Source organism: Arvicola amphibius, chromosome 4 (genome assembly GCF_903992535.2).
Source record: "Arvicola amphibius chromosome 4, mArvAmp1.2, whole genome shotgun sequence".
NCBI classification, from domain to species: Eukaryota; Metazoa; Chordata; class Mammalia; order Rodentia; family Cricetidae; genus Arvicola; species Arvicola amphibius.
This window is the reverse complement of record NC_052050.1, coordinates 23,182,025-23,318,888: the sequence shown is the minus strand read 5'-3', so window position 1 is coordinate 23,318,888 and position 136,864 is coordinate 23,182,025. Positions and strand designations below refer to the sequence as shown.

Here is a 136,864-nt window from a genome sequence, read left to right as displayed (position 1 = left end):
CGCCATGATTCTCCTCTCTGAGATGGACGCAGGTTAAGACCTCTCCTGGTAAGCCACACCTCGTGGTGCTACATGGATTACTAAATATGGGTTAAAGGAAGATGTGAAAATTAGTCAATAAGAGGCTACAGATAATGGGCCAGGCAGTGATTTAAAAGAATACAGTTTCCATGTCATTATTTTGGGCAAAGCTAGCCGGGTGGCGGGACGCAGCCCCACCTCTTCCTTCTACAGATTGGCGCTCCAACGTGGTGACTAAATCCACTTAAAAACCTGAGAGGGCTTTAAATAAAGGAGAGAGAGAGTTTAACATAGCTTTTTGCTGTTTACCTGGACGTGCCATAGAGAGATTTCCTGTTTCGGCAATAGCGGCAGAGAAAAAGCTGAGTCATTTTAAAACGCGGCTTCCTGGTGCTGTGCCGCCAGTGCAAACTCTGGCTATAAAGCATTTCAGTGGCTTTTATGGACTGGATGTTTGTGTGCCTGCTTGGGATCGGAAAGAAAGTGCCCTGAGACCATGCCAATGGCTCACTGCTCCCCGCCTGCACCTGGGCAGATGGCAGAATCAGGCTTAGGTGAGCGGGAGAACATGGCAGATTTCTGCCGCCATACAGAGAAGTTTCCAGGCTGCGCGGTGCTCTGCGCGTCAATTTGGCTGTAACTTGGATGAAAAGAGTTTCTGTGCCGCACACTCAGTCTCAGAGTTAAAGTGCTGAGTGTGGCTCCTACCTGGAGGCCCCAGAGCTAGCAGAAAATGGTACATCCTCCATTTTGAAATTGGAGAGAGGTGGAGCCAACATCCAGAATAGCCCAGCAGCTCTGCAGCTCAGAGGTGCAACCAATTCAGAGTCACAAGCGGCTCAGCCATGTTGGACTGGGCGTGGCAAGCCGCAGTACCTGTTTTTGACCTAGGATTGTCACAGCTTAGAGTCTTAAGTGCTTAGCGATATAAAGGCGCAAATCAAACATGTTTCTCGACAGTAGAAGAATTACAGATTCACAATAGGACAGATTCAGACATAAAAGACCCCCATATGGGTCACAATGTTGGATGAATGAGAGAAAAAGAATATAGAGAATAAAGTTAATGCATTTTAAAAAAAAGGTAAAGTCTTTAAAGAGACAGAATAAAGTAAAGTGATAGAGTGAAAATAAGCCACGTAAAAATGGAAAATTCACAGAGAGTCTGGATTATGTATTTTATTGTGTTTTCTTTGACTGTAAAGGAGCTAAATACAGAGAGACATTTCATTATATGGGCTGCCAGGCTAGACCAGAATGGACATCTTAACAGTATGACTTCAGGATTTGGATCTAAGAACATGATGCTTTGGAAAAGAGTTTCTTCTTTTGTTTTCACAGAGGACGAGACTCTGTGGATTGCTTCTGTCCCAATATGGTATGATAGACCACGCCCTCCTGAAAGGTTGCTGTAAACATCTTCAAAAAATTACTTCACTCAACTGCCAACTGAGAGGAACCCAACACACAGGTTACACCATAAAAGACCTAAATAACAGTGCCCCCATTCAGCAGGAAGCAGTTTGGAGAGAAATAACTGCGCCCATTTTCCCAAATATTGTTTATAAATGTTCTTTTACATTTAAAGGGGGATATGATATAGAGATGAATAATTTGCAATGGTATGGATTTTAAGGTCAATTTGTTATATGTATATGTATTTCTGATCTTGATTAAGCTATTTTGATTGTGTAGTTCATTTTAAAAACTGTAATGTATAATTAGGAAATATAGGTTAATGGATAATCATCAATAATAGTCAAGCTTGTAGTCATGTTAGTTAGATTTTCTAGATATATAGAGACATTTCAGTTAGATAGGCATTCTTCATATCTTTCAAAGGCTACAGAATATGGCATTTTAAATGTTTTAATAACTTTGGGTTTTTCATGACAATGAGACACGTCTGCTTCTGGCAGCACCAATGTACTTTGAGAGGAAGATGGGCATCGAAGAGGCTACTTATGGAGTTTGTTAGCCATTTGGGCAAGAAACTGCTCTTGCCTGGACTGTTGCATAAACTGGACACAAAGAACCCGCAGAGAGAGGACTGCTGAACTTGCTTAAAGGTGAGATGGCCTTTTGGGGTTCCTGATTCATTAAAGAGTCTGCGAGACGTTCTGCAGGACACAGCAGAAAGTGACTGAACTGTCTTTGGAATTTTCTGCTTCATGGAAATGTCTGCTGGATACTTATGGGCCTGTAGGCTGAAGATGGATGCCCCAACGGTACAGAGGAACTTTGGGTGACTGTCCAGGCAGAGAATTGTCTCTGTCATTTCTAGAGTTTGAAAGTTGCATATTTCTTGTTTACTTAGGTAGTCTTATATCCTTCTGGAGTCTTTGATGGAGTTGAAGAATGGTTCAATAGTTATAGCTTTCCTTAGTTATGATAAAAGATAAAATAGATTTAAATATTGTAAGTGTAATTCTTGCATGATAAGTGTTTTGTTATATGTAATTTTACTATGTTAAAGTTAAAGCCTTTTTTGTTTAAACAGAAAAAGGGGAAATGATGGAGGAGTGTCTATGTGTTACTTTCATTATTAATAAAGAACTGTCTTGGCCCTTTAAGAGAACAGAAAAATTAGGTAGGCAGAGTAGACAGAACAGAATGCTGGGTAGCAGGAGTGGGGAGACGCTTCAGTCGCCATAGTGAGTCGCCATGATTCTCCTCTCTGAGATGGACACAGGTTAAGATCTCTCCTGGTAAGCCACACCTCGTGGTGCTACATGGATTACTAAATATGGGTTAAAGGAAGATGTGAAAATTAGCCAATAAGAGGCTACAGATAATAGGCCAGGCAGTGTTTTAAAAGAATACAGTTTCCGTGTAATTATTTCGGGTGTAAAGCTAGCCGGCGGCCGGGTGGCGGGACGCAGCCCCGCTGCTTCCTTCTACAGTGGTCTTTTTTCTTTTCCTTTTTTTAAAAAAAATATGTAAGGGGGCTAAAGAGATGGCTCAACAGTGGTTAAGAGCACATACTGCTCTTACAGAGGACTCAAGTTTGATTCCCACCACACGTCAGGTATAACTCCAGCTTCAGGGGGATTTGACACACACACACACATACACACCACACACTACACCTCCCCCGCCACACACACACACACACACACACACACCACCACCACCACCACCACCACCACCACACACACACACACACACACACACAAAATTAAAAAATGTTTAAAGTGAGTGAAGGCTGGGTGTGGTGGTGCTCATTTTTTTAATCCCAGCACCCAGGGGATGAAGGCAGGTAGATTTCTGTGATATCAAGACCAACAGTTAGTTCCAGTTCGGCTAGTAATGCACAGTGAGACCCCATCTCAACTCCCGATTCCCCCCAAAAGTAAATGAGCCAGACACAGTGCTACACTCACGCAATCCCAGCATTTAAGAGGTAGATGAAGAGCCTGGTGGTGGTGTCGCACGCCTTTAATCCCAGCACTCCGGAGGCAGAGGCAGGTGGATCTCTGTGAGTTTAAGACCGGCCTGTTCTACAAAGCATGTAGGACAGCCAGGGCTACACAGAGAAACACTGTCTTGAGAAACTACAGAGAGAGAGACAGAGATGACAGAGAAGTAGTGGCACACTCCTATAATCCCAGAACTCAGGAGGCAGAGGATGGAGAATTCAAGGTCATTCTCTATACTGAGCTGGAGGGCAGCCTGGGCTGCAAAAGACCTTGTCTCAAAAACAAATGAACAAAAAAACATTAGCTCTGGTTGCCTAGTACTGGGGTTGTTCATCAAGCAATGGATTTAGATTTGAGGGGATGATGTTTAAAATGTTCAAAACAGATTTTTAGAAATAGCTTTTAATTCTTTGTTTTTATTTTTAATTATTTATGTTTGTATGTGGGGGGGGGGGCGTGTGTTCATGAGTGCAGGCGCTCATCCGGGCCAGAAGCCTCGGAGTGCCTGAAGCTGGTGTTCTAGCTGGTTGTGAGCTATCTGACCATAGTGCTGAGAACTGGACTTGGGTCCTCTAGGAAACCAGCAAGTGCTACTGAGACCCTTAAAATTGTAATTTTATTTATTTTTTTGTTTGTTTGTTTATTGTGCGCGTGTATATGTATGCATGTACCATAAAGTACATGTGTTGAGGCCAGAAGACACCCTCTGGGGATTGGTTCTCTCCTCATGTGGTTCCCAGGAACTGAACTTGGGCCAGCAAGCCTGACGTCAAACACTGTCACCCACTGACATCCTCCTGGTCCCAAAACTAATTATGAAGATTTCACAGGAATCTATGACTAAAAGCCATTGTTTTTAAACTTTATATGAATGCATATCTGAATAAAACTGCGTTATTTATTTATTTATTTATTTATTTTTAAAAAGGGGTTTGTCTGTGTAGCCCTGACTGTCCTGGAACTTGCTCTGTAGATCAGATTGGCCTTGAGCTCAGAGATCCGCCTGCCTCTGCTTCCCGAGTGCTGGGATTAAAGGCGTGCGCCACTACACCCATATTGTTGTTATTGTGGATGTTATTATTAATTGTCCTGGTTGGTGCATCAAAAATAGATAGTGTGGGGTACACAACACTACAGTCATATCCAACCAAGAACAGTAGCAGAGACTGTTTGGAAGAGAGAGATGACGAGCTGACCTGCCCCAGGAGGGGGCAATGTAGTGGGGCCAGGCATATCAGACATATTCACTGACTGATGAATCGGGTCTGGGATATGAAAGAAAGAACCTAACTAGGGTAACCCAGAGGTTAGGCATGAGAGACCAGGGAGCTGAAGAAGTAAACAGGACCTAGGGTACTGACTACTACAGGCTACCCTGGGAACTGAGGTTCTAAGACCCTGAGAATTTGGTGGGGTTCATTGTTTGTTTTTTTTTTTTTTCTTTTTTCTTTTTTTTTTTTTTTTTGGCTTTTCGAGACAGGGTTTCTCTGAAGCTTTTTTTAGAGCCTGTCCTGGAACTAGCTCTTGTAGACCAGGCTGGACTCGAACTCACAGAGATCCGCCTGCCTCTGCCTCCCGAGTACTGGGATTAAAGGCGTGCGCCACCACCGCCCGGCCATTGTTTGTTTTTGTTTTGTTTTGGGACTGGTCTTTACAGTGTAACTACCCTCATGCCTCAGCCTTCCCAGCGGTCCTGGAATTACAGGCTCATGCCACCAAGTCCTGCTGCCTCCCCTTGCTTTTCAATGAGTTCTACCCCAGCCTTGGGAGCCTCTTAGTATTCAGACAGCTGCACGGCTTGCTGGAGCAGGCCTGGCTCATGTCAGGTGCCTGCAGTGCATTTGCCCCCTTCCTCTCCCTTCTTTCTGACCTTCCAGCTGAGACTGCTCTGAGCCAGGAGTCCTGGAGAGGATGAAAGGGACTTCACAGACCCCACATCCTAGAGGGAGCGCTGGGCTGGGGGCAGGGTGCTGCTCTGGCTGTTTTATTCTGCGGCCAGGGAAGGAGGAGAGGAAGGAGCCTGAGCCTGTGGCTCCTTCACAGGCACCCTTTCTCAGGGATGCTGGGCTGGCCTACACATTCCAGGCTGGTGGTAAATGATCTGGGAGTCAGGCCTTCTTCAGACTAGTGAGAAATTCTCGGGAGCTAATTACCACCTTCAAGCGGATGCTAGGTTAATGTGATGATTCGGAAGGTGTATTATTCAATTACATTTAACAAAAAGATTTATAGTCAAGTAAAATATAATTAGGAGGCTGCCAGGAGACAGGCCTCCTGAGAGGAAGGAAGAGAGGGGAGGCTAGTCCCTAATGAAGCAGGTGTAAGGCATGGCTGCAGGACTGACTCATGCTTCCACGCCCCTCTTCAAGGCCGACAAAGCATTAATGAAGCCTGCCTTTCAACACACTTCACAAGAGCGAAGTCCACACCTGGCTCAGAGTGTATGGGGAAAAATAGAACAGACATGTGGTCCCTGTCCCCACGGAGCCTCCATCTCTCCAGTTCTTCAATATTTAGCTACATGTATGTTTGTGGGTGTGTGGTCATGAATGCGGCTGTCTGCAGAAGCCAAAGGTTATTTCCTCTGGGACTGGAGTCCCAGGAGGTGGTGAACCCCCTGATGTGGGTACTGGGAATCAAACTTGGGTTCTCTGCAAGGGAAGTATTCATCCTGACCACTGAGCCACCTCCCTAGCACCCCAGTTTGTGTTTGTGTTTTTATTTATTTGATTATTTTTGTTTTTCAAGACAGAGTTTCCTTGTCTTCTGTAGCCTTGGCTGTCCTGGAACTCCCTCTGTAGACCAGGCTGGCCCTGAACTCACAGAGATCCACCTGCCTCTTCCTCCCTAGTGCTGGGATTAAAGGCATGGGCCATCACACCCAGACCAGTTTGGGTTTTTAAAAGGATTACCCTAGGTCAGGCATGGTGGCTCATGCCTGTAATCCCAGCCCTTAGGAGGCTGAGGCAGGTGGGTTGCCATGACTTCCATGTCAGCCTGGCTTACAGCTTGAGACTTTGTCTTTCAACAAAGGTGGGGAGGCATGGAGCCATGAAAAGGAGATGGCTCAGCAAGGAGAACCCCAGTCACCCAAGCCTAGGGACCCAAGCCTGGAGTTCAATCCCTGGAACTCAGAGAAAAATGCTAGATATTGTGGCCCAAATCTGTAATCCTAAATCAATATGGGAGGTGAAGACCTGAGAATCATCCGAAAGCTGGAAGACCAGCTAGTCTGGGAGACCAGCTAACCTGGGAGACCAGCTAACCTGGAAGACCAGCTAGCCTGGAGTAGGTGGCACAGCAGAAACATCAAGAGAGACTCTGTCTCAGCACACAGAGTGGTGCTCTGATCTCCACACCCACCCTGGCACTTATATATACACACACACACACACACACACACAGTGAGCGCGCGCGCACTCACCAGCTAGTTAAATGGGACAAGACTAGAGCAGAGGCAGAAGGGAGAAGTGGCTCTTATTCTGCTATATAAGAAAGTGCTGAGGGAAGAACCTGGAATTGGGGTACATTTTAAAATAAACAGCAGTGCCCCTGTAAGAATCCGTGTAGAGAGCAGGGCTAAGAACTCAAGGATGATTCCCAGATTCTGCCGTAAGCAACAAATTGGCTGGGTAATTGTTACCATTATTGAAGTGAGGAAGTCAAGAGAAGAACTAGAAACAGACTTGAGGAAAGAGCTCAGATCTGGGGTGAGAGATCCTTGCAAGGCTTTCCAGCCCTGAGGGATGAGGTGCAGCTGGCCGAGCCCAAGAATGTCTCCTCCCACCTCTGTACTCTATTGCTGCCCAGCTAGCCCTTTGTTCCTGCTGCACTGGGGAGCCTGTGCCTCTAGCTGGGAGAGAGCATCGCCATTCCTGTCCCTTCCAACTTCTGACATTGCCGAGGTTCCCACGCTCGATTCACACCGGTTTGAATTCACTGAGGGCTCGTTATTGTTCATAATCTGAAGCAGAGTCTTTGGCCACACGGTCAGTCAATGTCGCTAACCTCTCTTTCCACAGTACTAATAATAAAATAATTGGGCCTGGTCTTAGATGGCTAAGTGGTCAAGAGCACTTGTTACTCTTGTTTTTTTTTTTAATATTTATGTATTTATTATGTATACAATATTCTGTCTGTGTGCATACCTGCAGGCCAGAAGAGGGCACCAGACCTCATTACAGATGGTTGTGAGCCACCATGTGGTTGCTGGGAATTGAACTCAGGACTTTTGGAAGAGCAGGCAATGCTTTTAACCTCTGAGCCATCTCTCCAGGCCCACTTGTTGCTCTTGTGAAAGGCCAGGGTTTGGTTCCCAGAACCCACAGGGTGGTTCACAGCCATTCATAACACCAGGCACACATTGTGACATACAAACACACATGTAGACAAAACACTCATACACAGAAAATAATAAGTCTTTACATTTTTTTCTTTTCTTTTTTTGGGTTTTTTTTTTGGGGGGGGGGTTTCAAGTCAGGGTTTCTCTGTAGCTTTAGAGCCTGTCCTGGAACTCACTCTTGTAGACCAGGCTGACCTGAAATTCACAGAGATCTGCCTGCCTCTGCCTCCTGAGTGCTGAGATTAAAGGCATGCACCACTACTCCCTGGCCAAGTCTTTAAATTTTAAAAATAAAAACATATACAAAAGATGTTTTTTAAAAATTTGTTCTAGAGGGCTGAAGAGATGACTCAGAGGTTAAGAACACTGGCTGTTCTAGAGGACCTGGGTTCAATTCCCAGCACCCACATGGCAGCTCACAACTATCTGTAACTTTAGTTCCAGGGGATCTGATGCCCTCACACCAATGCACATAAAATAAAGTTTTAAAAAGAAATTGTGCTGGAGCTGTGTTGTTGGCTCTTTGGCTGAAACCACTTGTTGCTCTTGCAGAGGACCTGAGTTCAATCCTAGCACTGACAAAGTGATTCACAGCCATCTGATCCAGGGCATCTGATGCTCTCTTCTGACCTCCATGGTACCAGGCACACATGTGGTGCACATTCATACATGTAGGCAAAACACTCGTACATGTAAAATAAAATAAGTCTTTAATTTTTTTTAAAATTTGTGCTAGCTAATTTTGATGTCAACTTGACACGGTGTCATCTGTGGAGGAGCCTGCATTGAGGAAATGTCTCTGTGGGTGTGTCCTGTAGGCAGCTCTATGGGGCATTTTCTTCACTGGTGATTGGTATGGTAGGGCACAGTTCATGGTAGGTGCTACCACCCCTGGACTGGTGGTCCTGGTCGCTATAGGAAAGCAGGCCAAGACTGGGCAGTGGTAGCACACGCCTTCAATCCTAGCACTAAAGAGGCAGAGGCAGGTGGATTTTGTAAGTTGGAGGCCAACCAGGTCTACAGAAAGTTCCAAGATAGCCAGAACTACATAATAGAGAGAACCTGTCTCAAAAAACAAAGGAAAGGAAAAATGAAAGAAGAAAAGAAAACAGGATGCACAAGCCACGAGGAGCAAGCCAGGAAGCAGTGTTCTTCCTTGGCCTCTGCATCAGCTCCTGCCTCAAGGTTCCTGCCCTCACTTCCCTCAGCGATGGACTGTTACCTGGAAGCAAACCCTTTCTTCCTCAAGTTCCTTTTGGTCGTGGTGTTTTATTACAGCAACAGAAATCCTAACTACGAGGAAAGCCATACAGGGAGGAGGAAACCTAAGGACACCTGGCTTGAGCCACACCCTCTAGTCGAATGCTCTTCCCTTCCTCCCTCCTCCTTCTCTCCCCAAAAGTTGATTTTAACGTACCAAAGAGTCCAAGAAATCCAGGTGTTTAAGTAGGGACGGCATCACGGACAACCATCTCAGACACAAGAAACAGCTGGCTTAGTCTGGCTCTCCTTGTCTTTCCTGTGCTTTGGGCCCCTTGAGTTTCTTCCTCTCCTCATTGCGTTGCTTCATCAAAGTCTTATTCTTTTTTTTTTTTTAAATATTTATTTATTATATATACAATGTTTTGTCTGTGTGTATGCCTGCAGGCCAGAAGAGGGCACCAGACCTCATTACAGATGGTTGTGAGCCACCATGTGGTTGCTGGGAATTGAACTCAGGACCTTTGGAAGAGCAGGCAATGCTCTCAACCTCTGAGCCACATCTCCAGCCCCAAGTCTTATTCTTTTCACCATCCCCTTGGACTGTTTCAGGGGCTTCTTTTTGTTACCCTCAGGATCTGACCTGGTGCCCTTTCCCCAGACTCTCATCCTAAACTAAAAGCCTTGAAAGGTCATTTTTATTTTAAATTTTCCCATTTATTTACTGTGCGTTTGTCTGTGTGTCTGTGTGCGTCGTACATGGAAAGATCAGAAGACAACTTGCTGGTGTCTGTTTTCTTCCTCCCCCATGTGAGTCCTAGAATTTGAACTCAGGATGTCAGCCTTGGCAGCAAGCACCTTTGCCACTGATCCCTCTTGCCAGCCCTCACTTTTTATTTGAGTGTGTGTGGGAGCATGTTGGTACATGTACTCACGTGTATGCACGTGCACGTGCAAATGTGAGCACACAGATGGGGAGGCCGAAGGACACTGAGGAGTTAGTCACCTCCTTCTCCCTGTATGTAAGTTATGAAGATTGATCTTGAGGCTTGTATGGCAAGTGTCTTCACAGCTGAGCCAGTTCACCAACTCTCCACTCTATTTTCTTGAGATTGGGTCTCTCTCCCTGAACCTGGAGCTTGTTAAATCCAATGGAAAGGTTAACCAGCAAGCTCCAGGGCTCTTCCTGTCTCCACCTCCCCAGCGCTGGGATTGAGGTGCATACCATCATGCCTGGTTTGTTTTGTCTTCTGGGTCTTGTTGTGCAGGAGGCACTTTGTCAGTTTAGCCGTCTCCCATCACTTGGGTGATCATTTTAAAATCTCACAGTGGCTGGGGTGTGGTAGTCTCAACACTGGGGGAAGCAGAGTCAAGGGGATCTTTCATAGTTTCAGGACAGCCAGAGCTATACATTAAGACCCTGTTTCTTCTTTTTTTTTTCCTTTCCTTTCCTTTCCTTTCCTTTTCTTGTTTTTTTCTTTTTTTTTTTTTTTTTTTTGATTTTGTTTTTTCAAGACAAGGTTTCACTGTGTAACAGCCCTAGCTGTCCTGGAACTAGCTGTGTAGACCAGGTTGGCCTGGAACTCACAGAGATCTGCCTGCCTCTGCCTCCAGAGTGCTGGAATTAAAGGCTAGCACCACCATCACCTGGCCTGACCCTGCTTCTAGTAATAATATTTAACAACAACAAAAAATAAAACCTCACTGTGAAACAATGTGTGTGTGAAGCTCTATAGCCGCTTTGAACAGAGCTGAGAAACTATAACATTGTTGCTAGTACACCAGTCAGTGGCAGAGAGGCGGAGCCATTTTGTGACCCCTCCCCCCCATTCTTCCTCAAGTGAAGCACCTGGGCAGTTCTCCTGCCCTGGCCTGAATGCTGAGGACAGACACCTGTGACCCTCTGGAGTAGGGAGGGTCTGCATTGCGCTGGGGAAATATGTCCCTTTCTTGGAGAGGGCACATCTCTCCTTGAAACTACCAGATCAGTAGTGTGGTTATTTGGGTTCACAGTAGGAGGAGCCCACTTTTGAGGTGCAAGATCTTACTCTATGATACAAGAGAGGGCTCCTGTATCTTCCATCCTCTGAGGGCTTGTGGATGCCTGCCTGCATATTCATTCAGGCTCTGACGCGCAAGGGTCAGGTAATCTGCATGCACTCGCTGAAAGTCAGAAGAGCCCGATCTCCTGTGTCCCCCAGTATATTTGTGTGGAAGACTGATTATCAGGTTGTGAGGGTCCTTACGAAGGTGGGAGGTGACCTGGACTCCTCACACTTGTTCCTGTGGTCCAGTCTTAGGAATAAAGACAGGCTCTGGTCCCAGAGCTCTGAGCTCAGCTCCCCTCTTCCTGCTCCCTGCCTCCTCTACCTCCTCTCAAGCTGGGCAGAATGCCCTTAGCCTGTGCCTGCTGGCACACATGACACATGGTGCTTGGCGTACGTCTGGGCAAGGATGACGCCCCCAAGACCGGCTGGGATACCAAGCCACCCGCTGCCTCCCCCACCTTCAGAACGGAGCGTCCCCATCTTGTCCCCTTTCCCAGCCAGAGACATGGGGAGCAGGCGGGGACACAGCTCAGACAGATACAAACACGCAGATGCACCCAGAGACGCCCACGGGCGTGTGCCCCAGAGTGGCACAGACACAGGCGTTCACACAGACTCGGGTACGCACTCACCCGCACCCCACCCCCACCCCCGCCCCAAGGAAACGCGAAAGAAGTCAGCACTTGCGCAGAACTGGGTAGAAGTCTCAGGCGTTTGGGGTCTCTGTCCGTGGTGCTGAAACTAGAATGGTTAACCACTTCTTTACAGAAGGATGAGACAGAAAAATTTGGGGAGAAAGAGAGCTGGAAATGGGGGATGGGTAAGAAAAAACAGAGAAGTGAGAGAGAAACTCGTGGATAAAGGAAAAACAGGTCTAAGAAGATATCAGGACAATTAAGAGATACCTGACCTGAGTCAGGAAAAGGGAGGTGAGCAGGAAGGTGACCTCAGCCTCCAGACCCTGCTAAGGACAGTCTCAGGCTCAAGGATCTGTCCCTCTCTGCCTTCAGGACTCTGCAGGGGAGATACATGGATTGTGGGGTGGTTGTGCCCCCTGTTGTCCCTTTCATTTGCCACCTATACTAGCCCTGAGATAGTCCTATACTAGCCCTGAGATAATCCTATACTAGCCCTGAGATTGTCCTATACTAGCCCTGAGATAGTCCTATACTAACCCTGAAATTGTCCTATACTAGCCCTGAGATTGTCCTATACTAACCCTGAGAAAGTCCTATACTAACCCTGAGATAGTCCTATACTAACCCTGAGATAATCTTCCCCTCGCTTGTTTGTTTTTTATTTTATTTACCCAATGTACTGTTAAAGATTGAAACTAGGGTCTCACACATGCTCAGCAAGCTGAGCTACATCATCTGTTTTCATTTTTATTAAGCATTACATAACATACCCTTGCTATATAATATACTTGGTAGCCTTCTAGCAGGAGTAGATGACTATGGCTGAGTTCTTTTCCTTTTTGGCTGTCCCCTCTCCATCAGTCAGGAAAGTGCTCCCTTAATTAATGTTATCCAAAATCCTGGACACATAGCAGCCATTGACCCCAGAGCCATGCCTATATCGATCCATCAAAGCCCATGATAAAGAAGTTAGATCATTCATTTTTCCCATGACCCTGAGAAATACACAGTGGCCACTTCAGAGATGACCAAGCCCATGCCTATGCCATCAAGGCCAGGGAGAATCTCAAACCACTTCTCCTCATAGGTTAAATAAACTCCAAACCCCATTCATCTTTTCATGTGGCCTGGCTTTACCCCTCTTCCCAGGGAGACCACCTACTTAGCCTTTTTAAAAAAAAAAAAAAACTTTTTCTTTTGAGACAAAGTCTTGTTAAGTCAAGTAGGCTGACCCTGAACTTGCTCTGTAGCCCAGGCAAGATCTTTCTCCCCCAGCTTCCCCAGTAACAAGGAGTACAGCCTGCTCTCAGGACCACCTTGTTGATATTTTTCCTTGTTTCTTATGTTTTAGATAGGGTCTCCTGCAGCCCAGCCTTACCGAGACTCACTGTGTAGCCGAGGCTGGCTTTGACCTCTGTGGATTCCTTACCTTCTGCATGTATACCTCCCAAATGCAGGGATTCCAGGCATGTACCATCACATCAGTGCCACCTCACTTCTTAACCCCAAATAGACAACAATGTTGTCTTTAGCAAATAGACAGCAAAAAAAAAATGATCTGGATTTGCTGTGAGAATTGCAAAGATTTAGTGGGCTGCCTAATGCTTATTCCTCAGATTGGATTATAGGTTTCTTTCTTCCTCTTCAGTGAAACTGCATACTGGGGAGACTGCTCCCACTAGCAACCCTTTAATTGTGGAGCTTATGGAACATAAAACTGCCCATTCCCCAATAGGGAGATATTCTAGAGGCTGCAGACTTACCATAAAAGGATCATATAAGGTAAGAAATGGTGAGAGGACACAAAAAAGAGAGAAAAGAGGGAAGGAGAACAATGTGTGAAAGTGTATAAAAATTAGTTATGAAAAGGGGCTGGAGAGATGGCTTAGCAGTTAGGAACACTGGCTGCTTTTCCAGAGGGCTCAGGTTTGATTCCCAGCACCCACATGGCAGCTCACAACTGTCTGTGACTCCAGCTCCTGGGGATCCAACACCCTCACACAAACACACATGTATGAAAAAGATCAATGCACATAAAATAAATAAACATTAAAAGAGAATGTTAAAACATATGAAAAATGAAGGATCCATGAAAGACACTGTAAGACAAAAGAGGGGGTGGAGATACAAATGACAGGATCAGAAGAGGCCACAAGAGACCCAGACACATCCTGTGTCTGGAGAAAATGTGTGTCAGGTGGAGCTCCCTCCTCTCAACCTTCCCAGGGTTCAAGGGAAGCAAGGGCCTTTGTAACCAAGCACATGTGTATGGCATCCTCACAAGGGGGACTGGGAGTGCAGGTGCCTTCCTGAGAGTGTTTCTACTCAAATATGGGCAGTGGCAGGAGGCAGAAACCACATGTGTGGGCATTCACTGGAGACTGGTACTGTGATGATTAAGGACGGAAAACTGGCAAGGGAGGAGGTAAGGGAAAAGATGCTGGGTTGCCTTTGGAAGAGTTTTGGATCTCCTGGTCTTCCCTTTTCTTCCTACCAAGGAGAGCCAGGCTTCTGCGCCTCAGCACTCAGCACCCTGTGTGTCCTGTGGCTAGACCCAGCCTTACAGGCTTGTTGAAATGAATGCCAGCTCATGTGTAGTGCTGGAGCAAGCTCTGTGCACATGACAACTGTAAAGGCATCTGCTTCAGCGCTGCTTACTTTCTATTGCTTGGCCTTTCTATGACTCGGTGGGGGAAATCCTTCCTTGTCCTCAGCTGGACTTCTTTGCTTCTTAGGTCCAACTCTCAGGTCTCGCTTTGGACACCAATAAATACTGGGTTTTCCCAGGTGTCTTCCAAAGTACTCCTGGAGAAGAGAGAGAGAGAGGGAGAGGGAGAGAGAGAGAGAGAGAGAGAGAGAGAGATATTTACTAGGCTCCAGAGGGAAGAAATGACATGAAAAGGAAAGTAACAAGATCCTTGGGCAAAGGGCAGAGTTCTTTTCACCTGAGGTTCTCAAAGACATTTTCCTGCGCTCCAAAAGAAACCAGACTTTGCACCTACCTGCGTTAGTGCTGCCCAACTTGGAGCTTCATCTGTGTTCTAGTTGGTGTCCCTGGCCCCTGCCTCACCCAAGGTTATGTGGGCAGGGTTTTTTTTTTCTCCCAGTAGGCTCTTTCAACCCCCCCCGGCTTTTTTTCTGCACACCTCCTCTCTCTTCCCTTCCTTTCCTCTCAGGAATCTAGTTGGAGGGAAAGGAATTCCCTCACTGCTTAGAGGGGTGGGATTCCCCCAGCCTGCCGCAGCAAAATGAATGGTTTCATTCTGGAGGTCAAGGAAGCATGTGGGGGTTGGCACCGGAGAGGGTAAGGGGTGGCAGGGCAGCCCCCATTCCCCCTAGCTCCGCTGTCATCACTGTCACCGTTCAATCATAGCAGATGGGCTGCAGCTGTGAGCGCCAGCCCGGCACACAGGCTGGTCCGTGCCACTTGGGAGAGAAGGAAAAGAAAGGGAGGGAGGGAGGGATGGAGGGAGGAAAGGGGGAGGGAGAGAGAGAAGGGAGGAAGAGGAGGAGGAAAAGGAAGATAGTAGGAGAAAGAGGTTTGGGGAGAAGGAGGACCCTAGGCTTTGTGCCTCTCTCTTCCCAACTGGAGAGCAAGAGGCCAGGGCTGGGCTCACAAGCTGGGCAGTGCCAGGCGAGATGGGCATATGCCCTTGATTACTACCAGGACCGCAGGCCAAGCCTCCGCAGCCGCAGTGGCCTCATAAATCAGTTTTTAAGTAGCAACCACATGGACATTTCCCAGCTGAGAGGCTTGGCCTCTGTCGGCCCAGCTAGGGCAGCCCTGGCAGAGGGCAGGTGCCAAGCCAGGGCACTGAAGACAGGGGTGGTCATTGAGACTTAGTGGCAAGTGGTATTGGAGCCTGTTCAGACACAGCATGGGGACACAGTGGCTCCTGCCAATAGGGAGCAGGTAAGAATGTGGCTGGCTGCGGGGCCAGGACTCCCTGCTGGGACTCCCAGACAGAGAGAACATTCCCTCTGGCTCCCAGTAAGAAGACTGTGTCTGGTCTGAGTTAGTGCTGGGCAGTCCCCCTGTCCCAAGGGTTCTCACTAATGGACAGCTCGGGGCAGGAAGGTGTCCCTATGATTCCCAGTCCAGACCCAGGATAGACCAAACACTCAATAAAGTTGTTTGAGCAGATACATCATTGAGTGTGTGAGAAGCCAGTTATGTAGATTTGTGTGTTCAGGGAAGTGAGAAGCTTAATGTCTAAGTAGAGTTCTGTGTGTGTGAAGGGTCTGTGGGCACCAGAGGCCAAAGGGCCTCTTTCAGCCACTTCACTCTCTTCAAATCCTCCCTTTCAGGATTTCTGTCCTGCACAGCAACACCCTCCCCAAGCCCTATTCAGCACCACCCCCATCTCAGACTTGGTACCCAGCCCCCTCATTCTCTGCAGGTCTGCTTTGGTGGACTGGGAAGGGTTGGAGTGAGGGTTCCTCCCTGGCACAAATGGCTACAGAGCGGGTGAGGCAAGGATGCCCTGTCTTCTTGAGTGCGGTGTCTCCTCCTTGGTTGAACAGATGTCTTGGAATTTTAGATGTGCTCTCCGCCCCTCCTCGCGATACCCCACCCCCAGCTGGCACCGGCTGCAACAGTGGCGCTCTTCTCTCCCCTTCCCCCATCCCACAGCAGAACTAGTGGACGGACTCAGAGCGCAGCCTGCTCAGCGAGGCCGGCAAGGTGGTGGCTCGCGCACAGAGAACCAGCTCGCCTCACCTCGCTTCTAGCCTCCTCCCCTCGTCCTCTTTTTCTTCTGCTTCTCCTTAGCTCCACCTCTCCACCGTTTCTGCCCCTCGGCAGCTCTGCCCCGCTCCACAGGCCAGCCAAACAGCCCCGTCTACGCAGACCCTCACTCTCTGCGAGAGAAACTCCTCCTGGCAACTTTAGTGGAATTCTTCCCTCTAGAGACCCCTTTTCCTGCATTCCACGAGCCCCTTCCCCAACAACTGGCCGCCTGCCCTTAGTAGAAACCCAGAGTTAATCCAGGAAGTGGGGGAGGGCAAGATGGGAGAGGTGATCGAGGTTCTAGAAGCAGAGGAGAAGGGGTCACCAGGCTGAGAGACACCCAAATTTTCTAATTACTGCTAATTAATAAATAATCCAATTCCATGGACCCCCAACTCGGAGAAGGGGGCGAGACCCGCAGCGGGTAGGAGGGGGTCTTGGCAGAGCTTGGCAGCCGGGGTGGTGCCAGGCGTCCTCCCCCCTTTCCCCCCACCCGCCAGCATTCCGAGGTAACAGGCATTTGTTACCCAGCTCGTGCCAGGAGCGATTGGCAGGTTCGAGTAGGCACAGTCATTCGGCACACAGATGTCCCTGCCTTCGCTCTTCTGATAGGAATTCTGTCAGCTCCGAATGCGAGAGAGACAAGCAGACAGCTCCGCAGACAGAGTCACAGACAGACACAGACACACAGAGAGCAGTTGTCTAGAGGACACAGAACTCTGCACATATTTACTTTTCTGCCCTGAAAATAATTTTTAAGGGAAGGAAGAAAAAATGAGAATGGCTCCCAGTAGCTTTAGGGGACACTTTCAGAACCCTTCTGAGTGGCCCCACCTCTCCTCCTGATGTTGCCTGCGCCTGTCAAGCCTTCTTCAGGAGCCCCATGGGCCCCAAAATATGCCACAGCTTCAAAGTTGGAATACAGACCACCTTCCCCTGGCACAGAGCTCTTTTGGAATTCTAGAGATTTGGTAACCATGCAAATTCTAGAACATCCCACCCAGGTGCAGGGTCCAGCATCCTAGAATCTGTGAAATTCGAAATTCGGGAACTTCCGCAAGTTGAATATTGCCCAGGGTGCCCTATTCTTGCTTTAGCCTCTCCACTAGCAATGGGGAAATGGGTGCTGCTCCAGTGTCCCCCAGAGCAGACGGCCCCATATACCTGGTCTGCCTCTAGATCTTTGGCTTGGTGACCAACCAGACTATGACAGCACAGGAAAAGTCGAAGCTGCTCTCCAGACCAGACACAACTTCTGTCCCCATGCTGAACCCTTGGGGTCTGAACTGACTGCCCGGCCCCTGGAAGAGCAAGGGCTTGGTCCCTGGGTATCTGTGTTTAGCTGGCCGTGGAGAGCAACAGAGGCTGGAGTCTCTCAGGCCCACCAGAAGAAAAGATGGGTAAAGCCAACAGGCAGAGGCCGGGAACACAGAGAGGTCTGAGGTGCGGTCTGTTAGGTTGTGTTTTTAATCTTTCTTTTTTTAAAAAAAAGAAAAAGGCCCCATCCTGTGTCATCATTTTTATGGGATCTGCAATTCTGGCAAAAATCTGTCTTTAATTTAGCTGTCCATATAAAAATCCTCACTGTATAATAATGAACAGATGCCATGGAATTTAAGCTGGAGCCTCGGCTCCTCCCCGCCTTCCCCCCGCGCCTGGCACTGGGCACCGGGCACCGGCTGAGTGGCACAGACTGGCAAAAACATGCGAGCGAAGGGTGGGCAAGGGGCGACCTGGGCTCAGCGCCAGGGCTCTGGGGTGGTGGAGGTGCATCGGGCTCAGGGCTTGGGCAGGCGGGAGTTTTTTTGCGGTGACACCAGAGGGAGAGCGTCTGAGGAATTTTTCTGTCATTTTCTACAAAATGATCAGTAGTTAAGGATTTGGGTTTGGTTAGTTTAGGGGCTTTGTGGTTCTTCTTGATGGTGTGCCTCTCTCTCTCTTTCTCTCTCTCTCTCTCTCTCTCTCTCTCTCTCTCTCTCTCTCTCTCTCTCTCTCTCTCTCTGTTTTAAAGTACCGCCCAGTCTTCCATATAAAGGCAAATATTTCAGATATTTTAATTGAGTTGTTTTTAGCCTTCCCTCTGTGCGGAGCCCGTGCCTCGGCCTGGGAACCCAGTTCGCAGCAAGCGGGTTCAGCTCTGCGTCGGACCGGCAGCAGCCTCGGCTGAATTGCCGGCGTCAGCGCCTTCAGGGGCTCCCCAACGGCCGGAGAGAGGCTGAAGTGCCTTACTGCCCTGCCAGAGGGAAGCCCCTTGTGACATCTGAGGGGGAAGTGGGTGAGACTAAGGAAAGAGAGAACGCCCCACCTGACTTCACCCCAAATTTCGCTCTGTTCCCAAGAGAGAAGAAAAACAAGCCCAAATGCATCCCGGGTCCTCTCCTGCCTCTGGCTGTGATGGAGAAGGCTGGCACGCACAGGCCTGGGTTTTGAGGGGTTGTTTCTGAGTTCCCCTACCCCCACTACTCGCTTTTAATGCGACTCTGGCTAGAACAGATGTCCCAAGCCGGGCGGACTGCCCAGACCCCGCCCAGCTGTGCCCTTGGCAAAGTCTTGGCTGAGGATAGAAACTGGCATGCCGGTCCCCAAAGGGTTTGTGAGCTCCTGAGATCCCAGTGGGACCTGACCTCTCAGTCTTGGCCTCCTGACCAGCTCAACCTGAGGCAGGAGGCGGGAAAACCCCAGAAAGACCAATTCCTAATTCAATTAATTCCAAAAAGAGGAACAAGGAAAGAGATATGAACAGGGCTTGAGAGCGGCAAAGAGACTGAGGACCGTTGGAATCATGAAACACCAGGCACACACCCTGGTTGTGGGAATGAACTGTGCACCCTCAGTTTGTCTTGGAGAAGCTGGGCTCCTGCGAGGGAGCGAACAGAGCTGGCAGCACCAGAGACATACCCAAGGGCACAGCTGGAAGATGTGCCCCATCTCCCTTGGCAGGGCTAGTGCTTAAAAGTGGAACTTCATCCTCTTCCTCCAGTGCTCCCTAGTTTCCCCTCTCCTTATTATGGGACTAGGAAAGAGCAATCCTGACCTGTCCCTGCAAGCATTCCGTACCCTCCCCCAGGTGAGTCCTACCCAGTGCTGGCTTGCCACTCTGAACCCTGGGTTTCAGTATAAAGTTCCAACAGCAAGATAGTCTTCCTGAGGCAGGAGCACCCTACTCACCTTGGGAAACTTTGTGGAGAATTTTTGAAGGCTTAGGTGCAAATAAATAAATAAAATCAAGATGCAGAACTAGGGCAGAGCCGGGTTTCCAGGTTTCTCAGAGTCCAGGTGTCACCTTCATTCTAGGCCAGTGGCCAGCACCTAGTTACCCCATCTCAGAAGAAAAAAAAAGAGAAAAGAAAACAGCTAGCATCTTGGACTGGAGTCTGGGAACCTATCCCCACAGTGCAGGCTTGGTCTCCACTCAGTTTTCCCCTTTGAACTGTTTGGACTGTCCATACTGGTCAGAATGGAGCCTTGGGCTGCTCTGGTCCTCTGTTGCCCTGTGGTCCAGGCTTGGGAGTGGAGGTCAAGACTGAGGCTGTCTTTCACCCCTTCTACCTGGAAAACTAATCTGTGTGATCTAGAATCACGTTTAGTACTGTAGTCCATGGAAGATCCGTGGAAGCTTCTAGAATAAGTGACTTCCTGTTAAAGGTTCCTGGAAGAGGAGGAAGTCATGGTTGGGCGAAAGAGAGCAAAATCTCTGACCTCTGTCCCCAGATCCTGAATCTGGTGGCTATGGATTTATGGAGGGAAGATAAGCTGGCACACTGTTGTGGAGTGAGCTGGAGTGGAGGGCTTCCCAGTCACGGGTCCAGGTAGGACTCAGCTTTCTTGTCTCCCCCGGTGGTTTATCCTGTTATTACCCTAGGTGATAAAATCAGAGCTGAAGTTTCACTGGTGGACAGTGACTCACCATCCAAGAGGTGGTTAGGGTGGAATTAAATGGTAAGGGGAGAAGTAGCTACACATTCCTTTGCTATCACAACCAGATAAGTATCTCTGTTTCTCTGCCCTTTTCAAATGCTAGGCATGAGATGGGGGCTGGAAAATGCAAAGAGAAATCAGCCTGCAGATTGGATCTGGCTACAGCGGCAAGGTTGGGCAGTCCAGGGGTGGTTGTGAGCAGGGTGTGGACTGCTAGGAGAGCCTGCTGCTTAGGCTAGGGAAAGAAAAGAATCCTCTCTACACTTTCTGCTCCTGCCCACCACCCTGCCCCAAGCCATGCCAGCGCCCTTTCACCTCCCCCCCCCCCTTCTGTTCATGGAGCTTCTCTGGATGTGTGTGCAGGCAAGCCAAGCGAGAGAAAGAGATCTGTGAGGGGGCGTCTGGGGCCGAGTGTCCATGCATATCTTCTTCTCCTGCTCATCTTCCCATCTCACCAGGGCAGTTAAGTGTTGTGTTGGGGAGGAGGGTGGTGGCGGGAGGCAGGAGTCAGCCAGAGTGCAGGGAGCATGGGGGAAGGTCAGGAATTGGAGTTGGCTGCTGGAGGCATTCACTAGAAACAGGGGATCTAGTGTTCCTGCCCCCCAAAGAGTCCTTGCATCCCCACATGGCCTGACCCATAGATGCAAGAGCCCCAGAGTCGTCATCATCTTTCAAAGGAGGCTGGAATCTGGCTTTGGAATAGTGGAACAGTGTGAGGTAGCTGGAAGATCTATGTAGAGGAGTCTGTATTCTAGCCAGGGGCGCCACGTGGAGGGGTCCTTTACATCCGGCCCCAAGCCACCTGGATGCTGCCCAGCTTGGAGTTCAGAGCAAGTTCTGGGAAACCAGCTGAGTGGGAGAGAAGCCCAATTAACCTTGTTTCCAGGGCAAGACAAGGATCACACCCTGGTATGAAACTGAATTCCTTTTCTTCCAAATGCCCCTGCCAAGCCATGCCCAACACTAGGCACAGCCCAGCTCCTTCAGGTTAGGGTTAGAATGTACATCTTACAAACTCTCATTCTCCACCAAAGTGGAGGACGGAGAGGATGGACCAAAATCTTTTTCTAAAGAATAAAAGTGATTCAGAGATCTGTTAGATCTCATTAGCCCCCCACAGAGAGGAATCCCAGTGACAAAGGGCTCACTCTCACTCTAGAGAGGTGGTCCTGAGAGATATCCAGAGAATGTGGTGAACATTTTTAAAGAATTAACAATGAAAGTCTCCTAGGAAGTCTCCCTGCAGGAGAATTCCGATGGGCTCTGCTCTGCTGATCCAGGCTCTGGCCTCCTGCGGCAGCAAGAAGGGAAAAAAGTTAGAGACCAGTCAGCACCGTGGAGTGGACAGCTCCCGACTTGGCCCTCTGTCTGCGAAGAAGCAAAGAGTGTGTGAGGGGGGAGGGGGCATTGCTTTTATTCAGAAGACTAAAGATTAAGTGTGGGCACTTAGTGGCATCGCTGAGCACACTTACAGCCTCCTCTGATCCCTTTGACATCCAGACTTCCTCCTCTCTCTTCTTCCTTCTTCTCTCCCTCGGAGCCCTTAACTTAGTGTGTCTGACCTCCACCCTGAACAATACTGTATTCAACCTCATTTCAATCCTAAAATAAGTGATGGTGTTTTGAGGGGGGAAAAGCACCAAGGGTGGCTTCTTTAGGGAATTCCTAAGTCTCCTTGGGTTTTAGGATTTGAGTTTTTAGGACCCAGAATCCCTTTCAAATATTTCAGAGGGAGGAGGTATCTTTTGGAGGAAAGCTAGCTGCCTCTGCGTCTAGGGGTTAGAGGGGGAGAAAGTGGGGTCTGAGTGAAAGAAGGTCTTCCTACGTGTTTTCCACTGAGCCTCTTTTCTCTTTTCCTGAAGCAGGGAAGGAGGCTGCGCAGGTATTAATTGGTGCTGTTTCCTTTTGCTCATGGTTAGGTCTTGTTCTTAACCAGGGTCCCACTCCAGATTCAGCCACCTCATAGACCTATCCATACTCCAAAAAAAAATAATAATAATAATAAAATAAATATCCCTGACACCAGAAAAATTAGTTCCTTTAAGCCCACTGAAACACAAATTTAAGGTAGAAAGGAGATTTCTCCATTAATATTTTATCCTCATGATCTTATTTTTTTAAATTCAAGAAAATCCATGTCTGCCTCCTCAGATGTCCTCATTATTTGCACTTACTTGTTTTTTGGTGGGTTTTTGTGTGTGTGTGTGTGTGTGTGTGTGTCAGTAAGTCAGGGGTTATGAGATGGTGGGATGGTCCCATTTTGATAATGTTTTTAATTGATGAAAAACGTCTTGTTTTCCGAGAAGATCCTTGAGTGTGTTTGGGAGCTGAATGAAAGTGAGTAGACAACAGGGGTGCTTCGTGCTGGGTGCAATGTAAATCTGGGTGGGGCCTAGACGGGGCAGCAGTGTGATTGTTTATCAGCCCATTGGGTGTGTGCGAAGGTCTTGCAGTTTGGAAGCCCCACCCAGGAAGGTCCACAATCATTCTCTCGGGCTTCTGACATAGCCTCCATCACCTCAGTCCCAGATCAATCCCTGTCCCCACCGTAAAAGGAGGCCACTGTGAGAAACCGGGTCTGCTTTGCATCTCATTTACATAAATATTTATTAATCGTCATTAAACTCAACAGAAACACGCAATGCACTTCGGGTGTCCGACGGGAGTTTTCATCTTCGCTACAAGAGGAAGGTAAAATTGCGTGTGTGGGGGGTGTGTCGCCTGTGGGTTTGCGTTTTTTTTGCATCGAGTGTTTGGGTGCCTGATTCCCTGCCTCTGGAGCGGAGAGGGTCACCTGTTGCCTCTTTTGCCGGAAATCTCCAAAAGGGGCCCTCAGTTCTCCCAGCTCACTGGATGACAAAAGTCAGGAGGATCCTAGAACCAAAACACAAAACAAAACAAAAAGCAAAAGCAACAACAACAAAAATTCCCCCCAACAACGACAATAACAAAACAAAACAAAACAAAACAAAAAAAAACCTCTCCAGCCACCAGAAGTCACCAGGAGCTTGGCGCCCACAGAGGCACAGTCTGGGCAGGGGTAGGGCTGCCCCCAGGTCTGGGCTCCTCCACCTTCACCTAAGAGGGACCGGAGTGCCTGTAGAGAGGAGGAGCCAGGAGACTCACTTCCATCTGTCCCCGGACGCCCGTGTCGGGCCTGCGTGTGCGTGCGGTGTGGTGTGCGTGTGTGTCTCTCATGCAAACCCTCCCTCCCCAAACCGAACCCCCAACAGTTTGCCATTCCATACAAATTTGGAAACAGGTTTTTAGAAAACAGTATGACGCACGACGGGACAGGGTGGGGGAGGGCAGTGGCACTGGGGCTCCAAATCTCCGAGTCATTGATTGTAAGAACCTGGGGGGGAGGGGCGGCGCGGGCCCCCACTTCACCAAAGTGCACTGATCCGCGCTTGGGCGGTGCAGCCAGCGGACCCAAGGGGCATCCCGGGCCGGGCTGCTAGGCTCAATCAGAACCTTCTTGCATAGATATTTGTGTCTCTTTAAAAATTATTATTGGTAGTATTTATTATTAATATTATTATTTTGCCTTTTATTGCTTCTAAAAGTTCTTACTGCGTTTTCTCTCCGATCCGGACTCTGAGTTCGGCCTCTGTCGCCTCTTAGGTTTTTTTTTTCTTTTGTATATTTGTTTTTTTTTTTAAAAAGGGAAAAGGAAACATGATTCTAGTTACAAATTGGCTTGGCCTCTCTCTTTTCTCTCAATCCACATCCCCTCCCACCAAAATAAAAATTAAACAAACGCGGAGATTCGGGTTGGGGTGAAGGCGTTTGCGCGCCCTGGCTTTTGCCCTCTTCGAGAAGGAAGAGATACCAACTCCTTTCGGCCTGGGCAGCTCAGTGTCTTTTTTAAAAGTTTCCTAAGCGGAGACACTATCCCGAAACTCAGCTGCCCCTTACCAAAGCCTTCTGGCCTACTGGGAGGTGGGGAGAGAAAACCCAAGTTTGGGAATGCGGAAGGAATCTCCTGGGAGAGCCGGGAGGGAGGTCCCCAGAGATGCACTCCACTGGAGAAGGGAGGAGGAAGCCCGTTGGGAGAGAGAAGGCGAGTCCCCAGGGAGAAGCGAGGCCCCTGGGACGGGCCACCCACAGGTAAGAGACCGCGCCAGCCCTAGAGAGCCGCAGAACCGGCGGCCCACGCCCCGCGCGCCTGGCGCTGGAGTCGGTGGGAGCCCCCGAGCTCGCGAGGCTGGGATTAAGGGGCCGGGCAAAGGCAAAGAAAAAGAAAGGGGTCGGCGCGAGGTCTCAGTTATGGAAAAACGCGTTGAGCTCCTCGTACATGGGGCCCCGGTCGTGGTGAAGGTGCATATCGTAAGACAAGAGATTCTCGGAGTGCACGCCCCCGCGCACGGCCGACGAGCCAAAGACCAGCCCGTGGCCCGCGGGCCGCGAGCCGGGCAGCGCCGAGTAGTGCATAGAGTAGTGGTAGCTCTTCTCATGATCGGGAGACGAGTCCTGCTTGAGGGAGAAGTTGCCGTTGAGACAGAGCGGGGGACTGAGCGGGCCCTCGTACTCGGAACTGTTGTAGTCCGGGCTGGCACCGCCGCCACCCGCCGCCGCGTACAGCGTCTCGTAGGCGGCGCAGTAGCCGTGGGTCCGCAGGGCGTGCGCCGCGCCTCCGCCCAGGCCGCCGGCCGCCTGGCACTGTGCACCCGCCAGGCGAGAGCACGGGTACGGGTACGGGTGCATGGCGAACGGACCACCCGAGCCGTGAAAGCGGCCAGCGCCGTCCGCGCCCTGCTCTGTGAGGAAGTTACGAGAGTTGAGCTGCAGGCAGCCAGCCACCAGATTTGTGGTGGGTTGCGACAGCCCCTTGCACAGAGTCTGCACGTAGGACACCAGATCCGGTCGCTTTCCGGAGCGCAAGATCTCCGAGAGAGCCCAGATGTAGTTCTTGGCCAGGCGCAGCGTCTCGATCTTGGACAGCTTCTGCGTCTTGGAGTAGCAGGGCACCACCTTGCGCAGGTTGTCCAGCGCTGCGTTCAGGTCGTGCATGCGGTTGCGTTCCCGCGCGTTGGCCTTCTGTCGCCGCAGCTTGGAGCGCTCCAGACGCGCCTTGGTCATCTTGCGTTTCTTCGGCCCGCGCTTCTTGGGCCGTTCGCCTTCAGCCTCGTCCAGCCCTTCCTCCTCCTCCTCTTCCTCCTCCTCCTCACCACCCAGCTCGCCTTCCTCCTTGACCTCAGCCAACGTGGCTTCGGGGACGTCTTCTCCACGAAGGGACACTGGCTTGGCGGCCCGGGCGGGTCCTGGAGCCCCCGACCCGGGAGCAGGCGGTGGCTGCGGTGGCGCGTCGCCCTTGTCGCTTCTCGGCTCGTCGTCGTCGCCGTCGCCCCAGCTGGCGAACTTGGGCACGTCCGAGAGGAGGCCGGGCTCGCTGAACAGGCGGGTCAGCATGGTGCCTGAGGGCGCCCCGGGGTCGGGGAGACAGACAACACAGAGTGAGGGGCGCGCCAGGGTCACCACGGCCCCCCAACCCGCCACCACCACCGAGTCTCGGCGCGCGCTCCAGCTCAGGGGGCCCCCGTTGCCCACCACGTCCCGCTGCCCCGCCCAGAGCCGGCCCAGCCCTGCCCGACTGCCGGCGGGGTTCCGCGGCCCAGGCCCTCGCCCCAGAGCCGGGCCCCGGCTCCGCCCCTGGCGGCAAAGGAGGCCGCTCCAGGCCGGTGTCGGGGTCCCAGAGAGCGTGAACCGGGTGGGGTGCTGAAGGGCCAGGTTCCTCTGCCCGGGAAGGCGGTGCTCTCTCCCGAAAGCCTGCTCTCTCCGGGTGATGGAGAGAAGCTGGGCGGCCGCCGTGGGGACAGCTGCCCGGTTCCTTGGCTCCGCGGCCGGGGCCCCTCGGCCCGGCTCCTCCTGCCCTCCGGTGCCTCTCACCCCCACGCTCCCTAATCCAATTTGCAAGTTGGCCGCGCGCCGCCCCCGGCCCGGCCCCCACCCCCGCAGCCCCAATTCCAGACACCCGGAGCACCGTCTCCTCTAGCTGCTGTGTCCAGGTCTCCCGGAGCCGGCTCCGGGTGGCGAGGACTGAAGAAGCCGGGCGTGGGGAGGAGACCCAGAAGCGAACCCTGTTCGTCTCCCCTACGGTCAGGGACCCCCTTCCCCCCTTCGAACTGCCTCCCTCCCACACGTCTCTTCAGATCTCGTTGTATTTTGGGATCTATGGGGAAAAATCCAAATTTGTTTGTTTGCTTATCTTTTTTGGTGACAGGGAAAGGTCGCAGGTTCCTTCGGGACAGTCATGGGGCGGGGGTCCCCATCTTCGCCTCTTCGTGCACCTCATGACCCTGCCCCCCCAGACCATCCTAGGCATAAGGTTTTCCAAAGCGGCCCCTTGAGCTGCGGCCCCAATGGGAGAGAGAACCCGAGGCGCCCCATGCCCACCCAGTGAGGGGGTAGAGTCCCAGGAATGGGGAATCTGGGGGACTTTCATGTCCGAAGCAGCGCCCCCCTCCCAATGGGCAGGTCAGATCTAGCTCCCTCTCGGACAACTTACCTCAGAGAGGAGTCAAGGGGAGAGGGGAGGGGAGGGGGAGGGGGCAAGAGAGAGAGGGGGGGAGAAGAGGAATCTTCTCGCTTATTTCATTGTTCCCCCATCTTCAGGGAGCGGGGGCAGCGGTTCCTCAAGGCGGCGGGCGCCGGCGTCTTCAGAGCGCCATGCGAGCCGCGGAGCGAGTGTGGCATCTCTACCAGGCGGGGTACCAGCCTCTATGCCAGGCCATATGGGCTTGGCACGTCACGGGCAGCAGCTATCACATGAGAGACGGTGATTGGCATGCGTCTGCATTGGGGGAGAGCCGGCTCCCCCGGGACCCGCCGCCATCTGTCACTCTCTACTCCAAAAAAAAAAATTAAATAAATAAAGGAAATAAATAAATATCTCTGCCGCCCTCCCCTCCCCGCCCAACGCAAGGAAAGCAGGGATTGAGAGGGAGGTGGGAGGATTTGCCCCCCTCAGATATAGAGCCCCCCATATGGGAACAATGGGGTAGCAAGTCTGGGAATTGGAGGTTTGTGGTGGCGGCCAATTCTAGACTCTCTCCGGGGTCTTGATCTGTCCATTTCCCTGTTTCCTGGTCCCTAAGGTGGACCAGAACCAGACTCTGGAGTATGGAAAAGGGACCTCAGTGCTTACTCCCACTCCCCAAGAGAGTCCTCTCCACCACAAAGGGACAGCTGAGGCCTCCTTCCAGGGTGGGTGTGGGGGGCATCCCTGACCCAAGCCCCATAGGTAGATGCTGGCATTATGCCATTCCTCATCCCTGTCTGCCCCTCCCCCACCCACCCTCATGCACACACAACATATGTGGCTGAACGAAATTCAAACCAAGGGAAAGACAGAGAAAGGGAAAAAGATTTGCCTGCCTGGGTGTCTGTCTCTCTGCATGGGCGTGTGTGTGTCTGTGGGGACATGTGTGTCTATCTGCGGAGTCATTACATAGGAGACGCTTCCTTGGATGTCAAGGGCATATGTATGCTGGGATGGGGTGGGGAGGAACTTGGAGAACCATGTGTCCCCCATCTGGGGCTAGGGTGGGCACAGATCTGAATTCTGAACCCACAAACCTTACTCTTATTCCTCCTTATGTCCTTACTATCCCTAATCCTTGCCAGGTAGTGGCTTGCTCTTGGTTAGCTGAAGGGAGGACATGGCTGATTGCGGACAACCTAGAGTTCCTAGATGGGACCCAAACATTCGCCCTACAGAAAACACAAAAAGCAGAGGCCAGGGGTGAGCCAGGCGGGTGTCTTGCTAAGGGAGATAAGAAATGGATGCTTTATTTTACTTTATCGTTCCCCTCTCAACCCTCTTAGCATGCCAGAGACAGATGTAAATAGTACAGGTTGAAGGTAGGAGCCCATACCTGCCCACCCTTGCTCCTCACTGTGATGAAAAAAATAGAAACACCCCATTCAGAGAGACAACGTGTGTGTGTGTGTGTGTGTGTGTGTGTGTGTGTGTGTGTGTGTGTGAGAAGGAAGTACTCACGGCCAGGGATAGAGACTCTGGCCACTCTGGATTCAGGTAGGTGTTGCTTTCAGGCCCAAATTTCCGGTCTGTCCCCTGGTCTACTTCAGCACACCCTGAATGGCACAAAGCAGAAAAAGGAGGGTTCCCCTCCAAACCCTCAATCCAGGTGGATGTCCTCTAGTCTCATTCAGATTAACTTCCTCAAGGGGATCTCGGCCTGGTAAGACATGGATCTGATGTTGCAGATTGAACAGGGTGTTGCATAGAGACACACACTGCCTTGGAAGAGCTCTAGAAAGGGGGTTTGGAGCTGTCCAGGGTGCTGGGAGGCCAGGCACTGAAAGGTCAGAGGCAACATACTCACTCTTCCTTCCAAGAGTGGCCAGTGCAGGGAAATGGATGTAGCTAGGAATACCACAGGGAGAGCAAAACCAGACTAAGCCCGCGACTGCCTTGGTGGTCTCCAAGGGAATGAAACTCTTTACAGGCTCTGAATTAGGAAATTGAGCCCCTCTTAAGTCAGACAGCCAGACTGTAAGGTCAGGAAGCAGGATCGTGGCAGAGGCAGAAGTAAGATGACAGACTTCGCAAGAGGCTTGGAAAGGGCCCCTCCGGTTTTGGGGTTGTCTACCTGATAGGAGCTTCTGGTTTTCAGTCAACTCTGCTCACCAACTTTTCATTTCGTTGTTTTGCTTTTACGATTTATTTACTTATTATGTATACATTTTTCTGCTTGCACACCAGAAGAGGGCACCAGATCTCATTACAGATGGTTGTGAGCCACCATGTGGTTGCTGGGAATTGATCTCAAGACCCCTAGAAGTACAGTCAGTGCTCTTAACCTCTGAGCCATCTCTCCAGCCCCTCATTTTGTGTTTGAGATGGGTTCTCACTATGTACTCTTAGCCATCCTGGAATCACTATGTAGACCAGGGCTAGTCCTGAACTCACCTCTGCCTCCAGAGGGCTGGGATTAAAGGGCTGCACCACCACTTTGTAAAAGAAAATGCTGGGCCAGGAGGTGGTGGTGCACACCTTTAATCCCAGCACTTGGGAGGCAGAGGCAAGTGGATCTCTGTGAGTTCGAGGCCAGCATGGTCTATAGAGCGAGTTCCAGGACAGCCAAAGCTACACAAAGAAACCCTGTCGCAAAACAAAACAAAACAAACAACAACAACAACAAAAAACTGAATTCTGGGCTGGGGATTTTGCCCAGGGCTGGTCCTTGCCTGGAGAGCCCAAGGCCCTGGGTTTGAATCCCATAACAAGCAAGCTCCTTCTCGGTCTTGATTTCTCTGTCTATAAAATGGAGGTTATCATCCTGCCCCTTTATAGGGCTGTTTCTAACACTAAATACTATGATGGGTTAATGAGCCAGCACAGGGCCAGCAATAAAAGAATCTTCCAATAAATGGCAGCCTTTATTTTTATTAAGGCACTTTGCAAATTGTAACTTGCTTTATATTATTAATTTCTTGCGTAGATCCCCTCCCCAATTATAATGTTTTGTCTACAGAGAATCCAAAGTTTTGTTAAATTAATGGGTGAAGGTATGAATGAATAAATGAATGGATGCCTCCTTGGCAGGGAAAAACATCAAGAATTGGGTTAAGCCCACTGGGGTCTGTTAGGGCCCTCTGGGTGAGGGCAGGCCTTGCTCAGGGAATGCTCTGGAAGGTCTCCTGATGCTCTGTTTTCTACATCTGAAAGGGCTCCTTAAGGGGCTCCTGCAGGCAGAGGCCTGAGGTGGGGGGTGGGGTGGTCAGGCCTGGGGTACAGAGAACTTCACCCCGCTGGGCCCTTCTCCTGACCCCTCTTTTCTTCTTCAGGAAAATGGAGCAAGTTTTTCTCACTCAACACATTTCAACTTTAGCTTTTTTAGAAGATACAATAAAAACCAGGGGGAAACTGGAACAGGGGGAGGTGTAGGCTGGGCCTGCCTCAGACATGAGCTCCAAAGAGGTACAACACGTGTGTCCACATACACACGAGCAGGCATTAGCACGCCGGGACATGCACGCTCCTCTCTGTGCTCAGAGATCCAGTGACGGAAAGACAGAAAGAGCCAGAAATGGAAGGAAGGAGACGAAAGGAGAAGGACACCCAGAGATGCCATCTGTTCCTCCCCGTGGCATTGGGGGAAGGGAGTTGGTGAGGGGCCTGGTCCCCTCCAGGTCTCTGGGAGGAAAAGGAGAGTGGCGGGCACTTCAGCCAGGCCTGGAAGACTTCCATTTTTGCTGCCCACACCTCAGGGTGGGAGCAGGGAGCTGGGGGCCTGAGGTTCCCATGGAGACATAGCCCCATCCCAAGGGAGTCCACAGTCTGGGCACCTAAAATGGCTGCCTCAGAGGGGCAGCGGCCATTTTGTTCTGGCTGGGGCCTGAGGGGCAGGGGTGAGGGTTTGAGGTAGGCATGGAGGAGGAGAGAGGGCAGAGGGAGGCAGAGGCCAGAGAGACAGGTCATTCCTGAGCAGACTAGGGGAATCTTGCTCAGGGGACAGGAAGAATGTGCTGGAAAACTGCTCTTTGTACAACCCTTGCTTTCCCCCAATAAATCATTCCTACGTGAATCTGTAAACGCGCCCCTCTATGCTGACCCTCCGAAGGACAGCTAGCCAGCCACCTGGTGTCCCCAAAGAAGACAGGTAGGTGGCCTGTGTGAGCAAGGAAGCAGGCCTAGGGAGCAGGCGGGTCAGACCCAGGCTGCAGCCAGACATGGGTCTCCTGGGGCCTCCCTGGCTGGGTGGACAGGTGAGGGGAGCCCGGTCTCCTCCTGCGGTGTGGGGAAGGGCAGCAGGGAGACCCTCCTGGTCCTGAGCTCCTGGCAGGCGCTGTGCTGGGGGAGGAGGCAGGAGGCGCCGACTGGACTGGCACTGCCCAGGGGGGCGCCTCCTCCAGCCCTTCGGAGGCTCGAGCTCCACCCGGGGCCGGAGAGCACCGGCCACCCCCTTCCCCAGCCCCCTGCCCCACCTCGAGCGCCAAGGCCGCTGGGGGAGGGGGACCTGCCGCTTCCTCCTGGCTCCAGGGTGGGCACCTGCCCCGCTGCCCCCTCCCCCGCCCGCCGCAGTGTGCCGGGGAGCGACGGGCACGCCAGATGGCGTGGCTGAGAATGCGGCGACGTTGCCGGGAGGTGAGGGCTGGCACGGGTGATATGCGGCTGCGTGCCTCGTGGTGCCACTGGGGAGGGGGAGGGGAGGCCGGCGAGGTGTAGCCCCCTCCTCCGACGGATGGACCTCCTGGCCTGACGGGGTTCTCCCGCGCTCCCTCAGTCGGCCGCGCCCAGGCCTGGGCCTCTGTCCCACCCAGAACCGGGAGGGCCTAGCGGGAGCTGAGAGTCCTCGGACCACTGCTGCCATCCGCTCCTCAAGACAAATGACAGGTGGAAGAGGGGCTAAGTCCTCCAGCCAAGCCGGCCGCCTCAGGCTGTACCCTGGCTCCAAAAGTGTGGTGACCGTTGACCCTATAACCTTTGACCTCTGCACCCTGCTTTTGTGAGAAGAGCTCTTTCCCAGTACTCAGATTCATCTTCCTTGCCCAGACGTTTCCCAGAAGCCTCCTGGGAGCCCTCCAGGCCTCCCTCAGGGCAGCACTCCTGTTGGAAGGTTCCCCCTCTCCCTCTTGTCTCCTGTTTCATAGCAGTATCTATTTGTGGTGCTTTTAGTCTGGGGCTCTCAGGTCACCCCTGCTGCTTGGCTGGAGAGAGATGAGGTGAGGGTGGGGTGCAATGGAGCCACTTGGAGTCTCCTGGGGGCAAAACCAGGGTCTCTGCCCTGCCCGGGGATCTCCTGGCACAGACGGGATTCTGGGAGACAGAACGTGTGGTAGCTTGGTTGGTAGAAAGCTTGCCAAGTTCGGAGGTCTGACCCGCAGCGGCGAATGAGCAGGGTGGTGCATTTCTGTGAGCCCAGAAGTTCAAGGTCATTCTCCGCCAAATAGAACTGCGGGCCAACCTGGGGTCTTGAAAACAAAGCAAAACAAACAAACAAACAAACAACCCCCCCCCCCACACACACACACACCGGTCATTCCCAGAAATAGGGTCGGAGGGGGCGTGGCCTCTGCTCGGTGCTCTCAGATTCGACTGTTGTGCCCTTCCTAGGCAACAGGCTCCGTTTTACTGTCACCAGGCCTCATGGCACGTGGTCTCACCGGACTGCTGCCTGTCCTGTGGTAGACTCCCTGTTGGGTTCCCAAATCTTTAGCTCAGTGGCTCCCCCGCGTCCCTACCCCCAGCCTGGATGCGGTGAATGTGACTCTTGAGAAAATGGAGTCAGAACACAGCTGAGCCCTGCCCTGCTGCACCTTCTCTCTCACAGGGTCTGCCCCCTCCTCTACCCCCCTGGAAGGGCCCAGGCTGCCCCCACTGCTCAGCCTGTCTGAGACGCAAACCTGGTTGTGATACTCGCCCACTCCAGCAGTTTCTCCCCTCGGCAGGGCTCTCTGGCGGCTCAGAACTTCTGTCCCTGCCGTCCCACAGCGGAGCACACCTCTGCCCCTTTCTGCCTAAATGTCACCACCCCAAGAAAGTCCACCCGGGAGGCTGGGTAATGGGCTTCATGCTCTACTATGCTTAAAGGCTGGAACACAGAATAACCTCAGAGTGCAGTTGGGGTACCCCAGCTGTTCCCGGACTGTTGGAGGAGGAGCAGCCAGAGCAAGACACCGGCCCTACCACAGATCCACCTCTGTACACCTCTTTCTCTTTGCTCATCCTTACGCTAAGCCCAACATGCCTAACCTCAGCCTTCCCTCCTGTAAAATGGGCATGATGAATTGCTGAGGCCTGCTTTGCGGGGCAGCAGAGAGCCGTGTCTGAGGTAACAGGTGTGAGTGCTTCTGGCCATCCCTGACGTGGCCAATTTTGCCTCCAGCCCTGGCTCAGCTTTAGTTATCAAATGTTTTTGTTCCTGGGGCTCTCTTTGCCATGGTCTTTGTTCTGCTTCACTGTCAGGCTTCTGCAGAGGCAATTGGTGGTCTTTTCCCCGCCCCCCCCCAAGCCCCATCCTCACAGGAAGGTCAGACTGATATAGGGCACAGTGTGGCAGCAGACCCCTAACCCTGGCATCTTCACCTTGGCCAAATCATTTGACCTTCTTTCTCCTCGGCTATAAGTGGAATTAGTGCCTCCTTCCCAATGGATCCTCAGAGCTGTCGGGGTGACCAGGAGGATGGCGGGGTACAGAGTGCACTCTGAGGAGGCCCAAGCCTGGTGGATGGGCATGACCCAGGTTGGGCAGAACAGGGGCTCTACAGTGATTTCTGCCAGTTGTCTTCCTTCAAAATCAGGGCCATAAGTCTGCCTTGGGGAGTCCTGGGACTGACATTACTGTGGCTGGCATGTCCCTTGAATCTATCACCAGTGCTGGTGACACTGGAAGCAGACCGTAAACAGTAGGTGCTGGTACTTACAGGGGACAGTCACAAAGAGCTACTCGGCACGGTGTATGTGGTGGGCACAGCTAGGGCAGGAAGTCATCCTTTAACCTGGGGAAAACGGTACCACTGCTGCCAGAGAGATAGGGTGGGCCAGGGAAGGACAGCCTGCTCTCAAAGGTAGAGCTAGTTTTGACCTCCTTCTCCTTCTCCTCCCTCCTTCTCCCCCTTCTGCTTTCTCCATCCTCTCCCTCCTCCTCCCACTTCTGGTACTGAAGATGGAACCCAGGACCTCTCCTAAGTCAGACAAGTACCCGACCATTGGGCGACACTTCCCAGCCCGGCAAGCTTCTTCAGTGTACTCCCCTGGGAAGGAAGGAACAGCCTAGGGGTGAAGCAAACTCCTCTTTTCCAGAGAGGAAACCCCAGCAGAGGTGGGGTACAGAGGTACAGCTCGTCTGATGTCCCACAATAAGTGAGTGGCAGATACCAGGGTGCTAGCTGAGCATGGTGACACACACTCCACCCTAGCCTTCTGGGAGACTGAGGCAGGAGATCAACAATTGGACGCCAGCTTGGGCTACAGAGTAAGACTCCAAAACAAAACACCTTGGGGGCGCTCCTGTCCTGAAACTTCAGGACTTTCAACAGCCATTTAGCAACAGAGGTCGTGTGTGTGCATGTGCGTGTGCGTGTGTGTGTGTGTGTGTGTGTGTGGTGTGTGTGTGTGGTGTAGGGAGCTCTGTGGAAGAAGTCAGAACACGGCTTGGGGGAGCCAGTTCCCTTCCTCCATCATGCGGGTCCTGGGGATCAAACTGAGATCTTCAGACTTGACAGCAAGCACCTTTACCAGCTGAGCCATCTCACTGGCCCAGCGGTGGGCACAGAGCCTGCATCTGAACCAAGTGGGTGAGGTGCACCCTTGGGCTTATTCGTGATCATAAACAGTGTCCCTCTCTCTAAAGTCTGGGGGGATCATGTTGTTAGGAACAGGGGGCCTTGCCATGGAGAAGTAGAGGAAGAGCCCTTGGCAGAGTCTGTGCCCAGAGCTTGCCCTGTGTCCAGATCACAGTCGTGGTTCCACCTTCCAGGGCCATCCTTAGCCATCCTGCTACGCTTTCCCTCATCTCTGAGAGGGAGATTTGCTTGCCTCTGAAGGCCAAGGGCAGAGCAGAGCTTCCTCCGCCAGGAAGTTCTCCCTGGTTACTGCCCAGGAAACATTGCTTCTTCTGGTCGTGATTTGCCCCATCTTTCCTTCTTGTGCCACTCTAAGCCGGGACAGAGGAGCCAGGCCTCGCGAAATCCCCCAAGGAAGTCCTTGGCATCCAGCGGACCCCCTGCCACTCGCTGCTTCTTTCTCTTCCTCGTCCTTCGTCTGCCGAGCTCCGGGTTCTCGCCTCACCGACCCCCGTCCGCGCCTGGCACTGCGCCCGGTGCGCCCCAGCCGCCCGATCGCGCTCGCAGCTCTGACTTCGTGCCTGCCTGGCTCCGTGGCACGTGCCCCGCGCGCCCTTGTCCCGTTATGCACCCCTCCAGACAGCCTCCGGGCCCACCCTGACCTCCAGAGGTCACCTGGGGACGTCGGTGGTCCGGGCTTCGAGGTGGGGGCAGCGGCGACGGCGGCAGGGAGAGGACGCTGCGCCTTTAAGGTGCCACCGCCGCGTGGCAGGGAGACAGCTTGTGCCAGCCCCATTCCGCCCGGCTCTGCTCGCGACGAGAAACACAATGCATAACAATCAGGCGCGCGCTTGGAGCTGTGCCACGCGGCGGGGGCGGGGCGGGCGCGGCCGGGCGGGCGGGGTGCCGGGGTCGCGACCCCTGCCCCGAGTCGGAGGCCGCGGGGGGGGGGCGCACTCCCCACGCCCAAGCTCCGCACCCTGCAGCCCGTGCAGCGCCCCGCCCCGGCCGCGCTCCCGCCCCGCGCTCCCTGCAAAGTTCATTCCCACTAACTCTTTTCCAGGCCACTTCCCCCTCACATCTGACAATCCGGGGCCCTCATTCTCCCAGTAATCACTCCACTGCACTAATTGCACATGCAAATATGCAAATGCGTATTAATTAATTACTATACTAATTAGTTCTGTGGTATTTGCGAGTAATAAATCATTGGATGGGAGCGAGGAAGCTGGAGACCTGGCCCATTTTCATTCTGCATAAAATTTTAATGGTCTCTCTGGCTGATCCGGGACGGCAGCGCGCGGAGAGGCTCTTAAAGGGCCAGAGGAGGCGGGAAGGGGCAGGGGCGGGGAGCTCCGGGTCATCCCGGCAGGGACTGGCAACCTAGGCGGGCTTGAGATGCTTCACCATTCCCTGCGGGGGCTGTCTAGAGCCTGCGGCTTTCCGCTAGCGGTCTCCACCTCTGGCCACGGGTCCCCCGGGTAGCTTCTAAGGAGAGAATCTGGGCGGGTAGGAGGCTGAGCCTCGTTTCTTTAAGAAAGGAAAAAGGGCACGAGCTGTGAGGGCCAATGCCAAGGCTTTTGGAGCCCCAGAGAAACTGGGATGCGGAAATGAAGACTCCGTTCTTGGGTGTCTGGGTAAACTGAGGCACAGGACAAGGCAATTTTTAAATCTCACCTCCTGTTCCTAGAAGATGTCCTCAGTACCCTCCAGTCCTTTCTTGTCTCTGGTGGTGACCATAAAGGTTAGGGGTGCTTCTAGCTTTCCCTTTCCACATGATCAAACCTCAGCCCCGCCCTCGTGGGCACCAGCTGGCACCCTGGCAGAGCAGTCTTCGGCTTGAGTGGGCCCCAGGGACCCTGCTTTATTTCCAGGACATAGTCTGGACCCCAGGCACAGGGAGGGGGCTGGCTGCTTCACTGACTAGGGGAGGCTGAGGGATCAAAGTGGTCCGAAGTCAAGGTCTAGGGGGAGGCCGGAGGTGGGCAAAATGGGCAGGTGGGGACCAGGGTCTTGTCCTGAACCACAACGCCCCTTCCTCCATGCCAGGGCTTCCAGTTCACTTGTAGTGACTTTCCAAGGTCCCGCCTCCGCATGCCCAGCAGTTACACTGGGGCAAAGCCTCAAGGGGCCCCACTGGTTACACCTCAGCAAACATTCCTGCTGCTGGGATTCCAAGAGCCCTAGACGTCTCTGTGGCATAGACTCTGTTACCGTCCCCATTTTATGGATGGAAGATAAAGGGCATAGTAAGGTTAAGCGGCTGCCCCAAGGTGGCCCACCTGAAATTAGTGTCATGGGGCTTTGACATCTGCGTTCTCCCCCCCCCCCCCGCCACACACACACACACACACACACACACACACTCTGCCCTTTCTTCCAGTACACCAACAGCTTCTGCGCCAGGTCCTGGCAAGGGCTTCATGGGCAGCATCCATTCCATCCGCATCCACCCAGGAGACAGGCTCTGGGAACACCCCCAGTTTAAGGCAGACAAGTCCAAGCTCACTCGAAGTCTTCCGGGAAGGGTGGGAAGGGGACCGAGCCATAGCAACCCGTGATTATCAGAGCAACCCAAAAGGCTTTCAGTTAGACTGTGGGAGAACTTTCCTGCAGAAGCAGAGGCTGCAGGAGCTCGCATGGGGAGGAGCCTTTTCATCCCTGCTCTAGCCTCAGGCTGGGAAGGGCCCTTGGCTGCTGGGGGGGGGGGGGATGATGGATGAGAAAACTCACACTATAGCCCAGGGACCCTGCCTGGGTTTTCCCCCCTAGTTTTGTTGGGAGCATTTCTATCTGATCTTCATTTTCGCTACAACTTTTTAGGTTTGTATTTCTATTTGTTTGTTTTGTTCAAGACAGGGTTTCTCTGTGTAGCCCTAACTGTCCTGAAACTCACTCTGTCGACCAGGTTGGCCTCGAACTCACAGAGATCCACTGGCTTCTGCCTCCGGAGTACTGGGATTAAAGGCGTGTGCCATCACCACTGAGCTATATTTTGTGGGGTTTTGTTTGTTTGTGTTTGGTTTTGGTTTTTTGTTTTGTTTTTGAGACAAAAGTTTTACTCTGTAGTCTTGACTGGCCTCAGACTCTCAGATCAGCTCGCCTCGCCTCCCAGGTGCTGGGATTAAAGGTGTGCTTCGGCGTACTTGACAACCACGCCCTAGGAACTCTCACACCCAAGGCTTGATTGTTTGCGGTTTAGGCCCCGCCCCCAGGAGCTGCCACCGGCTGTGTGCAGAGGAGGACGAGGAAGGTGGTTCCAAATTCCCTAGTAGCCTTTCCTTTACTGTGTGCTCATGTGTATGAATTTGTTGACTTTTCACAACAATTTTATTTTCTCCACGGGGCAGAGAAGAAAGAAAAGGGGTGGGCTTGCCTTAAGCCCATGGCTAGTAAGTGGTAGAAGCAGAATCTGAACTGGTCACTGTGTTGAGCCTTTCTTCTCCAGGACACAACAAGGTTTGTGTTATGACTAGATTGCTGTCCCAAGCAGTGTCTCGGATTCTAGCAGCAACAGACATCCTCCCTGGGACGTTAGGACCTTGGAGACACAATGAGAGAGCCCATTTCTTCTGTGTCCCTCCTCTGTAGAGGATATAAGCTACTTTCTCCACGCTGGAAAAAGCTGGGCAGAGAGCCTTTCAGGAGGCCCAGGTCTTACCTCTGCTCCTAAGATGGGGATATCTTCCTGGAGGGGTGCTAGCCCTGCACCCCCTGCTTCCCCTCAGACCACCCTCGAGAGAAAAGCAGGGCTAGGGCTTCTGCTAGCATCTGTCAGGGGATTAGCCTGACAGGGAAACTGAGATTCCAGCACTCTCAAGCATGAGCCCTGGGCCAGACCAGGGTCCCTGGTCTCCCAATGGCCCAAGGGGACATCAGCAGGGAAGTTATGCATTTTTATCCCGCAGACCTGCAGTGCCAGGGAAACTTCGCTGCCACCCTCTGGGCCTGGGAGTTTAGGGAGCGGCTTTAGTGTATTGGGAACGAAACCCCATTCTCATCTTAACCTCCTGATCAGGACCAGGGAAGCTGGGTTCACCCGGATTTTCCTCTTTTTTTGGGGGGGGTGCTGGGGGCAAATTGGGAGCTGGTGGGCAAAGGAGGCAGGAGAGGTAGGCTGGCAGCCCTAAGCTTCTCCATGCAGCCCCCGGGGCCGGGTGCCTGGGCAGGAGGAGGGGGCAGAGCAGCTGCTGGCGATTTATTAAGCAGTCACGGAAAAATTGGTTTATAAATTAACAGCTGTTTTAACTTTAGGGCCTCTTCTTCAGGGAATGGAAGCAGCCGACTGGACCGGGATTGGAGCGTGTGTGAGGCTGGTGGAGGGAGTGGGAGGCGGCGAGCTCCGGCAGCTGGCATTCTTCGGGGGCAGCCTCAGCTGGCACCTCGGGGGGCACCAGGCAGTGGCCAGAGCAGGGGGTCTCCAGGTGCCGGCGGCTGAGGCTGCCCCCCTCCCCCGCTTGGGTTGCAGCTTGCTTTCTTCTCGCCGACATCTCAGCTTCCACTTGGGGGCGCCAGGGGGCACAGATGCTACTGGACTCGTTTCTGCCACCAGAGGGCAGCCTTGGCACACCGATTTCTGCTTCTCCAGAGAAGACACCAAGCTGGGCAGGAGAGAAACCAGGTCCAAAAATGAACCAGAAGTCCACTCCAGCGCATGCTAGGTATCTTCTACTCGTTGGTTCTGAACGTGTTAAAGACAGAGGTAAAACCGGACATCTTTAAATCCAGCACTGAGTTGGAAGTCAGCCTGGTCCTGCCAAGGTTGTATTATGAGACCCTGTGTCCAAAAAAAGAAGAGGACTCCAGAGCTGGGGATGCAGCTCAGTACCAATCTATCATGGACAAGGCCCTGGGATGGAGCGCTCTAAGACCACACCCCCATGGCAAAAAAGGGGGTGCTTTGTGACTGTCTGTGGGTGTTTTTGTTTCTTTACAAACCAGGTTATTCTGCAACTTGTAATCCTCCTGCTTCAACCTCCTGAAGGCTGAGGCTAAAACTGTCTTTCCTTTGAACTAGGCTCTGGGCAAAAGCTGCTGAAGCCCTCTCAGACTCAGTTGTCCCATCTATAAAATGGGTCTGGCCTAGAGGATAAAATGAGATACTGCATAGACGGGGCTTAGCTCAGCATCCAGAATAGTGAAGGCTCCAAAAAGGGGCAAAACAAACCGACACAGCAAGAAAAACACAAACACAAACGAGTTGTTAGTGTCTACAACTTGTTTATTCCTTAATCTGTCTTCCCTACAGTTCCTTAGAGTTCAGCACAAAGATGCTTGATGGAGTGCTAAAACGTTGATTTATGGGCTCAGGGATTAAGGCTGCTCCCTCAGAGGTCCAAAGTTCAATTCCCAGAAACTACATGGTGGCTCACAACTGTCTGTAACTTGAGTTCAAGGGGATTCAGCGCCTTCTTCTGGCCTATGCTGGAACTGCATGTACATGATGTATAGACTTTCACATGGTTAAGAATGTCCACAGTTGCAAAGAACCAGGGGTTTGGTTCCCAACACTCATATTTAAGCTTACAACTGTCAGTAATGCCAAGGGTTCCCTGGCCCTCTTCTGGCACTGCATGCAGGTGGTGTAAAAGCAGGCAGAACACACATAAAATAAAAATAATAAATCTAAGGGGAAAAAGGCTGGAAAGATGACTCTGCTCTTCCAGAGGTCCCAGGTTCATTTCCCAGCACCCACATGACAGCTCACAGCGGTCTGTGACTCCAGTTTCAGGGGACCTAACATCCTCACACAGACATACATGAGGGCAAAACACCAGTGCACATAAAATAAACAGTAAATGACACAAACACAAACACAACACACATGTTTTGATTCACAGAGAACCAGTACAGAGGCCACTGAGCCAGGTGGGGCAGGAGAACTTCGGGGGGGCGGGCGGCATGGAATGTATATCTGTGTTACGGTTGTAATCACGTCCTATATAGAATTTTTGGCTGAACACTGTAGCTCATGACAAAACCCAGCACTCAGGAGGCAGTGAGCAAGAGCATCTCTGTGAGTTCAAGGCTAGCCTGGTCTACACAGTGAGTTCCAGGCCAACCAGGGGTATATATAGTGAGACTCTGTCTCAAAATAATAATAAGGACAAAGAAATGACTCAGAAGTTTTAAAAACATTTCCCATTCATGGGCTGGGCATGGTGGTGCACACCTTTAATCCCAGCACTCAGAAGGCAGAGGCAGGTGGATCTCTGAGTTTGAGGCCAGCCTGGTCTACAGAGTGAGTTATAGGACTTCCAGGGCTACAGAGAGAAACCCTGTCTTGAAAAAACAAAGAAACAAAACAACAACAACAAAAACCTCACTTGCTATTTCTTTCCTTCTTTCTTACTTTCTTTCTTTCTTTCTTTTGTTTTGTTTTGTTTGAGACAAGGTTTCTCTGTAGCTTTGGAGCCTGTCCTGGATCTAGCTCTTGTAGACCAGGCTGGCCTGGAACTCACAGAGGTCCGCCTGCCTCTGCCTCCCCACCCCCAGTGCTGGGATTAAAGGCTTGCGCCACCACCGCCCGGCCCATGTGCTGTTCTTGCAGAGACTAGGATCTGGTTCTCAGCACACAGATGCCAGTTTACAGCTGTAACTCCAGGGGTTCAGCCTCCCTCTTGTGATTCTGCGCACAGGCTGTGCACAAGCAAGGGAAACACACATAAATAAAAACAAACGATCCTTAAATAGAATTCAAAACTCCATTGCAATGAATGTTCACAACTGTTACAGTCTGTTGTTTGTTTGTAAAAAAAAATTTTTGTTTGGTTGTGTAATTTTTTGGGGGGACAGGGTTTCTCTGTATAACAGTTCTGGATGTCCTGGCGTCAGTTTTGTAGACCAGACTGGCTTAGAACTCAAAGATCTGCCTGCCTCTGCCTCCCAAGTGAGTGCTGGGATTAAAGGTGTGCCATCCTGACCAGACTGTAAAGTTTTTTTTTTAAGCATGTAAGTACGGATACGAATATATTAAATGGTGAAAAGGTAGATGCTGGACAAATAGGTGAATGGATCTAGCTGACTGTCCACCACCTTCTAGGCTAAAAATACTCCTCTCCTCTTTTTGGCTTTGAATTGTTCTCGCCTCTCCCTTCCCCAATCTTTCCTTTCTCTTAGTGGCAGGGAAAGAGGGCCCTGTGCACCCAGCTAGCTTCCCTGGCCTCTCTAAAGCTGCTTCCCAGGACTTCCTGGGGCCTCCTCCCTTTCAGTTGTCACATGCCACTCTTTCCTGTTCCAGCTCTACTCCTTAGTGCCAAGGTCACCTGCTGGATGCTTAACTACAGACCCACATTGCCAGCGGTGCAGCGGCCCGAACCCTGGCCGATTCCGCCACCTGCTGGTCATTGACAGAACTTCATCTCGAAAACAGCGTGGAAGCCGACCAAACCTTGGAAGACTGCGCTGAATAGCCACAGCCACTGTGCAAGGTGGGCTTTGAAATTTACAGAGGCAGGGAGACAGAAAGAAACTTGTCAGCGTTCACACAACAGCCTTCGGACCTGAGATTCCAGGGCTACCCAACTCTTTTTTTTTGATCATGTAAATTTATGTGCTTGGATTGAGAAAAGGGAGGGGGGAAGTGGGAGGGAGGTGATTGTCCTTTTTCACATCCTCAAAGGAGAGCAAAGACTTCACAGCACCTTCCAAAAGTCGTCCTCCAGAAAAGGAGGGTGCAATGGCTCTTGCCTGGCAGGGACTGGGTCAAGAAGAGAAAGCAGATACCAGAAAGATATCTCCGAACAGTGTGCTCAGACCCGAGATGAGGTAACAGACAACACCAACACCACTAACAACCTTGTCAGTCCGAGCAAGCAGGAATTAAGTCAAACGAGGTTCTTTGAACCTAACTGCCTGTGCTTCCAACTCAAGAATAATAACCCAGGAGTGACGTATTATTTTTACATCTCATTTGCATATGGTTAATTCCAAGCTGAAGTAAATGGAAACTGGGCTGGCTTCTCAGCCCTCCCACCTGTTTGTCCAGTCCCCTCCTCTAACTCTTGGGGGGCTCTGCCACCCCCACCATTCTTCACCCACTCCTTGCCCCTGTCCCTTCCTCCCCAGTTCCCTGTTCCCTTCCTCTCTTTCACCCACGCAGCTCCTCCGCCACCTGGCCGCCCACCGGAAAAACTTTTCCCCAAGTTCCTGAGAAGTCGCGTAGGATCCAGGAGAGAAAAATCAAAGTAATAAAACCTCATTTAATTCCTAACGGAGGGCAGAGCTGCGAGCTGCAATTATCTTAATGTGGAGCTATTTTTACTCTCTCTCTCTCCATCTCTGTCTCCTGCCTTTCTGTCGTGAGGCTTTCTTTCTCCTCTCCACTTCTCTTTGTCTCTTCATCTCTCACATGGTCCCTCTCTTCTTTCCCACTCTTTCCACGACCCTCTCCCGCCCCTCCTAGTTCTGTGTCCCTCCCCTTCCGCTTGTCCCCTGTACTTACATCTCCTAACCTTTCATGACTCCAGGGCATTACAGTCAAAGATGGGCAAAGAGGTGACGACCACCTGCTGTCCCCAAGGGCCCATCTTCTGGAAATAAGTTGTACCCTTATCTCCATACCCAGGCACCATGACGGGGAGGGATCCTTCCTAACTGTGTAGGTCAAACCAGTGTGTTTTCAGAAGTTTCCAACAGGCGCTGAGGTATATGGGGGGGGGGCAGCCTCATCCATGTCCTGGATCCTCTTTATCCCCCACATACCCTTCCTCAGGAACTATAGCAGGGTACGCTCCAACTTCGGCCTAAAGGCTGCCCAGGTTGCTGTCTGGCCATGTACCTTTTTATCCCCCCAACATACCGACAACTGGCCTTTGTCATTCCCCACTACACCTCATCTGGAAGAGGGGTCCTGGGCCAAGCTAGGGACTGGCAGAGATACCCATGTCCCAGGCCAGCGACCTAGCATGGGCTGTTTCCCAAAAAAATATATGTCAACAAGCTGTAGCCAGGCGTGGGCTGGAGGATGTGGGGCCTGGCCACCAAGACATCCTATTCCCAAGAGAAAAGCTTGGTCCCTGGCGCTCTCTCTCCCTCTCTCTCTCTCTCTCTCTCTCTCTCTCTCTCTCCTCTCTCTCTCATCTCTCTCTCTCTCTCTCTCTCTCTCGCTCTCTCTCTCTCTCTCTCTCTCTCTCTCTCTCTCTCTCTCTCTCTCATCCCCCAGAGGGCACTGAGCCTGGGGCAGAACAGCATGCCCCGACCTCATTTCCATATGGCTCCACCGGCCCTTCACTCCTGCACTCCGGCCACAAGGCTGGGACTGGGAGCAGGAAGGTCGCCATGGAGTTAGGGCTGTGGTGAGGAGGGGCCCTGCTGTTCCTGGCCTGAGAGTGACCAGGAGAGAGGACAGCCAACATAAACAGAACCCCAGGAGGGCACACACAGGCACAGGTCCACACACACCCCTTCTGGGCTCTAAAGAGAGGCATTCAGTCCTTCTAGCCAGCCCCGCAGAGGGCAGTGCCAGCTCCTGCAGAAACTCAAGGGTTTGGTCAGATAAACAGGGGCATTTAACCCACAAAGCAGCCCCTCTCCATCACACACACACATACACACACACACACACACACACATCTGTAAAAGAGGCAGACACCTCAGTATGATCACACACACCTCTCTCGCCCAGCTCTGTTCCTCAGCGCACCAAGCCCACACACGTGATAGCACGTGTACTGCTAAGGCAGCCCCCCAACCCTGCCCCCTGGTTGGTTCTGTCCCCTCCCCCCAGAAGATGGGGAGAAAAGGCAGGAGACACGTGAAGGCTGGGTGCGTTGTGGCAGGGACTCATCCCCCCCCCCATCTCCCCTGGGGAATTTGCTCTCACACTCTCAGCAGCCTCAAGCCCCTCTTCTGCAAGCCCCCGCCCCCCCGCAAGCTGGCACCCGCCTGCCCATCACCTTGACAGCCTCTGACATCCTCCTCCACACCCACACCCTCCCCCGCACACACGCAGTCCTCCCACACGCTGCCACTCACACCCGCATCTTTGACACTCTGACACACTTACATAGACTCACACACTCACACCACGCCGACCCCCACCCTCCCCAGCTATAGCACTCCCTTGCACATACTCCCTACCACGATGACTGACAGGTGTCCTCCCCCGCACACCTCTCTTACACTCGCTTTCTAGGACACCCCCATTCACAGCGTGACATGCTGGCACTCTCTTCTCGACCTCACAGGCCTCCTTTGAAACTCCACTTCGGGTGCTCCCGAAGTGGTTAAGACCAGAGTCCCGGCTCCAGCTGCCCGTGCCCCTCCCCTTAGCCTCACGGCTGGACTCCATCAATAATGCAAGACCGAGTTCTGGGGAGACGGCAGGGGGCCCCCTGGCCGCTCCCCGGGCCCTGGCTCTCACTCCACACCCTCCTCCCATCCCCGGGAGAACACGCTTCTCGATGCTCATTGGCCGCTTTCTCCTAAGCCCTCCCTCCGAGTGCCTGGGCGCCAGTCCCTGGCGGAGGGGACGGGCTGGGACCCCAGGGTTGGGACCTGTGGGGTTCAGCCAGCAGAGACAGAGGTGCAGAGAGGAAGAAGGTAGAGAGAGGGTAGACAGAAGCTGGTGGAGCGAGGCCGAGGGCAGCCCACCCAGACCCGCGGAGAGCGCAGGCCGGGAGCAGGAGTCCCGCGCCCCAGCCGAGTAGCGGGCAGCGGAGGCGCGGGCACCGCGAGCCCGGGGCAGGGGACGCCGAGCCGGGCGCTGCAGGCGATCCCCGCGGTCCAGCACTCCCGATCGTAGTGCGTTCTCCTCACGGGTCGTGGGATTTTCCTGGGTGCGGGGACAGCGCTCCTCCTCCTCCGAGCAGCACGCGCCACCCGCAGCTCCGGACAGCGAAGCAGGGATCAGCCCAACACCCGAGGTGCGCACAGCCGGCCATGGACCCCAAGGACCGCAAGAAGATCCAATTCTCGGTTCCCGCGCCCCCCAGTCAGCTCGACCCCCGCCAGGTGGAGATGGTAAGGGGGCCGCGCCCCATCCGCGTAGCGCCCTCAGCACACATCCCCGCGCAACCCAGCTGTTCTCTTGCTGGACCCCGCCTGGGTTGCTGCCCGGCGCCCCGCAGGGAGGGAAGTTCGCTGGAGACTCCTAGCAACTTTTCCCTGGCCCTTTGAGCCGATCTTGGGCGGGAGAATTCAGGCAGTGGGCGTCCGGAGACAGTCCGCTCGTGGGACTGCCCTTTTGGTCCTTACATAGCCCCGCTAGGTTCTTCCTTTTCCCACGGCGACCAAGTCACTGAGGTGGCACCCCCAGAAACGCACATAACTCAAGCGTCCGAGGCTGTCATTTCAACTTCATGGTCTAGATGACCACAGTTTAACCCTCTAGGCCTGGTCTGGGCTCCCCAGAACCTTGTTTTGACTACTTTCTGCTATCAGAACCTAGGGACGCAACCCCAGGGAGGCGAACAGTCTTACCTTCCTTGGAGTTTTGGAGACCTACAAAGCCAGGGGGAGGTGGTGGAGGCAGAGGTCTGTACTCCACAACCTAGCAAGGACACTTGTTGCTGAGATGCCACGGGCTCGGAAGAGGGCAGTGAGCATTGGGCAAAAACCCTTCTTGGGGTATTTGGGTGGGGTGGGCTGAAGCCTGGGCCTAAGTAGCTTTTGGCAGCAACTGCTTCAACTTCAATTACCTAGTCCTCTCCTCATTTCCCTGGAGCTTAGAGGGGACCTAATTAACTGACAGTTGCTCTGATTGCCAAGCCAGGGGTGGGCAAGGAGTACAGTTTTACATTTTTTCATGAGAACTGGGTGAAGAATCCCACAGCTTGAGAAAGACTGCTAGGAGCCCAGACTCCACCCTTCAGAGACTCCAGCAGACCCCTGGGTGTCTAGGGCGCAGGTGAGGATGGAGGTGCCTGCAGTCCTGGGCTCAGACCTCACAGCCAAGTCCAGCTGCTTTGGAGCCCTTAAGCTGACCTTTGCTGGGTAGGGTCATAGGTACCTCCTATGTTGCTCAAGCTGCTGGTAGGAGCTATAACCAGCTTTATCTTCTAGAGAAGTTTCTGTAGTAGCTGTGGAGTGGGGCCACCTGGGCTAGGAGGCAGGGGATGGGTTTTCTAGTCTTTTGGGACCCAGTGTGCTGTGTGACCTTGAACAAGCTGCCCAACCTCTCCACGCCTGGGACTTTTCATCCCTGTAAAACAAAGGGACCGAGTGAGTTGAGTGAGCTCTAGCTGCCTTTGATTCTCAGGCTCCCTGAGGACTCCAAAGCCTTGCATCCAGCTGGCGCTGGGTGAGGGTAAGGGGCCCAATACAGTGTTCTTCTTTCCTTGCTTCCTCCATCCCCCACTAGATCCGGCGCCGGAGACCGACCCCTGCCATGCTGTTCCGGGTCTCAGAGCACTCTTCTCCAGGTAGGGCCCATCCCCTGCCCTCTACCCCAACTCTGGTGCCTTTTCGGGGTTCTCCCAAGAGGACACACTGGAGACTGGAGGCTGAAGACCTGGAAGGCCCACTCTGCTGGGTCGGTTTACTGTATTGGCACCTGTTGGCACCAGGAGGGAAGGGCACACTTCTGCTGCCCCAATGACAGACTTTCGGGAAAGTAACATGATTCTTTTTCTCTTCCCCCTCCATCATGGTTGGTGTACACCTGGTGACCTCGCTCAGAGGAGGAGGCCTCCCCACACCAGGTGAGTTTCCTGGGACTCAGGGTACGACACTTAGCCGGGCTCTCGGGGTGGGGCAGACTGCTGCCCGCAGAGCCTGGCCGGCTCAGGACTTATTAGCATATCAATTGCAATTCCCTGGAAAGTCCTTGCTCTGAGTGAGTGTCACCTTTTCTCTGAGCGGGGTGTGGTGGGGTGTCCAGGGTCTTGCTTTACTTTGCTTGGCCCAGGTGTCCCATGCTCAGCCAGCTGTGGGGGGTTTGTGCCACTGGAGAGAGGGCAAAGGGAAGGGGTAGCCTGTTTCAATTGCCTCTTCCCTGCAGAGGACCTTGGGAGAAGGGCACCACCCGAAGTCGAAGAGATCCAACCCCTGTGCCTACACTCCCCCCTCGCTGAAAGGTACTAATCCCACCCCTCCATCTTTTTTGTGGTCTGGAGCCCTGCAGCTGGGCTGATGTAGGGGAGGAAGAGGACCTGTAAGCTGGTGTCACCAAATCCCTGCCTGATGCAGGAGACTTTCTTAGGTTCCCAGAGGCAGGGAAAGGGCAGCGGTTGTCTTAACGGTAGGTTGAGGGTGTGGAAGGGAAAGCAGGCTAGCCCCACAGGATGACAAGTGAAAGCCTCCAGAGGTGTCTCTCCAAATGGCCCCGTGCTCACCCCCTGCTTTCCCCTCTGGCTCCACTCCCACCCCTGTGCAGGTCTGCATCCTGGACTCTCCCTTGACTGCTTTGCTGTGCAGATTAAAAGGTGTCGTGCCAGGTCTCATTGGTGGCACTGGAAAAAGTAAGATGAGGAAGATCGGAGGCTCACAGTGTAGCTCAGTGGTAGAGCACTTGATTGACATGCGGAGGACAGCATTAGGTCACTGGAGAGATGGCTCAGGGGTTAAGAGCACTGACTGTTCTTCCAGAGGACCTGGATTCTATTCCCAGCATCCACATTGCAGTTCACAACTGTCTGTAATTCCTGTTCCAGGGGACCCAATGCTCTCACACAGACACACACGCAGGCAAAACACCAACGTACATAAAATACAAATAAATTATTTAGCCGGGCAGTGGTGGCTCACGTCTTTAATCCCAGCACTAGGGAGGCAGAAGCAGGCGGATCTCTGTGAGTTCAAGGCTAGCCTAGTCTACAAAAGCTAGTTCCAGGATAGGCTCTAAAGCTACAGAGAAACCCTGTCTCAAAAAACAAAAAACAAAAGGACAGCATTAGGTTACAGCCATGATACTGATTTTTTTTAACAAGTCAGTCTGGTGGCACAGAGGTCTGTAACCTCAGCATTTTGGAGACAGAGAGGCAAGCAAGTTTCTGTGAGTTCAAGGCAAACCCGGTCTATAGAGACAGCGTCAGGCCAGCCAGAGACCCTGTTTCAAAAAAAATAAAATAATAAAAAAACACTCAGAAACAAAGACAAAGCTTCCCACCATACTTGGTGGCTCGTACCTGTAATTCTTGCACTTGTGAGGCAGAGGCAGGAAAATTGCTATGGACGCAAGGTCAGCCTGGACCGCACTGTCAATGCCAGGCCAGCTAGGACAACACAGCAAGACTGGGTCTCATAAGGAAATGAAAAATGAGTGATTTGCTTTCTGGACCCTTGTCTCTAAGGATCAGGGAGAGTCTGTCGAAGGGACAAGGCTAAGGTTCCTGCAATCAACGGCCAGAAGACGCAGGCAGAGGAAGGAGATGTGCAAAGGGCTGGGAAGAGTGAACCAGGATTTCAGGGACAGCTGGAGACCTGGTTTCTGGCCAGGGAGCTGTGGGAGATACACCTTACGGAGGGGCAGGTGCAGGTGCAAAGGAGCATGCCAAGGGCCTCTTCCTAACTAGGTGCCAGTTACCTGCCACCCGCTCTGGAGGCCTTCCTGCCTGGCGGTCCCTTCTCCTCAGAGGGGGTGGGGGGATGGTGTGCCGAGACCCCCTTGGATAGGTGGGTTTAGTATGGTTTGCCAGAAGCTGTCAAGGTCAACACCTGGCAACCCTCCTTCCAGGACTGGGGACAGAGGAGAGAAGCTGGAGGCCTGGAGGAAGGTATAGGTGCTTGGCTTCTCCTGGAACAGGAAAATCAAGGGAGGAAGCTGCAGCAAGTGGCTTCCTGTAGGGACTTCTAGAAGGATTTAAAGCAGGCATGAAGACAAGTCATGACAGAGGATGGAAACTTGGCCTTGAGACTGGGGAGCAGTGTGCTTACACAATGCGCACAAGGCCCTGGGTTCCATCGTCTATACCTCAGTAGCCAAGGGTGGCCACACACACACACACACACACACACACACACACACACCTGTAAGCCCTGAGTGCTGAGGGTCAGAAGTCCAAGGTCATGCTCAGTGATTTGGTGGCTAACTTGGAACACATCAAAACACTGTCTGAAGATTATCTGCCTGGTCTCCACTCTAGGCTGGCTGAATGTGAGGAGGAGGGCAGCCCCCGCCCCTGTGTCTTCTGGGGAAGTGTGCTGCAGATGCAGGCCAGGGTCTGACACACTAAGCACACACAATGCTGAGCTGTACCCCCAGTTCAGTCCTCCCTGGCTGTGGTTCTGCACTTTGGGAGTGTGCTGAGGTAGGAGTTTAGGGTCAGGAAGTTTCTTGGGTACTAAAAGATGACCAAAGATGTACCTACCCAGCTTCTGGAAGGGGCTAAGTCTAAAGGGTCCAGGTAGGGAGAGGCAGGATATGGAGTCAGGAGAGGGCTGTACTGGGTGGGGTTCTTGATTCTTGGGAAGGAAGACAGGGTAGGATCCCAGACATGGAGAGGTAAGGGGAGAGATGGTGTGGTAAGGAAAGAGGAGATTCTAGAAGGTCCAGCAAGGCATGAGAGACTGCGTAAGGCATACAGGATCTCACGGGGTGCCCGCATGGGTACTGCATACATCTATCATCACTGTGGATCACGAACCAACTCTCCTCCCCCTCTTCCTCCCCCGACTGCCTGCCTGCCACCTCCTCTCCCCCAGTCCAGAGGCCTTTCTGTACGGAGATGGTTCTGTTTGGCAAGCTTAGCCCTTTCTGGGCAAGGGCAAGTGTCTGGCAGGGTTTGGGTTTTGTAGGGCAGGATTCAAGAGCCCTCCAGGAAGGGTGAACAGCATTAAGCCTCAGGGGAGCAGGGGTGGGGGGTGTAAAGGGTGCTCCTAGGTCAAGACTCTCTCAGTTGGCTCAAGGTGAAACTTTGCTGGGTCCCCAAGGCCAGGGTAGGGCAATTTATTGCGATTTTATTGCCTGGGTAGCTTGCCCACAGCCAGAGAGGGAAGGAGGTAAGTTTGGAGCTGAGGCAGGGCGGGGCATGGGGAACACACAATGCACCCTCTGTGCCTGTCCCTGAGTTGGCAGGAGTGCTGGGCCCTGCTAGCTGCACCGGAGGTTTCCAGCCTACCCCCTGGGCTGCTAAGGGGAGGGGCCACTGTTGGATTAAGTAGCCAGGAAGCACTGACCACTGAAGAGTCTAGGCTGGGGCTGTGAACTGAACCTAATGCCTCACCTGCTCTAGAATCCTGATAGCCCCTGGTCTCTTGCTGACTCTGCTCCAGTGTTTTGTGTTGTTTTGTTTGTGGGGGTTGTTTATGTAGCCCAGGCTAGATTAGACCTCACTATGTAGCTGATGATGCATTTGAACTCCCAATCCTTCAGCCTCTGCCTTATGGGTGCTGCAATTACAGGCCTCTACTAGGAACAAAACCCAGGGCTCTGTAGATGCTAGCTAGGTAGGTAGGTAGTCTACCAAGTGATCTACATCCCAGTCCCTCCATTTTAGTCTCAACCTGACAATGTTTCTTCAAACCTTGTCATTCCCCAGAACCCCCAGCCCATCCCTTCCTCCCCCTTCCCCCACTTTCCATCTTTGGGAAACCGCCCACACTGTTCCTTTCCTAGGTTGCATCTGAGCAGGTCTTCGTGTGGTGGTGGGGTGTTGCTACTTTCTGGGTCACCGCAGAGGGAGCTGGGAGATTAGGGATATGGGTCAAGACTGAGGGCTGCATCTGAATGGTCCATTTGTCCAGCAAGGATTTTACTGGCTGCAGAATGCTGTGACCTCAGGCTCAGGACCGTTCCCGCTTAGGGGGCCTGGGGAAAAGGTGCAGTGTGGTATCTAATGCTGGGCAGTACTGGGCAGGGAGGCACAGCAGGGTGGATCCTTGTGAGCCATGTCAGGGAAAATGGCCGTGGCCCATGGGCCAGGTACCTTCTGCCTGGGGTTAGCCCTGGTAGACGCTCTCCAGGACTGAGCACCTGACCGTGTAAGCTCCCTGGCCAGAGAATGTTATGCTGTTGCTGTACCAGCCTGGTCTTGCCCAGCCAGGTGCCCTGTGGTGTAGGGGAGTTTTCTGGTGCCAGTCTTGCTGGGGGGGGGGGCAGCATCTTTGGAACAGCTTAAGAACCAATCAGATCAAATGTACCCCCTGTTGCTCCCACCTTGGTTTGACCTCCCAGTGGATTGAATTGGGGCCCCTTAGGTTGCATGCCTGGGCTGCTCCTGCAGTCTGACTGACTTGACCTTCGGGGGGGGGGGTTCCCCTCTACCAGCTGTGCAGCGCATTGCTGAGTCCCACTTACAGACCATCAGCAACTTGAGTGAGAACCAGGCCTCGGAGGAGGAGGATGAGTTAGGGGAGCTTCGAGAGCTGGGGTTCCCAAGAGAGGATGAAGAAGAGGATGAGGATGAAGATGAAGAAGAGGATGAAGAGGAAGACAGCCAGGCAGAAGTCCTGAAAGGTAGCAGGGGAACCGGTAAGCGGAAGGGGCCAGGGTCTATGGCTTTCGCTATCATGGGTCAGACACAGTTCGTCCACACCTATGCTGTGATGTCCTCCTATGGCCAGCTTCAGAGAGTGGGCACCAAAGCCTTGGCTAGTCCTTCACCTGATTAGGCGCTCCCCACTGTTCATCGCTAAAAATTAAGGCAAGGCACGGATCAATTGAAGCTAGATCCCAGAAGCACTTCCTGTTCACGGAAGCAAATTGTGAGGAGGTTCAGGGATACAGAGAGAGCGGTATTCCCTTCCCCTCATTTCTGAATCCTGCTGTGCTTCAGGAGGCTGGCTGACCTGCCCTCTCCAGGACCCTTGAGACTGTCCTTCCTAGGATGGGGTGGGAGAGTGCCCTCTAGTGTCCAGATGTAGAATCAAAGATTTAAGAACCAGTCTGGTCTGCACCCTTTAACCTCAGCTGACTGGAGATAAGGCACCTAATACCTAACAGAAGGCTGCAGAGCCAAAAAACCCACAGAAGCTACTGACACCCAGACATCTGGGCAAAGACCTCCCCCCCACACACAAACATGGTTACAACTTCCATACCTGGCTACAGAAGGCTATGCTATGTCTATCTCACCTGGTGCAAACATTAAACTTTTTGCACTGGTTTTTGGATCTTTCTCCTCTTTTTCCTTCTCCTCCTCCTCCTCCTCCTCCTCCTCCTCCTCCTCCTCCTCCTCCTCCTCCTCCTCCTCCTCCTCCTCCTCCTCCTCCTCCTCCTCCCCTCCTCCTCCTCCTCCTCCTCCTCCTCCTCCTCCTCCTCCTCCTCCTCCTCCTCCTTCTCCTCTTCATTTTTTTTTCAGACAAGGTTTCTCTGTGCAACAGCTCTGGCTGTCCTGGAACTCGCTCTGTAGACCAGGCTAGCCTTGAACTCACAGAGATCTCCTGCCTCTGCCTCCCCAGTGCTGGGATTAAAGGTGTGCGCCACCACCGCCCAGCTTGGATCCATTGTTTACGGGAATGACGAGCAGTCTCCCGCTTACAGTGGTCACTCCTTGGGGCCAGACAAGACAACTTGGGTCTCCTCTCTGCATCTTTGGCTGTGTGGGTGTGAGAGGGCTCAAGGGCTGAGAGCAAGCTCCCTCGGAGACCCTCCCCACAGGTGGAAAATTGATGAGAGATGCTCTCTTAGGAAGGGGAAGAAGTCCCTGGGTCACATGACTGGACCACCAAGGAGCAACATCTATTTCCAGCACTTCTGAGTGATTCAGGGTACCAGTTCTGGGCCTCTCGAGAGGCTCCCTTTTCCCCCTTTTTGTTTGTTTGTTTGAGGTAGGGTCCCATGCTGCAATCCAGGTTGTCCTGAATCTTAACTATGTATCTCAGGCTGACCTTGAACTCAAAGCAATCCTCCTGCATTAGCCCCCTGACTGCTGGCATTACTGGCATTAGCCTCCACATCAAGTTTCCCGGTAGGTATAATCTTATTTAAGGTAATCTACACCTCTCTTCTTATATATTTTCTTCGGAAAAGTGCCCATGAGCTAAGTCACATGGCCAGTCATAGGGAGTGTTGTCCAGTCCTGTGTTCGACCCATTATGCGATGATGTCTCAGAAGCTTGGCCACAAGCCACCAGACGTCACTTGTGCTGCAAGGCGCCAGATGGGCACTTAGCCTGTGTTTGTATGCCCTCTTTTCCAGTGGGACAGAAGCTAACTTGTGGCCAGGGTCTGGAGGGGCCCTGGGAGCGCCCGCCTCCTCTGGATGAGCCCCAGAGAGATGGAAGCTCTGAGGACCAAGTGGAAGACAGAGCAGCACTAAGTGGTGAGTGTTTGGACTGTGAGGTGGGGAGGTGGATGGAAACCACGGAGCCAGTTTTTGAGTCCTCTCTACTTGTCTTTTAGAGCCCGGGGAGGAGCCTCAGTACCCTACCCACCCTGAGCCTGGCACATAAGCTCAGAAGCCTGCATCTCCAGGAGGAAGTGCTCCCCAGAAACCCACTCTGTCCCCACCCTACTTTGTACCTTTCTTTCACCTGCTAGGGCTGCGGCTTCTGACTTATAGAAGACTAAGGCTGATCTGTGTTTGCTTTGGCTGAAGCCCAGAGTCCCTGATGCCTCTCCCTGCCAGTCATTCTTCTATTTACCCGGTGGGAGGGGGGAGGTGAGAGAGTCCACACTGGAAAACTCAGAAGGCCAGAAACAAATTATTCACCTTTCACAATTCTCCTCTCCAGATCCACTCCCCTGGGCACAGGAGACCCACAGGGCAGGACCCTAAGATCTGGGGAAAGGAGGTACCGAGAACCTGCAAGTGCCCTGAAATCTCCGCTGTCCCTGTCCCCTCTTCCTACGGGGGTGGGCTTTGAGTCTCCACCCCTCTCACAGACTCCTACCAGGGTTCAGGTCTCAGGCATTCTTTCCCACAGCCTCAACATTTTGGATGTCATCCCCTATTGTCCTGTTTCTGCTGGGTGCTTGCAAGTTGGACTGGCAGAGGCTGCTCATTGCGTTTCATTTGTGCTTTGGTGCCAGGAATGCCACTTAGTATATGTCCTTAGAGAGGCCATGGCGGGGGGGGGGGGGGGGGGGGAGCTTGGTTTTCCTTGTCCTTCACCTGCCTGGCCCTCTCCCCTTCTTCCCTGACTCCAGGCTTGAACTCCTCCTATGCTGTAATAAATCTTTGTAAATAATTGTCCTGAGACTCCTCTTTCAGGGGAGGGAAGAGAGACCGGGAAGGAATGGCATGTCCTGACAGGGAAAAAATGGTGGTTATTCAAGGGTCAGGATCTTGACTCTGGTGTCCAGTCCTGCCCAGGAGCCTTTCCTTAAATGCACTAAGCATGTTTCACAGGCGTTAAGCACGAGAGACTTACTAGCTCCTGAGGGAGATGGCTAAAAGCAGAGGGAAAACAGAAGTCCTTTAAAAGTGTGTGATGGATGTGGTGTCGTGTCTGGAATCCCAGCACTTGGAATTTGAGCACTTTCTGAGTTTGCGGCCAATCTGAGATTCTGTCTCAAAAAAAACAAAAATGAGCGTGGTGGTGGTGGCGCACGCCTTTAATCCCAGCACTCGGGAGGCAGAGGCAGGCGGATCTCTGAGTTCGAGGCCAGCCTGGTCTACAAGAGCTAGCTCCAGGACAGGCTCTAAAGCTGCAGAGAAACCCTGTCACGAAAAAAAAAAAAAAAAACAAAAAAAAAATGTATTTCTCCCAAGGGTCTGTGCTCACAGATCGCCCCTCGTGCCTTCCCCTTTACTCCACAGTGCCAGGCCGGTATGGTCCAAAAAACACGACACCCTAGAGTTCTTTGCCGTTCTTGCACACTCTTACAGCCTAACTTTGCTTCCGGCTCGGTCCCGGAGGGTCCGGGTGGAAAGGGGCGGGACTGGGGCGGAGCTGCAGATCCACACGGATCCCGGGTTGCTTTTGGGGGCGGGCTCAGCGGCGCAACTTCCGCCGCTGGGAGATCTTCTTCCGCTCTGAGGAGTTCCCCGGGCCGTGGAGCTGGACTGCAGCTGAGGCAGGAAGAGTTGGGGCCGTGGTGACATGAAGCAGGTGGGTCCTGCAGCGGTCACTGGAACCGGGTGATGGTACGAGAGCTGTCCCTAGCCGACGGAATTCGCTTCCCTGCCCGGTGTCCGTCTTTGGTTCGGTCCGACCCTTCCCACGCCCCTCGCGCTCCGGGTTCCGCCCCCTTCCTCTCTGCCGGCTGCTGCTTTGCGCTCGGGGCTGGGGAGCGGGTGTTTTGGTCTTTAAACCCCCACCCTCCCCAGAGGGCGGGAAGCGTCTGTGGTCGCTTTCCTAAGCATTTTTCTTGATAGCGAGAGGAGAGGCGAGGGGTCGGTATCTGAGTATTTGTGGGGCAACGGTTGGATGTGGAAAGGAGTCAGAATCAGAAGGAGAAAAACATACTTTCCAATAGTCTGCATCTCTGTCCTCCATTGTTTTCTCCAACTTCGGTTGGAAACATCCACGAGTAACTTCCTAATGATGTCATAAAGGTTTTTTAAACTTTTCTTTATTCCTCAGAAGTGCCTATTACCATTGGTTCTCATTCCTGACATTCCCACTCTTTGACTCTCTTATATTTCCTGATTTTTTATTCCTGCCTCTCTGACAAGAGGTTAGAAGTACCGCTTCACATTCTCTCTGGCCCAGCCCTCCTCTCTGCACTGATCTTGGATGGCCTTATCCACTGTTGTAGTTTCGGGTCTATACTGACTATCCAGATTGACGACACACATCCCTTTTCAGGGTCTCTTAAATTGTCAAGCTGCCTGTGCCTCCTTCACTTCAGATGGCGTTTGTATGTTTCAAAACCGAGCTGATCTTTTTTGGTTTTTCGAGACAGGGTTTCTCTGTAGCTTTTGGAGCCTGACCTTGAACTCACAGAGATCCTCCTGCCTCTGCCTCTCCGAGTGCTGGAATTAAAGGCGTGCACCACCACCGCCTGGCTCTGAGCTGATCTTTTATCTGTAAATTCGTTCCTCCACTTTTGTGTCATCACAAAGAGGAACTCCAGAGTCACCTTACACCCTTGACCCTCAGTGTGCCCAGAGGTGTCAGGAAAGTTAACTCCTGAGCCTTCTCTGTTACCACCCTTGATGCCAGCTTCTCACCAGACCCAGCATGAGTTCCTAACTGCTTGTGGCCCAGTCTCTAGACTCCAGTTGTTGCAGACTTTGAGATCACAAGTCTGATGGTGTCATTTCCTTCCTTATGGTCCTTTGCTTGCTTCCCATTGCCTGTGGGGGAAAGGCTGAATCCCTAGCATGATTTAGGGGAGTGCACTATGGTGTTCTTCGCATGTAAACAACATGGTCCTGAAAGGACGTGCCTTGCTCACAGAGGGTTCTTGTTTCCACGTCTTTGTATACATCAGCTCCTCTTTCTTCTCTGGTCAGTTGGGCTCCCATCTAACTTGTCTCTAGTGTCCTGCTTAGACGGCGCAATCTCCACACCTCCTCCCTCCACCCCAAAGGTTGGATGCCTCTTTTTGTTTGTGAACACCCTTAGCAGCAGGGCTGAGGATACAGACCTCTGCACCACACCATGTAGGTTCTGAGACCTGGATGATCAAGTCAGTACCTCACTTCCTCATCTGGAAAAATGGAGATAGTAATGTGTTTACCTTGTAGAGTTGTGAGGACAAATGAAATGGCTCATGCATAAAAGACAAAATTATCAGGTCATCAAGCCAGTGGTGGTGCATGCCTTTAATCCCAGCAATTGGGAAGCAGAGGTAGATACATCTCTGTGAGTTCCAGGCCAGCCCCGTCTACAGAGTGAGTTCCAGGACAGACCAAGCTATACAGAGAGACCCTGTCTCAAAAAAAAAAAAAAACCCTCCCAGGCCTATGAGTGCCCAATAGGCACACGCTAGTTAACATGACTTACAGAAGAACACGCTAGTTCACTGGTTATGACTTTTCATGATGGATGTGGCTTACTTCTCATTCTGATTCTGAGTCCTAAATTAAATCTTGCACTGGAAGGTACTGGGAACAGGAGCTGTATTAGTGAGTAAAGAGGGAGCCGGGCAGTGGTGGCGCACACCTTTAATCCCAGCACCCGGGAGACAGAGGCAGGCGGATCTCTATGAGTTCGAGGCCAGCCTGATCTACAAGAGCTAGTTCCAGGACAGGCTCCAAAGCTTTAGAGAAATCCTATCTCATAAAACAAAACAAACAAACAAAAATCCCCTAGACTTAGGAGTAGAAAGGGATGATACCATGGGGATGTCCTAAAATGTTGGTGTTTTGGGTCATTTTGGATGTGTTTGAGCCAGGCCCTGCCTTAGACCAATGTCTAGGCCTTTGTTGCTGCACCCTCCCCCCTTTTTTTTTTAAAGAATTTTTTGGTTTGGTTTGGGTTTTTTTTCTTTCTTTCTTTCTTTCTTTCTTTTTTTTTTTTTTTTCGGTTTTTCGAGACAGGGTTTCCCTGTAGTTTCTAGAGCCTGTCCTGGAACTAGCTCTTGTAGACCAGGCTGGCCTCGAACTCAGAGATCCGCCTGTCTCTGCCTCCCGAGTGCTGGGATTAAAGGCGTGCGCCACCACGGCCCGGCCTGGTTTGTTTCTTTTGAAAAAAGTTTCTCTGTGTAGCTTTAGCTGTCCTGGAACTTGCTCTGTAGACCATGTAGGTCTTGAACTCAGAGATCCACCTGCCTCCTGAGTGCTGGAATGAAAGGCATGTACAGCCATGCCCAGCTTTTTTTCTCCCTTTTAAAAGATTTTGAAATTTGCCACGCGGTGGTGGCACACGCCTTTAATCTCAGTACTCTGGAGGCAGAGGCAGGAGGATCTTTGTGAGTTCAAGCCAACCTGGTCTACAGAGAGAGTGCCAGGACAGGCTACAAAGCTATATAGAGAAACCCTGTCTCAAAAAAAAAGAAATTTTTTTATGTACATGAGTGTTTTATTTGCACGGACGTCTGTACACCGTGTGATGTCACGTGCCTTTGGAGGTCAGAAGAGAGTATTGAGTTAACGAACGGGTATGGACGCCAAGAATCACACCTGAGTCTCCTAGAGCAGGTGTTCTTGACTAGTGAGCATTCTTCCATCCTCTGTTGCTGCTCCTTTGCCTCCGGGGATATGCATCTCCCCCCCCCCCCCATGCAGATTCTTCTAGGCCTCAGGTAGTTCCTTCTCCCTGTGATCTCTTCTCACTGCTGCCCAGGGCAAAGGCTTCCTTCTCCGGGAGGCAAGGGCCCTTGTTTATTCATTCCTGAAAATGCTCAATCCCTTCAGGCCAGCATGGATTTCTCTGTCAGGCTTCCTCATTAGACCTGGTGACCCTGATAGACTAAGCCAGTTACTCACAACGTCTGCAGTTCTCCCACGTCCTGAAGTCAGCTGAGGCCTCATACACCCAGGCTCACTGGAGGACTGCAGCATGGGAACGACCCAAGTTCCTGCGGCTTGCTGGCGCTCGCTTATCCCCCTTGGATGAGAATGCTTGTTGCTAAGCCTTTGGGGGAGGTTGGTTCAAGGCCACTCGGTAGAGATTTAAAGCCTTTTACCTTAAATTTCAAATGCATAGCCGTGACCCAGGCACTGCTTCTGTGTCAGTGGCTTCCACAGAGCAGCTGGCACATCAGTGGGACAGAGGCCAGCGGAGAGCATGCCCTTTTGTCAGTTGGGTGCCCCTCTGAAAGTTTCCTGGCTGGAATGAGGCAAACATAGGCTTTCATGTGGTCAGAGCTGGGCCTAGGAGGAGCCTGTGCAGTCGGGCCTATTTTTGAGAGAGCTGACAGCTCCCTGTGAGACACTGGCCCTTTCCAGACTGACTCTGGGAACTCAACTTCCTCAATTTTTACCCAATATCACTCAAGAATGGAGTAGAGTCTGAGCCACCAACCCTAGCAGGTCAGAAGCCATGGAGTCACTGAAGTAGGGGCATTCTGGCGGGGCAGGATGGGGTGGGGGGTGTTGGGCAAACCTGACACGTGGCTGTGCTTTCCAGTTACTGCACGGTCAGAAACCACGGCTAGGAAGGAGTGGCTCTCCCCTTGCTAGCCTGACTCTTCTTCCTATTTATGTCGAAGGAAAGGGGAAATGGAATCACTTTGGGTTTGCAGCCACGCATCTCTCTGCTGCTGTATGCCCTGGTGTCCTTAAACTTCCAGTTCCCCAGGGCCAGGGAATGTCCCTAGCCCTCTGTGGGTGTATGGTTAGGGAGCAATACGTCACTTGTTCCTAGGCTGAGGGCAGGAGTCACCAGACAGAACCATCCTTGATAAACTTCCTGATAAGCTTCCTGAGACAGAGTCCTCCTGTCCAGTAGCCAGGTGGACTTTTAGTTTGGGTACAGTGCCCTGCTGTATGTGCCTGGCCCAGGGCCTTGCATTGCGTGGCAGGTACACCAAGCAGGTGGAATTTCTCATTCCTTTAAGTCCTCTTATGTAGGTACTCTCTGAGCTGGGCAGTGGTGGCACACATCTTTAGTCCCAGCACTCAGGAGGCAGAAACAGATAGGTCTATGTGAGTTTGAGGCTAGCCTGCTCTATAGAGAGAGTTCCAGGACAGCCAGGGCTACACAGAGAAACCCTGTCGTGAAGGAAAAAAAAAAGTAGGTACTATTTGATCTCCATTTTATAGAGAAGGGACCGTGAGTGAGACACCTGTGGGTGACTTGGTCAAGGACACACAGCCCAACAAGAAATAATCTTGGACTTTTGATTTAGGTCCAGTGCTGACCCCAGACCTGCTCCCTCTCTGCAGTTCCATAGAGTAGCTTACTTACTAGATAGCCTGTGGTTTGCCGATGTGACCTGGACAGCCAAAGCTCAGGTCTAGCTATGAGATAGGGGTGGTGCTGACCTGGAGTCCTGAGGTCAGAGGAACATAGATGGTAGAGGAAATCTTTGCCTAGACGGTGACATTTGAACTCTGAAGGGCAGGAGTTCTCTGGTAGTGGAGGAGGTTGTTCAGGAATGAGGAAGTGGGGAGCCTGCTGTGCTGTTTGGGAGTAGCCCTCAGTGGAGTGGGATCGGATATTAAACCCCACATCTAGAGAAAAGTGCCAGGGTCCTTCCTCCCTCTTAATGCTCCTTATCCAAGAGATTTAACTCAGCCAGGGCCTTTTCTGCATTGCCATAGGACACCCACCCTGCCCTGGTGCAGCCACACTGCCAAAGGTGAGAAGCCAATGCGTGCTCCTCCTCCCAGTATGTGCTCCTTTTCCCAGTGAGTGCTCCTCCCAGTGAGTACTCCTCCCAGTGCGTGTTTCTCCTCCCAGTGAGTGCTCTTCTTCTCAGTGCATGTTCCTCCTCCCAGCCTGGAGCCCCTTTCTCACCTGACTCCTCTGACTCTCCTGCTCTGTAGCCAAGTTAGAGTCCCCCAAATCAAACCAGAGGCTTACATTTCTTGGGGAACATGGCACCTCCTGGAATGGACTGCCTGTCTGTCCTCAGGAAGTATTTGGAATTCCTGTAGAATCCACTTTTTCAGGCACTTCTGTCTCCTTGTGCTGCCAGACAGTCAAGGCCAACACTGTGCTGCCAGTGAGCAGGTACAGCAGATACAATAGCCGAGGCTTTAACAAATAAGTCACATGGCACACACTTGCCTTGGGCAGGAAGTGCCCACTGAGAGCCGACCGAATTAGGAGCTGCAGGCAGGTGGCTGCGGCCTCTGGCCGGCCTGGGGAAGACAGCTATAAGAACCTTGTCTGTGATCCTGCCACCAAAGGGCCCAGTTTTGACAGTTGGGGGTCTTCCTATCTGCTTCCCTCATCTGCATGGAAAGGTGACAGGAAGGGTCAGTGCTAAAGAGCCATCCCGGCTCACTTCCTAAGACCTTCTACAGGGAGCCAGGACAGACCCCAGCCTCTGCCCCCACCCTAGTCTGGGAATCTACCTTTGCCTGGAGTTGGATTTGGCGTTCTGTATCCCCCAGAATGAGGCGCTGGGGAGGTTGTTCTGTGGCACCCAGCAGGTTGTAGAGTACAGCTTTGAACCCAGGCCTTTTGGAGTGTCTCTTACTCCCTGTCCCTGTAGTGAGCATAGTCTCCACGACAAAGCTCTCTGTTGCCCTTTTATTGGCTACATATGCACCTCAGCCACTAACCAAGCCCTCCCTCCCCTCTGACACTTATACAAATAGCATCCCTGTGAGGTTAGAATTTTAGTGCCTCCAGTGTTTGTAGAAGCCAGGCTGTAAACTTGGGGGTGGAGAGGAACCAATGGACAGGAGAGCAAGGAATCGGTGTGAGTGATAAAACAGGTAACAGAAGCCGGGCGGTGGTGGCGCACGGTGGTGGCGCACGCCTTTAATCCCAGCACACGGGAGGCAGAGGCAGGCGGATCTCTGTGAGTTCGAGACCAGCCTGGTCTACAAGAGCTAGTTCCAGGACAGGCTCCAAAGCTACAGAGAAACCCTGTCTCGAAAAACAAAACAAAACAAAACAAAAAACCAAAAAAAAAAACAGGTAACAGAGTTTGCCAGTGTTAACACTTTTAAGTGTGCAGTCCAGGTGTGCTAAGTGTGTTGTTGCTTTAAGTATGTATGTATATTTATAGCTTGAGAGCTGTAGAGAGGTGGCCCAGTGGTTAAGAACTCTTGCTGCTCTTTCAGAGGCCTGGAGTTCATTCAGTTCCCAGGACTTTTATGCCAAAAGCTGCCTTGTAACTCCAGCTCTGGGAATACAACACCCTCTTCTGGCTTCAAGGATACCCACATGCGAGTGCATACATCCACAAACAGATACACATAAAATAAATAATAAAATAAATGCTTTTTAAAAAACACAACTTAGGAAGTATTGGAGACCGTTTAAAAAGCATGGACTGCTCTTCCAGAGGACCCAAGTTCAAGTCCCAGCACTTGCATGGAAGGTTATGACCCTCAGTAACTCCAGTTCCAGGGGATTCAGTGCCCTCTTCTTGCCTCCGAGAGCACCAGACAAACGTGGTGCACAGACATGCATGCAGGCAAAACACTCACACATAAAATAAATCAAATTAAGAACAGAACAGAACAGCTTAGGGCTGGGGATGCAGCTCAGCTCAGTAGTTGTAGAGTGCTCGTAGTTTGTTCAGTCCCCAGCACTGCTGAGGCAGGCGGCTTGCTTACCTGTCATCCCAGCACTCGGGAGGTAAAACAGGAGGATAGGAGTTCATTGTCATCCTTGGCCGCACAGTAAGTTTGAGTCCAGCCTGAGATACACGAGACGGTGTCTCGGAAAAGAAACTAAACATACAGCTCGGAGGCTGTGGCTGTCATTCCCGGTTCACTGTGTAAGACTCGGGGGTCCACCTGCCGTGCTGAGAACAGTGAAAATGGGGGAGACTGAGTCTCAGAAAGGTTCTGCTTTGCCCTGGGTTGCAGGGCCAGGGAGGGGACAAGCCAGACTTTGAACTCTATCCTCGGGTTCATTCCGTTATACTTATTTATTTGTTCTGGCTGCAGTGCTGGGGCTGTGCGTGTTGGGCAGCTGGGCTTGACCACAATGCCGCATCCTGCATCCGTTCCTTGTATTTGTTTTCTCCGCAGTCTGTCGCCCAGCTCAACAGCCCACCGCAAGTTGGGCTTCTACCATGTGTCCTTGGAGTCAGTTAGAGAAAGAAGGTTGCGGTGACCCCTCCCTCCTTGCCTCGGAAGGAAGTGGAAGCCCAGAGCTTGACCCCCTGGGCTCACACACCTGCTTTGACCATCCCCCACTCCTTCCTCTTCCACCCTAGGGTGGGTGACAGAACTTCTGGCCCCTTCTACCCTGCTCTCTCAAGCCTTCACAGCTCAGCTTCCACAGGCACACAGGTGTCAAGTCTGCAGCCATCCCAGGCGGGCTGCCGCTTCATGCCACGTGTGCCACTCCTCTCCTGACACCTCTGGAGGCGCCTGGGAGGGGCCGGTGACAGCAGGCAGGGGACTTGGGGGCGGGGTGCTGCTCTCGGGGCTTCATTTCTGTCTCCAGCAGGCTGTTCTTCTGGTGGCTGCCAGCGTCTGTCCTCTGGGCTGAACAAGTGCTTAGGGGACTCCTAAGGGCAGGTTGGATGAACCAGGCTTCATGCTGAGTCCCAAGAGGTCTCCGGGGTGACTCTGGGACTAGAGAAAAGCTGATGTGTGGGTCTCTCACAGCCACTACCCACAATAGACTGGATTTTGGTTCTTGTAAGTTGAGGATAGGACCCTGTGCACGCTAAGTTTGCCTTAGCCACACCTGGGTACCAGAAATCTGACTTTTGTCTTTTAATCTACCAAAGATTCAGATAAAGTTTCATTCATTCATTTATTTATTTGGTTTCTCTTGTTTAGAAGCAGAAGTTTATAAATAAGACCTTGCCATAGTGGCTCAGAGTTGCCTGTGGTCTCCTTGGGGGACTTGGAGCTGGTTTTGTGAGGAGGGTGGCTCTTGGCCAGCCTCTTGTCAGCCATCCTGTAAGGCCCCCCCCACCCGTGCGTGGCTCCCACATGCTGGCATCTTCGGCACCCCCAGGTCCCCAGCACCTGTGCTCTCAGCTCGGCTCTCTCTGAGTCTCTCGCCTCCACAAGGATGTCTGGGTGTGAGTCTCAGGGCGGTTGCTGCTCCAAGTGTGTCTCACACCCAAGCTGCTGCCACCCAAGTCCTGTGCCCAGGGAGGGACGGGAACGCCAGTAAGAGGAGAGTACCATGAGTGGGGAAGCCACAGCACTCAGAAGTGAGCTAGGCAAAGGGGGGGGATGGAGAATAAAAGATGAGAGAGGAGGGGAGAGGCACAGGGATGATGGGGGTGCAGAGAGAGGCTCCCGAATGGGGGAGAAATGGAGATGAAGGCCCAGACAGACATGGGTGACAGTATTTCCTGTGGGCTGTGGGCAAACAGGCCTTCTCATATATTACGCTAGGAATGCCACCTGCCAAGGGAATTTGGCAGTGCCTAACAAAACCACGCATGCAGGATGACCCAGCAATACTGCTTCTAGGGAATTCTTATCTGGAAGATAGACTCCCTGCAGCGTGAAAATGTACACATACCACGTAACACAATGTAGTGTTTCTGCTCATTACAAATATAAATGTTTGTCCATAGGCCATGGATTCGGTAAGATGTATTTCATCTGTCAGCTGCAGTTGCGAGGGCTGGGAATACAGTTCAGCGGCACAGCGCTTGCCAGGCACGCACAGTACACAGCCTTGTTGGATCCCCAGTACAGGGTGGGAAAAGGGTATAAATAGAGTACTAAGGCTCGTGTGGTGGTTTGACTGTGAATTCCAGCTCTCAGGAGGCAAGAGTGGATTTTGAGTTTGAGGTCAGCCTGGCCTAGGTAGGGAGAGCTGGTCTTAAAAAGGTAACGGTCAGTTTTATAAGCAAATGAAGAAGGCTGCTAGGATAGGCAGTAACTCAGCTGCTAGAGTGTTGGCTAATCTCGCAGGGGAAGGCAAGAGGGTCAGAAATTCAAAGGCATCCCTGGCTACATGCAGAGTTTGAGGCAAACCTTGAATGCATGAACCCCATCTCAAAACAACAAAATAAGGCCCCTGAGCAGTGGTGGCGCACACCTTTAATCCCAGCACTCGGGAGGCAGAGACAGGCGGATCTCTGCATTCTAAGCCAGCCTGGCCTACAGAGCAAGTTCCAGGACAGGCTCCAAAGCTACACAGAGAAACCCTGTCTCCAAAAACAAAACAAAAAGCTAGCACCAAAGCTACACAGAGAAACCCTGTCTCAAAAAACCAAGAAACAAAACAAAACCGAAAAGGTGCTTGCTGCCAAGCCTGATGACCTGAGTTCAATTCCTGGGGCCCTCACTTGGTATGGTAGAAGGGGAGAACCGACTTCCACTAGATGCCCTCTGACCTCTACACGCATGCTGTGGCACATGTGCCCCTCCCCCCACGCATGTGTGCACACCTAAAATAACAGGAGAGATGGCTCAGATGTTTAAAATGTTGTTTCTTTTTAGAGGACCTGGGTTCATGCTGTCCATAATGGTGCATTTGCCTTTAAAAGGTCTCTGTGAGTTCAAGGCCAGCTTGATCAACACAGTGAATTCAAGGACACTTAGAGCTACACAGTGAGATACGATCTCAAAAACACAAATAAATAAATGAATAGGTAAGTAGGTAGATAGGTAGGTAGGTAGGTAGATAGAAAGAAAGAAATAGAGGACCAGGGTTCAATTCCCAGAACCCATGTGGCAGCTCAGAACCTTAGTTCTAGGGGATTTCACATCCTCTTCTGACCTTCATGGTCACCAGACATACATGTGATACACAGACATACATTCAGGCAAAACACCCATACATATTGGAATAATAATTTTGTTTGTTTTTGTTTTCTGAGACAGGGTTTTTTCTCTGTGTAGCTTTGGACCTTATCCTGGAATTCTCTCTGTAGACCAGGCCGGCCTCAAATGCAGAGATCCACCTGCCTCTGCCTCCTAATTGCTGCGATTAAAGTGTGCGCCACCACCGCTCCGGCCTGGAATAATAATTTTAAAAATAGGGTATAGATAGTATAGATTGTATTGTGTCTCTGTACTTCATGATGTGATCTTATCTGGAAATGGGGCCATCACAGATGAGATGCAGTCACTCTGGAGCAAGTGGTCCCTAATCCAGGAAGTGGTTCTGTGTGACTAGTGAGAAGCAGAAGAGCGCTGTGCAGGACTGTGGAGTAGAGCCCTCAAGCCAGGGAGTACCAGATTGCCTCGCCTGCCGCACTGCCAGAAGCAGGGGAGCCGAACACTTCAGACAACTCTGAATTTAGACTTCTGGATTCCGGAAGCTGGGGAGGGCGTGATACTTCTATGTTTTAAAATTTGTTGTTTTGTTTTCTTCTCTTCCTTCCTTCCTTCCTTCCTTCCTTCCTTCCTTCCTTCCTTCCTTCCTTTCTTTCTTTCTTATGCTGGGAGTTGAACTCTGGCTTTCTTGCATGTGCTAGTCAGGGATTCTATTTCTGGACTATGTCCCCACCCCAAGTTCCTAGGATGGAGAGTTTGCTTTGGGTTTGGGTTTTTGTGTGGCAAGTGAGGGGGAGTTTGAATCTCACTCTGTATCCCAGGCCCGTCTTGAATCTGTCTTCTTTTTTAAGTTGGCTTGTAGGCCCGCATCACTCTGCACAGCCCACATTTCTCTTTTATACAAGCTGGGCTGAGAGTGTAGCTCAGCTGGCAGTGTCTGCGCACCGTGCACTAACACCCGGGTTCACTCTCCAGCATAAACCAGCATAGTGGCGTGGCGTATACCTTATTCCTAGCACTCAGGAGGTGGCAGCAGAAGAATCAGATGCTCAAGGCTGTCCTTGGCTTCATAGGCCTGGGCTACACGAGACCCTGTCCTTCAGACAAACCTCTGGGAGAAAGATGAAAAGAAAGAAAAAACAGCCAGGCAGTGGTGGCGCACGTCTTTAATTCCAGCACTTGGGAGAGGCAGAGGCAGGCGGATCTCTGAGTTTGAGGCCAGCCTGGTCTACAGAGCAAGTTCCAGGACAGCCAGGGCTACACAGAGAAACCCTGTCTGGAAGAAACAAAAGTGGGTTCTAAGCTGCTCTGGACTGCAAAGTGTCCTGTCAGCATGGCGGATTTGCAGGTAGAAGGTTACTTTGTGAAAGACAGGAGGAGATGAAGTCAGAGAGGAAGGGGGAGTGGGAGAGCACACAAGGAAATGTCACTAGCCCTGGAGCTATGTCACAGGGAAGGATGTGCTGAGTCTACAGTCTGGCATCGAGCCCATGATGGATGCTGGGGAGTCCCATTAGCCCTGACCTGTCACATCCCCTCTACTGATGGCTTCTTCTGGAGCTAAGCTGAACTCCCCCAGCACTCTCTAGGTGACCACATACCGGGGTGTCCTAGGTTCCTTCAGGTGACTTTGGGGTCTCTGCTGAGAACAGTCTGTCTGTGGGTTTTCCTCAGAGACAGAGGGGCAAACGCCCTGTTGGCTGCAAACTGAGTCCCCTTTAGGACTTGGTAGGTTAAGGACCCAGAAAGTGGCAGAGGGAAGCGAAGTTTAAAAGCGTCAACACCAGCAAATCAGAATGGAGGGTGGTAGCTCCATCCGCCTTTGTGAATGTGGACAGATATCCAGGACATCCTCCCCCCACTAGCCCTCCCCCAGCTGCTGCATCGATTCATGCTGGAGTTAGCTGCTCTCTGCCCCCACCCAGGGAGCTCCGCAGATCAGTGTGGCAGGAAACCTCGGCATGGGGTCTCTGTGGCACCAGAGGACTGAGACTCACTTTGTCTTTGAGTTCATTAGAGTTTCTGTGGTTGTGTAGGAGGCGCAGGCCTAGATACGTCCACTTGTCCCAGAGCCTTGACTGTCTCACCTATATGAAGATCCATCCTGTCCTGCTTAGGCACAAAGGTGGCCATGGCCATGTGGACTCTGGGCAACAACCCTGGATTTGCTGTGCATCATGGATCTGAGGGCCAGGAGACTTCTTCAGTGTTCATGTATCCATCAGTCAGTTAGGAAGGACCTGTTGTCTACCACACGTGATGCCAGGCTCATGAGAGACAGCAGTGACCAAGTCAACCGAAGCTCTGTGCCTGCCCTTGGAGGGCACCGTCCAGTGGGAGAAAGGCTAAAGCGTGAAGATGAGATTTCAGATAGCAGTGAGCTCACTGAAGAAAAGGGAAACAGTGGGCGGTGCCTTCCTGTGAGTGGAGGCTGGGAAGGGCCACTGTGTGGGCAGAGCCTTAGGGCTGGGGAAGAACATTCCAGACAACAGGAAGGCCTGATCCAAGGCTGGAGACAGACCCGGCTACCACTTGGAGGGACATGGCCAAAGGCCCAAGTGGCTGTGATAAGTCAGGGATCAGGGTGTTACGTAGTTCACAGAGCTGGGCACAGTGCCCACCCTACCTCACCCACCCTCCTGCCAGGATTTGGGGAGCTGAGGGAGGGTAGGAGGTGGAGGGAGGCAGGTTTCTGCTTCTGAACAACTCCCCCAGCTGCCTTGTGAGAAAGGGCTGTCGAGGGTGAAGAGCTAGCAGCAGTTGGGCCTGGCATGGGTGTTTGAGCTACCAAGAAGGGACCAAGGTGTGCATGGTCCAGACACACTGAGACAGGGCTCCAGAATCCCTCCCAGTTGCCATGGATTAGGGGTGGAGGGGCCGGCCTGCTGCTGGGAGGGAATGTAGCTTTGTCCTGTGAGAACAAAGAACAGAGCCTGGGGCCCTCTTCTCTTGGGGGTGGGGGTGGGGGCAGGCCAAAGGCTGTTGACAGGACTGGGGGCTGAGCTTCAGCTTGTGCAGGAACAGACTATAGCCCCAAGATCCAGAGTAAGTGCCCTTCTAGGGCATCCCAAAACCTCCAGGCAGCAGGACTGAGCAAGGGGGATGCTCAAGTCTTGCCGCCTCTAAAGCCTGATTCATGAGAGGATTGAGCAGAGCTTTGGGCCTTGGAGTAGGACAGGGGACCCCAGCTATGTTGTAGAATAAATAGGGTAACTGGGAGGTGGTATTCCTGGAACCACCAGGGCCCTGACAGCCACTTACCTCTTCTCCTAGCCCTGCCGCTGAGGCCCCATTGTCCCCACTTCAGCGTGGGGGCCCACCAGGATGAGCAAGCTGCCCAGCGAGCTGGCCTGTGACTTGGAGCGCAGTCTGCCAGCCCTGGCCTCCCTGGGCAGTTCCCTGTCCCACAGCCAGAGCCTGACATCACACCTCATCCCACCACCCCCGGAGAGACGCAGGGCCATCTCCGATGTCCGGCGCACCTTCTGTCTCTTTGTCACCTTCGACCTGCTCTTCATCTCCCTCCTATGGATCATCGAGCTAAATGTGAGTGGGGGGTCACGTGGGGGAGGCGGTCCCCTGGTTCCTAGTCCACCTGCTTGCAGCATGGGAGGGTCGTTGGGCCTCACTCATGGAGTTGATCTGAGTTAAGTGGAGAACGGAAAATAAGAATAGCTGTGGTTATTTTCCACGTAAAGAGAGGGAACGGTACCTGGGGGGTTAGGGGATCAGAGGGGTTGTCCTAGGCTCCCCAGCAAGAATGCGAACAGATCTCCAGCTCCAGAGCTGTGTGCTTCACTTCTGCACCATACTGCCCCCTAGTGGGGACTCTGCGAACAGGAGGAGAAATGCCTCGAGCTGAGCCCAGGATATTTTTTCTTTCTTTTTGCCTTACTTTGCTCTCTGGCTCAAGTTCATCCATCTATCAATCAAATGTGCTCGGAGGCCCTGCGGTGCCCCAGGTGCTGTGCTAAAAGCAGAGACTACAGTGGAGTGAAAACTCCAGTTCCTGGTTAGTGGCCCTGGTTTTGGGGGATCTGCCTGGTGGCCTGGAGATGGAACTGTCTCAGAAAACAGTGTCCACACCCCAATAATGCTTCTGACCGAACCTCAGCATACACAAAGTCAAAGGCCTTGAAACAGGGTGTTCCTGGCCTGGTCCCACTCAGTTTCTTCTCTGTTAATGTGTGGTCTCAGTCCTCAGGGCCCGGTGTTAGCGTGGGTTCATAGTCAGAGTTATAGTCTGCAAACATACTTTTCCCAGGTCTCAAACTTGCCTTTCTTGGTATAAGTGGAGAGTTTGGAAAGGGATTAGTTAGCAGCAAGATGGCAAGAAGTACATTTGCCTCTGATCACGTTGAGCTGGAAGACCCTGAGGGTAGGTCAGATGAACTGGTACCCTTGGGGTGATGCAGGAACCACTGAAGAGGACACTAGGTTATCTTACTGATACAGGGCTGTTTCTGGGGTCCTGGGTGTCTTCTTTTGAAGGTCCCAGCTAGCATCCAAGCATCCAAGCAGCCCTGCAGCTCACCCCACACCCCTAATTCAATGCATATTTTATAACCCGAGAAGAGCTGGGAGAATGTTGATAATTTTGCTTTTGAAATTCTTCCGCTGACAGCTGTGATTGCTCAGCAGTCATCAGGCAGCCTTGAGAATTCCTGCGACGATGTGATAGAGCCTGTCCCGCAAACACACTGCTTTCAGATGTAGCGGAAAGGTTCAGGATACCTGATTGAACTCTTAGTTGAGCCAGTGCGACGTTTTGCTGGGCAGACAAAGGGGGAGAAAAAGTGTGTCTTTTTTGAGACAGGGTGCGTGCGTAACCCAGGCTGGCTTTGAACTCAGTCATGCACTCACCTCAGCCTCTTGAACACTGCTGTTACAGGTGTGTCTCCTGTGCCTGCCTGAAAGTGTTATTAGTGTTCATTTTGTTAGTTTTGTTTTATGTTCTTATTTTGAAGAGGGGAAGGGGAGAGTTGGGGGGCGCATGCCTGTGGAGTCAGTTATCCTCTCCCATCTTCCCATGCCCTGGGGTCAAACCTAGACAGTCAGGTCCTCATTACCAGGTAGCAAGCACCTTTACTAACTGATCTGTCTTGTTGGCCTCACTTAGGAGATTTCTAAAGGTCCCTAATGTTGGATCACCCCACGATCCAGGCTCAGTGGCCTGAGCTTTTAACAGGTGTCCCCAAACTGGTTGGAACACATACCTGTAATTGTAGCACTTGGGAAACAGGCAGGAAGATGAGGATTTTAAAGTCATCCTTATCTGCGTGGTGAGCTGGAAGCCAGTCTGAACTAAACAAGACCCTGAATCAAACAAACTCCCCTAGGAAAGCACTCCAAAGTGTAGATGACCTGCCACAGTAGGGGACCTCCAGTCTAGCTGATCGTTAAGGGTCTTCTGGGGCTCCGTTACCAAAATCCTCCCTTCTCAGGGGCTGGCATCCCTGTTCCCTCTGAGGGGTTGGGATGCAGTCTGGCTATTGGAATCTGTCCAGAGTCCCTAGTCTCCCAAATCCCTGGACATTGGCATCTGAGCCAGGGTGTTAAGGCTCTGGGTGAAAATCCATGGTGGGCTGGGCAGGGATAGGAGCAAGCCGAGGGGCCAACTTTCCTTGCTGGCTTCTCAAGGCCCAGCAGTAGCATTGTGATGGATCTCACCCATTAAACACAAACCTAATTGATTAATTTGCCACCTGGGGCTCTGTCGAACATGCCTACCCAGCCCAGCCCAGCCCACCTCATGGATGGTGGCTGGCAAGATGGAGAACCATGGCGCTAGGCAGGAAATGAGATTTACAGAAGAGGCGTCTCCAGGACCCGTCTGCTCGCTTTGCGTGGATCTACCACCTCCCCTGCACAGCCCACAGGCCTCCAGGCCTCCTTTATAGGCAGTACACTTGAACTCAGTTTGGCCTGTGTGGGCTGCCTAGATCCTTGGGCCAAGCTGATGCTTGAGGTCTTGGGCTGGTGGCTCAACTCTCTTGTTGCCTCACCCACCTGGATGGTGGCTTGTCATTTCTAACTTTCCTTTAGATCCCCTTGGCATGGGCTCCTCACCATCCTTTGAGGTGGGGGCAGGACCTCAGAACCCCTCTGTCTTCCTCCCTAGACCAATACCGGCATCCGGAAAAACCTGGAGCAGGAGATCATCCACTACAGCTTCCAGAACTCTTTCTTTGACATCTTTGTGAGTGACCCTGGGTTCCAAGATGGTGCAGTTTAGCTGGGTTCTCCTTCTTCATGCCACACACAGCCAGTAGGGGAGGGGTCCTCAGACCTCACAAAGCTCCTTAGTAGGGCCCCAACTTCTGAGAACCCAAGGTCGGGGCAGAGAGAGAAGACTTCTGAGTAGGAAGTTACATGCCACTGTCCTCACCTGAGGTGAGGCTGCCCAGGTGGGGGTGCACTGCAGCAGAGCTGTGGAGGCCAGCCGGCGCCTGATGTTACGACGCCTCCCCTCTCCCCCAGGTTCTGGCTTTCTTCCGCTTCTCTGGGCTGCTCCTGGGCTATGCTGTGCTGCGGCTCCGGCACTGGTGGGTGATTGCGGTAAGATGCCCGCTGTGGCAACTCTGAGGCCTTCCTTGGTAGGGACTGGTGTGAGGGCTGTGTGGAAAGGACTCTCTCCCCAGCCTCCGCCTCCCCCCGCCATCTGCCCAGCAGGTTACCACCCTGGTGTCCAGTGCGTTCCTCATCGTCAAGGTCATCCTCTCGGAGGTCAGTGGCTCAGGCTGGCTCAGGTGCTAGCTGGTCTGATGGGCATCTACCCCAAGGGTGGGCTTTTCTTCTGCAGGGTTGGGGTGTCTGTTTCTGCTATGGTGGAGAGAAGGGAATCTTCTTCCTCATTATTTGCAAGGAGTTGTCCTTTTTGGCTTCCCCGACTTACACTGCTGCCACCCCAAGGTTCAGTGAGTCTTTCTCTACACGCACGCACACAACCTTGTCTGTTTGGTTTTCGAGGCAGGGTTGCTCTGTGTAGCTTTGGCGCCTGTCCTGGGACTTCCTCTGTACACCAGGCTGGCCTTGAACTTACAGAGGTGCTCTTGCTTCTGCTTCCTGAGTACTAGGATTAAAGGCACAGGCTACCACTGCCAGTCTTGTTTGTTTGTTTTTGAGACAGGGACTTGTTATGTAGCCCTTGGCTAGCCTAGAACTCACTATGCAGACCAGACTGGCCTCCAACTCAGAACTCCTCCTGCCTCTGCCTCCCCAGTGTACCACCCATCCCCCCCCCTTTTTTTTTAATTAAAGCAGGATTTCACATGGTGGTAACCATGAACTTATCCTCCTGCCTCTACTGCCCTAGCCTGGGATTACAAGCGTGTGCCACCTCGCTGATTTCTGAAGTTCTGGGGATGGAACCCTGAGGCCTGTACACATTAGGCAAACGTTCTACTACCTGAGACACACATAGCCAGAATCAGTTTTTCCTGCCACCCATATAATTCATCTTAGAGACATATGCCATAGCCAGTCCCTACGTAGCTGCTACCAAACATAGGGCATATACTAGTCTGGCTATTCTAAGCCAGTGGTCTCAGAAGGGGGCTCTAGGTTTGGGGTAACCTCCTGCCATGGAATTCAGTGTTCTCTTCCTGTTTCAGCTGCTCAGCAAAGGGGCATTTGGCTACCTACTTCCCATTGTCTCTTTTGTCCTGGCCTGGTTGGAGACCTGGTTCCTTGATTTCAAAGTCCTACCCCAGGAGGCTGAAGAGGAGAGATGTAAGGCTGGGGGCTAGGCCTGGCTGAACTGGGTTTGAGAAGGTCATCTCGGCTCTGAGGGAGGGGGTTTCATGCCTTAGTCAGTCTGAGCCCCCTTCGCCACCTCATCAGCCTCTCCAAGCGCGAGGATGAGCCTAAAGCTGGAGACCCTTGTCTGGGGGTAATGGCTGCCCATGTCTCCTTCTGCAGGGTATCTTGCTGCCCAGGCTGCTGTTGCCCGTGGACCTCTGCTGTTCTCCGGTGCTCTGTCTGAAGGCCAGTTCTACTCTCCCCCAGAATCCTTTGCAGGTGAGAGCTGCTGGGTGGGGAGCTGCCTCTAGGGAGGGGCTGTGTGGGGAGCCAGGTAGGCTGGGTCTGTTCTTTCTGTTCCTTCTCTCTGGCTCCCTGGGGAAAGCCAGCAACCCTCACCCACACACTTTTAGCCCCCACACTCTTGCACTAATCTCTGAACCCCTCCACCTCCTCCTCTCGCTCCCCACCCCCTGCCTTTGTCATCTGCTCTTGTTTCCCGCAGGGTCTGACAACGAATCCGATGAGGAAGTCCCTGGGAAGAAAAGTTTCTCTGCCCAGGTATCTCGCAGCCCACCTCTACCCCTCCTGCCTGGGAACGGGTCGGTGCTATGCTCTGCCAGGATGGACAGATTTCCCTGCAGAGGAAAGACCTCGGCCTGAGTGCCAATTAGTGCCTGTCTATTGGAGTATCTGCCCAACCACGGGCTGGTCGGTCCTGTTGGCCCGTCCTGTGCCCAAGGACACAGGAACAACAGCCAGTCCTGCAGACCACAGAAAGCATGTAGGGTCAGGGGTACCAGCCTGAACCCCACATCCAGCTGAGCCAATGTCTGGAAGGAAGGGTTGTGGGATGTGTGGAGAAAGAACAGACTTGAGCCGGGAGGGCACAGACCCCCGCTGACCCCTCTCTGTTCCGTTCCCTTCCCTTCGTTCCCTTTCAGGAGCGGGAATACATCCACCAGGGGAGGGAAGCCACGGCAGTGGTGGATCAGATCCTGGCCCAGGAGGAGAACTGGAAGTTTGAGAGGAGCAATGTAAGGACCCCCTGCCCACCTGACCCCCTGCCTGTGGCAGGAGTCTTCACCCTTTTTTCAGAGCCCTGAGAAGTGAACCTGAGGGTTGAGTAAACTGAAACCCGCCCCAGGGAGGCGGTGGATACGGAGCTAGCCACAGCCTGGGGTCCAGCCATTCAGTAGGAGGCCAAGCTGGGCTGGACTCTATCTCCCCGTCCTCCACCGCCCAGGCCTCTTCTCCCTGATGTTTGGTTTCCTGGGATTCAGGCTTTGAGGGGAAGCCAACCTGCGTCCCGTGTGCGGTGTTTTGTTTCATGATCAAAAGAGCATTATCTAAAAAGATTGCAGCGAGCTGGGGAAACAGGGAAGCATGCCCGGGTCTTTGCTGGCCAGTTCCCCTGGCAGCCCTTGGCAGCCTGGAGCTGTGGTTCTGGTTTGTCACGGTGGCAGTCACAGCTGAGCTGACTTTCAGCGTGAGCGCAGAGCTGACCTCTGCACGTGGTCCTGCTCACTAGAGCCGTCGCCGTGTTCTGAAGGCTGCCCAGATGTCCCCAGAGTCCCGGGGTTTTCACCTTAGGCTGTTGGAAACCTACCTGGCCTGTCACCTGTTCCCATGCCACAAGTTCCCGTCCCCAGCAGTGCCCTCCACCCTCCTCCCTGTCACCCTCTGTCCTTGCCACAGGAGTATGGAGACACTGTGTACACCATTGAGGTTCCCTTCCATGGCAAGACCTTCATCTTGAAGGTGAGTAGGGAAGGGGGTTCCAGAGATACCTGCTCTGCTGGGGTCCTGCCACCAAATCTTCCCGCTAGAAGGGGTCACTTCTGTGGCACCACCCAGCCCTGACCCCCTCCTGCAGACCTTCCTGCCCTGTCCTGCTGAGCTGGTGTACCAGGAGGTGATCCTGCAGCCCGAGAGGATGGTGCTGTGGAATAAGACAGTGACTGCCTGCCAGGTGAGCCACCCGGGTCCTGCTTGCCACCTCTTATGACATGGATCAGGGCACAGTCACACCTAACCGTTTTCCTCCAGGGGACCTAGCTTCTCCGTATATAGTGGGTGCTGCTACGGTTCCTTTGGAGAAGGCCATGAGGCAAGAAGGCTCAGTGTGCTTACCTTACACCCAGCCCTGGGCCCGTAGGTGACAGCGGCTCATAGCGCAGCGTCCCTGACAGGGAGAGGCTGGTTTGGAGATGCTGAGGTGCCGGGGCAATGTCGGGGCTTCCCCTGTACCTCAGATCTCCCTGGTTGGCCCTTAGATCCTGCAGCGGGTGGAGGACAGCACCCTCATCTCCTATGATGTGTCGTCCGGGGCTGCAGGTGGCGTCGTGTCTCCCAGGTGAGCACCCAGGTCCTCTCTTAGCCAAGCCTCCCATGCTCGGGACCTCTGTTCTAACCTGCCTCTACCTCCCACCACCAGGGACTTTGTGAATGTCCGGCGCATTGAAAGGCGCAGAGACCGATACTTGTCATCTGGCATTGCTACCACACACTGCGCCAAGCCCCCCACGCACAAATATGTCAGGTGAGTCTGGCCTCCCTCGAGCGTGACCCGCTCAGGGTACAGTGTGTGCAGCTGGAACTTCCCCGCCATGTCTGAGGCCAAAGCCCTGTTCTGTTCCCGGCCTACCAGCCTTGCTCATCCCAGCCCTAATCCTGCTAATCTTGCTGCCTGAAACCATGCCGCCCTCACCAAGGCAGAGGGGTGTGTGTGTGGTGGGCAGCTGGCTGAGGGAGTCCCAGGAATGGGCTGGGAGGGGGTGCTGGGTTCTGGCTTATACCTTTCTGCCTAACTAACTGTCCTCACTGACTGTCTGTGTGCTGCCAGAGCGGGGAGGGCTACTCTACCCCCCCCCCCCACTGCTGATCAGACTCTTGGGGTGCCACCAAGAGGTGGCTCCAGCAGAGCTGTCTTCACGAACTTCAGATTAGGGCTCTGTTGTGCTGCGGTGGCCTTGCTAGGAGATGGGCAGGTTTGTGTCCTCTGTGTCACCTCCTTATCTGTGGCAGTAGCTTAAGCGTGCTCTGCAAAAAGGCCATGGGAGGTGAACAGCAGCCTGCGGGCCAACTGCCTCCTGGGAAGGCTCCCTCTTCTGGAGGCCATGCCACCCGGAGGTGGGTGGTGCAAAGTGCCACCCTAGGCCACTGTCACAGTTACTTTACTTCATGAGTGTGTACAAAGCAAATAAGGACTGGGAAGGTGGTGGGCTCCCTGCCACTGTGGGATGGGTGTGGGTGGAGGGCAGGTCCTGCTGCCCCTGGCACTGGCTCTGAGCCGCACTGAGGCAGGGAGGTGGTTCCTGGATTGTCATCTGTGCCCCTCTTTCCACCACAGTCCAGCTGGACCAAGACTGGGATTGGGGTGGTTTGGGGGACCTGCTGTGTTCAGCAAACACCCCCTGTGGTACTTCCCTCCTCAGGGGAGAGAATGGTCCTGGAGGCTTCATTGTGCTCAAGTCAGCCAGCAATCCCCGAGTCTGCACCTTCATCTGGATTCTTAACACGGATCTCAAGGTGAGGTCATGGCAGGGGGCAGGCCCTGTGGAATGGAGTCTCGGTTGCTATGTGACCTTGACCCCTCTCTGCCCTACTCAGGGACCTCCCACTTTCAGTCTCCTTTACTGGATTGGTGGCAAGGTCCAGGTGGCCTTCTAGCCCTGAGTTATGGGAGACATGTGACGCCCTTTCTTATTCCTGACCCCTGGGTTCCCAGCAAGGATGGCGGGCTGCCAGCCCACCCCAACCTGGCTGTGTTTGTGTGGCCACAGCATGTCCCTCTGTGAGTAAGAGGACAGGGGGCCCAGGCAGATTCCAGAGATACATGGACCCTCTGGCCCAGGATGCCCCTGCTAGTGCGAGCTGCTGATGGGAGACCCTGTTGATGGCTAGCCGTGGTGTGACTTCTTCCTGCCCTGTAGGGTCGCCTGCCTCGGTACCTTATCCACCAGAGCCTTGCAGCCACCATGTTTGAATTTGCCTTTCACCTGCGGCAGCGCATTGGAGAGCTAGGGGCCCGAGCTTGACCGTGCTCCCTCGCCACCCTGCAGGCCAGGGTACTGTTGCCATAGCCTCCAGAGTTGGAAAGAGAGACTCTGGGCTTCCTGCTGTTCACGAAGGACTGTACTGAGCAGCGGGTAGCACCTCATTCCCCGGGCCGTGCCGTACCCTCCCACTGACCGGTACTGCCCGTGAATGTGGACTCTGGGGTGCCCCAGGCTGGAGGAACCAGAGCAGTCCTCCTGATGTTGACACAAAGTCCCTGCCTTCTGGAGGAGGAGACTCCCGCCATGCTTCCCTAGGGATCTCAGCTTGGTCACAGGGACCTGGGCTCGCCCGTTGCTGACGCGAAGGTGAAGACTCTCTCCATTCCAACTGCTAGGATGGTTTGTACTGTTAGCGAAAGGGTCTGTGACCCTTTTGCGTACACACTGCGGGATGTCAGGGCAGGTGGGGCGACGGGATGATCCTGCATCTCTGCCTCTTCATGTCCTTCCCCTCTCCCAAGGCCTCCTTGGGGACCTTTGTAATAATTTGAGCCATTTAAAAACATGAAATAAAAAAATAAAAATGCCAGTTGTGGTGGTGCCTGCCTTTAATCCCAGCACTTATGAGGCAAAGGCAAGTAATCTCCTGAATTTGAGACCAGTTTGGTCTATACAGCAAATTCCAGGATAGCCAGGACTACACAGATAGATCTTTTTCCCACAAAAATAATTTTTAAAAAGCTTTGCCTGCTATGGAACCTGGGCCTCACTGCAGAGCTGAGCCTGGAAGCCCTTGGGAGAAACACCACCCAGCCCTTCCCTCACCAGCACCCAGGCTAAGCAGTTTCTAGGTTCCCTTCCCTCAAAGCTTCTCCGGAGAGGGTCCCAAGTCAGTGCTGGAGGTTGGGGAGATGTCCACAGAGCCACAGCAGACCTGGAGGTTGCACCTGGCTTCAGGGTTCCTGAGGTAACGGTGGCACCCCAGACACAGACCTTGGGTCTACAAGGCTCAGCTTGTCCCGGTGTCCCCACTGCTCTCACGCCAGGGGCAGCTTGGAGTCTGGGTTCCAGGCCCAGCTCCCTCTCCCTCCCCCCACCCTTTATGCGCTTTTAAAGGAGTATTAACTTGGAGCCAGGTGGATTTTTCTTGGTCCTGGCTGGGTACAAGGCAAACCAGGGCGAACCTTCCCTGAGCTTCCATTTCCTACTTTGTCCAAGGGAAGGGACCAGTGCCGTAGGGCTGTGAGATAAATGGTTTGTGGCGTGGGCAGAGGCCTCAGCCATCAGTCATGTGCGGTTCTGCACCCAGTGGCAGCGGGGGGCGGGGGAGAGGGTGCTGTCTCTGCTGTCCCCAGGGGTCCTATGCCTCTGTCGCTTCTTCTGGTGGCCTTTGCTTACTCCCTCAGCAATGCCTTCATTCCTCTCCCCTGCCCCTCACCCCCTAGCCCACCTTCTTGTTACTGTGAATTGCTCCCTGGGTGCTTGGGTGTTCTCATGACACCTTTGTCCTCTGCTTCATGTGAGAGAGCTAGTAGCTAGTCCCAGATAAAACCACAGAGCTGCCAGGGTTCTACGGGTCACTCCGCTGTGGCCAGGAAAACATGGAAAGTAAGACGTGGAAGGAGGTAGGGACTGTCCCCTGGTCACATAAAGCATTCAGCTAGAGGCCGGTGCTGGGTCTCCTGACTGCTGAATACACACACACCCCGTTTCTAGCTCACCCCATTCTTCCCCACATAGGCCGCTGGGAGTGAGTGGCACCTCCCACACCTGCCTCCTACACCCTGACCCGTGACCCTTAGGAGACGATTTCTCTAACCGCTGACCCTGGGGAATGAACGCACACAGAGATTCCTACCCAGGGGTCTCAGGTGTGGCAGTTGTGCCCCCTCCCCTGCTGGTATGTTGCAGGTTTTGTGTAGACACCTGAGGACATGGTTTACATGATCCTTCTAGTGAAGGGGCCTCACTAAGGTACGCGTGCCCTTGAGCCCAGGAAGGGGAGATGACAGCCATGGGACAGAGTGAGGGGGGCATCAATTCCTGCTTCTCCTGTTCTGTTTACAAGTTGCTGTCCTTCCTGGACAAGGGGGAGCTGGCAGGGCAGAGGACCGTGCCAAGGTGGCACGAGGCTGGGCATGTGCCTGGACTGAGATGGTATTTACAGAATGCCACGTATCTGGAGGTGCCACTCTGAGGACCCCAGACCCCACCGGAGCATCTTCCTTTCTTTAGAAGCTGACCTCTGACCCGGGAGCAGCCAGCATCTAGGTCCCCCAACCCCCGCCCTGGACTCAGAGCCCCCCCCTCCACCAGTGAGTCTTGGCTCTGCTTATAGCATCTGACGCCAGAGGGGCTGAAAATAGTCCCTGGAAGAGGGGGAGCAGTGGGAGAAGGGGGCTATTTAAAGGGCTCCGGAGGAGCCAGGCGTAGCAGAAGGAGCAAGAAGGGATCATGGCCACTTCAGAGCTGAGCTGCCAAGTGTCTGAGGAGAACCAGGAACGCCGGGAAGCCTTCTGGGCTGAGTGGAAAGATCTGACTCTGTCCACCAGGCCGGAAGAGGGGTGAGTGTGACGGATCACCTGGAAAGTCTGCCTCTGCTTCCTCAGAGCCCCCTGTCCACACCAGAGTTTCAAGCCCTTCAGTTTCTGATGGCCCTCCCCTGCCCCAGAAACCTGGTCATCCAGGGAGACTCCACTTAGCCTGAGACGTGAACAGCTGCCCTCAGGAGTTCACTACCTTTCTCTCTACTTACAGATGCTCCCTGCATGAGGAAGATACGCAGAGACATGAGACCTACCACAGACAGGGACAGTGTCAGGCCGTGGTGCAACGCTCGCCCTGGCTGGTGATGCGCCTGGGCATCCTAGGCCGTGGGCTGCAGGAATACCAGCTGCCGTACCAGCGGGTGCTGCCGCTGCCCATCTTCACCCCCACCAAGGTGGGAGCTGTCAAGGAGGAGCGCGAGGAGACCCCCATCCAGCTGCGGGAGCTGCTGGCACTGGAGGCAGCCCTGGGCGGCCAGTGCGTGGAGCGCCAGGACGTGGCTGAGATCACTAAGCAGCTTCCCCCCGTGGTACCTGTCAGCAAACCTGGGACCCTGCGGCGTACCCTGTCTAGATCCATGTCTCAGGAAGCTCAGAGAGGCTGAGACAGACTCCGGCTCCACCGTGTCTGCCTGGGGCTGGGCCCTTCCTGGCTAGGACCATGGAGGAGAGCTGCTTGCTGGCCATGGCCGCTTTGTAGATTGCCCAGAGGTGGGGGCTGTGGGAGGAGGGAGCCAGAGGCCAGGATGCATAGGTGTCCTGAGTTCCCAAAGGAAGGGGAGCAAAGATGGTAGACCCTAGATGTGGAGAGCTGAGTACCCTCAGCCCCAGAAGAAGGGACAAGAGATACTGACGAGGACGAGAGGCCCCTGGAAACAGACCTGTTCAGTTACAGAAACGAAGTAGGACAAAAAAGGAATCTGGAATGTTCTGGGAGGAATCTTGAAGACTAGAGGGAGGGGGATGTGAAGAGGGCAGGAGCAGGGCAGGCCCCCAGCACCCTCTGTTAGCACTGCAATAAATGCTCAACCATGTTCCAGGCTTCTCTCTTTCTTTGTGGTTGGGGATGAGCATTGGTGTCTCTCAGGCACTTCTGGGAACAGCCATGCATTTGAGCTAAATACGGCACAGCCAGAGGATATACTCCATGCTTAGGGGTGGGGTGCAGGGGAAGAGCTGTAAACAGGGTAACTGGCCCCCCTTCCTGTGTCGCTGCCCAGTCCTGGCTTTCATGTCCACTCCCTGGCACTGGAGAGTACCTAGCAGGCCAGCTGGCATCAGGTATCAGCTGGCTTAAATGGTATCTGTGGAGGATATGGAAGGGGCTGGCACAGAGGCTGCCCTTGGCTGTGCCTTGGGTGTGGATCGGGTGAGTGACCCACAGGCCTGTCAGTTGTAGATCCAAACAGAATCAATCCTTGGCTGGCATCAGATGCTCCACCCTCCCTGGCCTGGGTGGGAGGACAGGATCAGGTTCCTGTCTGTGACCCCTGCAGCTGTTACGCTGATTCATGTCCCATCCTGGGTGTCAGGCCAACAAGGAGACCGTCCCCTTGGAATAAGGAAGGAGCACAGAGGAGGACTGGATTAGCAGAGAACAGTATCCTACCCACCCTGGATGGGCGCAGGGCTCATCCAGAGGGTTCCTCTTTGGGGAGACTGAAGATGCTGTTGGCAGGGTGGTGTGCCCTTCTGAGCAGATGAGTGGGAAGAGTGGAAGCTTGTGGGTCAGGTCCCTAGAGCACCAAGCAAAACCTGTGACCCAGGCCCTGTCAGCTCCCCAGTAAGGACAGGAGTCAGGGACCAGTATCCTTGGAATGTCAAAAGCTTGCCATGCGCCTCTCTAGTGGCCGTGGCAGTACCAAGAATGTGCTCAGTACTCTTTGTTCTTACCTGAGTCCAGTGTCCCTGGTGTGGCAGGAACATCCTGAACCGGCTGTGCTTGGGCCCCAGATAAGCAACGGACAGCCCCAGAGGCCTGCAGGGGATGCCCCGCTGTCTGTTCTGCCTGCTAAGAGCATTAGCCCTGCTCACCTCTTATCTCCGCTGCCATCGGATGCTCAGGGCAGAGAGACCTGTTCAGGGGCTCCCCCGGGCCACCAAGACAAAAGGCCAGAACAGAGTGTCCTTTCTGGAGGATAGAGTTGGGATCCAGGCCTGGAGGAAGGGATGGCATTATTAAGAAGGGGGATTTGTAAGGGGTGCCCCAAGAGAGGCGAGGGAGTTTGGAGGAGGACACTGGGACTGGGAACATGGGCTATCCAAACCTCGGGAAAGAAAAGGGATGGAATTCTGAGCAAAAGTGTCTATGGGAGGCTGGAGAGGAGCTGGGATGCCTGGCAAGGGTTCTGGAATTGAGGTTGGGGTGCAGGGCAGCACTGGAAGGGGTGAGCAGGGGAAGAAGCTATGGGCGGAGGGGTTGATGAGTGTTAAGCGCAGAGCGAGGGTGGCGGGGAGAGGGAGCTATCTATGTTCCAGAAGGTGCCCCTACACCCCCGCGTGTCTGTTTCTCCGGACACTAACAGAGATGGATGGGGTGACAGAGACGTAGTGGCCCCGAGCGCCTCATCCCTCTTCCGCCGCCTCTGCAACAGAGGGGTGGGGGGCAGTGGTAGATAAAGGGATGGCAAGGCAAACAGGGGATAGGCGGCCCTAACAGAAGCATGAGCGGTGGCATAGATCCGAACCACGCTGCAGAGATGGCCCCTGATTCGGACCCTGGCCGGGCAGCTGTTGCCTCGGCTTACCAGCGCTTCGAGCCCCGTGCCTACCTCCTCAACAACTATGCTCCTCCTCGTGGAGACCTGAGTAACCCTGATGGCGTCGGGCCTTGGAAGCTGCGCTGCATGGCACAAACCTTTGCCACGGGTGAGCGCCGGAAACCCAGGCATGAGAGAGCAGAAGTCGTGAGGGATAAAACGAAAGGGAGAGAGAGAAACAAGAATGCACACTAGATGGGGACCAAGAAGCAAACCTATAGGTGGCTAGCTTGTGCAAGCAAGAGCAAGCAAAACAGCCAGGCTCCGTGGTAGTGACGGCCTACAGTCCCAGCTACCAGGAAAGCTGAGGCTGGAGGACCGCTTGAGCCATGGAATTGGAGGCTTGACTAGGCAACTTAAACTTTTCTTTCGAGGGGAAGGCGCTTAGAATTGAGAGACAGGCAGGGTGGGGTGCAAGAGAGACACTGAGACGGAGTCTGAGGCAGGTTGGAGACTATGGAGAGAAAGGCTAGGTGTCTCAGAATCTCCCCACTTGATCTTCGCTAAACCTAGCTTTTGAGTGGTGGAGCCACGCTGGCCCCAGGAGAACCTGATTTCTGTGTCCGTCCATACTTGTTCCCGGCACTCACACTACGCAGAAGGGCTGGGAGAGCATGGGAAGGGAAAGATGGCTGAGGCAGGGACCACCTGGAACCCCCTTCTCTCTGCTTCACCCAGGTGAGGTGTCTGGACAGGCCCTCATTGACATTGGGTCAGGCCCCACCGTATACCAGCTACTCAGTGCCTGCGCCCACTTTGAGGACATCACCATGACAGATTTCTTGGAGGTCAACCGGCAGGAGCTGGGACTCTGGCTTCGGGAGGAACCAGGAGCCTTCGACTGGAGTGTGTACAGCCAGCATGCTTGTCTCATCGAGGGCAAGGGGTGAGAGCTGGGCTAGAAGTTTCCTGTGGTGTGGGTTGGGGGTGGAGGGCAGCAGAGGGCTGAGCCCTGCCTTGTGTCCCCTGCACAGCGAGTCCTGGCAGGAGAAGGAACGCCAGCTACGAGCGAGGGTGAAGCGAGTCCTGCCCATTGATGTGCACCAGCCCCAGCCCCTGGGTCCTTCAAGCCTGGCCCCCCTGCCGGCGGATGCCCTGGTCTCCGCCTTCTGCCTAGAGGCTGTGAGCCCAGATCTTGCCAGCTTCCAGCGGGCTCTGCAGCACATCACCACACTGCTGAGGCCGGGGGGTCATCTCCTCCTCATCGGAGCCCTAGAGGAGTCGTGGTACCTCGCTGGGGAGGCCAGGCTGTCTGTAGTGCCAGTGTCAGAGGAGGAGGTGAGGGAGGCCCTGGTCCTTGGTGGTTATGAGGTACGAGACCTTCGTACCTACATCATGCCTGCCCATCTCCGCACGGGTGTAGATGATGTCAAGGGTGTCTTCTTTGCCTGGGCTCAGAAGACAGAGGTGCAGGAGTGAGGGCCCTACATGCCGGGTGTCCTGTGCCTCCCAAATTCTGTATTACCTGAAGTGGTACCTAATAAAGCAATGGTCCCCTGCTTGTCAGTGCTGTTTGTGGCGCTCCTAGAAGCCAAGAGTAGTAGGCAGCGGCCTCTGAGACTTAGGAGAGACCAATCCTAGCTTTTCTTTTTTCCCCCCTGGAAGCCTCCATGAAGGCTTCTTTCTGTACCACCCATTCTCCCCACCCCAGGAAGGCCAAGTTCAGGAGGGCATAAGCGGCCCCTGCTGCATGCCAGGTACTTGTGTGGGTCTAGTGGCCAGTCACTCTGCCTCAGCTCAGTAGCCGGTCCTGCCAGCTTGTCCCTAGAGTGAAGCTAGATCCTGAGTAAGAAGAGCAGCCTGGGAGCCAGGAGACCCGGATGACGTGGTTAGCAGAGGGACAGGTCGAGAAACAAGAGGTCAAGAGCCAGAGGTGCTAGCTCCCCACCACACACGCACACACACGCACACGTACACACACGCACACACACGCGCGCACACACACGCTGGCCTGGGGCTCTGCTGGGCTCCATGCCACCCTCACTCCCATATACCCAGGCAGAGAGAGATCTGACCACCAATGTCTCCTTCTCTCCTGCTCACTTTATACACAGAGGAGCAGAACCAGGGTGAGGCCAGAAATTGGTTTATTACATACGTCCTTTATTGTGTCTGGCCTTAAAATTTTTCTTAGTATCAAAAAAATCCTGATAAGACTGTCCCGAGTACCTGAGCTGGAGCCTTGGCTCAGCGAGCCTCCCCACAATGAGAGGACAGGGGATAGAGGCAGGACCCAGTCACAGACTGCCTTCCTGATGGACTGGTTCAGGATGCAGGCTGTATGGGCCCTGTTTGCCCTAGGATTACCCTGGGAGAGCAAGCTCCCCTACGGAGGGCAGAGACCACATACAGATACAAGCTCTACACCCTCTTTCCCCTTTGCCTGATGCCCCCAAAGTCCAGGCTGTGACCGGGGGCTCCAGCAGGGAACTGGAGTGGGAGGTACATCATGCCAAGGGAGAGAGGAGCCAAAATGGGACACTTTGTCCCTTCCTCGCTCTACCCTCCAGGGGCTAGTTCTGCAGGGTGCTCTCAAGACATGCGCCGGGGGTGGGGTGGGGACTGTGAATTGGAGTGGAAGCGGAGGGCAAAGGGGTCCTGGGTGGCATCCACATGTACTGCACCCGACAGGTCATATGCACATACTAGCAGCTGGTTGGACTTGGGGTCTTGGGGAGACTTGGACTCAAATAGCTGCTGGTAATGTCTTGGTTCCCCCATTATACTCCCGCCTCCTACAAGTGTAGCCCATTCATGTTCATCCAAGACACACCTTCCTCAAGCCACCCTCACCCACCTGCCTCCTGAGCACACAGCCACTCTCTATACTCCTAAGTGAAGGCCCACGATGCCCCAGTGCTGCCAAACTCAGCTCCTTGACTATCTCTGTGCCTAGCTTGGTCCACATCCTTCTACGTGTGAATGTGCCCGCTCTCAACCAGAACGGAAGCCAGGGTTCTAATCCTGAGTCCCCTGGGGTCTTGGCTCTGAAGGAAAGAATGTCTGGTGCAAGAGACAGGGTGAAAGCCCCTCTTTGGTACCAGCCCCCGCAGCTCAGTTCCGCAGACCCACGAAGAAGCCTGGGCAGCCGAAGAGCAGGCCTCCAGTGCCACCTAGTGGTTCCCTGACAAAAAGAGACCCCACTGTACCCCAAAAGCCCGTAGGTGTGGCATTTAGGGGTAAGTGGCCCTACGTGAGGTGGTACTATCAGGGTGAGCGATGTGGAGAAGGGAGTGGGCTGAAGAGACAAAAGCAGCACTTCTCTCTGGAGACCTCAACACCTGTTCCCAGTTCAGCCCCAGGCACAGCTGGGCTGCCTACTTCCTGTCCCAGACGTGAGGAGGCCCTGGCTGCGAAAGCCTGCCGGGGTGGGTGCTCTATGATTCCAAGACCATACCCCACATGTTCAAGTTCAAGAAGCTAAAAGAACAGTCATCTCAAGGGGGAGAAGGGAGGAGAAGAAGGAGCGAGGCAGGTGTGTCCCCTCTGAGCATCTTTAGTCTAGCTTGAACTTGGCTTCAGATTCCTTCAGCAGGTACAGGCTGTCATCTTCCAGAAACCTGTGGGTGTGAGATGACCCCCACTGAGGCAGTCACCCAGCTCTGAGAACCCCCAGACAGTGGGGTGACAGCAGGCAAGTGGGAAGGCGGAGTGGGCACAGGGAGCCCCAGTCTGCCCTAGGGTGCAGAGGAGGAAACCCTGAGGCAGGGGGTGGCACTCACCTGAAAAAGAGGATGTGGAGAGGGATCGTGCTGATGTGCCAGATGGCGTGGGCGTCCAGGACCCAGAAGAGGGGGGGGAAGTCGAGCAGCTCCAGCAGGGACAGCGCCTGCAGCAGCAGCACCACCACCACACACCTGCGCGTGTGGGGCAGGCGCCGGCGGTTCCGTAGGCACCAGGCCAGCCACCAGGCCAGGTTCACCAGGCCTGGGGGCCAGGGACACAAGAGGTTCACTCCCTGGACGTCCTCTGACTCTAGCTGCCTTGCCCCGACTCTGCCCACCCCCAGCCTCCCACCTCAACTCCTCCCTGCCCTCCAGAGTCTCTCCAGAACATCCCCCAAGAGCCACCTCCTGCCCACCCTCGGCTCCGCAGGGGGCCTCACCTATAGCCACATTGGCCACCATGTTGTAGCCGTAGTCGAAGCGGACGAGGCTCAGGTAAGAGATGTGCGCTGACAGGAGCAGCAGCAGCAGGGCGCCGAAGGCACTTGCCACTGATGGGTGCTGCAGTCCCACAGTCCTGTCCCATCACCCAGAGCAGCTCAGACAGTGGCTGGCTGGCTGGCTATCCCCAGAGCCGTGTTCCTTCAACTACCCCCTAGCCCAAATGGGTGAGGGCTCGCTGAAGCCACTGTCCTTCCCTGCCCCCACCGAACCAACGGTTTCCCAGAAACCAAGGGCCACAAGGAGAAGCCAGATCCCTTCTGTCCCTGGCACCCCCACCCAAGACAGCCCTGCAGAAATGTGAGAAGGCCAAGGAAGAAGCTCTGGACAGTACCCCCTCTGCCCACAGCCCCCAGGGCTCACCTGACACAGCACAGGTAAACAGAGTACAGGATGACGGCCGAGGCGCAGAAGTAATCCATCTTCTGCGGGTAGGGAGAGCCCAGGAGGGCCCCGTCAGGGAGCAGAATATAGCACAGGGCAGGCCCACAGAAGAGCCACAGGGATGAGGCAGTGAGGGGCAGGGTCTAGGCTTGCAATCTGCAGGAGCCCCGTCTTGCATCCCCTCTGCCTATGGCTGCTTTGCTGTGTCCACATTATAAAACATTTCAGATGGCCCAGCAGTGAGACATTTTTTGGGAAGGGCCTCCCTATGAAGGCACACTATGGAATTCAAAATGTCATTTGGGGTGTGACAGACAAGACTCCAGTCCTGATCACATTAGCTGGGTGACCCAGGGAAAACGACTTCATCTCTCCCAGGCTCAGTGGCCTTACAGATCAGGAAATCAACGACAAAACTCTCCTGGCATGATCCAGGTCAGACTCCGCGGGCTGCCAGGTTGGGCTAGCAGGCTCTGCAGATGGAGGAGCTGTCTTCACTCCAGGGAGCCTGCTCTGCCCTCTCCTGGGCTCCCCTGGGACTGTACCATGCAGGGGCTGGGAGGAGCTCACCTCTGTGAGGTCAGTGTCCCTGGTGTGGAAGACTGTGGACCAGAACCAAGCATTGAGGGACACCTGAGGAAGGAGAGGTCAGTCAGCATGCTGCCCAAGGTGGAGGAGACCTGTGGGGCTCTGCTGGGGAAAAGAGTACATCCTGTGCCCCAAGCCCTCTGAACAAACCCAGCCCAGCCGGTCCCCACAGGAGGATTTCCCAGAAACTGTAAACTGCCACCCAAATCCCCCAGGCCAAAGGAGCTGCAGTCCACAGGTTCTGGCCTGGCTCAGGAACCAGTCCTGGCAGAGTTGAGTTCCCAAATTACCCAATCTCTAAGACAACAGCCCCCAGGGCCCTGCCTCCTCCCCCACTGCCAGGTGATGACAACCCCACCCCACCCCAGGGGAGCCTGTGACCTCAGCTTCTGGGGGCGGGAATGAGGTGGGTGGGTGGGTGTGGGGGGCTTGAGCTAGCTTGGGGTGTGTCTGGAGCAGCAGCAATCCTGGGAGGGAGAGGAAGCAGATCCCACTGGAGCCAGCCTCTGAGGAAGACTGTGGCCAACTTAGCCCAGCTTCCTCCTGGCTGGGCCAGCCTAACCCGCTGGGCCAGTCGCTGCTCTGGAGTCTTGGGAGGAGAAGGGGCAGGGCAGAGGAGGCTGCAGTAGAATGGCCCAGGAGAATGCTGGGGGCCCTCTTCCTGGAACAGCAGAGCCTGAGACTTGCACACACACCATCCTGTGGGAGTCGCGGCTGGCACTTTCTTTAAGGCCTAAGTCCATAGCAGAGGCCCAGGTTACTGAGAGAAGGGCAGGTTATGGCGGAGACAGAAATCTGTGGCAGCTAGTCACAAAGGGAAAAGCAGGGCCTGGGCTGCCATACTCGTAAGGTGGACAGAGATGCCTGCAGGACAGGCCTGGAGGAGCTGCCCACTTGGGGACCATTACAAATGGTCAGTCAGGGGCCACAGGAGCAGGTCAGGAAGCCAGCCTGTAGGGTTCCGCAGCCGGAGGGGCACATGCTAGGAGTTGAGAGTGACAGAGAGGGCAGGGTGGAATCAGGCAGGGCTTGGAGTCAGGCAGGTACTCCTGATGTGGGCTCTGGCCTGGGAGCCCTCTGCCCCCACCCACTGCGAAGCCTGGCTCTCTCTCCAGCCAGTCCCACACAACGCCTTCCACTTACAGAGGGCTAGCTGAGGAATGTCCTCTGCAGCCTTGACAAGGCTCTGAGGCGTGCCTCATGGTGGGTAGGCCTCCTCTGCTGGCCCTTTCCTCAGACTTGGGAGGTGGCTTTACTGTAGGTGCCTGGCTGGGCCTCAGCCTGCTATAGAACCCGAGAGGGGAGGTCACAGTCTGTGTCCCAAACCAGGTTCGGTCACTCATCCTTAATAAACGGACTTAGCAACGTGGTCACACCGAATAGATCTCCTTTCTCTGTTTTCCACTACTCCTCTGGCTTTTGAGGTCGGCTTATAAAGGATGAGTGGCCAAACCTGACTTGGGACACAGGCTGTGACCCCCCAAAGTTCAGAGCACATATAAGGCCCCTCTCCTCAAACGAGGCAGGCCTGAATGGCTCTCACGTCCTCCTTCACAAAGGCCTGTGGTGAACTGGGTCAGTGTGTGGAGAGGAAGGACCCCGGGCTGGAGACAGGACCCAGGCCATCACAAGGCCCAGCATGCCAGGTGCAGGGACATCTTAGGGAGGAGGGGAAGGCAACAGGCACTGGCAGCCAGCCAGGCCTCCTTGTCACCCACAGCAGGAAGGGGGAGGTGACAAGAGGGTTGATCTAAGTGGCGGTTGGAACACTGGAAGAAGAGGGTGGAGGTGCACCGGGCCAGGCCTTAGCCCCACACACAGGTGGGGGCAGCTGGGTTCTTCATCCCTTGCCTCCCAGGGGCCATCAACTTACTGAGTCCTATTGAAGCCTGGACTCTGCACCCTGGGGACGTCCCTCTCTTAAGGAGTGTCCCATGAAGGGTGAGGTCTTTCGGATCCTTTCCTTAGACTCAAGGCAGTGTCATTAAGAACACAGGAGCCAAACATAGAGGCTTTAAGCTCTGGTCTCAGGCAGCATTTCCTGTGTATCCCCGTGCAAACTGTCTCAGTTTCCCACTACACAGTTTTTACTGCCACTGCTTGGTACACAGGGGTCCCATGAACCTTGATTTCCCTCATCAGGTCCCCTGGGCTCACCCTACCACTTCCCTTCATTTGACCTTCAACTTCTCTTTTCTCAAGAGCCACCAAGTTCAAGGTCAAACCATGGAGCTCCAGGGGCCCTGGATCCCAGGGTGCAGACAGTTTAGCTATGGGAAAAGCCCCTCTTCGTGTTCCCAAGCCACCGTCCCATGAGTGCGGTCCCAGCAGGTGCTGTTTGTCTTCAGAGCTGTAGTCAGACAGGAGTAGAGGGCAGATGGGCAGGGAGGGGATGGGCAGGCCCCATGCACAACTGCTCTGCACTCCTTGGTTGCAGTGTGGTGGGCGGGACCAGCAGAGTAGGTGAGAATTTCGTGTAAACACTGAGGATGGGAGGGCCAGGGTGGCAGTAGAGGCAGGAATGAAGGGACAGGAAGGCTGCAGGAGGGGGACAGAAGGCTGTTTCAAGTCTGCTGGCAAATACAAAAACAGACAAAAATATCAGCCACGAAACTGGTTGGATGCCAGAGAGCCAGATCTGTCAGGAATTTGACCCCAGTGTTAAGCCCCAGTGCTCGGAGCTGTCATTGACACCATCATGGTGGGGACAAGTGGGTCTTTAAATAGCTTGGTGTCTCAGAAGTGGGGGAGGCAGAATGTTAAATATGATGTCTGCTGCCATCCTGCCCCCTCCCCCGAAGCCACAAGTCCAGAAGGACAAGACTGCCTCGGGTTCACTCTGAGGGGAGGCGGGGCTCTTTCCCATCATCAAAGAAGGATTCCTGGGCTGGCGAGAAGGTGTAGATGAAGGCACCTGTGCCAAGCTTGATGACCTGAGTTCAAACCCCAGGACCTACACAGTAGGAGAGTGTCAGTTCCCCTGGGTACTGTCTAACCTCTACATCAAGCCGTAGTGTGTGCATTGCATGCACACAAACAAATAAATATTTAATTTTTTTCATTTCTGAACGTTGTCTGCTTCAAGGCCTTTGCCACAGCTGGGAAGTCCTTCCTGAGCTCTAGCCTTCTGTTCAGCTCCAGCCTATCTCCTGTCGCTTTCTCAACAGAGATGTTAAAGTCAGCCCTCGCCGTTTCATCTCCCATCTACAAGTGAGGATCTTTCTGCTGGACAAAGGTGTGGAGCATTGGTTCGGTCTCCTAGCTTTGGCAGAGGGCCAGCCCCGCCCCCGCACTCCAGGAAGTCAAAGGGCTACAGCATACACAACTGGTAACTGCCCAGGCTGCACCTGGGTCAAAATAGCAAGGCAGGGGCCGCCTTCTCGTGCTGAAGTTTCAGGGACTCCACTGAGGGCCAGGGTTATCAGAGAATAGATACCCCTGGCCCATGACAGGACCCGGAGCTGGCAAAGGGCCCTGACATCCACACCCCAGCACAAATGAGGGCCACACTTGTTCCAGAAGCCCCGGCCTAGGACAAAGTCCGCTGCCACGCCCTCTGGGGAGAAACACAAGGCGCAGTGGCCAAGTGTGAAATCCAGACCAGAATAAGTGCGGTGGTGCCTGCGTACCACAGCAACACCCAGCCGCTCACAGGGAGGGCGAACGCTGATGGCCATCCTGGTCTATACAGTGAGACCCTGCAGTCTCAGCAAAACAAAATCTAAACCATCTGACCAGAGCAGACCCTGTGTCCCTGGAGACCCCGTAAAGGCAAGAAGGGGTCCCCACAACCTTGACATCTGTTCCCTACCAGAGGACGTGTGTTTATTCCAGCGAGCACTCAGACCCTGATGCCCAGCGGTGCAGTGCCAGAAGCTAGCCCTGTCTTCTCTACTTGCTGACTTCTTAGCTGTTATCTGAGGCCAAGCCCTGTGTGCTTGAGTCCTACTCAGAGAGCACAGGTATACGACAAGGATCCCACGAAGAAACGCTGGTCAAATGCTGGGGACAAGCCCTGCACCACAAGCATGTGGCTTTCCTCCATAGCGCTCACTGTCTCAGAGCTGACTGTATAGCCCAGGCTAGCCTTGGACTCATGCTGCATCCAGCTGTAACTCCAGTTTCCAAATTTAAAAAAAAAAAACTGCTTTGTTTTGTTTTTGATTTTTCAAGTCAGGGTTTCTCTGTGTAGCCCTGGCTATCCTGGAACCCACTCTGTAGACCAGGCTGTCCTCAAACTCAGAGATTCACCTGCCTCTGCCTCCTGAGTGCCAGGACTAAAGACTACTATGTCCTGCAAGAAAACAAAAAATAAGATAGGATCTCAAATGTGCAGCCTATGGTGACATTGAACTCAAAGTCCTTCTGCTTCTGGAATTACAGGCACTGTCCCAAACTCTTTCTTCCGTTCCTTCTCTCCCTTTCTTTCGCTGTTGTTCCATAGCCCTTAGCAGTTATGATTACCATAGATCTACCTCCTCCTTCCATGCCTATCCCCTCCCATGTTCGACTCAGCCTATGCATCTCAGCACACCTGTGCTATTAGCTGTGGTCAGAGTCTTCCAGCCACCAGATCCGGGAGCCAGCTTCTCTCCTTGTCCTGCCCTGGGACTCCTGGCTTATCTAGCCTGCAGCTGCCCCTGGCCCTTTGCTGTCTTTGCACTTTTTGTCCTCTGTCTAGAAGACTCCCCTGCTCTCCTCATGTTTTCACAGACACCTCTAATCCTCACGTCTGTCTCCTATCCTGGGAAGCCTTCCCTTGTTGCCCTGTGGGGGCCCAGCCCCACCACACACCCTAAGGCTCCTCCCCTCTTCTGTGTTTCTTCAAGGATGTACTTTGACATCAATCGTGTGATGTGAGACCAGTACAAGAGGGCAAGGACCTGTGTGTGTTTACATGCTTGGGGCCTCCAGCACCTAGGAAGTGCTTAGCATGTAACAGGTGTCCAGTGGGCACAAATGGAAGCTCTTATGGCAGGAAGATGGGTGAGTGAGGATTTCTTTCCCCTAAGGCCCGTCAGAGAAGCTCTGCCCCCCAGACACCCATTGCACCTTCTTACTGCCACCCAGTGCTCCTCTGTACCCTGGTCCACATTTCTTCAGTGATCCCAGGCCCTGGATTCTAGTTCCTCAGACCAGCCACACTGGTGAGGCTGAGAACTTTTTCCTATTCAGGTGGACCCACCTGGGTTCTCCAAGGAGAAACCAGGATCAGGCTGAGCTCTGATAAGACGTCTGGGCCAGAACAAAAGACACATCAATCTTCCAGAGCGGTCTTGGAAAGACCAGAAGTTCTAGCACAATCCCTGTGATTCACTTCCCATCCGTGTTAGCAAACCGCCCAATTGAATCTTTTTGTAGTTTCCTCACTCCGGGCAAAAATGTGCGACCTCCCTCCTTCCCAAGAAGACCAGCCTGGTAAGAACGAAGGTGTAGCACCTTCCATATCTGCTGTGCCTGACTACCACACATGTTAGCCCTGTAAATGAGAGACGCTCGTCACTAGAAGCCCATCAGTGGGGATGAAAGGGATCCTCCGCTCAGAACGGGGTGTGCAGAGTGTCCTGCCAGGCTACCTACCCAAGCGAAGGCCATGCAGGTATGGTACATGGGGGAGGAGGCTGGCACAGAGGCACGGTAGCGGCACAGCATCACCAGGCTGGCTAGGCCATTGAGCAGCGAGGCCACAGCGGAAGCTGGCTCTTGGATGAACAGGAACCGGGAGAAGGGCCACTGCAAAAGGAGCATAGGGAGGAGGCCTGAGGGGAGGGGAGGCAGCCTCTCGCTGGCCCGGCCAGCCTTTCCCTGACAGCTCATCATCAGCTCTCCAGCTGGTTCCAAAGCCTTACATTCTCTCCAATCAAGGAGAATCTCTCCAGAAGTCCCTGGCTAAGACTGGACTCTTATCCTGGCCAGCAGGCACTGCACTGGGAGCCTGATTCTGGGGACAGCAGACAGGCCAGGTGAAACCATACAGATCTAAGTCCCATCCCTCCTCAGCTACTTTACATAGTCCCCCAAGTGCCTGATTACTTTGTGCTAAACTGAGATGAGTAATTCCGGCCCACGGGCCAAAATGAGATAACACTGGGTCAAAAGGCACCGAAAAGCTGGCCAATCTAAGTGTATGTCTGATGATCTCGACCTATTAGAGACGCTATGGGAAAACACCTTAGTCAGGGTCAGGGGCTACCCCAGTCAGCCACGAGAAGCTCAGCACTACTGTGAGGGGACAGAGATCTTTTCGTCTGTGTGTTTGTTGTTTTAGAGAGAGGATCTAACTATGACCCTGTATGTATCCTTGGCAGTCTACATAGACCAGGCAGGCCTCAAACTCTAGAGGTCCATCTGCCGCTGCCTCCCGAGTTCTGGTATTAAAGGTGTGCACCATCACACTTGACTTGAGACACTGGCCTTATGACTCCAAATTCAGGAGCAGGGCACACTGGCAGGCACCACTGGGAAGAAGCAAGAGCCTTCTGGGCACGAGTACCTGTCCATCCCTCCTCCCTGTGACTCCCCACCTCAGACTGCTGAGACAGCAGGGGCCACCTGGGGGCTGAAGGCCACCGGCACGTACCTTTCCTGCCTCTCTAACTCACCTTGCCATGGAACTGGGGCACTCCGTGACCCTCCTGAAGGTAGAGGCCAACAGTGAACCACATACACTCGTACTTGCAGTCATCTCGACACGTCCAGCCTGAAACAGACAGAAGAGCTAGCGCTGTGTCCTCAGGGAGGCACAGGCAGCCTGGTGCAGCCCACACATGGATGGGGGCCAAGAGGACCTGAAGGCTAGAGAGAGCCAGAGGAAATCCCCCCAAATCTTACTTCCCATTTGGACAGAGAAGAGAGGGCAGTGTAGACACAAGGAGAAGGAGGGGGCGGAGAATTTTAGCAGTGGTAGCAAAGCAAATAGTTTCTTCCCCTTTTACCCAAGATGGAGCTCTTGGCATCAGGCTGACCCCTCTATGGGGACCTGGGTTTATACTTCTCCATTCTGAATCCAGGGAGGAGCCCTTGGTGTCTTCCCACCTCCCGTGAAACTACAGCTCAGACCCTTCACCCTGGACTCCTCGGGTTCCAAGATGCCTTTACTCTCCTGTTGCCACTACCTGGCAAGTCAGGCTCCCTGCTCTCTGGGTAAAGCAAGCTGCTTCGTGTACCCAGATCTGCTCGGGGCCTCCAAGCTCCCTGTTCCCTCTTTCTGGAAGGGAAAGGGTAACAGTGAAGATGAGCTGTTGGTCAAAGAGGTCAGAACTGGAAATTCTGCTTTACCACTTTATAGACTTTGTGACCCTGGGCAAGGGACTTAATCTGTCTGAGTGTTCCCACCTGTAAAATAGGTTGGGGCACTATCTGAATGGGTTGTGGCGAAAGTCAACTGACCTGCCGGGACGCCTGTCAAGTGTGGGTGCCCAATATGTTGGGGTTCACACCCATTCTCTCCTGTTTAAATTGTTCCATGATGATCCCTGCCTCCACCCCCTTGAAGCAGTCTCCATTCCTTCCTGTTCCAATTGCATACAGTGCCTAATGTACGGGTCTATTAGGGTTCAAACCATTGTGTCTTTGTGAAGGATCCTATTCACCGCCTTGCGGGGGGGAGGGGAAAGGGAGGCTATAAACCCGGAAGGGCAGGCTCCTGGTCTGCAGCCTGTGTTATTTCAGGTCTTGCATGTCATGTTTAACAAGTAGTGGTTTGAATAAAGAAGCCACTTGGAAGCTCGGACAGGGTGATGAGACACACATACACACACACACACACACACACACACACACACACACACACACACACACACTCAGGAGGTTCCACGCGTTAATATTCGAAAGAGAACCCATGGGGAAACTGAGGTTCTGAGATTTCAGAGTAGGGCACAATAGGCGGGACTAAAGCCAATGGGCGGGGCTTACCAGCTAGGCTCATGTAGATTGGCTGGAGGGAGCGGAAGTGCTTCAGTGCGTCCCCCGAACAGTTCCGTTCCTCGCACTGGAGCACGCAGTCGCGGTATACCGGCTCGCGGTCGCCCTGGGAGCCCCACGCAAGCCCCACTGCCGCGGTTAGCAGCAGCAGCCGCGCCGTTTGCTCGGCCATCCTGTCACTCTGCCGGGCCGCCGAGGGAGGAGCTTGGGAGTGTGCGAAGTCCCACTTCCGTAACAACCGGAAGTACCTTGTTCGCCGTTGCACCCTTCGCTGGCGACCGCCCACTTTAAATGAAAATTCCCGGATTTCAGTGGGCGGGGATCCCCGCCTCTAACCGGCTGTCTACTCTTAACACAGCATTCAAGGGGAAGGGGTGGTGTGTATTTGGGAGCAAATTAGTTATTTTTTTCTCACTTCTGTCTCCACTGTCTCTTTGTTTCAAGCGGGCCCCATCTGTCACTCTTAGATTCCAGTTTCCAAATGTTCTGGGGTCTCCACCTCTATTTCTTGTGCCATTATCTTGTTAAAGAAACTGCCGTTAAAGTAGCTGCAGAACTTCTTTAAAAGGTGTCCCTGACCCTACTTTGATCCCCTTCAGTAGGCATTTCTATTATTGTGATAAAGACCATGACTAAAAGCAACTTGGGAAGGAAAGGGTTAGGCCGTCACAGCCCATCATTGAGGGAAGCCAGCTCCGGAACCTGGAGGGAAGAACTGAAGTGGAGGCCACGAAGGAGTGCTGCTTTCTGGTTTGCTTATAGCACCCGGTACCACTTGACCAAGGTTGGCACCGCCCACAGTGGCATGGCCCCTCCCATATCAGTTATTGATCAAGAGAGTGTCCCCCACAGGCTTACCTATAGGCTAACATCTGATGGAGGCATTTGTTTTCTCAACTGAGGTTCCCTTTTCCCAGATGACCCTAACTTATGTCAAACTGACAAAAACAAAACAACCCCCCCCAAAAAAAGTAATCACAGCTCCATTTTCTAAAATTCAAATTTGACCCATCACTTTCTTTCTTAAAAGTCTTTGCTAACTCCTCAACCCCGCATGACCTGGCGTGCCTGTCTCCACTCCATTGCTCCAGCTCCACTTCAAAGGTCCACATCTCTGGAGCCTCCTGCCCTTTTCTGGTTTATATCATGTCATTGGTCCTTTTGCTTGTTTTTCTGTTATCAATTGAAGGCCACCTGCTGAGCGTGATCATTAATCTGGACAGGCTAATATGCAGTGGCATGTTTTTCCTGTAAGGCATGGATCCCTTTCCTGCCCTGTTCACCTTTGGCACTAAAGTAGAACTTTGGCTTCATGTGAGATACCTGGAGAACCTTTTTTCTTTTTATTTTTAGTGAATGAACAACTTAAAAGTGTCTGGATGAGCCAGTCAAGTGGCTGGCTCAGTGAGTGAAAGCATTTGAGTCACAATCTTGGTAACCTGGGTGGGATCCTCAGAACTCGCCTAACAGTGGGAGTAGAGAGCCAGCTCCACAAAGTTGTCCTCTGACGCCCACGTCTGTGCTGTAGTGCTCACGCCTGAGCGCACATATACTATGCACACACATATGCACAACAACAACAATAATAAAGGATGGCTCAGAAGTTAACAATGAGTACCGCTCTCGCAGAGGACGGGAGCTCAGGTCCCAGTATCCACAGGTGCCAGCTCATACCATTTGTTACTCCAGCTCCAGAGGGTCTGATGACTTTTCTGGCCTCTGAGGGCACCGCACTTGTGTGCACATACCCTGATACAAACACTTGGGAATTGGATGCTTGCTTCCATGACTTCCCCATCACTGCCCAACCAACAGCGCCCAAATCTCACTGCAGTTTTGAAGTCATGTAGCCAAATGCTGCTGCCTCCCATTCTTTTCCTTCATGGTCTTTCCTTTATACCCTGGAAAGGGAACTGAGGTTGGAGGGTAGGAGTTAAAGTTAATAAAGATGAAGTGTGGAATTCACAAGAAGTATCATGGGATTACTTTCATTCACCCAGCAAACAGCGCGGGGATGCATCATTCAGCTGTATTTTTTGTGAATGACACTTCTTCCATTTAAATATCACATAATGTCCTTGAAGTTGATCATCCAGTTGATAGGGATAGGGAGATTACTACTTTTTGCGGGACATAAGGTCTCAATGCATAGCCCAGGGTGGCTTCCAAATTGGAATCCTCCTGCCTCTGACTCCTAAATGCTGGGAGTATAGGCATGTGCTGCCTCAGTTCACTCCGGGAAATTGAAATGAGAAAACAATCCAGATGTAGTACACACGCCTTAAATCCCAGCACTCAAAGGGCAGAGGCAGGTGGATCTCTATAAGTTCCAGGCTAGCTGGGGTTACTTTGAGAAAAAAACAAATAAAAACCACAAAGACAAACACGCATGCACACACCCTCTAAAACAAAACAAAGTAAAAAAAAATCCAACAAGCAAAAACAAAATGAAAAAGCAGGCATTGTAGTCCCCAGCAGCTGATGGAGAACACAATCAAATTCTAATATGACTTTGGATCTGACAGCCAGACCTTTAATGATGTATTTATTTATTTGGTCTTTATTATTCTGGGGATGTATCTTTTACGACGATCCCAGGTGAAGATGGGGCATTAGGGATGAAAGAAGATGAAGTCCTGACAAGAGGAGAAAAGCTTCTCCTGTTGAGTAAACTAAACTTTTAGCTTCCAGCCGGTAGTAGTAGCTCATGCCTGGTCTGCAGAGTGAGTTCCAGGACAGCCAGGAAAAACAAAACATTTAGTTTCCCTTTATTTTTTGTGGCTAGGTATGGTAGTACACACCTACAATTCCAAAATCGGGGGATAGGGATAGGAGAATTAGAAGTTCAAGGCCTGCCTCACTTACATAGAGAGGCCAGGGCTAGCCTGGGCTAAATGAGACTCTCTTTAGAGTCTATTAGGCAGCCACTCTAGTACTGAACTACATTTCTTACCTCATAGGTTCTTATTCTATATAAGACATCAAAATGTGGCAAATTCCACATTTAATTATAATTCAATAACATAGTTGAATTGCTCTTAATAATTGGAATATTGTTATATTTATATATATTTAATAAAATATTATTGTTTAGTCCATGCAGTGACCAATGCCTATAATTTCAGCACTTGGGAGGTGGAGGTAGGAGGATCATGAGTTCTAGGCAACCCTGGACTAAACAAGACTCTGTCTCAAAAAACAAAAACAAATCTGGAGAGCTAGCTCAGAGGGTACAATGATTGGTTGCCCATGTGAAAATTAGAAACAGAGATTTAAAAAGCAAAGACAGGGCCAGCAAGATAGTGCGGTGTGTGAGGACTCTTGCCACCAAGCCTGATGGCTTGACTTCCATCCCTGGCATCTACTTGGTGGAAGGAGAGAATCAGCTTCCATGAATTGCCCTCTGACCTCAATGCACATGCTGTGGTGTACTGGTACCCTCGCCACACACACAGAATCCTGGGGATATTAGTTTAAGATGTGCTGCATTCGTTTATGCTGTGGAATATTTGTTTGATGATGCAAAGACATGTGGCATTTGTTTAACTCTGTGAAGCTGTGTTACTTTGCCTACCTAAACCACCTGATTGATCTAATAAAGAGCTGAATGGCCAATAGCTAGGCAGAGAAAGAATAGGCGGGGATAGCAGGCAGAGAGAATAAATAGGAGGAGAAATCTAGGGAAGAGAGGAGTGAGAAAAGGAGGAGAGGAGGACACCAAGGGGCCAGCCTCCCAGTAAGAAGGAAAGAAAGATATATAGAAAAAGAAAGGTTAAAAAACCCAGAGGCAAAATGTAGTTAAAGAGAAAAGGATAATTTACATTAGGGAAGCTGTCTAGAAACAAGCCAAGCTAAAGCCGGGCATTCATGAGTAAGAATAAGTCTCCATGTATTTATTTGGGAGCTTGGTGGTGGGGCCTCAAAAAGTAAAAAAACTACTACCAACAGAATAATAAATAGATGTAAAAAATTCAAGAGAAAAAAACCCAAAACAAATAAAATTCCTGTTCATATTTCAGAGCTCAGTGAACATTTGTTTGGTTCCCCAGATTTTTGCAGAACCCTAAACACAAAATAATTCCAGTGGAGACTTGTGATCTTTATCCAGGCAGAAGGCCATTGTTTGGACTAAGCATCTGCATAAGGCTCTGAGAAACCAGAGCAAGGCAACATGGAGTCACTCATGCTAAATGCTGAAACATCAAGCTGAGTATTTAGAGAAGCAGATAGACCCCAAAGTAGACCAGCTGCCACTAAAACAGAGGGTCCTGGTCTACTTGAGTTATTGTAGTAAAGAATTCTCTTCTTTGATCCTTACAAAAGAAGGCAGAAGTGAGCTGGGGATGTAGGTGAATCACAGCCCGCTTGCTTAGTGTGCCCAAGGCCCTGGGTTCAACCCCAGGACTAAGGAAAAGTGATTTGATGCTCATTTTCTCTTGTTCTGTTTCCTGGTGCCTGCTTTGCAGCCAGTGTTTTTCCTTTTGTTCTGTTTCTCTGTTTCCTCTTTACAAGACCCGCTGTTCTGCTACTACCAGCATGAGCCTGTGCTCTGTTTATGGAATGGACACTGTCTATTTATGAATCATAAAAGAAAGCAAGCTAGATCTATGAGTGTCTCTTTAATTTTTTAAAATATTTTCTTTATTTGCGTGGGGGTGGGGGAATAAGTGCACATCCCATGGTATGTTGAGGTCAGAGGGCGATGTGTAGGATTTCCCTTCTTCAACCAGGTAGGTCCCAGGTCAGTTGACTCAGCTGGTCAGTCTTGGCAGCTTTACCCTCTGAGCCATCTCTCCCTGGGATTTTTGTCTGTTGGCAGGGTTTTGTCCCCTGGGACATTTTCCTTGGTAACCTGGTGTCCCCTTTCTCAGGTTTTCAGCCTGGAGTCCCTTTCATTTCACCTTCTGTTAGCATAACCTGCTTTCAAACTCATCCTTGGTTTTCTTTTTTTTTTTTTTTAAATATTTATTTATTATGTATACAATATTCTGTCTGTGTATGTGCCTGCAGACCAGAAGAGGGCACCAGACCTCATTACAGATGGTTGTGAGCCACCATGTGGTTGCTGGGAATTGAACTCAGGACCTTTGGAAGAGCAGGCAGTGCTCTTAACCGCTGAGCCATCTCTCCAGCCCCCATCCTTGGTTTTCTGTGTGAGCCACAGACTGAAATTCACCTCCCTCTCATTCAGTTTGGGTTTATTGAGCCCTACCATGCGGCCACCATTGCACCAGTGAAGGGAGAAAAAGATGAAGAGGCTCCTTGTGGGGAGCAGAGTAAGCCCTGAAGCCAAGTAAATGTGTAAGGGGCGGAAGTTCTGAGTGAACCTGCAGTGCTGACATGGCACAACAATGCCTCAGACCTATGGAAAGTGGCAGAACCTTCCTCCCCACAAGCCTCAGAAGGATGGCTAAGCCTTTCTCCAGTCGAAATACTAGCGTTTACAAATGATTGAGCAGTGTGTGCAAAAGCTAGCAACTGCAGTGGCCCTCCTCAGAGAAGCCCGCAGCCTGGGACTGCTCCCTTCCGAGGCCTCTCCCACCCTGCAGAACAGACACACGGAGCTTCCTGTGGTTGTGGTGCACATCCACCAGCAGAGCAAGCACAGTCCACCTGATCCCGGCTTTTCTGTAGTATGTCTGAGTGCCTGTCCTTTCTTCGGTCCCTCATACCCCAGTCAGATTTCCAGTACCAATCCACATAAGACAAGTGGTTCCCAGCACTCATTCAAGGTCCTGTGTTCAATCCTCAGCACGCCCTCTGCCCTCAAAAAGAACTGTTCTGAGTCTAGGGAGGAGAAAGTCAGGGAAACTGTAGAGTGTGACGAGGGCTCGAGGCAAGCTGGCTATATTCTTAGAGCAAACCCTGGGAAACGGCCCACAGTAAGGACCCTTATTTATGGTGTCCAAGGCTGTGGAAACAGTGTGGAGCAAAGCATGGTGCTCAGAGAAGGGAGACGAGGGAAGGCGCGTCAGACAAGACACTAAGGTAGCCGCGCTGCTCCGCTAACAGCGTGCTGTGTGACCGCTCTGTAGGATAATTTAATTGGAATGCACACACTGTCTGACCAAGCATTTCCGCTTCTACAAATACCCACCCAAGTGGAAGGTGAAGGGCTAGGCGCGGTGGTGCCCCTGGAGGGGAGGGGAGGGAGGCAGATCTCTGTAAATTCAAGGCCAGCCTAGTCTACATGGCAGGTTTCAGACGGGTCAACCAGAGCTACATAGCAAGATCCTATCTCAAAGTGGGGGGGGGGAAGGAAAGAGAGGACTGAATATCCATCAATAGACAATGAATTTCATCAACTGAGGCGATCTCGAAAATGGAATGTGAACTACAGATTCGTAGCAATGGATTATAGGCATTATGGACCAACATGCAAGACCATCTTCACAAGAGGTTCATTAAGTAAAAACTGCAAAATGCACATACACACACCTATGCGTGTACATTACTCAAGTGGAAGAGAAAGAAGAGCAGCTATTACGTTCATTACTTTAATAGGAATATCTGGCCAGGCGTGGGGGTTCAAGGAGGGCAAAAGTGTGTTCAAAGCAAATCTAGTTTTACATAATGAGTTCTAGGCCAGCCACAGCTACATAGGGAAACTATCTCAAAAAACAAAATTAAGTCGGGCAGTGGTGGTGCACGCCTTTAATCTCAGCACTCAGGAGGCAGAGGCAGGTGGTGAGTTCGGGGACAGCCTGGTCTACAGAGAAAGTTCCAGAACAGCCAGAGCTACACAAAGAAACCCTGTCTCCAAACAAAAAACAAAAACAAAAAACAAACACCTTCAACTCCTTTTCACCCTGGCAACTTTCCCTCTATCACCAGCAGATCTAAGCCCTTGTCTTTGCTCCTCTAGGCTCGATTGCCAGCCTCCTGGCTCCTACAATCCTTAGCCAAATAGTTGTTCTTAAGCAGAAATCAGATCATGGGTTTGCTCCAGGGCTTCCCACTGCCTGAAGCCCTCACCAGACCCGTGATAACCCAAAGCAGGACCTCTGGTTGTCACTACATCAATCTACACTACATTTCTGTCTCCTAGGCAGCCTCATGGCTTTTCTGAGGCTAAACTTGCTCTTGCCCTGAGGCCTTTGCACTCCGGTTCCTCAGTCTGCAACTATCTGCCCCCTAGGGGTTGTGCAGGGTTGCTTCTTTTTGGTCACACAGGTTTCCACCCCACCCCCTCAAAAGGTGTACTCTACGTAAAAGGTGTACTCTACGCCACCCCAGCCACCCCAAAGTAGGCATCTCTATCTGCCCGCCCCTGCCCTCCCCCCTGCCCTTCCCTGCCCCCCCCCCCCGCGCCCACCCCTGCTCTCCCAGCTAGGTCTCTATTACAGCATCTAATTATTTCCTACCCAACATTCACCCATACAGGAAATTGTGCCTTTGCCTTTTCCCCTCGGTTTTAACTTAAGACAGATCCCAGCTACTCTGGAGCCTGAGGCAGGGGGATCACATACTCAAGGTCTGCCCAGGCCCCAGAGTGAGTGCAAGGCTATCCTAGGTAATTTTATGAGATTCTGTCTCAGAACAAAAATAGAGCGTGGCTATTGCTCTGTGGTGGTGTTTGACTGCCCTGTGAGAGGCCCTGGGTTCAGTCCTCAGAACTGAAGGAAGTGGGGAAATGAATGGACCTCAAGAGCAAAGAAACAGAAGACACGGAACTGGAGAGGTGGCTCAGAGGTTAGAGAGCACTGGCTACTCTTCTAGAGGACCTGGGGTTCGATTCCAGCACCCACACGGCAGGCAGCTCACAACCACCTCTAACTCCAGCCCCAGAGTATCTGAGGCCCTCTTCTGGCCTGTTCGTAGACACCAGGCACAAGCATGGTGCATAGACACTGATGCAGGTGGAACATCCATGCACATAAAATAAAAAACAATAAAACAACAAAAAGCGAAACAAACAAAAAAGAGAAGCCACAGCAAGAGGTTCAGACAGCAGTCTGAAACTAGAACGTATGCTCTGGAAACTTCCTAGCCTTCTCTTCCCAAAGCCCCATTCATACCCCAGTGTTCTGTACTCTAGTGGCTGGGAGGTGAATTTGGGGCCTCAAAGGACTAAAGGGCAGGGTGGAGTAGGAAACAGGGAATCCTGAATCTGAGAGGGGTCTACCTCTGTGGGGCTCTTAGGAGATAAGCACGTGAGTTTAAGGGCGTCACCATCTTCATGCCAAATCCTAAAACACCAATGAGAAGCCAGATGTGGCTGCAGAGCAGATTGGATGACATATCCAAGTCCACAGATACAGAAACAGAGGAACGGTCTGGAAGATTCTGTGCAAGGTCCTCATACTCCAGCTGTGAATAAAGCCTCGTTCAAGACCACAAGCTAGATGACTGGGAAGGGCTCTAGATGGGCTAAGGACGCCGGTGAAATCGCGCAAACTGCCTTGAGGGGCGAATAGCGCCCACACAGCCTTACATACATGGGCCAGCATGGCTGTTCCACATGCCGTCTAATACATGCATAAAATCCTGGCTTGATGTTTTTTTTTAGGCACTGTCTTACAGTCAGGGGTTCATTTTTGTTCTAAAGCAGCTTTGAGAGATAAGAGAAATTCCTGGACTGTGGGCCTGCATTCCTGAATGTAGGTGAGGGGGGGCTAAGGAGGTCCCAGCAGGCCCAGGGTCAGTCCAGCTAGAAATCAGGCACTGTCCTTGAGACTGGGGCCAAGTCTGGGTTAAGGTTCCATCCCAGTGGTTAGATTGCCCTGTTTGGAAAAGGCCATCTTGCTGGTTGTGGTATCACACACACCTTTAATCTCAGTACCTAGGAGGCAGAGGCTGGTGGATGGCTCTGAGTTCAAGGCCAGCCTGGCCTACAGAGTTCCAGGACAGGGCTACACAGTGAGATTCTTGTCTTGACAAAACAACAAAAGGACCATTTTTTTTTTCCTAGATAGGATTTCTCAGTGTAGTTCTACTGACTGTTCTGGAACTCACTCTGTAGACCATGCTGGGCTCGAACTCACAGAGATCCACCTGTCTTTGCCTGGTGCCTTCAACTCCCAGCTATAAAAGGCCCTCTTTAGGAAGAAATATTTTTCCTATTAGAAGCTTCTGAATTATTCTCCTTTGCACTAGACAGGCCTTGTGCCTACCTGGGGGACTCCTTCCAAGTAACTAATCCACACAGACACTTCCCTTGAAAGCTGCACCCCAATCTCAAGGTTCTATATAGTAGGCCCTAGAGAGCGGCATTGGACCTCGGACTGTGGACCAGACTGTCCCCTCCCTTTCTCTGTTTGTTTTCAAGGCTCTGACCTGAGGGCTGGCTGGTGAGGTAAGCAGAGGGGAGGAGCTTGCGTTCACACACACACACACACACACACACACACACACACACACTCCTTTTGTGCCCCCCAGGCTGGTCAATGATTGGCCATCACTTCACAGGCCACTGGTTTCAGACCCTGGCTTGGTGATCCTTAGAGGTCACCTCCAGCACCCAGAGCCCCTCCCTGCCCCTTCGATGTTGGCGATCCCCTCCACCCCCCCACCCCACCAGCCTCTTTTTTGTTGCCAGGATCTTCTCAGGTGAATCTCAGACACCTTACTTCTGGGCGGGAGCACAGGGCCCTCTGTCCCAGGGCAGCTCTTCTTCCCTGTCTGTCTTGGAAGTTCCCTCACTGGCCTTGTCTCACAAACTCTCAGCCTCCAATACCCACCCCCTTCTCCCCAGCCTCCCCCTTCAGTCTTTGTCCCCAGACATCCTCTTTCCTTGGCTTCCCTGCCAGGCCTTGCTAAAGCGACAGTTGAGCAGAGAATCAAATCGGCATTGCTCCCCACTGCCCCCCTTCCTCTCCTCTTGTCAAACACCCGAGAAGGTTTTTCCTTTCCTTCCAGGCTCTCAAAGCACTCTTTCTCTTGGGGAGGCTCAGCCCTCTGGAGCCTCCTCCCCAGGGCGTGAGTTCTGACCCCAGCTCCTCCTCCTCCCTCCCCCCAGGCCCCACCCTCCCTGCTGCCCACTAGGGCTGAGCATTGTCTGCAAGTGCTGGGGTCTGGGATGCCCAGAATGTGTACTAGGTTGCAGGAAGGAGGAAGAGGGGAGGAGGTATTTTTGCAGATGGAGGAGCCACTTCTGCTTCCCTATAGCAGTCTAGGGAGAGAGGCGGCTTCTGGGACCCTGGCTGGAAGATAATGCTGAAGCCTGTGCTTCTGTGGCTCAGTTCCCGGACCAGCTGTGTGACCTTGGGAAGTTGCTTTTACCTCTTCGTTTTGCCTTGTCTGCAAAACGAAGAATAGCAATACAATACCTGGGCCCTCAGGGACTCCGAGAGGAGAGGAGAGGAGGGATACAGCTGCAGAGTGATTGGGAGTTGGGGTTCAACAGCAGAGGCCATCGACAGCAGCTCTCTCAGCCCGCACTAGCCCAAAAGCACAGGAGGGGCAGGGCTGGAGGAGAAGGGAACTTTAGTCTGACTTTAATGGTCTTGGCATGCCAGTGTACAGTCCCCAATGGCCCTCAGTGTATCATCTCCTCCGAAGATTAGGTCCTGGGCTAGAGGATGGGGCCAGGGTAAGGACTTGGTTTTGCTGTGGCTCAACTATCCCCACTGCCCTAAAATGTCCTAGACAAACTTCTCAATCTGTTTTGGTTTCCATAATCCTCAAATAAGGAAGAGCATCTGTGTATCTCATTTTGTGATTAAAACTATTGGCTACAAACCCCCCCAATCCTCCTGCCTCAGTTTGCCAAATGTTGGGAGCCACCCTACCTAGTTGAATATAGGGACAGCTATTCTAGAGGCTGCTTGCTGGGTCACATTCCAAGTCAGTATTTCTTGGACATTCCTGATAATGATTCTAAGAGTAAATCATCTGACGCCATCCCCTCATTTATAGACAAAACCACGGGATTCTTGCTACATGTGATGCGCAGGCATCTTCCCTCCCTACAGTTTCCTTTCTCCTTTTCTCCTCATGCCCACACCACCCCTCGTTCATGCTAGGCGCGTGTAATATCACCGAACAACAGGTCTCACCTCCCTGTTCTACTTAAAGGAAAACCAGGCATGTGATAGTAGTGTGCACCTGTCAACCGGCACTCAGGAGGCTGATGCAGGAGAGTCACTGCAGGTTCAAGGCCAGCCTCCTCTACACACTGAGTTCCAGGCTAGTCTACAGAATGAGATCTTTCTCAAGCAAAACCAAACCAAACCACACCTTTGTCTCTGGCATGCCGGTCTACTTCGGTAAGGAGGGTAAGTTTCAGGCCCTTCATTCTCATACATGTGCCTCGTTTTGATCTAATAACTTCATACTTCAGATTGATCCCAACAAGCATCGCGTCAGCCCCAGAACGGATAACCTGGGCTTGTGTCTTGAGCAATTATTATTATGTGTTACCACGCTGCTGAGGGCTTCTAGGGTGTTTTCTCCCTTAGCCCTTAGCTCAGCATGCTAGATCTTTTTTTTTTTTTTTTTTTTTTTGGTTTTTCGAGACAGGGTTTCTCTGTAGCTTTGAAGCCTATCCTGGAACTAGCTCTTGTAGACCAGGCTGGTCTCGAACTCACAGAGATCCGCCTGCCTCTGCCTCCTGAGTGCTGGGATTAAAGGCGTGCGCCACCACCGCCCGGCTAGCATGCTAGATCTTATAGATCCGTAAATCAAGATCTAGAGACGGTGGTCACTTGCCCAAGGTCACACAGCTAGTCTGTGACCCAAGTGAGTGAATAGCTGAACTCCTATTATCTCATCCCCAGAGTCCCACGTCCCCTGGCCCCTAGTGTGGAAGTGCCTGCATCCGGACAGTGTTACTAGAGGCCAGTGTCTTTCATTTCTCCATACCCCACAAATGCTTCTGACTGCCTCTTGACCAACACAGGTGTGTTCTTGACTGGGCCAACTAACATCCCCAGATTTAGCAATTAAAAAGTCAAGTTGTGAGTTCAATTTGAATTTCAGATAAACAACGGGTAACTTGTTAGGGTAAACACACCTCCTGCAGGGTGTTCTTGGAATTTCCAACAAAAGGCATGCCTTTCTTTCCCCTTCCCCACTGTTGCCAGGCTTCAGGGGTGGTGGCTAAGCACTTCAGGGGTAAACTGGGAGGGGAAAAGGACAGGGACAGAGGAGACACTGAACGAACTACGTCCTGGGTGAACTTATGAGGAAACAGGAATGGGGTCTGGAGAGATGGCTGAGCAGTTAAGAGCGTGTGCAGCTCTTGCAGAGGACCCAAATTTAGTTCCCAGCGCCAAGGTGGGCTGCACACCACTGCCTGTAAATCCAGCTTCAGGGGATTCCCACGCCCCCTACTGACCTCTGTGGACAACTGCACTTATAGGATTCCTCCTCCCACCCCACAAACACACGTGAACACGCATAACTCGAAATAAAAATAAATAAAAAATAAAAAGTTAAGGAGGGCATAGGGGAAGTTGTTTTTCCAAGGATGAACAGAGGTCCCTCGATGTGGTTGTCTCCTCCTAGTTCCGTGGACCCCTCTAAGATCAGGCTGGAGATACCTAAAAGGATGGAATTGACATCCCAGAGCGTCCTGGAAGTTGCCAGTTAGACATAACACATCTTCTTCCCTGACTGTTGATTTTACCTGAGGATGTGGCGGCAGATCCACTATTTGATATTAAGAATGTGATGGGGTCAGATGCAAACATCCCAGAACGTTCAAGATAAAACCTGAGACAGGCAAAGAGGGGTAAAGGGATGTTTTGCTTTTAGGAAATGGGTGAGAACTGCAGCGAGCTAGCCAGGCGTCGGGGTGCAGGGCGCGACGCACCCAGGCCTGCGCCGGGAGGGAGAAAGTGAAGCTGAGAGCCACTCCCAGCCTTGCTGGAATGCAGTTGGAGGGGTGGGGGGGCGAGCCGGGAGCGCGCGGCTCCCAATCACGGGCGGCGGAGGAGGTGGAGGAGGAGGAGGGCTGCTCGAGGAAGTGCGGCGTGAAGTTGTGGAACTGAGATTGCCCGCCGCTGTGAACCCAGAGCCCAGGAGCGCCCCTTCCCCGGCGGCCCCTTCCGGCGCCTCGCCTGTGCCTGCCCTCGCCGCGCCCCGCGCTCGCAGCCTGGTCCAGCCTGAACCATGGGGCCGGAGCCGCAGTGAACACCATGGAGCTGGCGGCCTGGTGTCGCTGGGGGCTCCTCCTCGCCCTCCTGCCCCCCGGAACCGCGGGCACCCAAGGTGGGTTTGTCATGGGGAGGGCGCGGGCCGCTGCGGCTGTGCCCACGGGCGACCGGGACCCCAGGGCCCCGTGAGCTCCTACAGCCGGGCGGTCCGGGGCGATGGGGCGATCCCGGCTGCCGGCGCCGCGGCCCGGAGGGGATCAGAGCAGCTGGAGATGGGGCAGTCACTCGGAGGACCACACTGGAGATCAGGACCGGCCTCCGCTGACCACACCGGAGCTTTCCGGGCTCAGAGAGGCTCCGGGAACTCCTCGGGGAAAGTTCTCTGAAACTTGTCTGAAAGTTTTCCTCCGGAGGGTGTGCGGAGCGCTGTGCGTGCGTGCGCGTTTCCCCCCTTCCGAGCCCCCTCACGCTTTCTCAAAGCTCTTCCAGTTGGCAGCCTCCGCCTCCGGACAGGACTGGGCAAGATGCCTTCGGGGGTCCCCTCTGCTCTGCCCCTCCCCCTCCCCACCCCCCCCTCCGGCTCTTTTGGTTTAGTAAGTTACTCCAGCTTCCTGCGGGGTCGCAGTGAAGGGGGGGGGGGGGCGGTGGGGAAAGTAGCCGGTCCAGTTGAGCAGGGAGGACCCAGTGGCGGGTCCCCAGTTGAGTTGTTTCTCCATGGTGTCTGGGTTTGAGGGGGACGGAAGGGGGGTAGGCATTTGTTTTGAACAAGTTTTTTTTTTATTTTTTTCTTTTTTCTTTTTTTCTGTGCTGGGGATGGAACACCCCCTACCGCACTGTCATACCCCAGTCTCCGGCGTTTAAGAGCTGTATCACTGGGCTGCACTTCCCACAGTTCTGTTTTGAACAAATTTCCTTAGCGCCTCTTCAAGAACTGTGTGCTTTAGGAGTCTGGGAAAGCTCCGATCTTGAAGGGTGGTTGTGTGTTCTCCGGTTTTCATTTAGTAAAGTGGGAAGGGTTCCTGGGCATTTGAGGGGAAGGCATCGAAAAGAAGTAAGATCAGCCAGAGACCGAGAACTGGGTTGCTCTCTTGCCTCTGTCCTCTGTCTTCGTGCTGGGGGCTGGGAGGGTGACCCGGCAGGGTATATACTAACCCGTATGTCCATTTCTACCGTAAGCGTAGAAGCTGATATACACTCCCTGTGTGTCTGCTCTGCCGGGCCGGTGAGTGGGTGGTTTGCGTGCATTCCTTCTTCAGTCCTAAGAACAACTCCACAGTAGAGCCTCCACAGCAGGCTTCTCATTGTGCCGGGGTGAGAACTCAGGCTGGAGAGCTGAAGTATCACCGAATAAGGGGTGGACCCCAGGCAGTGTGACTCCCAGTCACATATTTGAAACCATAATATGAATCTACCTGCAACAGTGGGAGCACCAAGCTTCCTGATTCAGTAGGCTGTAGGAAGACAGAGAAAGCAGGTTCTGGGAGCAATGGATGTTCTCCAGAGGCCTGGGAGCCTGGAGATTACTGGGGTGTCATCTGTGTGTCCCCCAGAGTCCCCACTGCTGTTCTTTCTGTGGGGTACCTCTGTATGTCCGAGGTGTTTATGATGGTCGTATGTTTGTGTGTTGGGCTTTGTGTTGCCAAACAGCAATCTCTCTGCTAACTTGGGGACATGAGATGAACTCTGCCCTCTCCAGGAACTCCTCCCTCAAGGTAGTAGGCTATATCTGCTGTAAACAGTGCGGGATGCCCCTTGCCTGGCTGAGGACCAAGGATGAGGATTCCTTTCAGTTTCTCAGGAGGGCATCCTTACCGTGGACTTTCTGTTGAGAAAAGTGAGACCAGGCCCTTACCCTGAGTCTGGGAGTGGAGTTGGCCAGGGGTGAGAGGCCTTATACTGTAGAGTGGGAACCTGAGGGGTCAGTTCTCCATACTGTAGAGTGGGAACCTGAGGGGTCAGTTCTCCGGATGGGGTAGGGGGCCGCTGGGTGCAGAGGAACAAAACAGTTTGTCTTGCCAGGACATGGTTAAAAAGGCAGAACGCCATCCAGCTGCCTCTAGCTCCAGATTTTACCCCAGAACTGGTGAAGGGCAGGTTATGTAGGGAAAGGAGATCTGGGGAGAGCCTGAGGGTCAAGATGTTGTTGGGATCCTTAGGGCTCTAGGCTTCGTGGCGTGCAGTGAACACACATCTTTAACCTTGCAGGGCTCGTTCATGTTTCAGTTCTAGTGTGGTTCTCTCCAAACCCTTCCCTCCTTCTGCTCTAGGAGACTAAATAGATTCTTCTTGCAGAGGACATGGGCTCCGTTCCCAGCACCCGTGGTGGCTCACAGCCTCCTAACTCCAGTTTTGTAGACCTGATGCCCAATTCTGACCCCCACAGGTACCAGGCATGTGTGGAGTGTACACACGAGGGCAGGCAAAGCGTTCAAACACATCAAATAAAATAAACCCTAACAAGAAAAAGAAAAAAGTGTATTGCATTTCAAAGTGAAATGGAAGGGCTTTCTCTTTTTTTCCTCATTTGTAATTACCCAGCTACTGCTCTATACCTGCTTCTCACCTTGTAAAAAAAAACCTCTGTGTGTTCGTTCCTACATGGCAGGTCCTTTTCCATAGATGGCTTTGTCCCCTCTCTGCACTGTCCAGAGAAGTGGGTGGACAGATGAAAAAAACGAACCTCAGAGAAACGAAGAGGCTTATCAGGGGCTTTTAAGAGGTGGTCAGCGTTCTGTCATCCACCAGGCATGGGTGAAATGGGCCTTGGGGCCGCCAGGCAGTCACACAGGGAAGAAGGGCTAGTCTGTTACTCGGTGTGGCTTTCCAAGCCCCTAACCCAGGCTGGAAAAGGTGCCCTGAGATGGGGGCCTGAGATGCCTTCCTGGCTGCAGAGTTAGCTCCCTTCCTGTCTAGCCCGTGCTAGCCTTTCTTGGGCCCTCAGTAGTGCCAGGGACGGAGGGCAGGAAGGTGTCGAGACCACTGGGATCCACAGGCCCATGGGAATGTAGGCAGATCAAGGGGAAACATGAGGAGCTGATGGAGGTTGGGCTGGAAGGCAGAGGAAGGCCCTGGGAAGGTGGGCGCATGAATGATCAAGGGAGGAGAACCCCTTTCCTGTCCCCAACCGGTGGACAGCTCTCCTGGTCTCTTGGAGTGACAGTTCTGTTATTTGCTAGGTCACCAATCAGGCAGAGGATGTGAAGGGGGCCTGTGTATTGTCGGCAGTGGTGGTGGGTGAATCCTTAAAACCTGTGTTTGGGTTGCTGTGGTCTGTTTATAGAGCTTGCTTGTGTTTACAGAGTGCTTCTCCCTTCCTCCCCTTTAACTCTCAGGGCCCTCTGAAGGGAGGAAGAGTTGTTGCCACTTGTTGAGTTCAGTAAATATTCACCACGGGGCCAGCTATGTCCCAGTCACTGTTCGCTTTAGAGATCTGAGTCTGATTTAGCATATGCTCACTTTGGCCCAAGAGGAGCTGAGCTAGGGGTCTGGACAAAAGAACCTGAGTCCAGGCTCTGCTCTGCCACCCGTGTCATAGAGCAGGTGTGTGCGGCAAGGGAGTCCTGGCGTCATTTGAGAGAGCTCTGGCCTCTGGCCTGGTTGGGAAGCTTTGGGGATGTAGGTAGTTTCCTGGCAGTGTTTATGAAGACCTAGGGAAGTGTTGGCTTTCATATTGTGAGCAAGATAGCAGCTGGGGGCGCCCCCATGCAGGAGGTCCTGGGCTCTGTCCTCCACACTGCAAATGAAGAAAGAAGACAGAACACAGCTGAGTACTAGCTGGGAGACAGGAACCCACCTGAGAAGCCCTGAGCTGGGGCTAAACCTTGATTACCAGTGTTCAGCAGGAGGGACATGAAGGACCGTGGCCAGCTCTGAGCAGAGGGATGGTTACTTCTTCTTTCCAGTTTGGAGGCTCTTGACTAGATGTCATTCACACACACACTCATTCATTCATTAATTTATTCATTCATTCAGTAGATACTTGTCCAGCTCTCACTGTGAGCCCTGGCTTTGCTCTGAGATGGTCTTGCTTTATACTACTTTTGTCTCCAAGAGTGGGAAGATGGGGCTTCTGTCTTGGAGGCAGAGAGCATCCCTCTGTAGAATTAGAGCCTTTTGCCCCACCCTGAAATTCATGGGCCAGGGTGGTTATGGGGACTGTGGTCAGAGCCGATGGGGTGAGTCTGGTACGGAGTGGGGAGTGGGAGGGAGGCAGAGACTTGGAAAGGATCCAGAGGCTTTCCTGGCTGGCTGTCAGCGTGGTGTTTGGGTGTGGGGTCAGCTGGCAGCTCTCAGCTCCCCTGGAGGAGGTCTCGGTACCAATTTTCCCACCTGTCTGCGAACACTTTAAGACTCTTACTCAAACCGACCACAAATCAGATAAACAAACTGGCTAGTGGGGTGTGGCTGCCAGTCTTTCTGACCTTCTGCCCAGCCCAGCCACTCTGCCCTGCCTGAGCCTGTGTGTTTATTGGTCACACTGGAGAATTAGTGTGTTTTTATGCTCGTGGGGGGTGTGACATTGTTATTTTGTGTGCGCTGAGGTTTCATGGAGGGAACAGGGGATCTGAGGCAGACTTGGATTCAGATCTCATCTGCCTTGCTTGGTTGCTGGTTTTGCTGTTGTTTTGGTTTGGTTGGTTGGTTGGTTTTTTTGGGCGTTGCGGTGCAGGCACTGGGACTCGGACCTTGTACATGGTCTGCAAGTCATTTATTGCTGAGCCTGTTTTAGGATCTTGGAAGGATCCGTTTCCTTCTTTGTAAAACAGAGGCAGTCTCCTCAGCATCTGATGTATACAGTAGGCACTCAGTTCGGTTACCATGGCAACTGCTAATGTTGATCTCCTTTTGCTTGGCTGCCACAGCTGGTGTCCCTTCCCCTTGGAGATGAGGCCACAGAGGGCCGCAGGGGGTAAACTGCCTCAGGGGCTGGGCCCCTACTCCAGCTCTGCCATCCTGTCCCCAGCTAGGCTGGAGCTGGGATCTGGGCCTAGAGACAGCTGTGCTTGGAAGCAGCTGAAGCTGCGATGCTGGGGGAGGTCCTGGCAGCAGGGCGTTATTTTGGGCCCTGTTGCCACCCCTTGCTCCTGTTTCTTTTGGGAGACTCGGTGTGGGGGGGTGAGCGAGAAAAGAGAGGATAGGGTGCTAGTGGGTGCGGTATGGGGTCGCAGGCCTGGTTGTCTCCCCTCTATCCAAGAGATGAGCCTTTGATTTCTATTTCTGTTCCTTCCCCTCCTCCCTCCTTGCTCCCTTCCCTGTCTGCCTAGAGGGGCAAGAAGAGGACTCTGAATGTTACTAGAAGGCCTTCAGTTTGAGGCCATTGAAGGCAGCCTGGGAGCCCAGGAACTTGCCCTCAAGCCTTCCCCAGATCTGGAGGCAGGAGGATAACTAGGATTTGGCTTTAGGTTCCATGTAGCTGGTACAGCAGGGCTTCTGAAGTCTGATCTCGAAGCTGGTCATTGTACTGTCTCTTGATTCTGCACACAGTCGCTGGAAGGCAGAGCGGTAACCCATAGGGATTCTTAGCAGCTCAGGCACCCGTGGGCCTGTGTATGTAAAGGCAACACCTCCACCCGCCTTCCCCCCAACCTCCTGGGCAAGATGCTCCCGGTGATTCATCTTCTCACCCGAGCAGAAAAACAAGTTCAACTGGGCACTTTAATCTCTTTCCTGCTGGTAGGCTCAGTGCCAGCTGCTACCTGGAGCCCCCTAGCTGGGGAGGGGGGCAGCTTCTCCTATTTGAGGACTTTAGTGGGAATATCTGGTCTCTAGGAAACCAGCTGAGAGTCAGGTAGGCAAGGGGATGGCAGTGCATTTTGTGACCCCAAGTTGATAGTTGGCATCGGGCAGGTACACAGAGCTGACGTAGTGCCCTTGTGGCAGGAGTTTCGTGGCATAGCTTCTGCCAGCTGCTTCTGGAGTCTTGCCCCAGGAGGTGGTGAGGGTGAGGGTGAGGGAGCCGGTGTAGAAACCTGCAGATTGTGCCTCTCCCTGGTCAGGATCTGCAGCCGAGGCCCCTAGCTGGTGTTCTAGGCTTTTCTTCTCCATGTGAGCCCTGCAATGATGGCCAGGCCCCTGACTCCCCTTATGTCCCAGCAGAGCGTCCAGCCAATCTTCCTGGCCCATGTTTTGGGTAGTCCTGTGGGGGCGGTTATCCTGAGCAGGGAGTTGACATGTGGGTGTGCTGGAATGGCAGAAGGAGGATGCCCTGAGTTTATTTGCCTGGGAGGCCAATGGGGGTATCCAGAGGGGTCTGATTCATCATCGTCTCTCTTCGGGGATTTTTCACCCTCAGTTCTGGGACAAAGGGAGGCTTTCTTTGCCTGCTGAAACCCTAAATGGGTGGTAAGCCCTAAAGGGCTGACACATTGGAGCCCCACTGAATGCACAAGGTGGCCCAGCTAAATAGGGGGCCTCTCCCCAGTTTGCCAACTTCTTCCCAAACACGAGAGCATTCTTCTGCTGTAGACCTTGTGGATGCAGGGGCATGGGCGGAAAGGCCGTCAGCCATGCCTTCTCCCTGTCTGAGATGACATGACTCCAGGGAGTGAGTGTGGAGAAGGCGACTAGATTGGAGAAGGTCATGAGCTGTGTCCTGACCTACATCCTCCCCTCCGCCAGTGTGCACCGGCACGGACATGAAGCTGCGGCTCCCTGCCAGTCCAGAGACCCACCTGGACATGCTCCGCCACCTCTACCAGGGCTGCCAGGTGGTCCAGGGTAATCTGGAGCTTACCTACTTGCCCGCCAATGCCAGCCTCTCATTCCTGCAGGTGAGACCGGGTCCTGCTGAGCCCCCTGTGTGTGTGAGGAGGGGGGGTACCCTTCTCCTCTGTTTCCTCTCTTGTGGCTCCTCAAATAGGAATGCCTTTGATACCTGTGTAAACCCAGATGACCAGTTGACTCCCTCTGCAGTGGCTGCTTCAGCTCTCCCCATCAACTGTTCATGTAGGGATGTGAGTTCCAGGTCCAGTTCTGTGAATGTGGTCTAGACCTTTAACCTCTCCAGGCCTCGGGCCGCAGTTTCTCTATGTATTAGACTAGCAGACATCCTGACCCACCATTGTGAAGAATGCGAGAGAAATGTCTGAGGGAAGGTTATAGCAGGAGGGAGAGGAGTTTAGATCGTATCCACAGGCCCTGGAGACAACTGCAAGGGGACAGACGTGGCCTGTGAAATCACAGATGCCATCTTACCCGGCCCTACCTGTCAAAGATGAAACTAGAGATATACAGAGGGTGGGTCTCTGGCTCCAGCTGCCAGAGCGTTCCTGTACTCTTGTCAGCCCTGGTCCCTCAGGCCTCGGATCTGGTGAGACCAGATGGGGGAGTAGCTTAGGGCTCTGTCATCCTAGGGGGCAAGACGGCTCCATGGCCAGGGGGCCTTGCAGGACATAGCCCCAACCCTGGGTTACCCTCAGGCCTTGTGAGGTGCAGGCACTTCTCAAGCCCAGACTCGCTTACCTTCCGCATCCCCTGCCTTTCCCGCCAGGACATCCAGGAAGTTCAGGGATACATGCTCATCGCTCATAATCAGGTGACGCACGTCCCACTGCAGAGACTGCGCATCGTGAGAGGGACCCAGCTCTTTGAGGACAAGTATGCTCTGGCTGTGCTAGACAACCGAGACCCTCTGGACAATGTCACCACCGCCCCAAGCAAAGCCCCAGAAGGGCTGCGGGAGCTGCAGCTTCGAAGTCTCACAGGTGCCTTGCTGCCATTGCAAGCTTCTCCTCCTGGGTCTTGTTTGCTGACTAGGGCCATTCTGGCTCAGGCGGGGCTCGGTGGGGTTATGTATGATACCCCCTGGCTGCGTGCAGACCAGACAAGCCTCCCTCTCTTTGCACCCCTATGAAGATTAGAAAAAGAAGGCCGTGTGGTGGCTCAGTGGCAGAGTGCTTGGTTAGCATGTGCAAGGCCCCAGGTTTGATCCCCTTCTTTTCAGGAAGTTGCAGCTTGCATCAGATCCGTGATTTAATTATTAGAGATCAGACCGTTGGCTTTTTGTTTGTTTGTTTGTTTGTTTGTTGTTGTTGTTTTTTTACCCCTTCATCTTGGCCGTGTCAAAGTGTGCAGTGGACAGTCCATCCGTGGAACTGCACGTGGCAGCCCTGACCTGACCCTGTCCCACCCAGGGCACCAGGTGTTTTGCATGCTGACTCCCGGTTCAGTTCTGCTGCAATCCTGCAAGTCCTGCTACTAACCCACCGAGTGTGTTTGTTTCTGTTATGTTTATTTTGTTTTTCTGGTCTTGTTGTTTTGAGACGTGATCTCACTACATAGCCCCAAGCAGTCCTCCTGCCTCAGCTCCCTAGTGCTGGGATCACAGGCATGCCACCACCCGCCTTCTCCAGTGTTCTTCTCACTCTACAGATGAGAATTCGAGGCATGCAGAGGAGCAATGACTTGTTCAAGGTTACACAGCCAGTCAGTGGTAAAGTGGGGTTTCAGACTTTAGGGACTTTTTTTGTTGTTCTGGTGCATGCTGAGTGCTTGCTCTGCCACTGAGCTATCCCCCTGCCTTGGAGCCTCTCTGTTCACCCCCACACAGTGTGCACAGGGTGAGGCAAAGGCAGCCGGGGACCCCCACCCACGTGAACATACCCACTCTGCCGACCCGATCCCCTCTTCCTCATCCTTGGTTGTTCCTGTGTGTGGCTGCTCACTGGGGAAGCAGGAGGCCCCAGGGAGGCTGGAAGGGAGCTGACCACTTCACCTTCCCCACAGAGATCCTGAAGGGAGGAGTTTTGATCCGAGGGAACCCTCAGCTCTGCTACCAGGACACCGTTTTGTGGAAGGATGTCTTCCGCAAGAATAACCAGCTGGCTCCTGTAGATATAGACACCAACCGCTCCCGGACCTGTAAGCCCTGCTGCTGAGACAGCCCGCCTGACCCAGACCTCTAACCTACAGCCCCATCTCAGCCACCACCCTGCCCACGCCTTTCTTGTCCTTATTGCTGTCTCCCTGCTGTAAGCAGGATCTCCACCTGCTGAGGCCTCTTGCCCTTTTGGGTCCTCCCCTTACTATGCATCTGCACTTGGGCTCTGCTGACATATTCTTCCCACCAATCTGTCGCTTCCCAGTGCCTTCCCCTCCCACTGCCTCCTCCCCTTCACTGCCTCCTCCCCCTCACTGCCTCCCCATGACTGCCTCCCCCCACTGCCTCCTCCCCCTCACTGCCTCCTCCCCCTCACTGCCTCCTCCCCACTCCCTCCTCCCCACTCCCTCCCCCTCACTGCCTCCTTCCCCTCACTGCCTCCTCCCACTGCCTCCCCCTCACTGCCTCCTCCCCACTCCCTCCTCCCTTTCACTCCCTCCCCCTCACTGCCTCCCTCCCTTACTTTGTCCCTTCCATTCCTTCCTTAGGCCCACCCTGCGCCCCAGCCTGTAATGACAATCACTGCTGGGGTGAGAGCCCTGAGGACTGTCAGATCTGTGAGTCTGAGGGAGACTTGGCATCTGGAGGTGGGGCTGGGGCAGGTGGACAGCTGGGAGTGGTGGGGTGACTTATTTGGGATAAGCTGTCTCCTAGAAGGCGATGCTATGCTGCTGAGGGTCTGCTGCCCAGGCCTCACCCAGCACCTATCCTGTCCTCTCCTCAACAGTGACTGGCACCATCTGCACCAGTGGCTGTGCCCGATGCAAGGGCCGGCTGCCCACTGACTGCTGCCATGAGCAGTGTGCTGCAGGCTGCACGGGCCCCAAGCATTCTGACTGCCTGGTATGTGCCCCTTGAGCCAATCCTCCAGGACACAAGGGGTGGGCATCTTTCCTGGCACTGCCCTACTGCCATTGGCGCACCAGGTTGCAACATCCCAGTGACCACCAGCGGCCTGTCTCTGCCAGGCCTGCCTCCACTTCAACCATAGTGGCATCTGTGAACTGCACTGCCCGGCCCTCGTCACCTACAACACAGACACCTTCGAGTCCATGCCCAACCCTGAGGGTCGCTACACCTTTGGTGCCAGCTGTGTGACCACCTGTCCCTGTGAGTGCTGGGTAGAAGAACATCATTTTAATGCCTTGGCTAGGGAAAATGGCTGGTATAAATGGGAGCATGTTGTGAGTGTTGGTGCCCATTGGAGGGCTGGTCACGACTCTCCAGTCCAGCCACCTCATTGTTTTCCTTAAAAATTATTATATTTATTTTTGTTTTATGTGCGTGAGTGTTTTGCCTGGGTGTGTGTCTGTGCACCATATGCGTGTGGAAGTCTGAAGAAGGAGTCAAATCCTCTGGACCTGGTGGTTGTGAGCTACCATGTGGGTGCTAGGAACTGAACCTGGGTCCTCTGCAAGAGCAGCCAGTGCTCTGAGCTGCTGAGCCATCTCTCCAGTCCTTCCTTGCTTTTTCTCTTTTTGTTTTGGTTTGTTCTAGTCAGGGTCTATCTTTGTAGTCCTGGCTGTCCTGGAACTTGCTGGGTAGACCAGGCTGGCCTTGAACTCATAGCAAGCATCCCGGCTCTGCCTCCCAAGTGCTAGGATTAAAGGTGCGCGCCACGGCTTAAAAAAAAAAAAAAAAGATTTCCTGGCTCCGTTGTTACTTAGTGGCCTAAAGATGGGGGTGATTTGCATAACTCCAGGCTTTGCTTTCCCTTTTTGCAAAATGCAGATAACGGTGCTTTTGGAATAGGAGGAAATGGTGATCCCGAGTCAGGTGCAGAGAGGGCCTTCAGGGATGGGTTGGTAGTATTCCTCTTAGACCTGGGCACAGAGGCCTTGCTCATGGTGGGTTGGGAGGCTGGGCGACGTGGATTTGCGTTCCCAATCTGTGCAGACAACTACCTTTCTACGGAAGTGGGATCCTGCACTCTGGTCTGTCCCCTGAATAACCAAGAGGTGACGGCCGAGGATGGAACACAGCGGTGTGAAAAATGCAGCAAGCCCTGTGCCCGAGGTACCAGCTGCAGCCCCTGACTGCCATCCCAGCCTGGCCCACCCTACTGTTGCTTAGACCCCCCCCCCCCCAATGCTTTTCTCCCACTGCCCTGCCTACCCTGCCCCTCGCCAAATCTGTCTCCTGAGTGTCTCTTGCCAGCGTAGGGAAGAGACTTGCCACTTCAGGAGGGGATAGCGGACAGGTCTCTGGTATGCCATGTGGTGCTGAGATGGCCCCTTTGGCACCACCCTTTCCTTCAGTGTGCTATGGTCTGGGCATGGAGCACCTTCGAGGGGCAAGAGCCATCACCAGTGCCAATATCCAGGAGTTCGTGGGCTGCAAGAAGATCTTTGGGAGCCTGGCATTTTTGCCAGAGAGCTTTGATGGGTAAGGGTACACAGTGGCCTGAGGTGGCGTCAGGGAAGACCCAGGTGTAGCAGCAGCATCTCTGAGGAATCCCTAAGTGGGGGAGACCAGAGGGAGCCAGGGATGTGGCGTTGAAGGTTACTTTTTTTTTAAAAGATTTATTTATTATGTATGCAGTGTTCTGCTTGCATGTACACCTGCATGCCAGAGGAAGGCACCAGATCTCATTACATATGACTCTGAGCCACCATGTGGGTGCTGGGAATTGAACTCAGGACCTCAGGAAGAGCAGCTAGTGCTCTTAACCTCTGAGCCATCTCTCTAGCCCCCGAAGGTTACTTTTATGAACAACTTGTTATCCATAGACATGGTCATACGTGGTGATCAAACCATCCGGATGAAGTCCAGTGCTCCCATCCCAGAGGGAACAGTGTTAAAGTTTAGTGTGTTCCTGTAGGGCTTCTGGAGATTGGTGGACACAGAGAGACAGTGTCGGCTGGCAAGGCTGGCTTATTGAAGCTGCCATGTACCCTTGCTTTGAGGAGTTGTTCACAACAGTTTTGTTGAGCCTGCCTATTTTTTTTTTTACTTTTATTTTATGTGTATTGGTATTTTGCCTGCATGTGTGTCTGTGTGAGGGGTCAGAAGCCCTGGAACTGGAGTTACAGACAGTTGTGAGCTGCCATGTGGGTGCTGGGAATTGAACCCGAGTCTTCTGGAAGAGCGACTAGTGCTTTTAAAGGCTGAACCATCTCTTCAGCACCCAAACTGCCTCATTTTTTATCATAGCTACAGAACAGGAGGCAGCAGAGACAGGCAGCAGAGTCCAGACTTGGGTTTGATACTTACCGGACCTCCCGTGTGTGTGTGTGTGTGTGTGTGTGTGTGTGTGTCTGTATATCAGTGTGTATCTGTCTTTTCCTCTGTGCGTCTGTGTGTCTGAAGGGCAGCCGCAGGTGTGGCTCCTTAGGAGCCATCCATCTTGTTTTTCAAAATAGAGCCCCTCACTGGCCTGGAGCTCACCAGAACAGGCTAGGCTGACTGGCTAGGGCACCCCAGGAACTGTCTTTACCACTTCCATGTTGGGGTTGGGTTGCAAGCTCGCCATCACACAAGGGCGTTTTAATGTGGGTTCTGGGTATTGAACTCAGGTCCTCACACTTGTATGGCAGAGTCATGCTCATTAGCTTCATTGCCTTCTCCTTTCTATGTCTCATAGCCCTCGTGTGCAGGATGAAGACCGTCATAGCTCTGCACGAGGTGGTTCTAAAGTCTGAAAGAGTTAATGTTTGGGACGCTCTAAGAACAGGGCTCGAGGACCCTGAGTGCTCTGTGTTTGTGTTTCAGACCCTGCAGAGATCAGGGTTTTATGTAGCTCCCCTGTTCACTCATGGCTTCTTGGGCCATTTTCAGATGTCTCTCATACAAACCACTCAGCTTGTTGATGTCTCTAGCAACTGAAGCCGGCCATTTTCAGGTGTCTCTCATACAAACTGCTTGCTCAGCTTGTTGATGCCTCTAGCAGCTGAAGCCGGCGTCTTTGCTGGCCATACTTCTGCAAGGGAGACTTCTAGCTCAAAGGACACAGATGTTGTGCTGCCAGATTTGGACCCTAGGCTTTGAGTCTCAGGATCGGAACAGCCACACTTGATTAGGCTTTAAGTGAAGGTGTCGGTGAGGGAGGAGAGTGGTGTCTCAAGGCCAACTGGGGCTCCTGACCTCCATCCTCCTGATCCTTCCAGGAACCCTGCCTCCGGCATTGCCCCCCTGAGGCCTGAGCAGCTCCAAGTGTTTGAAGCCCTGGAGGAGATCACAGGTGAACTGTCTTTCTGTGTCCTGCTGGGGGCAGGGGCCAGGGGGTGGGGGTGGGAGTTCTGGACCTTTCTGCATACCCAGCCCCCTATTCTGCCTGCAGGTTACCTATACATTTCAGCATGGCCAGACAGCTTCCATGACCTCAGTGTCTTCCAGAACCTTCGAGTCATCAGGGGACGAATTCTCCATGAGTAAGTGTGAGCGGAGGGGGCCGAGGGGGCCCTGCTCCCCAGTTACACCACCGGAGCTTTAACATGAGTCTGCAGAGCATTCTGAGGCAGGAGGAGGGTGACAGTGGCCCTTTGGTGGCAGAAAAAATGGGCCTAGAGTAGGTACCTTCTTGCAACTGGAAACCTCCTTTCCACAGTGGTGCCTACTCATTGGCGCTGCAAGGCCTGGGAATCCGCTGGCTGGGGTTGCGCTCACTGCGGGAGCTGGGTAGCGGACTGGCGCTCATTCACCGCAACACCCGTCTCTGCTTCGTACACACTGTACCTTGGGACCAGCTCTTCCGGAACCCCCACCAGGCCCTGCTCCACACTGGGAACCGGCCAGAGGAAGAATGTGGTAAGACAGGAAGCCCAGCACTGAGGGCCAGTGCGCAGGAGTATCAGTAGCCTCTGGCCTGTGCAAGCCTCCTGTTTTTAGAGCCCTTTGTTGTTGTTGTTTTGAGATAGGATCTCACTACGCAGCTCTGGCTGTCCTGGAACTCACTATGTTGGCCAGGCTGGCCTCAGGCTCACAGAGATCCGCCTGCCTCTACCTTCTGAGTGCTGGGATTAAAGGCGTAAGCTATTATGCCTGCTAGAGCCTTGTCCTTCTCTTGCCTGTGATGGGTTGGCCTTGTGTAATGGCTTCCAGCTGTGTCCTTCCTTGCTGCCCAAACACCCATCCCTTCCCTATTTTTTGAACCACAGGATTCTTCCTTTCCCTGTGTCCTAGCATCAATCTCTATCCCTTCAGGCCAGAGCCATGCTTACAATACAGCCTGTTGGCTTAGACCCGAGCCTCTCTGAACACCTCTGCTGCTTTTCTCCTCACTGCAGGTCTCGAGGGCTTAGCCTGCCACCCACTGTGTGCCAATGGGCACTGCTGGGGACCAGGGCCCACCCAGTGTGTCAACTGCAGCCAGTTCCTTCGGGGCCAGGAGTGTGTGGAAGAGTGCCGAGTTTGGAAGGGGTATGAGCGGCAGAGGAGTGGGTGGCTTGAGGGGTACACAGGACTCCTCCCAGACCCCTTACCACACCCACCTCTCTTGAAGGCTCCCTAGGGAGTATGTGAGTGGCAAGCATTGTCTGCCCTGTCACCCCGAGTGTCAGCCTCAAAACAACACAGAGACCTGCACTGGATCGGTAAGGTGCTAGGGGAGGGACTGGCAGGTTGCTACAGGATAAAATATTCCCAGAGAAGGCTCAGCCTAGACCTGGATAGCAGTTGGCGGAGGGAGGGGGGTGCTGACCACATTGGGCTGTGGACCCTGGGATACTCCTTCATGCTGGTGATGCTTCAGTTCCCAAGAAGGCCTGTGTCTTTGGATGTGACTGTGCTAAGGACCAAATCCAGGCCCTGTTTCCAAACTCAGTTTTTCCTTCTATAGGGAGAATGTTGTAATAGTTCCTGCCCGGTTGGGGTGTGGTGAGAATGAAATTAAATAGGATTTGGCACAGCGCCCAAGCACGGAGAAAACTTTGTACATAATAGCTGTCACTTGTCACACCTTGGAGAAGGCACGTCCCTCTCTGGGTGCCTCCATTTCCTTGTAATGAACAGGGATGTTTACCTCAGTGACGGGGAGGCAGGGTTGCTAGTTAGTCAGGGACGTGGGGCTTGATCCTTCAGTGTAAGGATGGTGGTCCTCCCCCTCCCCACACGCAACTCTTCCTCTCTATCCAGGAGGCTGATGAGTGTAAGGCCTGCACCCACTACAAGGACTCACCCTTCTGTGTGGCTCGCTGCCCCAGTGGGGTGAAACCAGACCTCTCCTACATGCCCATCTGGAAGTACCCGGATGAGGAGGGCATATGCCAGCCGTGCCCCATCAACTGCACCCATTCGTGAGTGGAGGGAGTTTTTTTCTGTAGAAAGGAGGGCTTTCATGATAGGAGCCCCTTGGAGCTCTTGTTCTGAAAGGAGAATAAACCCACCTTCATTCATATCGAGATGTAAATTTAATTTTTTTTTTTTTTGAGACAGGGTTTTGTATATAACAGCTCTGGCTGTTGTCCTGGAACTCTGTCTGGTAGACCAGACTGGCCTTGAACTCAGAGATCCACTGTCCTCTGCCTCCCAAGTGCTGGGATTAAAAGTGTGCGCCGCCACCACCTGGCTGAGATGTCATTTTTGTATTTTTTTTCTAATCACTAAATAACACATAAGGGGCTGGAGAGGTGGTTGTGTGGTTAAGGGCACTGTCTGCGCTTTCAGAGGATTGGAGTTTGGTCCCTCGGGAGACTCATGGTTTCTATTAACTCTAGCCTCCAGAACTCCAAGGTTTTTTTTCTGGCCCCTGCAGGTACACACATATACTCAGACACTTTACAGATATAGAAAACTAAAAATAACTCATTAGGGGTTGGCACAATGGTTCGGTGGGCAGAGGCACTTGCTCAAAAGCCTGATGATTTCAGTTAAATCACCAGGGGAAACTGTCCAAATTATTCACAGTTGAATTGCCAGCAGCATTCTTTTCTATCTCGCCTGGAAATTTAAAATTTTTAATGTGTTACTGTAATTACATTTATTTGTGTATGTGTATGCATGCTGGGCAGGCATTCATGTGCAAGACAGGCAGGTGGAATCAACCCCAGGGTTGATTCTCTCCTCCTCCCATGTGGAGCTTAGGGATCGAACATAGTCTTCAGGCTTGGCTGTAAATGCCCTTACCTGCTGAGCCATCTTACCAACTACCGACGTGACCACTTCTTCCTTCCTTCCTTCCTTCCTTCCTTCCTTCCTTCCTTCCTTCCTTCCTTCCTCCCTCTCTCTCTCTTTCTTTCTTTCCTTCTTCCTTCCTTCCTTCCTTCCTCCTCCCTTCCCTCCTTCCTTCCACCTGCCCTCCCTCCCTTCCTTCTGAAAAGACCCTCGTTTTCAAGGGTGGCGATTTCCCCCTTAACTCGATGACCCAAACCAACAGATGCAATTAGCATGAGGTTATTTTATTAATTTCACAGGCGTCTGTGGGTGAATCAGCAGGTCTCGCCAACTGATCACACCGATCCAACTCTTTATTCAGCTTTTATAGGTTTACAGGTTACATGGGGAGGGGGGCTTAGTAACAGTAATTCTATTGGTAGGGGCTTGGGTCATCTTGGGGACAGTCCCATTTGTCTGTTCCCAGGTTTTTCTCACAAGGTATACTTCATCAATTTGACAGCTGTGATAAGGAGGTCTGAGATCTTAGTCCGGTCAGCTAGTCTCTTGACCAGATGTATCCCATAAAATACCCTGCTCTGGTGCCAGTTGTCCATAACGGAGACAGTATCTGACCCAAAGGTCACCTTATCTCTGTCTCCTAAAGGTTAGCTCAGTTCACCTCTGTCGTTTATCAGGACTGGCCAGGACACCATTCTAAATTTATAGGGGGGCATTCTGGTCTTGTAAATGAAACAGCCAGTCGTAAAATGACCTAAGCTTCCCAAACATCTGAGAAAACAGCTCCCTGTGAGTGAATGATCCTTGATCTGCTGGAAAAGCTGCTGATGGTCTGTTCTCATTCTCCCAGACTTGCAACTATATATATATATTCCTCATTTTTGGAATCCATATTTATTTCTTGGACTCTTCACTTCCTTCCTTCCTCCCTCCCTTCCTTCCTTCCTTTCTTCCTTCCTTTTTTCTCTCTTTCTTCCTTTTTCTTTAAACTGCATTGTCTTATTTCATGTGTATGGGTGTGTTTTAATTAGGGTGTCTATTGCTGTGATAAACACCATGATCAAAAGTAACTCGGGGAGAAAAAGGTTTATTTAGCTTCCACTTCCACATCACAGTCCACTGTCATCCAGGGAAGTCAGGGCAGGAACTCTAGACAGGAATCTGGAGGCAGGAATTGACGCAGAGGACGCGAAGGAACTTTGCTTCCTGGATTGCTCCCCTTGACTTGCTCAGACTTACAGCATACTAGATCACCAGCCCAGGAGTGACACTGCCCACAGTGAGCTGTACCCGCCCATATCAATCATCAATCTAGAAAATGCAGCACAGGTTTGCACACAGGCCAGTCTTGTGGGAGCACATTCTCAAGGGATGCTCCCTCGTCTCAAGTGACTATAGCCTATGGCAAGCTGAAATATAAGTGGCTAGTATAGATTGTTGTCTGCATGTATCTATGCACCGTGTGTGTGCCTGGTGCCTGTGGATGCCAGAAGAGGCAGTCAGATCCCTTGGAAGTAGAGTTACAGAGTGTTGGGAGCCACTATATGGGTGCTGGGAATCAAACCCGGGTCCTCTGGAAGAGCAGTCAGTGCTTGTACCTCCTGTTATCTCTCCTGCCCTCCTCCCTCTCTCCCCCCTGCTCTGTCTCTCTCTCTCTTTGTCTTTCTCTCTCTTTCTCTCTCTTTCTTTCAGTTTTGTTTGTTTGTTTGTTTGTTTTGAGACAGGGTTTGTGTAGCCCTGACTGACTGTCCTAGAATTCTATAGAGCAGGCTGGCCTCCAACTCAGAGATCCGCCTGCCTCTACCTCTCAAATTCTTTGATTAAAAGTGTGCCACCACCGCCTGGCCTGCCCTCATTTTTTTTTTTAAAAAGTATTTATTCTTATTTCATACACATTGGTATTTTGTCTGTGTGCGGGCATTGGATCCCCCAGAACTGCAGTTACAGACTCTTGTGTTCTGCCACGTGAGTGTCATGTGGGAACTGAACCTGGGTCCTCTGGAAGAACAACCAGTTCTCTTAAGTGCTGATTCATCTCTGCAGTCCCCTGCCCTCGTTTCTTAATGTAATCCAACTCCTCTCTACATAGTCTGTGCTCTGCTCACCCACTTCCTGTGTCCTTTTTTGTAAGCTCATCTCGGTCTCCCCCTCTACAAACTTCTCCGTTCGTAGCATGTCCCTCGGCACCAGCCCTGTTTGAGGGATGTTGCTCTTGTTTTTTAAACAGTTCATTGCCATTCAGCTCCACACACAAAGGGGCATCTGTGCGCATGCCTTCTTGTGACCTGGTGTTGGCATGTTAGTGCCAACCGTTGAGGCAGAACTGTTGCTTGGTTGGCAGAGAGGGCCTTGTAGACCCTCTTCCACTAAGCTGCAGCCCAGCCCCACGGTGTTTAACTCTCCTCTCGTGTGCCATATGCCCTAGGCTTCTCTCATGGAGGGAACAGCTGATTTTTCAGCCTTGCTGTGCCCCCTTCCTGCCTAGCATAGGAAGTTACAGGAATACAGGGGAGGTAGGCTCCCAGACTAAAGAAGGAATCTTCCTATGGGCTGGCACAGACAAATCGGTGACCTGCAGCCCAGTTTCTGCCTAACATAATGGGGATAATAATCCACCACACCTGCGCCAGGAGGTTGTTCCCAGGGTTGATGATGGCTTTTCTCTTCTATAGCTGTGTGGACCTGGATGAACGAGGCTGCCCAGCAGAGCAGAGAGCCAGGTGGGCCAGAGCCCCAGAGGTACCCCATTGCCCCTGACTCCTTTGTTGACCCCGGGTGGTCCGCAGTACATAGAGGGATTTCCCAACATGCCACACGTGCCTCCCTCCTTAGCCCAGTCTTTCTCTGTTGACTTGTGTTTCAAGAAGTGGATGAGGACCTGCTCAGGATGCTGTGGGGTAAGGGATGTTAGGAATGTGGCTGGTGTCCCAAGAGGCTCCCTGGTGATGTTTCTCTAGGGACACTGGCCAGGTTCAAGTACCTAGAACTGGAGATAAACTGTGGCAGCATGCAGAACATCAGTGTTCAAGCTGGGTGGCTGGAGGTTTCCAGGAGGGGGCGCTGTGCTTCCTTTGCTCTTAGGTGGAGGATCAGGCAAGTCTAGAGTAGGGAAGAGATCTCTAGGGTGTCTGCAGTGAGCCCCAGAGTGCAGAGGGGGCCAGATCTGAAGGGTAGAGTTCTTGGCCACTGTGCTACGGATTGGCAGAGGCAAGCTTTGGAAAGGAGAAAAGCAAGCTGGGGTATGCTTTAAAGAGCTGTTTGCTCATGAAGCAAACATTCATGAAATGTTTGCTATATATATATATATATATATATATATATATATATATATATATATATATATATATATAGCAGGCCCTGTGCAGAGCAAGATGGGGTAAAAGGGATCAAGGATGGCTGGGCATGGTGGCACACACTTATGACCCCAGCGTTTGGAAGATGGAGGCACACACATGTAAGTGCAAAGCCAGCCTGGGCTATTCAGTCAAAAAAATAAGTGAACCAACAAATAAATGGCCTGATGAATATCGAGGGGCCCTATGTGCCCCAGGATGAGCTGAGTCATAAAAAGATTATATCAAGAAGAAATGGGGTCCTGGTAATGGGTGTCCTCGGTGCAACAGCCGGAAAGCATGGGAAACCATGGCTCTTTGGAGAGATTTGACTAGTACCATACAGTCTTGGGGTACACATTCCAGCACCCCATTTCAAGTGTGGCAGAATCCCTGGGGTGGGCACAGTGCAGATTAACAAGGTCTCTGTTGAATTATCTCCCATGAAGTGGGTTTTGTTTTGTTTTGTTTGTTGTTGTTCGTTTTTCAAGACAGGGTTTCTCTGTGTAGCCTTGGCTGTCCTGGAACTCACTCACTCTGTAGACCAGGCTGGCCTCGAACTCACAGAGATCCGCCTGCCTCTCCCTCTTGAGTTCTGGGATTAAGAGCGTGTGCCACCCCGCCCAACTTCCCATTGTGTTTTTGAGCCAAAGCACATTCCTGTTCCTTCATGGGGTCTCTTCAAATTTCCTCCCTAGACTAGCCCTAATCTCTGATTTTGGTCTCTGTTTTCAGCCCAGCGACATCAATCATCGCAACTGTGGTGGGCATCCTGTTGTTCCTGGTCATAGGGGTAGTTGTTGGGATCCTAATCAAGAGGAGGCGGCAGAAAATCCGGAAGTATACAATGCGCAGGCTGCTGCAGGAAACTGAGGTGAGGTGGTGGGGGGAGAGGGTCTCCTAGCCCCTCCCCCATATGCAGATTGCTTGGCGCTCACCCTACCACCCTCTCAATCCAGCTAGTGGAGCCACTGACGCCCAGCGGAGCCATGCCCAACCAGGCTCAGATGCGGATCCTCAAAGAGACTGAGCTAAGGAAGGTGAAGGTGCTTGGATCCGGAGCTTTCGGCACCGTCTATAAGGTCAGGAGGGACCGGGTTCTGGCACGGGTGGATATGGAGGGGCTGTGCCTGGAGGGGCGTAGACAAGAGAGAGAAATGGGCCAAGCTGGAGAGGGGAGAGGCTACTCCTCAGTGGCTTCTTGGGGACCCGTGGGATCTGAACCACAGACCTGACTCGAGTCTTTTCTTTCTGTTCAGGGCATCTGGATCCCAGATGGGGAGAACGTGAAAATCCCCGTGGCCATCAAGGTGTTGAGGGAAAACACATCCCCGAAAGCTAACAAAGAAATCCTAGATGTAAGCCCCTTCTCCTTCTCCCTTGGAACTTGTGAGAAGCCCCCTAGCTGCAGATCTGGGCTGCTTTCTCTTCATTAGGGTTTGAGATGGAGCCCCTAAACCTTGACTCTTGATCTTCCCGGTCTGCAGACCATGCAGGGATGGGAGAGCCTAAGGAGGGGAGTATGGTGGGTGGGAGTAGGTGGTTTCCTTTATCTCAGTGTACCCTTCCCTGCAGGAAGCGTATGTGATGGCTGGTGTGGGTTCTCCGTATGTGTCACGCCTCCTGGGCATCTGCCTGACATCCACAGTGCAGCTGGTGACACAACTTATGCCCTATGGCTGCCTTCTGGACCATGTCCGAGAACACCGAGGTCGCCTGGGCTCCCAGGACCTGCTCAACTGGTGTGTTCAGATTGCCAAGGTATGTGCTTGGGGGCTTCTGACCCTGCAGGTCCTTTGGGTGCAAATCCCTGTCTTCATCTGATGCCAGGATGGGGTGGGGGGGTATCAGTAAGGTGAGACCCAGACTCCGGTTCTACACTGGTACTCATTTTTCAGGGGATGAGCTACCTGGAGGATGTACGGCTTGTGCATAGGGACCTGGCTGCCCGGAACGTGCTGGTCAAGAGTCCCAACCATGTCAAGATTACAGACTTCGGGTTGGCACGGCTGCTGGACATTGATGAGACGGAGTACCATGCAGATGGGGGCAAGGTTGGAGAAGGGAGGGGTGGGGTGGTATCTGGCTGTCAGGAGAACTTTGAGAAGGGTCACGTCCCTACCACACCCATTCAGGACTTTTTGCTCTGTGTTCCCAGGTACCCATCAAGTGGATGGCATTGGAATCCATTCTTAGACGGCGGTTCACCCATCAGAGTGATGTGTGGAGCTATGGTGTGTGGCGGTGGTGACGGAGGGTTGGATGAGTAGCCTTGGCAGGGTGGGATACGGGTACGAGAATGAGGGTGGGTATGGAGGAGAGGGGGAGGGCTGCTGATGCCCACCCTGAGTTGGCCTGTGCCCACCTGGGGTATGAGGAGACTAGCCCCTCTCATTGTACACCTGTCCCTGCTTCCTGTCCCTGCTCTCCTGATGCCTGTCTGTCCTAGGTGTGACCGTGTGGGAGCTGATGACGTTTGGGGCCAAACCTTACGATGGGATCCCAGCCCGGGAGATCCCTGACTTGCTGGAGAAGGGAGAACGCTTGCCTCAGCCTCCAATCTGCACTATTGATGTCTACATGATTATGGTCAAATGTGCGTGGTGGGTGGGGCTGAGCCTCAGGTATAGAGGAGGGGTGGTCTGACCTGTGTGTGGGTTCTGGGGGAGGAAGAGTGAGATGTGAATGGAGAGGTGTCCCTGAAGGAAGCCTCCAAAGGTGCTTTGTCCCACTCACAATGGAAGTCCTAGCTGCTCGAGAGGACAGCTGTTGAGGGGAAAGATGCCAGTTTAAAGGAGCACCTAGGAGAAACGCTCCAGGTCTCCGGCTCAAGATCCAGAGTCCATTTGTGCTTCTCTGCCATGTGAGGACTTGGGGTTTAGCCAGGTGGTCTAGGCCAGACTCAGAGGGAGCAAGAAGGGGCCAGGCAGCTGGTCCTCAGCCTGGTCCTGGGATAAGGATGCTAAGCTCTCTCCTGCGCTAGGTTGGATGATAGATTCTGAATGTCGCCCGAGATTCCGGGAATTGGTGTCAGAATTCTCCCGCATGGCGAGGGACCCCCAACGCTTTGTGGTCATCCAGGTACTGGGCCTTCCCACATCATCCCTGTCCTAACAGCATCCTCCTTCCTGCAGAGGGAAGGGACCTGGATGCCAGTTCCCCAAGCCCAGTCCCCACCTCTAGTCCAAGCTTGGTGAACCTTTCTGGGGAACTTAACGCTGGACTGGGGAAGGGCTGTCACTTGGTGTCTCTTTCCCTAGAACGAGGACTTGGGTCCATCCAGCCCCTTGGATAGTACCTTCTACCGTTCACTGCTCGAGGATGATGACATGGGGGACCTGGTAGATGCCGAAGAGTATCTGGTCCCCCAGCAGGGATTCTTCTGCCCAGACCCTGCTCCAGGCACCGGGAGCACAGCCCACCGTAGGCACCGCAGCTCGTCTGCCAGGGTCAGTGCCCATCTTAGAACAGAGGCTACCGGGGTCCTTTCCCTTGGTGCTCCCCGACATTTACCTTTCCTTAATATTCCATGATCAGTACTGCTTTCCAACTCTTGGGGCTCCATTCCCTTCATAATGACTCCACGGTGACCTGTGTTTTTGTCCTGGGAACCTATCATTCCCCACCAAGGTCCCCCTCCCAGACCTTTGAGTAACTTCTCTCGTGACCCTCTCTGACCCAGAGTGGAGGTGGTGAGCTGACACTGGGCCTGGAGCCCTCAGAAGAAGAGCCCCCCAGGTCTCCACTGGCTCCCTCAGAAGGGGCTGGCTCTGATGTGTTTGTTGGTGACCTGGGAATGGGGGCAACCAAAGGGCTACCGAGCATCTCTCCACACGACCTCAGCCCTCTACAGCGGTACAGCGAGGATCCCACATTACCCCTGCCTGCTGAGAATGATGGCTACGTTGCTCCCCTGGCCTGCAGCCCCCAGCCTGGTATGGAATCCAGGCCTGAGAGATTGGGAAGAGGGGAATTGGGAACCTTCGGGCCACACCCACTGAGGGGCAGCACTGGGGCAGGGACATCTTAGTTCTTTTCTCTAACAGCTCCTCTTCTCTCCTGCAGAATATGTGAACCAGCCAGAAGTTCGGCCTCAGCCCCCCTTGACCCCGGAGGGTCCTCTGCCTCCTGTCCGACCTGCTGCTGCTACTCTAGAAAGACCCAAGACTCTCTCTCCTGGGAAGAATGGGGTTGTCAAAGACGTTTTTTCCTTTGGGGGTGCTGTGGAAAACCCTGAGTACTTAGCGCCCAGAGGAGGCACTGCCTCTCAACCTCATCCTTCTCCTGCCTTCTGCCCAGCCTTTGACAACCTCTATTACTGGGACCAGAACCCATCAGAGAAGGGGTCTCCACCAAGTACCTTTGAAGGAACCCCTACGGCAGAGAACCCTGAGTACTTGGGCCTGGATGTGCCCGTGTGAGGTTACGTCTGCAGAGACCCTGTTCTGCCTTCAAAGGGAGGGAAACCTGGCTTGTGCTCTCCCTCACCGCAAAGCAGGGAGAGGCCCTCTGGCCACATTACATCCAGGGCAGCCTGCTGTGTCAGGAACCCACCCTATGGAGCCTTTCTCACTGCTTGAATCATCCTGAGTGGTTGAGAGGGGCCATGTGGCTGGAAGAGACGGCACACTGGACAGCTTCAGTGGAACCCAGACTCTGCTCTGACAGTCTATAGGGTCCAATGGATATTACAGTCATGGCTTCTTTGCTTGGCCTGGCTCTCTTGGTTCTGAGGACTGAGGGAAGCTCAGCCCAGAAGGGAAGAGGCCCCAAGCAAATATCTTGGGAACAGCACAACCCACTAGGACTGAGTTGTGCGTGCATCCCAAGAGGCAAGGGATTGCACTAGCATCCAGACCATCCTTGTACAGAGTGTATTTTGTTCTGTTTTTACTTTTGTTTTGTTTTTTAAAGATGAAATAAGGACACTGTGGGAGAGTGGCTGTTATATGGAAGTTAGGGAGTGGTGTACCTCCTTGTCCATTTGCAATGAGATTTGTAAAATAGCAGGACGCCAGCCTACGTCTGTGAGTGGCTCTGGGCCAGGCCTTCCTGCTCACCTGACACACAGCTCTCCCTCGAGCTAGTGGGTAGTTTGAGGGGGTTTGGTTTTGGGTTGGGGGATGGGGAGTTAGGATTTCTTTCTGAGGACCCTTTGGCAACAGGGTCGTTCTCCATTGGACACACTCATTCCAAGGCCACCACCGGAATGAGGTCCTCTGCCCCTAGGGGGAAAGTAGGGTGGGGGGAAGGGGCTGTCTGTGTGACTCATCTTCCTTGCCTTAGAGAGCTGCCTCTGTCCAGAGAAGGCCAACCCAATAGGTGTTAACAGGTCCAGACTGACCTCTGTGCTCCGGCAGGCTGGACATAAACACACACCAGTTGGCACAAGTGTTTGTTGCGCTAATAGCTCTTTATTACCAGTAGCTGACACTACCCAGGACTTGGGGGAAAATAAGTTACAGCATCTGTGGCATGTGACAGGAACTGCCAAGCTGGGGAGAGGACCGAGCTGCAGAGGGCACCGATCCCGGGAGAGGGGTGTGAGATGGTCGTGGAAATGCCCACAGAGAACATCTCTTTTCTGCCTCCAAGACCATAGAAATGTCTAGTCCCTCGTTGTGCCCAAAGGGGCTAAGTGGAGCTAAGTGAGGGGCAAAAGGCAGAGGAAGTTCCTAGTGGAGCCCCAAGGAAACAGATTTGAACCCCAGAACCAAGCTTCCGAGAATCACGTGTTGTCACAGGATGACACAGGGAGGCCGGCTATTGGTGATTTTTTCTAGAGGTTCTCCGTTGCTGGCTCTTCGGATGGCCTCAATGAGCTAGAGGGCAGAGACCGGGCAAGTGGTAAGCATAGGAGAGGAGGGTGTGCCTCAGCCATGCTTCCGATGCTGCCAATACTCACATCTTTCTCATAAGGAAAACCCCCATTCTCCAGCTTGGAGAACACCAGCTGTCCATTGATCTCAATCTCAAAGGCCCCTGGTATGAAATAAACGCAAGAGTGAGCTAAAAACAGGCAGACATCCAGGGAGGTCCTTGGCACTCCAGAGACTACAAGCAAGACGGTTCATGGTCTCCGCTGACACCATGTGTGACCCGGGTTTTAGATCCTTAAGCCATTCGGCCCAAGAACCTAGGGAAGACTCACCTGCGTGTCCCTCCATCACGCCATTAAGGGCTTTCACTCCAAACCCACACTAGGCATTTTCAATGTGCCAGACCCTGCTAGGGGGTTTATACACAGTCAGCTCTAGAAGGCAGGAGACCTGGTGTTTATAATACAGACTGACTCAGCAGGTGCTCTGCGGACCTCACCTGTTCCCCCGTGTCGCGACTCAATCTCGATGCCCGGATACTCCTCCTTCACGGCGCTCGCCAGCTCCAGGTAGGTCGCCTCAAAGCCGCAGGGTTCACTGGGGAGAAGAGACGTAGGGTGAGCTGGGGCTCCGGGGGTGGGGCCTCCCGTGGACCCACCCCCATCTTGCCGGCGAACACAGGGCTCCTTTTCAGCCCCAGAGGCTCACCAGTACTCCACGACGATGTGGACTCCACTGCCTGCTTCCACCTCCCCGGGAGGGGGCACTACGGACACCTGTCCCGGCTCCCCACTCATTGCTGCCCGCTCCGTTGCAGGGCTGCTTCCGGGTGTGACGTAAGTCAAATCACGTGAGGGGCGTGGCGAACCTCTCCTTGCGTCTGGGCGCCCCCTGCAGTCACCAGCTACTACTACGTCTTGTTTCTGTACTGCAGCTGGAGAGCGAGTATCCAGGACTCAGCTGGGCAAACCTATCCAAACCCTCCCTGATCTGGGTTTTGAGAGCCCTGCATTTCTTCGGCGTCCGTTGCTCACTGGACGTCATGGATTTGCTTAAATAACGAACTGCCTCTGATTGCAGAGCTCTTTTCCATTTACAAAAGACAGAGAAAATGGGGCAAGCTGCTAAGGATGGGGCCGAAGTAGCTGATGGTTGGTGATTGTTGCTCTTTCTCGCTAGCATGATGATGATATTTGAAACCAGCCCTTAGTTACATGTTTGAGTTCTTTTTTTCTTTTTGTAACTTTTAATAATATTTTAACTATGTATATATGTGAGTGTGGATTTGTACTTGTGAAAGTGTCTCTTAGAACTTTTATTACTTTATTAATTTGCGTATGAGTGTGTATTGGAGGTGGGGGCCGTGCCACGCAGCACACTTGTGAAGGTCAGAGCACAGTTCTCAGGCGTCGGTTTTCTTCCATCTTGTGGGTTCCAGGGATTGAATCCAGATTGTCAGGCTCTGTCGCAAATATCTTTACAGGTTCAGCCACACGTCAATCCAACACTCTAGTTCTCTGGACTCTAAAATGCCAGGTGGTGCCCTTTCCAAACCTTTAACTCTTTCCTGCAACTAAAGGAGGGGAAGTACAGGTTCCTCAGGCTGTGCTTCCTCGCGGGCACCCACCTTTTGCACACCCATCGCATCTTAGCCTCTTGATAGAGGGCTAGTGTCATCGCACCCAGTGTGTAATTCTGGTAGAGGAGGAAGCCTGAGGAATTGCCTCTTCCTTCCCTGAAACATCACAGTATCGTAACAAGGCCCCCATTCTGGTGTCTCTTTAAACTTTTCATTGTTTGCTCAATTTTTGTGTGTTGGGTTCTGTCGTCGTCCCATCCAGATAGAACACAGAACGTTTCCATCAATCTAAGAAAGCCCTTCGTTTTTGCCTGCCGTCCATCCAGCTTCCAGCTCCAGTCCTTAGCAATCACCGACCGGAAGCTTTCCGCGTTCTTTTCCGAATATTTCACATAAATGGATTCATACAACACGCGCCTTTTGCTCTGGTTTCTTTCTGAACGAGCTTCACTCCAGTGGTGACCAGAGTTCCTTTTCATTGATGAGTAGTATTTCATTCCATTGTGTAGTCAGAGCACAGTTACTATCTATTGACATTAATTTGGGTTTCTTTGGTTTTTGTCTGTTTTGAATAATGCTGCTATAAATGTAATGTCTTTTTGTGGATGTGTGCCACCGTTTCTCTTTAGTAGAGTCCTAGGAGTAGAATTATTGGGGTACCTGGGAAATCTATATATTTTTTTTTCGAGACAGGGTTTCCCTGTAGTTTCTAGAGCCTGTCCTGGAACTAGCTCTTGTAGACCAGGCTGGCCTTGAACTCAGAGATCCGCCTGCCTCTGCCTCCCGAGTGCTGGGATTAAAGGCGTGCGCCACCACCGCCCGGCTGGGAAATCTATATTTAACCCTTTATGGAGTTGCCTACCTGTTTGTTTTTCCCAAGCAGCTGTCTCATTTTATGCTACCAATAGCAATACAGTACACAGGGATTTGTTTCCTTATAGCCATCACACAGACTGGTTTCCTGTCTCTTTGATGATACCTATTCTGGTAGGCAAGGCTATTGGCTATCTTTTCAGGTGCTCAGTAGCCATTCATACATATTACTTGAAATAGAAAGATTCATTTGTTTTTTTTTTTCTTTCTTTCTTTAATTTTTGGTTTTTCAGGACAGGGTTTCTCTGTGTAGCCCTGGCCTGTCCCAGAACTCACTCTATGGACCAAGCTGCCCTCGGGCACAAGAGATCTACTAACCTCTGCCTCCTGGGTGCTGCATTAAAGGCCTTGCCTCCACCACCTGGTCAATTTTGTTTTGTTTTTGAAATGGGTCTCACTGTGTAGGTCTAACTGGCCTGGAACTCCCTCTGTAGACCAGGCTGTCCTGGAACTCACAGAGATACAACTCCCTCTGCCTTTTGAGCACTAGGATTAAAGACATGCACCACCATGCTCAGCTTTATAGCCTAGTTTTAATTGGGCTACTTATCTCCTTATTATTGGTATTTAATAGCTGGGGAATGGTGGTGCACGTCTTTAATCCCAGCACTCGGGAGGCAGAGGCAGGTGGATCTCTG

The 136,864-nt window shown here is 52.8% G+C and overlaps 8 protein-coding genes across 9 annotated transcripts; 5 read left to right on the top strand and 3 right to left on the bottom strand.

The window, feature by feature from the left end:
- Window positions 1-24,578: 24,578 nt before the first annotated feature.
- Neurod2 (neuronal differentiation 2) lies at window positions 24,579-25,727 on the bottom strand. The gene has a single exon (XM_038328565.1). The coding sequence runs from the start codon at window positions 25,725-25,727 to the stop codon at window positions 24,579-24,581; it is 1,149 nt and encodes a 382-aa protein (XP_038184493.1).
- Window positions 25,728-45,073: 19,346 nt separating this feature from the next.
- Window positions 45,074-54,437, top strand: Ppp1r1b (protein phosphatase 1 regulatory inhibitor subunit 1B). Of its 2 annotated transcripts, none has more exons than XM_038328085.1 (7): window positions 45,074-45,530; window positions 46,870-46,930; window positions 47,187-47,209; window positions 47,509-47,584; window positions 51,715-51,903; window positions 53,588-53,710; window positions 53,791-54,437. In XM_038328085.1, the coding sequence occupies exons 1-7, from the start codon at window positions 45,450-45,452 to the stop codon at window positions 53,838-53,840; spliced, it is 603 nt and encodes a 200-aa protein (XP_038184013.1). In that variant the 5' UTR covers window positions 45,074-45,449; the 3' UTR covers window positions 53,841-54,437. The 2 variants fall into 2 exon arrangements, with proteins under 2 accessions (XP_038184013.1, XP_038184012.1); XM_038328084.1 differs by having other exon boundaries at window positions 51,715-51,918.
- Window positions 54,438-55,322: 885 nt separating this feature from the next.
- Window positions 55,323-77,881, top strand: Stard3 (StAR related lipid transfer domain containing 3). Its single transcript, XM_038327664.1, has 15 exons — window positions 55,323-55,442; window positions 68,825-69,097; window positions 71,673-71,750; window positions 72,032-72,109; window positions 72,224-72,277; window positions 73,165-73,282; window positions 73,472-73,570; window positions 73,797-73,852; window positions 74,236-74,328; window positions 74,990-75,052; window positions 75,168-75,263; window positions 75,568-75,647; window positions 75,729-75,833; window positions 76,729-76,822; window positions 77,227-77,881. Exons 2-15 carry the CDS (start codon window positions 68,876-68,878, stop codon window positions 77,329-77,331), a joined length of 1,341 nt encoding a protein of 446 aa, XP_038183592.1. The 5' UTR covers window positions 55,323-55,442; window positions 68,825-68,875; the 3' UTR covers window positions 77,332-77,881.
- Window positions 77,882-79,746: 1,865 nt separating this feature from the next.
- LOC119812058 (titin-cap) lies at window positions 79,747-80,479 on the top strand. Its single transcript, XM_038326396.1, has 2 exons — window positions 79,747-79,856; window positions 80,050-80,479. Exons 1-2 carry the CDS (start codon window positions 79,747-79,749, stop codon window positions 80,441-80,443), a joined length of 504 nt encoding a protein of 167 aa, XP_038182324.1. The 3' UTR covers window positions 80,444-80,479.
- Window positions 80,480-82,501: 2,022 nt separating this feature from the next.
- Window positions 82,502-84,016, top strand: Pnmt (phenylethanolamine N-methyltransferase). The gene is made up of 3 exons (XM_038325354.1): window positions 82,502-82,706; window positions 83,276-83,483; window positions 83,572-84,016. Exons 1-3 carry the CDS (start codon window positions 82,502-82,504, stop codon window positions 84,014-84,016), a joined length of 858 nt encoding a protein of 285 aa, XP_038181282.1.
- Window positions 84,017-84,667: 651 nt separating this feature from the next.
- Window positions 84,668-95,893, bottom strand: Pgap3 (post-GPI attachment to proteins phospholipase 3). Its single transcript, XM_038326395.1, has 8 exons — window positions 95,650-95,893; window positions 94,338-94,435; window positions 93,316-93,468; window positions 87,718-87,780; window positions 87,127-87,188; window positions 86,703-86,839; window positions 86,320-86,524; window positions 84,668-86,157 (listed from the first exon to the last, which is right to left on the bottom strand). Exons 1-8 carry the CDS (start codon window positions 95,828-95,830, stop codon window positions 86,094-86,096), a joined length of 963 nt encoding a protein of 320 aa, XP_038182323.1. The 5' UTR covers window positions 95,831-95,893; the 3' UTR covers window positions 84,668-86,093.
- A 12,685-nt stretch (window positions 95,894-108,578) lies between these two features.
- On the top strand, window positions 108,579-132,820 carry Erbb2 (erb-b2 receptor tyrosine kinase 2). The gene is made up of 27 exons (XM_038325691.1): window positions 108,579-108,810; window positions 115,314-115,465; window positions 116,185-116,398; window positions 117,420-117,554; window positions 118,062-118,130; window positions 118,301-118,416; window positions 118,542-118,683; window positions 119,470-119,589; window positions 119,832-119,958; window positions 121,680-121,753; window positions 121,853-121,943; window positions 122,120-122,319; window positions 122,799-122,931; window positions 123,014-123,104; window positions 123,646-123,806; window positions 127,296-127,343; window positions 128,691-128,829; window positions 128,915-129,037; window positions 129,215-129,313; window positions 129,531-129,716; window positions 129,854-130,009; window positions 130,114-130,189; window positions 130,405-130,551; window positions 130,939-131,036; window positions 131,216-131,404; window positions 131,638-131,890; window positions 132,021-132,820. Exons 1-27 carry the CDS (start codon window positions 108,738-108,740, stop codon window positions 132,374-132,376), a joined length of 3,768 nt encoding a protein of 1,255 aa, XP_038181619.1. The 5' UTR covers window positions 108,579-108,737; the 3' UTR covers window positions 132,377-132,820.
- A 529-nt stretch (window positions 132,821-133,349) lies between these two features.
- Window positions 133,350-134,605, bottom strand: Mien1 (migration and invasion enhancer 1). Its single transcript, XM_038328053.1, has 4 exons — window positions 134,483-134,605; window positions 134,274-134,371; window positions 133,861-133,937; window positions 133,350-133,777 (listed from the first exon to the last, which is right to left on the bottom strand). Exons 1-4 carry the CDS (start codon window positions 134,569-134,571, stop codon window positions 133,694-133,696), a joined length of 348 nt encoding a protein of 115 aa, XP_038183981.1. The 5' UTR covers window positions 134,572-134,605; the 3' UTR covers window positions 133,350-133,693.
- Window positions 134,606-136,864: the final 2,259 nt, after the last annotated feature.

What these genes read in the sequence shown, in the direction of transcription:
- Mien1 (XM_038328053.1), bottom strand. Translation starts at nt 134,571, where the DNA reads ATGAGTGGGGAGCCGGGACAGGTGTCCGTAGTGCCCCCTCCCGGGGAG. An exon ending in GTCGCGACACGGGGGAACAG is followed by an intron (nt 133,938 to 134,273) that starts GTGAGGTCCGCA and finishes ATTTCATACCAG; the next exon opens with GGGCCTTTGAGATTGAGATC. An exon ending in GTTTTCCTTATGAGAAAGAT is followed by an intron (nt 133,778 to 133,860) that starts GTGAGTATTGGC and finishes TCTGCCCTCTAG; the next exon opens with CTCATTGAGGCCATCCGAAG.
- Neurod2 (XM_038328565.1), bottom strand. Translation starts at nt 25,727, where the DNA reads ATGCTGACCCGCCTGTTCAGCGAGCCCGGCCTCCTCTCGGACGTGCCC.
- Stard3 (XM_038327664.1), top strand. Translation starts at nt 68,876, where the DNA reads ATGAGCAAGCTGCCCAGCGAGCTGGCCTGTGACTTGGAGCGCAGTCTG. An exon ending in TATGGATCATCGAGCTAAAT is followed by an intron (nt 69,098 to 71,672) that starts GTGAGTGGGGGG and finishes CTTCCTCCCTAG; the next exon opens with ACCAATACCGGCATCCGGAA. An exon ending in GGAGGCTGAAGAGGAGAGAT is followed by an intron (nt 73,283 to 73,471) that starts GTAAGGCTGGGG and finishes CTCCTTCTGCAG; the next exon opens with GGTATCTTGCTGCCCAGGCT.
- Erbb2 (XM_038325691.1), top strand. Translation starts at nt 108,738, where the DNA reads ATGGAGCTGGCGGCCTGGTGTCGCTGGGGGCTCCTCCTCGCCCTCCTG. An exon ending in GGCTGCTGCAGGAAACTGAG is followed by an intron (nt 128,830 to 128,914) that starts GTGAGGTGGTGG and finishes CTCTCAATCCAG; the next exon opens with CTAGTGGAGCCACTGACGCC. An exon ending in GGCCTGCAGCCCCCAGCCTG is followed by an intron (nt 131,891 to 132,020) that starts GTATGGAATCCA and finishes TCTCTCCTGCAG; the next exon opens with AATATGTGAACCAGCCAGAA.
- Pgap3 (XM_038326395.1), bottom strand. Translation starts at nt 95,830, where the DNA reads ATGGCCGAGCAAACGGCGCGGCTGCTGCTGCTAACCGCGGCAGTGGGG. An exon ending in CCTGCATGGCCTTCGCTTGG is followed by an intron (nt 87,781 to 93,315) that starts GTAGGTAGCCTG and finishes CTCCTTCCTCAG; the next exon opens with GTGTCCCTCAATGCTTGGTT. An exon ending in GGTGGCCAATGTGGCTATAG is followed by an intron (nt 86,525 to 86,702) that starts GTGAGGCCCCCT and finishes CCTGGCCCCCAG; the next exon opens with GCCTGGTGAACCTGGCCTGG.
- LOC119812058 (XM_038326396.1), top strand. Translation starts at nt 79,747, where the DNA reads ATGGCCACTTCAGAGCTGAGCTGCCAAGTGTCTGAGGAGAACCAGGAA. An exon ending in TCCACCAGGCCGGAAGAGGG is followed by an intron (nt 79,857 to 80,049) that starts GTGAGTGTGACG and finishes CTCTACTTACAG; the next exon opens with ATGCTCCCTGCATGAGGAAG.
- Ppp1r1b (XM_038328084.1), top strand. Translation starts at nt 45,450, where the DNA reads ATGGACCCCAAGGACCGCAAGAAGATCCAATTCTCGGTTCCCGCGCCC. An exon ending in CACTCCCCCCTCGCTGAAAG is followed by an intron (nt 47,585 to 51,714) that starts GTACTAATCCCA and finishes CCCCTCTACCAG; the next exon opens with CTGTGCAGCGCATTGCTGAG. An exon ending in AGACAGAGCAGCACTAAGTG is followed by an intron (nt 53,711 to 53,790) that starts GTGAGTGTTTGG and finishes CTTGTCTTTTAG; the next exon opens with AGCCCGGGGAGGAGCCTCAG.
- Pnmt (XM_038325354.1), top strand. Translation starts at nt 82,502, where the DNA reads ATGAGCGGTGGCATAGATCCGAACCACGCTGCAGAGATGGCCCCTGAT. An exon ending in GGCACAAACCTTTGCCACGG is followed by an intron (nt 82,707 to 83,275) that starts GTGAGCGCCGGA and finishes TGCTTCACCCAG; the next exon opens with GTGAGGTGTCTGGACAGGCC. An exon ending in TGTCTCATCGAGGGCAAGGG is followed by an intron (nt 83,484 to 83,571) that starts GTGAGAGCTGGG and finishes TCCCCTGCACAG; the next exon opens with CGAGTCCTGGCAGGAGAAGG.